The sequence below is a fragment of the Narcine bancroftii genome, chromosome 6, assembly GCF_036971445.1.
Source record: "Narcine bancroftii isolate sNarBan1 chromosome 6, sNarBan1.hap1, whole genome shotgun sequence".
NCBI lineage: Eukaryota > Metazoa > Chordata > Chondrichthyes > Torpediniformes > Narcinidae > Narcine > Narcine bancroftii.
Window position 1 is genome coordinate 168,865,963 of NC_091474.1, and position 124,792 is coordinate 168,990,754.

The window sequence follows — 124,792 nt, forward strand, 5'->3', positions numbered from 1 at the left end:
TGGATGTTGCCCAAGACCAGCTATCATTTTTTCATGAGGATTACCATGAATATTTATATCTATCTTATGTATTTATTGTCTCTTTTAATTTAATTCAATTAGCTTACTATTATAGATTTTATTTCCAAGTACCAGTTCGGCTGCAGCAAGTACGAATATCACACATATGTACATTGTACAACGTGTGTGTCAATAAACTCATTATCATCAAATATGAATTATGTGTCAGATGGAATACCTCTTACACTTATTGATTCATAATACCAGTGCTAAACATTTCAAAATGGCTGCACAGAACAAAATGTTCTATACTTTAAAAACAGCTAACTTAATTTTTTAAGAAACAGGACAAAAATATGATTTAATTTCATGAGTGAGTAGCACCGAGTTCTTTAGGATGGTAGAAAGAAGATGCAGTATGCAGTCAGGAATATGATTTAATCAGTGACATGCTATAACTTCAGGAGAATGTATTGTTTCAGGGATAGAAAAAAGCACAAGGGTAACTATGACCATGAAATTACCTTTTGAGATATAATGTGTCTGAATTCCCTTTCTCTGTAATTTTGCCAAATGATTTTTTCATGCATTTACCAAAGTCTCTTTTTTAAGGTAAGCAATTAACTTATTAATATAGTGATGTTAAGCCAACAAATTAAACCTTGCATGTTGACATCCCACGTGTATCAGTCATGATTCGAGTGGCGGAACAGATTCAATGCGCTGAATAGCCTAATTTTGCTCCTTTCAGGTCAGAATTTCTTCTCTAGTTGAAAACAGCTTTCAAGAGCATAAATTAACAACAGGCACATTTGTTTGCTGTTCCAAAGAGTCTAGAGAAGCCATGAAACAAAAATATAGTATCAAATTACTGTGTGATAACAGGAACTTATTGAAATACGAATGTTTGGGCAAATCCAAATATAGTAAAACCCCTAGTATCCAGCACCTACAGGGATTGGTAGATGCCAGATAAGTGAATCTTCCAGTTACCTGAAACTGCATGTTGTGCATGAACTAAGGACGAGGCTTGCCAATTTTAAACTTCCATATTTTTTACCCATTTATTTTCCAAGTTTTTTTTGCCAGTTGAATTCCGAATAAGAGGGATTTTACTGTACCATTAATACAAACAATATTTAACTACTGAGATTTTTCTATCCTGCATTGTAACCATGTACACTTCCGTTCTTTGCCCTGGTCAATCTGGTGAATCCATCCATTTTAGTACAGTTCTTTCCACAGAGCCACGTCCAACGATCCACATCTTGATTTGTCTGTTCCCACAGACTTGCCACTTTTTTACAAAGGCAATTGAACTATCATTCTCACAGCAGTAAATGAAAACTATTTGAACAGCTTTTAAATTCTAGAAACTTTCTATAATCAACACCAAATTACTCCCCATTTTCCTGAGTCTGGAAGACTAAGATGTAATGCTACAGCAGGAGTATCAGTGCAAAGCAGTTGTGTTTATGCTTCAAATGAACAACTATTTTTTTTGCTTCCACCATGGTCAAAGAGTGGTTAGTCAGGCACTAAGGCAGGGAATCCTGTATGCTTTGTTCCTTTGCTATATTAGTTTTCAATTCAAATTCACACAGCTTAACCTTAACACTGGAATGAAGAACAAACTCACTCTAAATGTACTGTCAGATTATTGAAATCTGCACTATTAACTGGAGGAACATTGTGTAATAATAAAGGGGTAATCACAGAAACATAGAAAAATAGGTGCAGGAGTAGGCCATTTGGCCATTCAAGCCTACACCGCCATTCAGTATGATCATAGTTGATCAGTACCCGGTTCCTGCCTTCTCCCCATACCTCTTGATCACCTTAACCATAAGGGCCAAATCTAACCTACTCTTAAATATTGACAAGGAACCAGCCTCAACTACTTCCTGTGGCAAAGAATTCCACAGATCCACCACCACCTGAAATAAGAAATTTTTCCTCATCTCAGTCCTAAAAAAACTTCCGCCTTATCCTTAAACTGTAACCCCTGGTTCTGGTTTCTACCAGCATTGGAAACAACCTACCTGTATCTAGTCTGTCTAAACCCTTAAGAATTTTATGTTTCTGTAAGATCCCCCTTCAATCTTCTAAATTCCAGAAAATACAAGTGTAGTCTAACCAACCTTTCTTCATATGCAAGTCCTTCCATCCCTGGTATCAGTCTAGTGAATCTTTTCTGCAACCCCTCCATGGCGAGGATGTCCTTCCTCAGATAAGGAGACCAAAACTGCATGCAGTTCTCCAAGTGTGGTCTCACCAAGGCCCTGTACAGATGTAGCAGGATCTCCCTACTCCTGTACTCAAATCCTCTTGCTATCAGAACATCTTACAGAACATGATCAAAGGACACCTTCTTATCGAATTGTAACTCTTAGTAAAAACTAGGATTCAAGCTTGTTATTTTCAGATGAGAGTTCTGTATCCTTGCACTAGAGTAATCTGCCGCAAAAAAAAGCAGCACTTAAATTGGATTTTATCTATGGGAGTTGCTGAAACCTGAAAGCATTAAAGAATGATCAAAAAATATGAGCCCAAGAATTGTCCCACACCATTATTTTGGGGTTAATACATTTTGTAGAAGTGACATATTGAGTGAAATTTTTAATTCCAGGAGTCACAGAGCAGTGTGGTTGGGATTCTCTGTGTTATGTCACGTTGAATGACACCGTGTTTCAGTACAGGGCTAAAACTGATGTGCTACAAGTTTGGTTGTTTTCTGCAGGTAGCATAGCAGGAAGAATCTTTGCATCAACTTCTAAAGGGATGCACCACAATCCCAGCAGCACTCTTTCAACCACAGGAGGAAAGGCAGGGGTTGTCATGAATGAAGAAATTGTGAGTGGCTGCAAAAATGTGAGTGGATCTGGAAAAACTGCTGAAGAACTGTATCCATGTGTTCTTTTTGACAAGGGGGCCTTTGAAACCTTGCAGGACTATATCCAGACTTTTGTGGCAAGGGTTTACTAAGGAGATCTCCAAAAGGAGAGTGAAAGCCTGAATTGCAGGTAAATTCCATTACCTACACTGCTTGATCCTGTGGATGAGGAACTCTTCTCTCCTTGCATCTGGAATTTGAGTGAGCTCCCTTATGCGGCAATGAGCAGCAAATGATGAGACATGGCAGAGATCAGCAACAACATGCAGGAATGATCATGTGACTGGGTACCTGAAGGTGACTGTGGCACTGATATCCATGGGCAAAGCAGCCAAGGAACATGTGAGGTTGTTTGTGAGGCTGTGAAGTCAAAGAAAGCAGTTGGAGTATTGGTTCTTTGAATTACACAGTTTGAAAGGAAATAGTGTCAATTAAACCAGTCAGTAAACTGTAATTTTCAGACCAATGTGGTTGGAGACCAACTTCAGATGATTTGAGGTCCTCCAACAGCCAGCTCCCCACCATGACTACCAGCCCCCCCACATCTCCATCGGGCACACAAAACTCAAAATGGTCAACCAGTTTACCTATCTCGGCTGCACCATATCATCAGATGCAAGGATCGACAATGAGATAGACAACAGACTCGCCAAGGCAAATAGCGCCTTTGGAAGACTACACAAAAGAGTCTGGAAAAACAACCAACTGAAAAACCTCACAAAGATAAGCGTATACAGAGCCGTTGTCATACCCACACTCCTGTTTGGCTCCGAATCATGGGTCCTCTACCGGCACCACCTACGGATCCTAGAACGCTTCCACCAGCGTTGTCTCCGCACCACCCTCAACATCCATTGGAGCGCTTTCATCCCTAACGTCGAAGTACTCGAGATGGCAGAGGTCGACAGCATCGAGTCCACGCTGCTGAAGATCCAGCTGCGCTGGGTGGGTCACGTCTCCAGAATGGAGGACCATCGCCTTCCCAAGATCGTGTTATATGGCGAGCTCTCCACTGGCCACTGAGACAGAGGTGCACCAAAGAAAAGGTACAAGGACTGCCTAAAGAAATCTCTTGGTGCCTGCCACATTGACCACCGCCAGTGGGCTGATATCGCCTCCAACTGTGCATCTTGGCGCCTCACAGTTTGGCGGGCAGCAACCTCCTTTGAAGAAGACCGCAGAGCCCACCTCACTGACAAAAGGCAAAGGAGGAAAAACCCAACACCCAACCCCAACCCACCAATTTTCCCCTGCAACCGTGTCTGCCTGTCCCGCATCGGACTTGTCAGCCACAAACGAGCCTGCAGCTGACGTGGACTTTTACCCCCTCCATAAATCTTCGTCCGCGAAGCCAAGCCAAAGAAAGAAGTGTTGATATTCTTCCTGAAATATTAGAGGGGGGGGGGGAAATGCTGGAAGGAATGAAAATCCCACAGAAAAATTAAGAAATTAATTTTCCAACCAAAGAAACAAAGTAAGAATGTCTAATGGAGATTGGATCAATCAAAAGTATGAATGAGATGGTTAAATAATACAGAATCCAAGTATTGCTCTGGATGCCTCATATAAATGAATCATTGTGTAAATGTTGTCATAAATATTATTTGAGAACTATTCAGATTCATATTCTCCCACAGAAAATACAGAAATGACGATTTTACTGATGCAACTATTTTTGTACTGGACCATTACATGGCCTAACTACTGCATCTGTTTCCTGCTAGCTACAATTATTGGATTAATTTTGTTTCAATTGCAGTCAGCAAATTGAATACAGAACTCTCATTGTCATCAAAAATATACCTCAAAGGTCTAACTATGATGAATAATTTTAAAGTTAATTTGGAAACATTATCTGACGGGTTGCTTAAGTAAACAATCAGGATTTTTTACACAGGCTGCTGAGAAACTGAATTAAAATTCAGAAAAACATTTCACCCAACCCTACTGTGAATACAGAACAAGCTCTTGAAAAACAAAGTAAAACTATGCACCAGAACCGGAAGTCTTTCTTGCCATTCTTTTATTGAATTGTTCCATGAATCCCATAAAGGCACAACTGCTAGCCACTTCCTATTGCTATCCGATAAACTTTTAGTCAATTCGCGTTATCCCTCCATTATGTGACATTTTGTTATTCCAATGTAGGGCTATTATTACCATACAAAGCTGCCCAAGTCCCATGCTTCCTGTGAAAATGCATCTAGAGTGGAACATGGTTTCATGTCATGACTCACGCAAGGGGGATTTCTTGAAATATGTCTGCTCTCAGACTGCCTTTAAGCAACAGTACTTAGATATACAAAACCGCAGACAGGGACCAACTGCACAGAGGTCAATGACCATGCATATGCTTTCTGACACAATATTTCCAATTTTCATTCTAAATCAGAAAATAATTCTCTTTTACCTTGAAGAAGTAGCACATACTCCTTTGCAGGTAAGCATACAAATCAAAATTCCCAACACCTGAACATTTTCACTGAGCAACAAAATCATGATTATTGCATTAAGGTACAAGCCACAATAATTGATATTACTTTAGGTAAGATAATAACCTATCTCATATTCAAATGGCCTTTGACTTACATTACACTGATTATCCAGATTGCACAGCAAATTAAGACACTTGAATACACAAAGGCTGATTTCCCACTCCTTTTTCAAGAAATCCTATCATCGTTTAACAATGTTAATTGGTTGGAACAGTTTCTTATTACCACCTGGGAACATCAGAAGCTGCCACACAAAGATAGAAATTGCAAATCATGACGTGAAATGTTACTTTAAACTAAACCTGAGGATAATTAGATAGAGTTAAACATTTAGTTGGTGTTGGAGTGTGTGTTAAATATGAATGTTTCCATCAGGTACAGGCCTAACATTAAATTACAGAGGATATTGAAATGTTGATCAAATGACCCACCGTGTGGCAGAGTATGCAGTTTTGGAATAAGGATTAAACAGTGCGGAGGCAAGAAAGGAGTTTACAAATGATTTTTAGTGACTAGATTATGCCACTATTAACAATTCAATAAAGTGGAACACTTCCAAAGATTAAATATCATTTGTGTAAGTCTAAGATTATAAATGTATAAAACATCAAAAATTGTTGCTTTTAAACAATTTCCCTATTTTTGAGTATGTTACCCGTTATTTTCTTGGTTTTGCAATACTTTTATTGAACCGCCCATTAAGATCCACAGGAGTGCAAACAATGGATCTGCTCTGCTTAACTTTAATTTTAATATTTCCACAGCTTTGTTTGACAATAATCATCTCTGTGATATATATGTGATTTGCTTGTAAATGTTGTTATAATGTTTAATCCAGTGTTTATTCTGACTGTTCAAGTACAAAAAAATAAGTCATACCTTGCTGGCATTATTCAAATGATGTATCATTACCAGCTGAGCAACAGAGTGCTTAATGAGTTCTCCAGGTAGAATTCTCAATGATTTAGGTAGAATGAAGGACATAATGATGGCTAAATGCTTCCAAATATCCACATTTTCTGAAGAATCTAGTCATTATATGATTAAAAAGCACCTTCATGCCACATAAAGACCTCCAAACTACAATAAAAAGAAAAATAATTTATTCTGAAAACTAAAGATCAGTTCCTCCAGCATTAGTCATTGATGTAAAAAAAAAATGTTGAAGGTTAGCTAAGGAGCATAGTGTATTTATTTCTTCAGAGGCTGGTACATTAAAGGATTAGGATCAAGTCCAGAATTCCCTGTTTCCACAAATTTCGAGGAATAGTGTGAATTTGCAGTGCTGAGTGTGCTTGCAACACTGTAAGTGATCCCTGGCATAACGGCCATCACTTCAGCAACCTTCTGTTTGAGCTCTTCAATCTCCTGATCTTGTTGGATTATATGTCCTGAAAATCAAAGAAATGCATGATAGCTGATGCTGAACATATGACAGGTTACATATCCACTAATGCACTGGATTTTTAAACAAAGTTTATTGCCTTTATTCATTCTTGTAATAAATTCAAGACCATTGTATTCATTTATTTGTCCTTCGGTAAGAATGGTGAGTAAATTAATAATTAACATGCAAGTTAATTGCTACCGTATTAATTAATTAATTGATAACATGCAAGTTAATTGCTGAAATAGAAGCATTAATTTCAATTTAACATTATATGAGCTATATCTTTGAAAAAACATTGGTGGGGAGCCTGAGGATGACAAGACTGCCTTGAGACCCCGAATCCAATGCCTACTCTCCATTATGACTTATCTCACAGATCCACCTGAGTTTCTTGGGCAGCCAGCTGATCTCTCGTTATGGGAGACACTGGGAGGTTGAAACTCACTGCTCCAGGTAAGAGTAATAGAAACTGACCTTATGTCCCGATTCATCATACCAACTAAGGGTCCCTCCTGAGCTGGTCTCATATGCATGAGCTCGGCCCTTATCCTCCAGCCCTTTGCAATACAGGTCCCCTGTCCAAATGTCTTAAATATTGTAATTATACCCACTGTGGCAGCTGATTCTGAGTATGGACATCCCTCCATAAGAAAAAAGTAGATCTTACGTCCTTTTTAAACTTACTTCTCCCAGCCCACTCACCTTCAGTCTTTGCCCTCTAGTATTAGGCTCTCATGGCCTGGGGTAAGATTCTGAATATTCACTTCATCTATGCCTGCGTGATTTGGTATACCTTTCTAAAATTACCACACTGTCTCCTATGCTCCAGGAAAAAGAGTTCTAACCTATCTAGCCTCTCTTTGTAATTCAAACTCTCTGGTCCTGGTAAAAGCCTCATGAACCTTTTTTTTACATCCTTTCCAGTTTAATGACATCCTTCTCATAGCAAGGTGACCAGCACCACCCAGAGTTAATCAAATGTGGCCTTCTCAACATTTCTATAACTGTATACCCCAGCTCCTGTACTCATTTACCTGACTGATCATGGCATCTGTGTGACATGCTGTCTTTACTACCTCGTCCACCATGATCTGAAGGTGTATGAATACAATGGAGTGAAGGCGGATGGGACACGGTGGAGTGAATATGGAGAGGAAAGGTGAATGTGGATGGATACAGTGGAGAGAAGGCAGTCGATTACGTTGAAGGTGGATGGATATGGCGGCATGAAGGTAGATGGATATGGAAGATTGAAGGTGGATGGATACGGTAGAGTGAAGGCAGATGGATATGTTGAAGGTGGATGGATACAGTGAAGGCAGATGGATACAACAGGTTCCCTCTTGGACCTAGTACAGTGGTTCTCAACTTTTTTCTTTCCACTCACATACCATTTTAAGTAATCCTGAAGCCATCGGTGCTCTGTGATTAGTAAGAGATTCCTTAAAGAGGTATGTGAGTGGAAAGAAAAAGGTTGAGAATCACTGACCTAGTACCTCTCGCCAGGTGACAGGCACTGAGGGCATTTGACAACTTCAGGAGCCCATGGGTCGTAATGGAGAGTAGGCACTGGATTCGGGGACTCAAGGCAGTCTTGTCATCCTCAGGGCCCCCCACCACTGCACAGCATGCAGAAACAACAGGAACAGGTAGTAGCAGTTATGGCAGCAGAGGTGGCTCCTCCACCACTCGTCATCTCTGAAGAACTTTCTTCCCTTTTTCAGTAAAATGGTGTGGAGCATGGTGACTGCTGGCTAGCTTTTCTATATCACACAACAAAGACTTTCACTTTATCTCAGTTCATGTGATATTAATAAATGCATCTAATAATTAATCATAATCTAATCCTTTCCTCTGCATTTCTAGCTTCACCAAAGCCTTTTGTCATTATTGTCCAAGTCAAAGCCCCCTCCATGAGAAAACAACGTGAAGGAGGCAGCAAGCAGCATGGCCCAACCTGAAGCAAACAGGTTTGCTTTTCACTGCTCTCCATAGCAAATGGTGACCTTTAAGAGTCCACTCATGCTCCACTCAGTAAGCTTTACTGCAAACACTTTGCTGCATTCTTCACCGGTTCATATTTGATGACCTCTTAATGGAATTGTTCATGGCAGCAGTGGGTGTGGCTTTGACACCCACCATCTTGAATATCTTTCTTGACGAGGGCCATGGTGAAATGCCTTGAACCATCTTTCAGTTCCTCTTACCTACCATGCGACATGCTTTGCAAGTTGTAATTCACACTCGACATCAGGAGTCTTCAAAGTGGTCAATATTGACCCCTAGGGGTCGATGTGACTACTCAAGGGGTTGATAAATGCCTGGGGGTTGAAAGTGGGTCAATAAATGCCAGGGGGTTTGATTTAATTTTTGCAGTAAAAAGCAGGGGCATATCTACAGAAAATTGCTCCTATGGCAGGTGTGGGCAACTCTCTTGAGAGCTGGCCTTGGTGGGTGACATATTGCATTCGACTTTGGCCTTTTAGTAAGTTGAGTGAGAACAGGAGGATGAGTGAAGGTGGATGGAGTACAGAAGAAAGAAGTGTTTGTTCAATGTTTGTCGGGTCCAAAACGCCGAAGAATGTCGCCGGGGGAGGGGAGGATTCCATGCTTGGGATCGATGAGGGATCAAGGATTTCATGAAGGGGTCAATGGACTAAAAGGTTTGGGGGCCACTGCTCTTAATGAAGAGATCAGAAGCTCCCCCCATTGAGGTAACCGAGGGAGATCATTTGTTATGATCTGATTATAGAAGTACAACCCAATGTAACAGCATTCTTCTGGTTATCGGTGCAAAAACATGTAAACACACATACAAACAAGCAATACATATCCACACTCAGTAAATACAGTAAAATCCCTGTTATCTGGAATTCAAGCAACCAGCAGCCTCAAACAACCAGATTACAACATCGGAGAAAAAAAAGGTACAAAATATGGAAGTTTAAAAATGGTGCGCCTCGCCATTAGTTCACCAATCATGCAACACCCAATCTCAAGCAACCGGAAGATTCAAGTATCCAGCATCTACCAATCCCCATAGGTTTTTTTATTAAACTTTATTTATTTGAAGAATTATTAATAGTAATACAAAATACATTCCATAAAGAAAATTTTATATGAATATATATTAAAAAAATTAAAAAAAACAAAAAAAAATCAAATCCCCACACCACCACCCCACCCCCAACAGCTAGCTCTCTTAAGGAGAGCTAAAAATATATAAACAGAAACTAAAAGTATATAAAAATCAAAATATACATAAATCAAAATATATCTAAATGTATATATTCCAAATTTGGTTACCACTTATTAACAAAAAAAATAATTATCATGCAGATTATTTGTAATTTTTTCCATAACAATACAAGGTTTCAATTCATGCCATCGCATTATATTAATCACTATATTATCTTTCCATGTACTTGCTACACATTTTTGAGCTACAGACAATGCTAAATATATAAAATCAATTTGAAATTTATCCAACCCTAATCCCCCTTAAAGGAATCATATAACCCATTAAAAAAAAGATGGATCTAATGGTAACTTAAAATTATATAATTTTTCCAAAATTAACTTAATTTCATCCCAGAATGGTTGTACATGCACACAAGACCAAACATATGTAAAAAAGTTCCAGTACATACACCACATTGAAAACAAGAATCCATATGATAGGCAATCCCTTCCAAGACTGTACAAACAGACTCCATTCCAGGTTTCAGTTCTACATCTTGAGGCCTACCTTCTCTAGATTCCACCTCCAATTGTTCCCGTGAACTGCTTGTTAAAGGTAAATCTTCCAACGTTGTCAGGCCCTTCCCCGTGCGGCTGTGGGTCTGTATATCCAACGGCGGTATCCCGACCACGTCGGGACACCGCCGCTTGGGCCCCCCCCACAGCCTACACGTGGTCAAGTAATTTACTGACCCTTAAAGCACCACGCATGCCCGGCAAGGCCAGGGACTGCGCAGAGACAGCTTCCGATGCCATTCTGCGCAACACCGGCTCACCCAACGGCCGCTCAGGCTCAAGGGCTCTAATCTCAGCCGGGTCACCCATGCGTCCGACATCGCGAATGCGCGAATCAACTCCGACCGAGCTCATCAACATGCCGTCACCATCTTATGGAGACAAGGTTGGCGCCGGTGTAATACTCAGCCTGGCAGGAGTTCTCTGTGCCTTGGAGGTTCCAAACGACAATTCCGTGGCTTCAGCTGGACAGGTAGGCCTCAATTCTTCAGCACTTTTAATAGGTAATTTCTTCTGTAATTGAGCTTTTTTTTAACATTAGTCGCCATTATGACCCACTAATGTTCCCAAAAATAAAGATACAACTTTTAATCACTTAGATAAACTTTAAAGACGGATGTTTAAAAATCTGGATGAGGAGGGGTGGGATCGCACGTCTGCCCTATATGCCATCTTGCCACGCCAACCCCCCCCAATCCCCATAGGTGCAAGATACCAGGGCTTTCACTGTACATACAGAAAAATAAATATCGTTAAATAAATAGTCAGTAGGCACTTTAATTTGTACCTTGGGATAGACATTGAACGCATAGAATGCATGTTCCCAGCATACTTCCACTTTACCATGACACCAGAGGTGGTGAACAACATTACTGTCACCCAGCCTATGATAGCAATCTGTGAACAGCAGCCTGCCTGTGCAACAGTGGTTACCACTGGTCATTGAGAGTGCACCATAGGCAAAAACTTGGCTGCAGGCTCTCCTGCAGTCACTCTCAGAGATGGTCTATTCAGTAACGTACACTGCAGTCAAACTTACTTCCTTGCATGTTTAGCAAGTGGGAGGGGAGAGGCTAGGTTAAGATACAGGTGTGGTTATATCTGATAGACTCCATCTCCTTTAATCTCATATGACCCATTTTATCCATCATCATCTCCTGTGACGATGGTTTTACTGACAAAGTCCTGGCCTCCATATCAAGGATGTATCCCCAGCTAACTCTTAAGTCTCATTCTTACTTTCACCTCCCTCATGTATTTTACAGAAGCTTAAAACTGAGAATCTGAACACAGCATCTTGGCTCTCACTGAAACATATGGCAGTCAGCCTTTCCTGATGGACCACAGATAACAGGAACAGAAATGTTATTACCTCTGGCCAATCTCTATGCCATAATACTTGCCCCAGTTATGCATCAAAAGGCCAAAGATTTGTTTTCCCATCAGCTCAACCAGCAGTAATAATGACTCAACAACCACAAACACCTCTTACCTTGTGCAATCTCTAGTTGTCTCCTGGCATCACCAAGAGCAGAGAAAAGATCCAGTTTAATCCTGGTTTCTGCACTGAGATTGGTTTCCAAATGTTGAGTTTTGTCCTGCATGGCAGAAAGTGCTGCCATCAACATGTCTGTGTCCTGGTCATTTTCTTTATATCTGCAAAGTTCCTGTAGAAAAATAATAACAACAATTTTATAATCTGCATTTAATAATGAAATAGGCCTATATGATGAAGGTTTTAAAGAGTTCTATTTTTTTTTTGAATCACTGTAATTATTGGCATAGGAAATGATTCTGGAAAAGTATGGGTTTTGAAGCCTGTTCTAATACTTGCATAAATATAGGTATTAATAAATCCTTAAATTCTTTATAAAATTTAAGTGAAAAATCCATTCTCTCCTGGAGATTTATTACTCCATAAAGAAGCAATAGGTTCCCTATTTCTAACTCAGTAAATGGGGCATTATGTTCAGTCTGCTCTTCCAAACATAATCTAGGCAATATTATCTGTGATAAATAATTATTTATTTTATCTTCATCCCTTAAAGATTCCAAACTATATAATTTCAAATAAAAATTCTTAGAAGATTTATTCTTTTTTCTAATTGACTTACCTCTCTCATATATTTCTTTTTAATTTTAGAAGTAAAATTTATAATTTGGCCTCTTAAATATGCTTTTAAGGTATCCCAAATAATAAATTTATTATTTACCTAATTCAAATTTATATTACAAAATAGCCAAACTGCTGATCGAATAAATTCACAAAAATGATTTTCTTTTCAACAACAAAGAATTTAACCTCCATCTATAGAGCAACTGTTCCTTATCAGGCATTTTCATCATTATTAACAAGGGTAAATGATCAGATAAAATCCTTAGTTTATAATCCGCTTTGAGGATCCTAGACTGCAACTGAGCTGAAATCAAAAATAAATCAATTCTAGAGTAAGAATGAAATCTATTTGAATAAAATGAATAATCTTTTTTCTCAGCCTTCAATACCATTATTCCTTCAGTGCTGGTCAAGAAGCTACGAACTCTGGGGCACTATTCCCCACCTCTGCAACTGGATCCTTGACTTACTCATTGGAAAGCCATAGTCAGTACAAATTGGAAACAACATCTCCTCCTCACTAATTATCAACACAGGCACACCCCAAGGATGCGTGCTTAGCCCACTGCTCTACTCATTATACACCCATGACTGTGGCCAGGCACAATTCCAATGCTATCTACAAATTTGCCAATGACATCAGTTGTAGGCAGAATCAGAAATGGCAATGAGAAAGCATACAAGACAGAGATAGATCAGCACAATGAATGGTGTAACACCAACAATCTTGCTCTCAACATTAGTAAAACCAAGGAGATGATTCTGGAATTCAGAAGGAAGTCAGGGGAATACAACCCAGTCCTCATCGAGGGCTCAGTAGTGGAGAGGGTCAAAAACTTCAAATTTCTGGGTGTCAACATCTCAAAGGGTCTGTCTTGAAGTCTCCATGTCGCTAAAATCACAAAGAAGGCTCGTCAGCGGCTATACTTTGTGAGGTGTCTGAGGAGATTCGGCATGTCACTGAAGACTTCTACAGGTGTACCGTGGAGAGCATTCTAGCTGGTTGCATCACTGCCAGGTATGGAGGCACCAACTCTCAGGACAAGAAAAATCTCGAGGTGATTGTTAACTCTGCCTGCATCATCACAGGCATCAGACCACTCCATTGAGGACATCTACATGAGGCGGGGTCTTAAAAAAGCAGCTTCTATCCTAAAAGACTCCCACCACCCAGGCCATGCCCTCTTCACTCTGCTACCATCGGGAAAAAGGTACAGGAGCCTAAAGATGAGCACTCAGCGGCACAAGGTCAGCTTCTTCCCCGCTGCCTTCAGAATTCCTGAATAATCAATGAACCAAAGACACCGCCTTCCTTTTGTGCACTATTATTTTTTATATTTATTATTGTAAGATGGTTGTAATATGAACGTTTACACTATGGTCCTGCGGCAAACACTGCATTTCATGAATTATTCATGACCCTAAATTCTGGTTCTGAAAATAAATTTGTTACAATATGAGCAGCATATTTGTTTTCAGTGTTGGAGCAGGGTTGATGGGCTTGGTGATCTGTTCACTAATTACCTTTATATCATATTAGCTGTTAAGCACTTGATGCTTTTATTTTAATTTTTTTCCTGTTAAAATCTGCTCCAATCAAAGGATCACCTTTTTGTATAAACGAATACAATGAATTTAAAAAATAATTAAGCTTCTTCATAGTGGAATCTCAGGTGCCTTTCTCAGGTGTATTTCGCACTGATGTTGAACATTTAGAAGCTCACTCACAGGAAGAGACTCATTTGATATCCTTGCCCCCTGCAACACAGCAGCTGCCTCTCTGCGTATCTAAAGGTGCTGATTTTTTTTCTGAGCAGCTTATGCCAACTAGCTGTAGAACCTCACCAACCATTATCTTTCTGAGTGTTTCAAATCAGAAAACAATATATCTTTTTTTAAGCGATTCAAAATGGGAGGCATTAAGGTTAATGATTCTGAATGATTCCATCAGTACCAAAGGTGCAAACATTTGGACTACAGCAGCAGTTTAGTAATCTGAATAATTATGAATATAAAATAATTAGTGTGACCAATTTCTATCCTCCTGAATCTAGTTATGCTGATTACATTCTCATTTTATAAAATTTCTAAATGGCAATAACTGTTTGTGAGACAATGTGACTAAGAAGAAACCATTGAAAGAGCAACGTAAAACACATTATGGTGGCCATGTATCATCTGAGCAGCCTTAAAGAATTTTGTATTGTTCAAGAAGTTTACCAAAGACAGTGCCACATCCCACAAACCTTATTCAGCAGATTGTCTAGGTCAGAGGGTTATGGAGAAGTATTGTCCATTTAAACCATGAAAAGTAGAAGAGAGAGACTCTTGCCCAGAAGTAAGACTCAAATTGATACTTTAATGAAAAACATATAATTTTCCTACAAGTTTAAGGTTCACTTCCATTCCAACACATTTCAGGTGTCACACTCTGCTCACACATTCAACTTTGTACTCACTTTGACTTTTTCACTATTTTTCATTACAGAAGCTAGTTAATCTGTTGTCATTGGCACTCAACCAACCCTCACAGCCAACCACACTGCCACCCAGTGCTCATCCAATGTACTGCACCTAGTCAATCAAGGGGTTAGGGTTAGGGTCAGAATCACCCAGTTCTCAGGTACTCAGCTAACCACCACCTCTACTGCTCCCAGTGTTAAACCCTGAATAGGGCCCAAGGGAGCGTGTGCGCGCATGCACACACACACACACACACACACACACACACACACACACACACACACACACACACACACACACACACACACACACACACACAACCAGCACTCAGCCAATCCTGTTACATTCAGCCACACCACAGTGACTGAAATAATGGTTTTACAAAAGCTAATGGACCCGAGTCAACCAGAATTCACTGTGCAAACAATTGCTGATTCTTCAACATCTTGCCAAAATGTTGAGTGAGGAAAAGTGCAGTCAATCATGTAGGGAAGGTGAAGGCTGCTCTGAGGCCATCCAATAGTGAAGATGTGACTTGTCTCCATAAAGCTTTCTTCTAGGATGGCCTGCAATGTTTCAGGCTGTGTCCTCTGGCCATCCCTAGCAGGAACTGCTCCAGATTTTATTTTTCTCTTCCAGATGAGACATTCTGGGAAAGTGCATTTCATCTCTCAGAAGGGCCTTGAACTTTGGCAGGGATTATTTAAGTTTCTCAGTAAAACAAAGATTTGAAATTTCTCTTGAGTCAAGGCTCATAATTCATTTGGCAACAAATCACAGGCGCAGGGGTGTTTTGATTTGAACCATCTGTTTGAACTGAACCAACTTGACCTGATATTGACCACATTCTACAGGTCAATTATCTTGCAGATCCAGCTATTGGTGGACCACTGAAACCAAAATATATCTCAGATCCTTTTGTATCAGTGAAGGTGAAACCTGTTCAACCTGAACTCATGCTTTGAGTATGTTACTAAAACATCACAGTTGTTCACACATTCAGGACACAAACCAATGTGGGGCATTGAAAGAACAGTGACACTGTCAAAGAGCTCTCCACCTTTCCTTCTAATCAATAAAATAACTTTGAAACTCAGTGTGAGATATTTACCCGCACTTCCTGCTCTGCTTTCCTTAGGTGTTCATCTTTCATTTTGAGTTCTGTTTGCAGCTGTTTATACTCTGTGTCCATTTCTTTCATTCTGTTTTTCAAGGTGTCTGTGCAGTCTCCCCTAGAATAATAAACCGTTTGGATAAACACATAGCACCCAGAAGAAACACAGGAGTCCAAAGTAATGAAGAGTCAAATAGGCTGCTTTGTGGGTGCCAGCTGTAGAAACGATATGGGTAGAAAAGAAAGCAGCATACTGGGTAATTTAGCAACATGACCTCGAGATTTTGATACAGCAATGCAGCATGTCAAGCTTGAGACACTGGCCTGCAAACCTCAGCAGGGGCCCAGGACAGGAACCTTGCTCTCAGAAGCTGCAATTTTTGGTACAAGGTAGGCTGGACAGGACAGAACAGACAGAGGGTAGAGAGAAATGCAGCTGGTCAAGGATAAGCTGGGGGCAATGAACATGTAAGTGGCTGAAGAGGTGCCATGAAGACTGGGGCTTTCACGGGGACCAGAGACATGCTGGGCAGAAATCTGGCACTGCTCTGTGAAGACCCAGATGTCCCAGAGTGGCCATCTTATGGTCAATCCTGGGTTATCATTGTTTCACCTTCTTTATAAATGGGCAATGACAGTGCACAGTTTAACAAGGAAATTGTGTCAGGCATGCATCAGTGCCCAAGAGGAAATGATACATTATTCTTTTGTATTGATATGTGACAATGCGGGGAATGATCATTATCATATCTCACTTTGTCAAGGAGTCATAGAATCTTACAAAACAAAAACAGGCCCTGACTCAACATGGTAATGCCAGCCAAACTATCCCCATTTGGCTGCCTTTGGCCCAAATCTTTCCTATCCTTGTACCTGTTTAAAGGTCTTTTAATTTTTTCTTTTGTCCTCATAATGGATTTGTGTTAATGGTAATATTTAGGTTAAGGTTATGCTATATTTCTTATATGTCTTAAGTAATGTAATGGGTTTGGAACAGGATTACTCACATGTTTGCAAAGACATCATTGCACTTAGAGCAAAGTGTCAGTTTGGAGTTGTGGTGTCTAGAAGAACAATACCATAATGGAACTGAAGTGTTTTTAATTAAAACTCAAGACATGTTTAGAGGCATTTTGTGTTTGCACAATATTCTTGGAGTGACATATGTTTAGACCTTCTGCAACCAGAAGCATTTAAGGCCTCTCGAACCAGATAAATGAAACTCAGAGCCATTTGAGTGATATAATTAAGCCTCTTGAAACAGAAGTGAGGTCATCTTTCAGAGTTGTGATGTCTACAAGCCAGAGTTAGAAGATCACATGGTTTACAAGAAACTGGGTTTGGCAACAGTTTAAAGTTCCAAAAACTAATCATGTGTTTTCAAGGAATTAGGACTGGAAACCAAAAGAAACCAGAAGAAGAAGATTGACAGTATTCTCAGGAGAAGGATGAGGTGCTGTTCCATGTGGCTTAAAGTAAGCAAGACCACTTCTGACTGTCTCTTTTTGTTATAAGAGGGCCGCATCATTATGGAAAGAAGCTGCAGAACTCTTAAGCTAAGAGGGAGTGAAAAAAACCAGTATGAGAATTTCAGATGAAATCTCTACCTGAGGAAATAACTCAACAAGATTTGTGAGTTTGAAAAGTCTAAGGATTGAATTAGTATTAACATTTCATTATTGCTTTAAACAACAATTTAAAAGTATTTAATATTTCATAATCACTTCTGAACTACAATTTAAAAGACCTTGAAGTCCAACATGATTTAAAAATACTGGATCTTAAAAACAAACTTTTCAGAATTGAGTTTTGAACAGAAATAGTTTGGACTTTAATATACACACACATTTATACAATTACATTCGTACATAGTGGGGTTTAAGCTTAGAGTTAAGTAAGCTTAGAGTTAAGTAAGTTTAGAGTTAAGTGAGAACTGTTACGTGGTAAATAGTTTAATAAAAATTATTATTTTGAATTTACCACTGTCTGGGGAATCTTCCATTGTTATTCCTGTGTTAGTACTAATGGGGGTCAGTTAGTTTGTAACACCCAGCTTCTACCACTTCCTCTGTCAGCTCGCTCTACATAGCCACCGCCTTCTATGTGAAAAAGATACCCTTCAGGTCCCCTTTAAATCTTTCTCCTCTCACCTTAAATCTATGCCATCTACCCTGGGAGAATAACAATGATTATTTACCTTACCTGCGCCCCTCATGAATCTTTAAAACTCTAGACAAGAAAAACCCTCAACCTCCTTTGCCTCAGGGAGAAGTGTCTCATCCTATCCAGCCTCTGCTTATAATTGATGTTCGTCAATCCTGCTAACATTTTCAGGAATATCTTCTGCCCCTTGGTAGCTTAATGACACCTTTCCAACCACATCCAGTAACATGACGACCTTGCTTCTGTATTCAATGCCCTGACTGATCAAGGCAATTGTTCATGGTGTTAAGTCACCATGATCATCCTTTCATTGATGAGGTGTTGACATGAATAATATGACATAATCTAACGTCTTGGACATAATTTTACAATGCAAAATAACAGCAGAGTTAGCATTTATGCCCTAATAAACATTAAAATACCTGTTGCAAAAAAAAAGGCCAGAAAGCATTATAAATTTAAAGTTTTTGGGACTGAAGTCCATATTTCTGAAGATTTTATGTGAAGCCAAAACCTCAAGACTAATGTGAAGAAGGGACTCCAACGCCTCTACTTTCTAAGGAGTCTGAGGAGATTTGGCTCGTTGTTGAATAATCTATCAAATTTCTATGAGCAGTGGGCAAAGTATACTGATTGGTTGGATCACAGCCTGGTTTAGGAATTTGAATGCCCAGGGATGCAGAAGGCTCTGGAAAATAACAAACATTGCTAAGCCCATTACAAGGTCCAATTTCCCATCCATTGAATAGGAAGACAACATCATAAAGGACATATCATCCTGGTTACAACCCCTTCTTGCTGCTACCTTCAGGTATAAAATACTGAAGCTATAAGTCCAGCACCTCTAGGACCTAGGACAGTTTGTTTCAACAACTATCTGACTCTTGACCTCCCCTTGTTCCACTAATCATTGACTTCTCTGATATCCCAAAAAGAACTGTGTGCAAAGTTGCTTTTTTTGCAATGGGGTAATGACGAATATTGATTTTCTCTCTATTTTTTGTATTTATTGACTCTTTATAACTCATTTAAGTAAACTATTGTAGTTTTTTTTTATCAAGTACCTGTTCAGCTGCAGCAAGTAGGAATTTTGGTGCACATGTGTACAATGTATATTCACCCCATTGCTATCAAATTATGGGTGAAACTATCTTGAAAAGGAATATTTTAAGTTTTTTAAAAAGGCAATTTTTAATGTAAATTTTGTTTTTCCTTTTCTTGGCTACATGTTTTCCCCCTTGCTCGTTGAGAATAAATGAAAATAGATAATAGCTTTAACATCCAAAGTGCTTCACAGGCATTATCCAACAAAAAAGGAGCCAAACCAAAGAAGGAGAAATTTGATTACAAATGTAAGGAGCCTCAAAAAGTATAGAGGTAAAGAACTGGAGATATGTAGGATTACACAGCAGATTATTCTCCCATATTTAGCTTACTATGAATAATGTTAATCTTCTCTCTCATAACACTGGACAATGAAGATTTTGCTTCCTGAACACATTTGGGTATAATTTATGGAATTTGGGCTGCTGACCATAAAAATCACCTTTAAAATGTCCTATCACATATTGTTTATTAGATTTAACCTATTTTTGTGATTTCCTGTCATATTTTAAGTCTACTAGTATATTGCTCACAAAGCAAGCTGTTTTAATCAATCCAAGCAGGCCTGGGCATGCACTCAGTGCAGGAGCTATGCATATGTTGTCTTAGGCCTGGGCATGCTTGGAAGCCATTTAAAGATGCTATTGAGCGTTTTCTTGGTAACTACATCCTGTTGATTGTTTCAAGTCTACAAAACCATGAAACCACACTTGGACTTTTTCCCTGCTGACCTTGGTGCAGTCAGTGACAAACGTGGTGAAAGATTTCAACCAGGACATTGCGACCATGGAAAAGTAGTATCAAGGCAACTAGAATCCATCAATGCTGGCCGACTATTTTTGGACACTGACACGAGAGGCAGTTTCAATTGCTGAGTACAAATGAAAATCAGCAACAAGACATTTTTAGGTCAGTTGAACTAATGCAATATGTCCGCGTCATTGTGTGATTAAACAGTATAAATTCAATGGAAGTTAATTTCATGTTTCCCCAACTTCATATGTGATATAGAAAATCTGAAATTACCTGTGTGTTTCATCGTCTATCATAATCTCCAATTTTTTTTTCAGGAAGCAAACCATTTGAGAAAATTTGTTGTCTAGTGTAATTGATTAAATTGACTATGAGATTTTTTTTATGGGTGCCTTTATTAAGAAATAGTAAACAAAAGTGAAATTGACTTGTACCTTTGGAGTTTTGGGAAGAATAAGTGATTTAAGAAATGACTGATGCCATTCCTAAAACAGCCTCTTCATTGCAAAACAGCATAACAATACCTGTTGGATGTACTAAGTGAGACAGCTCGAGTAAGAACTGAAGCATCATCATTTTTTCTCCTTTTTGTATCCATCAGCTGTTTCTCCAGCAGAACATGACCCTCCAGCTCTGCTCTCAGCTTCTTCTCGAGGTAGGCAATGTTCTGCTTGTCCTTCTGTTTGACTTGCAAAGCACAGTGCATTCTAAAAGGAATGCAAAGCACAGCCATTACATTTCCATTAGGTCATCTGAGAAAAATAAGTGGGAAGTACAGCCCATTTTAATTCTGTGCAGTTCCCATCCTTACCTGGTCTGTAGAAGCTCATTTTCTTGTCGAAGCTGAACAAGTTCAGACCGTACTTCTTGTTTACTATTGGTCAGTATATTAACCTGGTTGCGGAGTTCATGCTCATATTGCCTGGATGCTTGTAGGTCTGCCTTCAGTTTCTTTATATCATTTTCCAGTCTAAGCAAATAGAAAATGTGGTTAGCTTAAGCAGTTACATTCTTACAGTAGTTCATATTCACCTCCCAATACTACAATAACTTTCCAAGCTTTTTTTTCAATGGAATCTGAATTCATCTGGTTTTTTTTTACTGTAGTCTCATGGAATAGTTTGGTAAATGTGGAAACCAAATTTCAACTTGTACGATAGCAAAGAAAATCTAGAAATTTGAACTCATCGATCTGTCAAGCAGCTGGAAGAAGTTAATGACAGGTTTGGAAATAAAGACATATATTTCTGCAGCACTTCACAAAATTTATGCCGCCACCATGTATCTTGCAGCTCAAGAGGTATTTTTGGCATGCAGTCACTGTGGTAATGTAATAATAAAACACTTGCAAACAGCAAACTCCAACAAAGGCCGTCTGGCCCAGAGGAGACTGACTTTGATTAATAACTCCAAAGGCCCAAAATGGTAAAAGCAAAGCGAACAAATGTAAAGTGGGTGCTGGTTTTGTCAATAAAAATTGCAGAAGAAAATGGGATCAATTGCTCACAACAGATTGATCTTCAATGCCTTAAGCTCTTGTCAAATAGAGAGGATGGTCACTGTTTTCTTGACCTTAGAATCGGAAGCATTCTTATCATCCACACCTGTCAATGAGTTTGCCAGCCAGCCACAGAAATGTTGTGAGGCACACAAAAGACACAAACTACTGGACTGTGAATTTAAAAGGTTTGTTGGAGGAAATCAGAATCAGATTCAGAATTTATTGTCTGAAATTTGGTGTTTTACAGCAGCTTCATTGTGCAAATATTCATATTATAATCATCTTACAACATTACTATAAATAAAAAAATTAAAGCAATACTGCATGAAGAGTAAGGCAGTGTCTTTGGTTCATTGATTATTCAGGAATCTGATGGCAGTGGGGAAGAAGCTGGCCTTGTACAATTGAATGGTCATCTTTAGGCTCCTGTATCTTTTTCCCGATGGTAGCAGAGTGAAGAGGGCATGGCCTGAGTGGTGGGGATCCCAGACCATAGAGGCTACTTTTTTAAGACACCGCCTCATGTAGATGGCCTCGATGGAGTGAAGACTGTTGCCTGTGATGTCGCAGGCTGAGTTAACAACCATTTGGAGTGTATTCTTGTTTTGAGAGTTGGTGCCTCCATACCTGGCAGTGATGCAACCAGCCAGAATGCTCTCCACAGTACACCCGTAGAAGTTTACAAGAGTCTTCAGTGACATGCCGAATCTCCTCAGATACCTCACAAAGTATAGCCGCTGGCAAGCCTTCTTTGTGATTGGAAGCCCCAGGACAGATCCTTTGAGATGTTGGCACCCAAGAATTTGAAGTTCTGGACCCTTTCCACTACTGAGCCCACAATGAGGACTGGGTCATGTTCCCCTGACTTCCTTCTGATGTCCACAATCCTCTCCTTGATTTTGCTGATGTTGAGAGCAAGGATGTTGGTGTTACACCACTCAGTCTATCTTTGTCCTGTACGCTTTCTCATTGCTGTTTATAATTCTGCTGACAACTGTGGTGTCATTGGCAAAGTTGTAAATGGCATTGGAATTATGCTTGGCCACACAGACATGGGTGTCTAACGAGTAGAGCAGTGGGCTAAACGTGCATCATTTGGGGGCACCTGTATAGGTAATCAGTAAGGAAGTGACATTGTTTCCAATTCGTACTGACTGGACTTCTGATGAGAAAGTCAACGATCCAATTGCAGAGTGAGATATAGAGACCAAGAGTTTGTAACTTCTTAACCAGCATTGAGGGAATAATTGTATCGAAAGCCGAGTGGTAGTCGATGAGGAGCAGCTATATATATGAAATGTTGTTTTTGATGTAATCCAGAGCTGAGTGGAGAGCCAGTGATATTGCATCTGCTGTGCAGCGATTGTGACGATAGGTGAATTGCAGCGGGTCCAGATCTCTGCTTAGGTACATGTTAATTCTGGCCATGACCAACCTCCCAGAGCATTTCATCACAGAAGATGTTAGTGCTACTAGGCAGTAGTCATTGAGGCAGCTCACTCTGCTCTTCCTGGGTACCGGGATGAACCAGGTGGGAATCTCTAACGGCAGCAATGAGTGTTGAAATGTTCGTGAACACTCTGGCTAGTTGGTTGCTGCAGATTTTCAGTATCATGACAGGTGTGCCGTCAAGGTCTGACGCCTTGCAAGGGTTCACCCTCTTGAATGATATTCTGACATCGCCCTCAATGACAGATATCACAGGGTCCTCAGCCTTTTCAGGGATTCTAGTAGGCACCATTTGGTTCTTCTCAAAGCAGGCATAGAAGGTGTTCATCTCATTGGGCAATGAAGCATCAAAGCCAATTATAATGTTCTCCCTTGCTCTGTAGCCTGTAATGGCCTGTACTCCCTGCCATAGCTGGTGTGTATCTGTCTCTGTCTCTAGCTTCCTCCAAAATTGCCACTTTGCTTCAGAGATGGCCAACTGAGCAGGTTGAGCAGCATCAGTGGGAGAAAAAGAATGGTTGGCATTTCAGGTCAGAACCCTTCATCAAAATCATGCCTTTTCTCCCACTGATACCGAAAAGGTTTAAACATAGATTCCGTGGTAGCCATTTAGGGAGGGATTACTGCACTCTCCTTTCTCTGATGAGAAATATAGTAGAGGCTCACTCTTTTGTCAAAATAGTTCAAAGACGAGGAACAATCCAGTACATTACAGGTCAGTGACATTAAATCAGTGGAAGGGAAGATTCTTAGAGACAGGAAAAGCCCATATGTATTAGGGACAGTTAGCATATCTTTGTGCGGTGGAAGGTCACAACTTACAAACTTGATTGCATTTTTTTTGAGGAGGTGAAAAAGATGATTGATGAGGATAAGGCAGTTGATGTGGTCTAAATCGACTATAGTAAAGCATTCATCAAGGTCCTTCATGGTAAGCTGATCCAGAAAATCAAGTTATATGAGATCCATGGAGACTTGGTAGATTGGATTCAGAATTGGTTTGGCCATAGAAGACAGTGGTTAGTGGTGGAGGGAGTTATTATAACTGAAGGGCTGCGATGTGTGGTGTTCCGCAGAGATAAGTGCTGGGTCATCTGTTGTTTGTGATACCTGCAAATGATATGGACCAAAATGTATGTGGGCTGATTAATAAGTTTGCTGATGACACAAAAATTGTCAGAGCTGTGGATAGTGAGATAAGTTATCAAAGGATAAAACAGGATATAAATCAGTTGGAAATGAAGGCCGAGAAATGACAGGTGAAATTTAATCCAGACAAGTGCGAGGTGCTGCACTTTGGGAGGTCAAAAGTCAATGGAAAGTCTGCAGTTAGCTTTGGGAGCCTAGATCTTCAGAGAGATCTTGGGGTGCGTTCAAACTTCTTGAAAGTAGCTACATAAGTTGTGCAATGCTATTACAGCACCGACTAGGGTTTGAATCTGGTGCTGTCTCTAAGGAGTTTGCATGTTCTCCCCGTGCCTTCGTGGGTTTCCTCTGGGTGTGCCGGTTTCCTACTACCCTTCGTAACATGTGGGTGTTGTAGGTCAATTGGGTGGTATGGGCTCGTGGCCAGAAGGGTCTGTAACTGTGTTGTATGTCTAAATTTTTAAAAATTGAATGTAGAAATGAGTGGTAAAGAATGTTTGTCTTCAGGGCAATAAATATAAAAGCTTGCACTTCATGTTGCCGTTGTATGAAACGTTGATTAGGCCACATTTGGATCACTGAATGCAGTTCTGGTCCCTACATTTTTGGAAGAGTGTGGAATCTTTGGAGAGAGAGCAGAACAGGTTCACAATTAGAGAGTGTTAGCTGGAAGGAGAAACTGGACGATTTTGGGTTGTTCACGCTGGAGTATCAGAAGCTGAAGGATTGCCTGAAAGAAGTATATAAAATTAATAAAATTATGAGAGGTCTGGAAGGGAGAGATAGTCTTTCTTCCCAAATACTGGAGCTTTAGATGAGAGGATAGAAGCAGAAGTGTGAGGCAGACTTTTGCACAGAGTGGGAAGTGTGTGTAATGATAGGCAAGGATTGGTGGGATATAGACATACTGATTAGTACAGTATAAGCATGGGGGTGCTGAGGAACCGGTTCCTGTGCCTTTTTGGACAATGGGGGTCTTTGTTCATGTGAAATGGACAACTGACGTGACAGATTGATGGTATTGCAAGAAGCAAAGTGTTAAAGATTTCCTAGACCAATGTCTGATGTAGAATCTGTGTCCAATTACTTCACTGCTGTCTGTGGAAGATGTTGTTTTTGCATTGGCTGACATTTTATTTGCACAAGAGTGACTGCACTTCAAGATCAAGATTCAAGATCAAGATCAAGATTCAATTTATTTTCATAGTAATAAAACAGTGTCATATTACATGAAATTGCTTTTGCCTGCTGTAAGGCGGACAGATTTGCCATCGGCAGAAATTGCTTGAAGTGCATCTTACAATAACAGAAAAAGAGAAGCAAAAGAGAGTTCCCCCCCCCACCCCCAAGAGCCACTGAGTGTCCGTAGATTCACCTCCAGCACTTCCACAGCCTCCACAGCCACACAGAGTCCAATCCAAACCATTGGCAACCCAAGCTCCAGATCCGAACCTTCGACACCATCAGGAATCCTTCTGGACCTTCGGCACCCCTTTGCATCCCAGTTCTGGTATCTGGTATCCCTTCAGCTAGTTTTGAGCCTGTCTTCCACAGTCCACAGCCTGGCACGAGTCTCCTGACAATAGTCTCCAGCAGCCATCTGCCTCCATGGGTTTCTAGCCTCGGGTCGCCAGCAGCCTGCCACATGCGTGGGTCTTTCAGTCACAGAGTCCCCTCAATGGTCCGCTGCCGTGGTCACTGTTCTGTGGATCATCTCCTCAGCTTCTCCTTCTCAGATGGAGGATGGTCTCCCCATTTTCTGGTGCCCTGTGCCAGTCCTCCACTCTCCTGAAGTCTGCAACCCTTCGTGGCTACTGCCTATTATAGGTGCCGCCATCTTGGGTACAAACCCAGTGGTCACAGGATTTTAAATAAACTACCATTGGCTCCTTTAACGAGCTGCTCAAAGCCTGGGCAGAGCTGATGGCAGTTGACTGGGCAGTTGTACCCCATGGGAGCACTGTATCTCCGCTCCTCGCTCCCCGCAGGTTTGCACCAGTGGCAGTGCTACCATTACAATGGTTCTGGCAGCACCGCCATTTTCGAATCTTTGGAGTCAACTTATTAGCAGCAAAGTGGTGAAAATCCTGAGGTCATGATATTGGAAGTTATTATGCGTTTATTACATTCTCTGTTAGCTAGCCACGACATCGAGAAATGCTTTATTCTCATCATAATTGCAGAAGATCATACCACTTACAGGACCTTGATGAAGTGCTCAGGCCCGAAATGTTGGCTACCCTTTACTTCATATGGATGCTGCGTAACCTGCTGAAACTCTCCAGTACATGTGTGGACGACACTCAATCACAGCATCTGCAGAATTTCTTGTTTAATACCACTTCCAGAGCAAGGTCTCTCCTTAAGCCCATCAGTCATTTTCATTCAAAGGCAATGGTGCTTACTCAACATTTCCTGGGTTAGATTTCCAGTACTCAATGGAATTGCTAGATTTTTTTGCTTGGGTTAAGTAATATCAAGCAAATATTGAATTTCAACATGGAGGTCAAGGATATGCATTTAAAATTACTTAAAATTGGATCATTCAAATTAAAAATTAATTTTATTCCATGAGTCCATTTGAAATATGTCATTGATAGGTAGGATCCACATTGTATCAGAAATTCAATCAGTTATAGAATTGGAAGGCACACATTAACCTTCGAGAGTGTTTTACATTTGCCGGTATCAGCCAGCTGCTTCCTGATGACTCCAGAGGCCAAGTTATTGTTGGTGGTTTCAGGTCACCTCTAATTGCCCTCAGTTGGTGTCGCTCATTTAATCATCTTCATAAAAGCAGAGATCAAGGGCAGTGTTTTAGGTATACAGAAGTATGTCCCGATGTCATTAAATTCCTAATCTCACCTTCTTGTTCATAGATGCTCTCATTCTGTTTGAGTCAGGACTTGTTTTTAACTTATTTATTTTGTGGAATCTGAGGGCAACTAGCCTTTACTGCCCATCCCCTGTTGTTCTTCAATAAGTGTTTGTGGGCTACCTGCTTGAACTGCTTCTATCAGGGATGATGGTGGAGGCTGAATCATTAGAAGGATTTGAGAGACTCAAGCACATGGATGGAAGGAAAATAGAGTGTTACGAAGTAGGGAGAGTTTAGTACTTTTTTTAATTTAAAGAATATATGGGTCAGCACCACATTGAGGGCCGAAGGGCTTGCACTGTGCTGTTCAAGTGAAGGTAATCCCACAGTAATGTTGGGTAGGCTGGGTGGTGTGTAATACAGAAGGGGACTTGAAGATGATAGCTTCTAATGTACACTATGTGCTATTCTTGTACAATATTGGATGTTATGTTAAGAAGCCTTAATAAATGGCTGCAGTGTACCTCGTAAATGATACCCACTCCACCCCACAGATCAAAGATGGTGGCAGTGAATGCTCAGGGTGATGGATGGGATGCTGATCAAGGGAAGGTTACTTTATCCTAGATGGAGTGTGTTGAAGTACAGGTGACCCCCATGTAAAGGGCCCTGGTTTGTATTGAATTTTCCATAATTTGAAGCCATGTCATCTGTGCATGAGTCAAACAATGTGAGTTTAAAAAAATGTTTATTGACTTTTTCCTCACATTAAATTTCATAAGAGAGAACTTTTATTCAGATTCCCAGAATATTTTGTATTGTTTTGTGAATTCTATATTCATGAATTTCTGTTAAGTGAACATTGGAGGTCGCCTATGTTACATCACTTCCGCGATTTGCCCCATATCTAAGATGCAAACCCCTTGGATTGTCACCAGTGCCACATCCAGCTGCCTCTGATAATTCCAATTGTTTCCATTTTTATGGTCCCAACAGGTTCATCTTCACTATGGACAAACCCCTCCAGAAAGGGTTGGACATAAAGGAGAATAATTGCAGCTGTGGCAGAATGGACAAGAAGGTGAAACTGATGGAAAGGTAAAAAGTGTGCCTGCTGTTCCACCAATGACCTTGACTCAGTTTTCAATAAAGTCAAATGAGATCCAGGATTCTCAGTCAATAAGGATCTGGATCCCTGCAACTGGATCGTTGATTTTCTCATTGGAAGACCACAGTCAGTATGAATTGGAAACAACGTCTCCTCCTCACTGATTATCAACACAGGTGCGGCCCAAGGATGTGTGCTTAGCCCATTGCTCTACTCATTATACACCCATGACTGTGTGGCCAGGCACAATTCCAATGTGAACTACAAGTTTGCTGATGACACTACAGTTGTCGGCAGAATCACAAACGACAGTGAGGAAGCCTACAGGAGGGAGATAGATCAGCTCATTGAATAGCGTAATTTCAACAACATCGCACTCAACATCAGTAAAACCAAGAAGATGATTGTGGACTTCAGAAGGAAGTCAGGGGAACATGACCCAGTCCTCAACAAGAGCTCAGTCGTGGAGAGAGTCAAGAACTTCAAATTTATAGGTGTCAATATCTCTGAGGATCTGTCCTGGATCCTTAACGTTGATGCAATCACAAAAAAGGCTGGCTATAGTTTGTGAGGTGTCTGAGGAGGTTCGATATGTCACCAAAGACTCTTGTAAACTTCTACAGGTGTACCGTGGAGAGCATTCTGGCTGGTTGTTTCACTGCCTGGTATGGAGGCGCCAACCATCAGGACAAGATAAAACTTCAGAGGGTTGTTAACTTGGCCTGCTACATCACTGGCACCAGACTTCACTCCATCAAGGACATCTACATGAGGTAGTATCTTTAAAAACAGCGCTTCTCTCCTAAAATACCCCCCACCACCAAGGCCATGCCCTCTTCACTCTGCCTACCATTGGGAAAAAGGTACAGGAGCCTAAAGATGAGCACTCAGTGACTCAAGGACAGCTTCTTCCCCACTGCCATCAGATTCCTGAATAGTCAATGAACTAAAGACTTACTTTTCATGCACTATTAGTCTTATTATTATTTTTGTTATATAATGTTGTAAGATGGTTTCATGACTTGTTCATGTCAATAAATCTTGATTCTGATTCAATAGTAAACTAAATTTATACAACAGATGCAAGAGGCATTCAGCAAAAATATTAATTTATTCATGGGAGGAGATTGTTATTAATTGTCCATCCCTGATTGTCCCTTAGTGGATGAGGCAGATAGATGTTAACTATATCACAATGAGCTTGAAGTCGCATATAGAACATGCAAGTTAAATGCCTGTAGAGCAAATTTCCTTCCCTGAGGGATATTACTGATCTCCACGGGTTTCTACAATAATCCAGTTGTTACATTGATAGTAGCTTTTTATTCCATTTATAATTATTTGAAAACCCTAATGTTAGCTTTGAACTCATGTCACCTGGATTACAATCCAGTGACATTAATAACTATAATACCCACTAATAATTGTATAATGAAACATACAGCCAGAATTAGTAAGACAGAGGAGGGAATGAGCTCTGGTTAGATCAACCCTTGAATAGAACCTTCCATTCAATAACCTATTAAGGAGGACGTTGATGACTGCTCATGCCAAGGGTCTGAATTTTATAGTTTTAAAAATGTCGACATAAAGCATGGTACAGGCTATTTTAGTCCACGAGCCCATGCTGCCAAATTACACCAACAGGTCCTGTAAGTGGACCTTCAACCCCAATTATGTTTCAAAAAGTGGGAGGAAACCAGATCCCTGGGGAAAACCCACGCAGACAAGGGGAGAACGTACAAACTCCTTACAGAGTGGAATTTGAACCCCAGTCCCAATCGCTGGTGCTGTAACAGCATTGCGCTAAACACCATATTAACCTTGCTGCCCACTGGTTATGTAGATAAACATTAAAGCTATGTACTTTACAAAAATATTATGATTATTGTCATCCTTTTTAGATGATGGATATTGTTTTAACATGTCGTTAAGTTACAAATAGCTCTGCATAATATTATTTTCATTTTGTGTCAAAAAACTGCCCTTGAATCAATTTAAGTAGAATGTAGTGTTTAGACTTTATGTAGTGTTTAGAATGTAGAAGTAGACTTTCCCAGTGCAAGAGTTTGAAGAAGAGAAACAAAAATAATTGACCCATTTATAGTTTGAGACTAACAGATATGCTATTTATAATTTTATTTGAATGCAGTGGCCCAGATTTTTCTGGTAAAAGCTGATAGTTCCAATGGAACTGTTTCATTACCTGTATCAGGTAATCCAATTTAGGAAGTTAAGTGAAAGTTCAAAGCATATGACCTCCCGGGTTGTAAACTCTGGATTACAACCTGTTCACATGGTAGAGAGTATAGAAAAGGATAGGTAAAATGAACATGTGAACATGCAGGAGGGAGCACTAGGATCATTTGGACTACTTCTGGGGAAGGAGGGATTTGTGCAAAGCCTGAACTAGAAGGGACTAATATCCTTGCAGGGAGGTTTGCTTATACTGTTGGGGAGGGTGTACACTAATTCCGTAGAGGGTTGGGATATGGAATATCAATACAATAGGTGGAGAATCAAATACAGAATATACACCAAGTGAGATCCATCAGAAGAGTAGACACGGTATAGTAGATGGAGAGTTCATAGCAAGGGATAGTGATGATCCAGAGCAAGGGAGCATTAGGAAGGAGGAGATGCTGGACATTTGTGATGCATACCTTTTTCCAGGGCCTGATGAAATGTATCTAGAGAAAAGGAAGTAGATTGTTGGCACTTCAAAAGACATTTTTACATCTTGATTAGCCACATAAAATGATAGAACCATAGAGCATTATAGCAGAAACAGGCCCTTTGGCCCTTCTAGTCTGTGCCAAACTATTATTCTGCCTAGTCCCACTGACTTGCACTCAGTCCATTAACCTCTATACCTCTCCCATCCATGTGCCTGTATAATTTTTTTATATGTTGAAATTGAACCCGCATTTACCGCTTCAACTGGCAGCTCATTCCACACTCCCACTATTATCTGTCTGAAGAAGGTTCCCCTCATGTTCTCCTTAAATATTTTCCCTTTCACCCTGAACCCATGTCTTCCAGTTTGTATCTCACCTAATCTCAGTGGAAAAAGCCTACTTGTATTTACTCTAACTTTTTAAAAAAACTTTATTTATTCGTTCAAAAAAACAAATAATATATGACATATACAGCAATTAAACATGAACATGGTTTTTTAATATATAAATAAAAAAAAGAGAAAAGATCCCCCCCCTTCAGCCAACTCTCCTAAGGAGAGCCATAAAAAAAGAAAAAAGAAAGAATATTAAAAAAAAGTTAAATATACATATTAAAATCTAATCAATATAAATTGAAATGTAAATATTCTGAGTATAACAACCACTTATTAATAAAAAAATTATAATTATCATGCAAAACATATGTAATTTTTTCCATTATTAAACAATATCTCATCTCATTATGCCATCTATTAATATCAATCATATTTGTATCTTTCCACGTACTAGCAATACATTTTTTCGCTACGGATAAAGCTAAATATACAAAAGCAAGCTGAAACTTATCTAATCCCAAGCCTTTTAGAGGTTGCAAACTACCCAATAAAAATACTGTTGGATCTAAAATTATTTTTATCTTATACAGATATTCTAAAAACGATTGAATTTTCTTCCAGAAAGATTGTATACATGACCAACAGCATGAAAAAAAGTTCCATCCATATCACCAAATCTAAAACACAAATCTGATTCATTAAAGCCATATTTTTTAAATTTTTCAGGTGTCATATATAATTGATGTAAAAAATTGTAATTAATCATTGCATAACATGCATTTATCAATCTAGTTACACTATCATAACAGATATCTAACCAATCCTCTTCAGAAAAAGTAAAACCAATATCCGCTTCCCATTTAATTTTAGATCTATCCCAACCCTTTTTATCCATACCATCCTGTAATATTTGATACATAAATGAAATATAACCCTTCTCTGGTACCTTCATAAGGGAAGTCTCAAATTTAGTCATTTTAGGTAAAATCATATCTCTACCAAACATACATTTTACCAAAGATCAAATTTGATAATAAAGAAATAAAGAATTCTTATCAATACCAAAATCTTCCCTCATCTGATTAAAAGATAAAAACTTACCCTCTTTAAAACAATCTCCCAAATTTTCCACACCTTTAAATCTCCAATGCAATAAATTTTGATTATGTATTGAAAAAGAAATAAGTTGATTATTATACAACAGAGTCAAAGCCAATAATTTACCCCTAGAATCTATCATTTTATTTTTCTTTATCCATAACTTCATTAAATGTTTTAATATAGGCACATTATATTGTTGTAACAAATTCACATTCCACCTAAACAAAAATTGATGTATTTCAAATTCAGAAATACTTGCCATCTCAATTTTAGCCCAACTAGGAGGCCGTACCAAATCCATCAATGAACTAATAAATTTAAGTTGGGCTGCCTCATAATAATTTTGAAAATGTGGTAAACGTAGTCCCCATAACTCATATTTCCAAGTTAATTTATTCAAAGCTACTCTCGAAAATTTACCCCTCCATAAAACTCCCTAACCATTTTATTTAAATCTAAAAAAAAATTATCAATTAAATACGGAATAGATTGAAACAAATATTGTATACGCGGAAAGATATTCATTTTTAATTGTATTTATCCTTCCCATCAAATTAATAGGTAAATCTTTCCATTTAATCAAATCAGTTTTAATTTTTTTCATTAACGGAGCATCTTTATATAAAAACTCAAATCAACGTATATAGGCCCTCCAATAAAAAAATCACAAATTAAAAACTAAAAAATACGTTAAAAAATAATAATAAAAAAAACAATAAAAAATTCCCCCCCAAAAAAATTACCAAAAGGTAGTAATCCCCTAAACAAAAATTGGGTGTGGATCACCCACCAGTGGCTGATGACTAGTAAAGAACTTAGTGCAAATCTCCCCCTCCCCAGTCAAACAATCAGCAACATCCAAGTATCATAATAACGAAAGAAAAAATAAAATAAGAAAATTCTTCTTTTCATCCAAAAGACTCCAGTCTTGAAGATCCCATTTCAGAAGGAGGTAGACTCTTTCCATTCCCATTTTTTCCATTTCTGCCATTTCTTCCATTTCCAGAACTATCAAATTTTTCTTTAGGAGATAATGGTGAGCAATGATAATCCAGCAATGAGTCACCAAAAATCATTGCTTCACAATCAGTTTCAAAAAACCCAAATTGATAGTCTCCATAAAAGACCTTCAACACTGCAGGGTAACGAAAAGTAGACTTATAACCTTTACGGCACAAAACTTCTTTAACTGGATTAAATTGATGTCGACGTTAAATGACATCTTGACTCAGATCAGGATAAAAAAAGACTCTACTATTCTGAATCAATAATGGGGTTTGTCGTTGTCTCGCATTTTGTACTGCAAGTCAAAGTATTACTTCTCTGTCCAAATAACTCAGACATCGAATTATTACTGGTCTCGGGGGTATTCTTCTTAAAGCTCTATGGGCTCTTTCCAGTGCCAATCCCCCAGAGAAAAATTCTTGCCCTAATATTTGCAGAATCCAGTCTTTAAAGAAACGAAGAGGGTCTTGTCCTTCTATACCTTCTGGCAAACCAACAATTTTCACATTATTCCTTCTGCTTTGATTTTCCAAATAATCTATTTTTCTTTCTAGCTCTTTCTCACGATCTCTTAATTCTATGACTGATTTTTCCACCTTCAACATTTTTTCTGTGTTAGAAGTCACTTGTTGTTTTCAGTCCAAAAAAGCAGTCTGAAATTTTTTTAATTCTTCAAAAGATGCACCCACACGTGTCTTAACCATACTTAATTCTATCTCTCTCTTTGGCTTGGCTACGCGGACGAAGATTTATGGAGGGGGTAAAATGTCCACGTCAGCTGCAGGCTCGTTGGTGGCTGACAAGTCCGATGCGGGACAGGCAGACACGGTTGCAGCGGTTGCAGGGGAAAATTGGTTGGTTGGGGTTGGGTGTTGGGTTTTTCCTCCTTTGCCTTTTGTCAGTGAGGTGGGCTCTGCGGTCTTCTTCAAAGGAGGTTGCTGCCCGCCAAACTGTGAGGCGCCAAGATGCACGGTTTGAGGCGATATCAGCCCACTGGCGGTAGTCAATGTGGCAGGCACCAAGAGATTTCTTTAGGCAGTCCTTGTACCTTTTCTTTGGTGCACCTCTGTCACAGTGGCCAGTGGAGAGCTCGCCATATAACACGATCTTGGGAAGGCGATGGTCCTCCATTCTGGAGATGTGACCCACCCAGCGCAGCTGGATCTTCAGCAGCGTGGACTCGATGCTGTCGACCTCTGCCATCTCGAGTACTTCGACGTTAGGGATGAAAGCACTCCAATGAATGTTGAGGATGGAGCGGAGACAACGCTGGTGGAAGCATTCTGGGAGCCGTAGGTGATGCCGGTAGAGGACCCATGATTCGGAGCCGAACAGGAGTGTGGGTATGACAACGGCTCTGTATACGCTTATCTTTGTGAGGTTTTTCAGTTGGTTGTTTTTCCAGACTCTTTTGTGTAGTCTTCCAAAGGCGCTATTTGCCTTGGCGAGTCTGTTGTCTATCTCGTTGTCGATCCTTGCATCTGATGAAATGGTGCAGCTGAGATAGGTAAACTGGTTGACCGTTTTGAGTTTTGTGTGCCCGATGGAGATGTGGGGGGGCTGATAGTCATGCTGGGGAGCTGGCTGATGGAGGACCTCAGTTTTCTTCAGGCTGACTTCCAGGCCAAACATTTTGGCAGTTTCCGCAAAACAGGACGTCAAGCGCTGAAGAGCTGGCTCTGAATGGGCAACTAAAGCGGCATCGTCTGCAAAGAGTAGTTCACGGACAAGTTTCTCTTGTGTCTTGGTGTGAGCTTGCAGGCGCCTCAGATTGAAGAGACTGCCATCCGTGCGGTACCGGATGTAAACAGCGTCTTCATTGTTGAGGTCTTTCATGGCTTGGTTCAGCATCATGCTGAAGAAGATTGAAAAGAGGGTTGGTGCGAGAACACAGCCTTGCTTCACGCCATTGTTAATGGAGAAGGGTTCAGAGAGCTCATTGCTGTATCTGACCCGACCTTGTTGGTTTTCGTGCAGTTGGATAATCATGTTGAGGAACTTTGGGGGGCACCCAATGCGCTCTAGTATTTGCCAAAGCCCTTTCCTGATCACGGTGTCAAAGGCTTTGGTGAGGTCAACAAAGGTGATGTAGAGTCCTTTGTTTTGTTCTCTGCACTTTTCTTGGAGCTGTCTGAGGGCAAAGACCATGTCAGTAGTTCCTCTGTTTGCACGAAAGCCGCACTGTGATTCTGGGAGAATATTCTCGGCGACACTAGGTATTATTCTATTTAGGAGAATCCAAGCGAAGATTTTGCCTGCAATGGAAAGCAGCGTGATTCCCCTGTAGATTGAGCAGTCTGATTTCTCGCCTTTGTTTTTGTACAGGGTGATGATGGTGGCATCATGAAGGTCCTGAGGCAGTTTTCCTTGGTCCCAACAAAGCTTGAAAAACTCATGCAGTTTGACATGCAGAGTTTTGCCGCCAGCCTTCCAGACCTTTGGGGGGATTCCATCCATACCTGCTGCTTTGCCACTTTTCAGTTGTTCGATTGCCTTATATGTCTCATCCTGGGTGAGGACCTCATCCAGCTCTAGCCTTAGGGGCTGTTGAGGGAGCTGGAGCAGAGCGGAATCTTGGACTGAGCGGTTTTGCACTGAAAAGAGATTGGAAGTGTTCTGACCATCGGTTGAGGATGGAGATCTTGTTGCTGAGGAGGACTTTGCCGTCTGAGCTGCGCAGCGGGCTTTGGACTTGGGGTGAGGGGCCGTACACAGCCTTTAGAGCCTCGTAGAAACCCCTGAAGTCGCCAATGTCCGCGCTGAGCTTGGTTCGCTTGGCGAGGCTAGTCTACCACTCATTTTGGATCTCCCAGAGTTTGCGCTGAAGATGGCTGCATGCGCGACGGAAGGCTTGTTTCTTCTCTGGGCAGGACGGCTTTGTAAGGTGAGCCTGGTGGGCAGCTCGCTTCTTTGCCAGCAGCTCCTGGATTTCCTGGCTGTTTTCGTCGAACCAGTCCTTGTTTTTCCTGGAGGAGAAGCCCAGTACCTCTTCAGTGGATTGCAGTATGGTAGTCTTCAACTGATCCCAGAGGGTTTCAGGCGACGGGTCCGTGAGGCGGATTGCATCGTCGAGCTTTGCTTTGAGGTTTGCCTGGAAGTTTCCTCTCGCTTCGTCTGACTGCAGGTTTCCAACATTGAACCTCTTTCTGGGGGTTTTACTGTTCCTGGGTTTTGGCTTGAAGTGAAGGTTGAGCTTGCAGCGAACCAGCCGGTGGTCAGTGTGGCATTCCGCGCTGGGCATGACCCTGGTGTGGAGCACATCTCGTTTGTCACTTTCTCGCACCAGGATGTAGTCCAGGTGGTGCCAGTGTTTGGATCGGGGATAGACAATAGACAATAGGAGCTGGAGTAGGCCCTTCGGCCCGTCAAGCCAGCACCGCCATTTTACAGATCATGGCTGATCTTATACCAGCATTCATTTGAACATCTCATTCATTAGAGATGTCAACATCGGTTGAATAACTGCATTTAATTGCATACATTGTGAATCTGTAAATCTCAGCTCTGCTCTCTCTGACATGGTGGCAGAACAAGGTAACTGCAGCTCCTGCTGCAATTCAACAAAAGGCATTTTAAAAGATTTACTGCGGGTCTGGACTCCCAGCGACGGCATCCCGACTTCTTCAGGGAGTCGCCGCTGGTCTCCCCCCGCATCTTGTTGTCTTCTCATCCATTCGCAAAGAAAAACGACTTCTTCAGATTGTAATGCTACCTGATGTATTTCCTTTTCAGCCTCCACAGGCAATCCTTGGGATTTAGGCAATGAATAAATTGAGCCTGGGGCTGCTTCAAGTCATCTAGGCCCCAAATCTTCAGCACTTCGAAAATGTATTTTCTTTTGAATTTGAGATTTAGTCTTTTTACCATTAGTGGCCATAATAATTCCTTAATACTTTAAACTAAAATTTAAAAAATTTAAACTTGGAAACAAAGGGTTAAAAAAAAGGTATTTAAAAGTCTGGCCAGAGAGGTCGAGATTGCACGTCTAGACTCTACGCCATCTTGCCACGCTGCCCCCCATTTACACTATCTCTATCTTAATTTTTTAAACCTCTATCATACCTCACCTCATTCTTCTAAGATCCAGGAATAAAGTCCTAACCTGTTTAACCTTTCCCTGTAACTCAGTTCCTTAACATCATAGTAAATCTTCTCTGCACTCTTTCAATCTTATTGATATCTTTCCTGTAGTTAGATGACGAAAACTGCACACAATTCTCCAAATATGGCCTCACCAATGACACATACTCTTTACCAATATCATCCTAACTCTGATACTCAGTATTTTGATTTATGAAGGCCAATGTGCCAAAATCTCTCTTTATGACCCTATCCATATGTGATGCTACTTTCAGAGAATTATGTGTCTGCATTCACAGATCTCTCTGTTCTACCGCACACCTCAGTGCCCTACCATTTACTATGTCTGTTCTACCTTGGTTTGTCCTTCCAGACTGCAACACCTCACACTTGTCTGCATTAAATTCCATCTGCCAATTTGCAACCCATTTTTCCAGCTGGTCCAGATCCCTCTTCAAGCTCTGAAAGCCTTTCTCGCTAAGCACTGCACCTCCAATCTTAGTGTTATCTGGAAACTTGCTGATCCAATTTACCACATTATTATTCAGATCAATGATATAGGTGACAAACATCAATGGTCCCAGCACTGATCCCTTAAGGCAGACCACTAGTCACAGGCCTCTGGTCTGAGAGCCAATCATCCACTACTATTCTCTGGCTTCTCCCATAAAGCCAATATCAAATCCAGTTTACTACCTCAACATGAATACCACGTGACTGAACCTTTTTGACTAACCTCACAGGGAAGTACTAGTTGGCCAGGGAACTAAACAATGTTATTTATTAAAATAAAAGCAGGATTAAGCCAGATAAACTTGTAGGGCTATAGGTTTGTAAGTGATAGGGAAACTGTTAGAAAAAAACTTAAGGGGCAGTATGTATCTCCAAAAGGATAGGCAGGGATTGATTATGGATAGTCAGCATAGGAAAAATTCTATCTTACAAATTTGATTGTTTTTTAATAAGACCTTAAGCAAGGCCCCTCATGGTAAGTTCGTTAGACCCATGGGATCCCAGGGAAGATAGCAAATTGGATCCCAAACTGGCGTGAATAGAAGGCAAAGGATGGTGGTAAAGGGTTGCCTCTCTTATTGGAAGTTTGTGACTGGTGATGTACTAGAAGGATTGGTGCTAGAGCCCATGATATTTGTGACAAGTATTGATGTCTTTAATGTATAAAAACACAGCATGATATGTTTGGCAGATTATTTGAAAATTGATGGTGCTATAGGGAGAAAGAAGGCTTGTCTTGATCAACTGGAAAGTTGGGCGAAGCATTGGCAGATGGAACATAATCTAGGCAAATATGAGGTGATGCATTTTGGAAGTGAAACAAGGGGAAAATGCACAGTGCAAGTGGCAGAGCCCTGGGGAGTGTTATAGAACAAAGGGGTCCCTGGTACAGGCCAATGAATGAGTAGCTCAGGTGCATAAGGTGGTGAAAAAGGCTAATGGAATGCTTATCTTCATTAGCCATGGCATAGAATATAAGATCTGGAACATTATGTTATAACACATTGGAGCATTGTGTGCTGTCCTGGTGACAAGTGGGTATAGGTTCAATGTTTAGAGTCAGGTGAGCTAGAGGGATGTGAGGGAGAAATTTTCACACAGAGATTAGTTGGAGTCTGCAATACACTGCTGGATGAGGTGATGGAGGGTGGGGGAGGAGATATTCTCATGACATTTAAAAGGGTTTGAAGGGTGCAGACTTAACACAGCACAGACATTTTGGTTAAAAGACTCTAAACTCAACCATCGGATGCTAAAAAAATTCCTGTGTTAATGGCAGTTCTTTTGTCAATCACCTTCATTCTGTCTCTTCATTTTTGACTGTTCCTCCAATAGCAACAATTTCTCTCCATCAATTCCGTCTACACCCTTCATAAAGTTTAAATACCTCCGTCAGATTGCAAATTCATTTGTTTCAAGGAGAACAATCCCATTATTTATTGTTTATCCACATAATGTTTATAAAGTCTCTCATTCGGGGTGATTCTCTTCTGCACCCTGTCCAAAATTTGCATATCTCTCCTAAACTGCAGTATCGATAACTGCCATAATACTCCGTCCTCTAATTAGAACTTTATAAATGTTCACCATGACTTATTTGCTCTTATACTTTATTCATAAATCCCAGAATCCCATCTGCTTTTGCCCATTTTATTACTTTTCAGCCTTACTAAAGTCAATATTTTTTCCAATGAGTGAAAACTTCAACATCTTCAACATGATCATTGGGGGAATTAGAGATGGAGAGGGTGAGCAAACTTGTTCTTGGGAGTTGCTATCTTGGAGGATCCTTCTTGAGCTCAACACACTAAATGGCATCGTGAAGAAAGCACAACAGCATCTCAACTTCTTCAGGAATTTGCAGAGGTTTGGTATGACACCAGAAACCCTGGCAAATTTCTATATAGGTGTGGTGGAAAGTGTGTTGACCACCTGCATCATGGTCTTGTACGGAAACACTAATACTCCTGAGCGTAAAGCCCTCCAAAAGGTAGTGGACAGAGCCCAGGATATCACAGACAAAACCTTCCCCACTATTGAGTACATCGACAGGGAACGCTGCCATTGGAGGCCAGCTGCAATCATCAAAGACCCACACCATCCACCACATGTTCTGTTCTCACTGCTGCCAGGAAAGAGGTATAGGTGCTACGAGATTCGCACCACCAAGTTCAAGAATAGCTGCTACCCCTCCATCATCAGATACCTCAATGACAAACCTAATCAGAGACTCATTTAAGGACTCTTACTTGTGCACTTTATTGGTTTTCTTTTGTTCTCTCTGTATTGCACAGCCAGTTTGTTTACATTCATTATTTGTTTACAGTTATTTTAATTGTTTACATGTTTATGCTGTGTACAGTTTATTTTTTGCACTTCTGATTAGTGGTAATTCTGTCGTGCCCACAGGAAAAAGGAATCTCAGGGTTGTATGTGATGCCATATATGTACTCTGACAAGAAATCTGAAAATAAATCTGAAATCTGTTAATAGCTAGAAATTAACCATTTAAATGAATGTGTTTTGATTTGCATAAAAAAACACCTTGAGTCTGAACGGAGGGAGGAGCTCAGTGATGGCACTAGAAATCAGATATTGATTTGATTGACCTTTTGACGTAAGTGCAGGACAGATTCAAGATTCCCGCTGCAGTTTCAATAACACAAATGTATGTAGTCCGCTTTCACCATGCTGCCACTGACCTGACCACACAACTACTGAGCTCCATTGTTTGAGTAGGTGTCACCACCCCAAACCATTAAGAGTGAAACATGAAAGTCTACAGATGCTGTGATTGTAGTAAAAACACAGAATTGCTGGAGGAGGTCAGCGGGTCTCTCGCATTTCTGTGTTTTTACTACCTAATTATGAAGAGTTGATTCCACTCAGCCTGCATCTCCTAAAGGTGTATGGTTTTTGTCTGTAAATGGTGATGGAAGTCATTCCTCTGCCTTTAGAAGCATGCTGCAGGACATAACCAAACTGAACAAGAGGTGAAAAAAGTTAAAACCACAGATACTGGAATCTGAAGCAAAAACAGACTCTAGAAAGGGTTGCTGACCCAAAATATTGATTGATTTCTCTTTCCACATTTACTGCATGTTTGCACAAGTTCTTCCAGCATTTCTGTATTAAAGCAAGAGTGGAAGCTCCAGAGGCCCTGGTAGAAGGAGAAGAGACTAACCTAACCTTAACCCATAGGATGCCAGGAAGCCCTCTGACCAGAATGAGGCAGTAGTGAGATGAGGTAACAGTTGAGGAAAATTTGAGTTCAAAGACTTGAAACAACAAGAATTTTAAATACCTCATTGGACTGGTCAGGGTGAGTAAAGCTATAATCAATTCCCACTTGTGGCCAAGTGTTTCATTCACTTCATTCATTGATCAATGCAATACACCAATATCCCTCAGCTACTAATAATCTTCATTAGTCACTTCACCTTCTCTTTCAGATAGACTGCTCCTGGGAAAGATAGAGCCAAAGTGGCTGAAGGTTTGGAGACTGTTGTGTTTTTGAAAGGTACAAACACCACTATCCAATTGGTAAAAAACTTTAACTGTTTGTCCTTTTGAGATGCATAACATCACTGTCTGGCCAGCATAGGTATTTTTGCTTTAATTTTTTCTGTATGTTTTCATGCTGAATGTAATTATAGCAGACATTACCATTAGATGGTTTATTTGAAATTTCAATAATCCTAGTATATTCATGTCATTTGTTTTAACTAGAATCCATATGTCATGTTTCAGTTAATGTTTAGATTCAAGTGATATTTTTAATTACCTTTTGTGCAATAGGCACATTTTCTGAACCAATTTTTCAGGTGAAATTTAGGGGTTAGACTATTACATGCATAGTACTTTTGACCATGGTAAGTACAAGCATTGGTAGCTCAGATGGGTGGGCGGCTAGGACTAGGAGTTAAGTCTGTGTTAAGAGTGTCGGGAACTTTGGTGGGTGGTCAGGGCCTAGGCAAGAGTCCTTGGTCAGGCTGTCAGCAGATCGAGAGAGTTGGGGTGTCGGAAGTCAGATTGGTGGGTGATCGAGGCAAGGGTCCATGGTTGGGGTGTTGGGAGCTCGGATGGACTGGCAGCTGAGGCAAGGGTCCACAGTCGGGGAATTGGGAGCTCCGGTGAGCGGGTGGCTGAGGTGAGGGTCCGTGGTTGTGATATCAGGAGCTCCGGTGGGCAGTCAACCAGGCAAAAAAATAGTGGGGTGGGGGGGGGGGGGTTTGACTTACAAATGATAAGTGGAAAATACCAGATTTTTGGGCCAAATATACCAGGTCAACTTTTACATGGTATTGACTATTACACATGTATGTACAGTAATACATATTCAGAAAAGATTACAATCCTATATTGGATACATATATGATAATGATGATGAGGAATTATTCTACTTCATGACAGCTGAACTAGATCCTTAACTAATGTTTTAATATAGACCATAGAACATTACACCACAGGCCCCTCAACCCACAATGTTCACAACAATCTAAATTATCCTTCCCCCACACACCATATCTCACATCCATGTACCTATCCAAAACTCTTTTGTATGTCTCCATTTTACCAGCCTCCACCACCACTCCCGCCAATGCATTCCAAGTACCCACTACTCTGAGTAAAATATTTACCTCTGACATCTGCTTTAAACTTTCCTCCACTCATCTTAAACAGAGGTCCTCTTATATTTGCCCCAGGAAAAAAAAGTGCTGACTGTCCACTGTAACTCAGCCCTTCATCATTTAATATGTGTACCTTTCATCCTTCAACGCTCAAAAGAGAAAAGTTCAAGTTCTGACAGCCTTGTTTCATATGACATATTCTCCCAATCAGGCAACATCCTGGTAAATCTCCTCTACAACCTTTCTGAAGCTTATTTATCCTTCCTGTAATGAGGTGACCAGATCTGAATGCAATACTCCAAGTGTTGTCTAACCAGAGTTTTATAGAGCAGCAACATTACCTTATAGCTCTTGAACTCAGTCTACCAACTAATGAAGGCCAACACACCAAACACATCCTTAACCACTCAATCAACTTGCATGGCAACCTTAAGGGATCAATGGACCTGGAACCCATTTGTCATTTATTTAACCAATTACACCTCATCAACATTTGACCATGCATTTTTTTTAATATTTAAGGCCAACATGAGGATTTCTTACCTCAGCACAGCTTCTGGTTTGCTGTTCTGGTGATTCAAAGATCCATTCTCGTAGATCATTTTGCGTGTGCTGGTGCTTTTGCTTGAGTATTTTTGCTTCTTCTCCACCTTGGCAAAAATCACATTGCCATTTGATGCACCAAGTACCTTTGGTGATTTTTGCTTGCAGGCTTTTGAGGTTTCGGCACATAAGTCATCATGGCACAGGTTTTCGGTACTTCCAAATGATTCGTACCCCATTGTTTTGATAAAATGGTTTTCCACACATTCTGGTTCACTCATCCTAGAATCAGTTGCTTGTAAACAATTAGTAGCTGCAAGAGTTTGTTTTAGGACCTCGATCTCTTTACCTCTTTCTTTATACTCCAGTTCCGGTAAGACTAAACTGTATTTCTTCCCCATTTCAAAGGATTTATTTTCTTGCTGGTACAGAGACCACAGCGAGAGCCCTTTAGATGCTAAAGCAATAAAATATAATCATTTTATTGAATGAGGAAGTTGCAAAGAAAAACAATTTAATTTGCATTTCCAGCATTTGTTGTTTTTTTAATTTTCAGTGAAGGTTGTTGTTTCTTGCTAAAAGTATTGAATATGAAAGCGGGGAGGTAATGGATCAGCTTCATATGGCATTAGTGAGACCACACTGTGTATTATACTGATCTCCTTTCTTAATGAAGGATATTACTGCATTGAAAGCAGTTGATACAAGTTTTAACTGACTAATGCCTGGAGAGGGCTGTCATTTAAGGTAGAAACAAGGTGTTATTGCTTGAAAATAAAGAGTTGCCTATTTATGATAAAGATGAGGTGAAATTCTTTCAGAGAGTTTGGAATTCTACTCCTTAAAATAGATTCCATGAATATTTTTAATTTATAAGTACAGGTAGTATGGACATAAGTCGCAAGTTTGTTAGCATGGCGTGTAGAAGTCATTACTTTGTTACTAGTGTGGTCTTCATACATGTGAACCTTTCATTGCTTCCATTATTTTTTCTTTGTCCTTTAAAATTGTAGAGATCGTCTTCTTTGGCGAACTTACCGCGCTTACCGAATGGCAACTGAGAGACAGTCATTATCATGTGCATGGCAGATGTTTTTTTTTTCGGTCGTATGTACAGATGGTCATAAGTTGCATAGGTCCTTAGTCGGGGACTACCTGTATACAGATGCTTGATGAGCTGGGGTGGGGAGGAGAGGGGAAAGGTGACCACATGCAGATGGAATACAGAGTTGGGAATGCAATTAAAGTAGTCATGATCTAATAAAATAGCAGAGCATGTTTGAAGGCCAAAACCCTCTCAGAATCTAGTCCAGTGGTTCTCAATCTTTTTCTTTCCACTCACATACCATTTTAAGTATTCCCTATGCCATAGGTGTTCTGTGATTAGTAAGAGATTGCTTAAAGTGGTATGTGGGTGGAAAGAAAAAGTTTGAAAACCACTGTTTTAATTGTACCTAATTAACTCGTTATGTGCATGGTTTCAGAACTCCAAAGGAAATGAGCCAATGACAATTTTTTCAAGCAAAATATTTCAGTAACAATTGGGTCTAGAGCTGTGATTCTTAACCATCCCTTCCCATTCACATGCCACCTTAATCAATCCCTTACTAATCACAGAGCATCGAGAGCATAGGGATTACTTAAAGTGGTATGTGAATGGTAAGAAAAAGGTTGAGAACCACTGATCTAGATATTTGCATGTCTTGCTGTCCTGAAAATGTCCACCCTTTGGGCTGACAACTATTCTGAGGCTGTCCTATTACGCCTTATTATCCATCTCTTCTGAAATGTGGCCCTCTCTCTGTCAACTCCCTGACCCCCTTCCGCAGTGGCAATGGTTGATGAGCTAATAAACACATAAAACAGGGCAGAAACCATCAGCTGGGCTGCATGGTGAGCAGAGATAAAGTGTGAGTGGTTCACAAGGATGGAATGTTGGTGCGAGCATAGGCAGTGGGTCACAGAATTTTGTTGGGTCATGGGTCAAGACATTTAAGGACTCCCACCCGATTCTATTTAAATATTGGATAAATGCATCTTATGCTACCTCCTCTCTTTGTGGATAAGAAAACAGAGTTTTGCATGAATTATGTTATCAAAGTAAAAGAGTTGTGGGACATGAGAAATAGTTTCCAATACCTTTGTCGAATGTCCGGTCCTGCCCCGTTTTCAGCTGTTCTGCTGAGGGTAAGGCTTGCTGAAGAATTTGCATGAAAAATGTGTTCTGATTTTGAACTTCTTTTTGCTTCCTTAATTTAATTTTGTGGTAAATGTAACTTTTAAATTCAAAACCAAAAGACACCATTGGATATCCTATGCTTAAAAAAAAGGAAAAATCGTTACTTAAGGAAATGAGAAACAAATAAAACATGCTGTTGACCAGATGCAGCAACTTTCCACCTGCAATATTCACCATGCCCAAGAACATATCAAAGATCTCAAACAAAATCCATAGAGGATGTATCAGCATGTTGGGTTCCTCTGATGGAAGTTCTCAGAACATTAAATGTCTGTTGCTTCAAAATCACCATTTTCATAATCCTGCAAATCTAAGTCCAGGTTCTCTAGTACACCATCTGACCAAAATACAGAACAGTGTCAATCGTTTGGTTCTGAACTATAGATGTGCTCTGCCTTGGCTCGTGGGTCATAATCATAACCATTCCCACCCTATGCAAAGCAAAAACACTTCCCTATCCTTAGTTTTTCGTTCAGAAGCAACTCGTGTTGATATGCTTCTATCATATAAACAGAGCTCAGTGACTGGCTATATCAGCAAGTGCATTGAGGATAAAGTGCATTGAGATCAAATGCTTCACAACCATGGTTGGACGCAAAGGTCCGGGCCCTTTGATGCTTGTAATGCTGCTTTCAGGACAGAGCGTAGGATGGCACTAAGATCAGCCAGGGCTGAACTCTCCAGTGCAATCCAGAAGGCAAAGCGTAGGTACACATGGAAGATCCACAAACAAATGTGTGATACCAGTGACTTGAGGCACATGTGGCAAGGGACCAAGACTATAATGATCACAAGTCAACCTTGTGAATTAAGAACAAACAGTAGCTCCCTTCTGGACAGACTGAACACCTTCTATGCATGGTTTGATCAGAAAAAAAGGATGTCAGAGAAATCTCTGTGTCCTCTAATGAGGACACCCCTGCATAGTGGTGGCCAAGGTGAAGAGACCCCTATCCAAGGTGAACCCACACAAGGCAGCGGCACCAGGCAACATACTTGGTTAGGTACTGAAGGACTGCGCAGACCAATTGACTGAGGTCTTCACTGAAGCAGTCCATCATTCTCACAGGGTTCAAGACAGCCACCATCATCTTGGTACCCAAGAGAGCAACAATAATAGGCCTCAATGACTACCAGCTTGTGGTACTGACCGCCACCGTTATGAAATACTTCAAGCATCTGGCGATGGAAAGCATCAAAGCACACCTCCCAGAGATGCTGGTTCCATTTCAATTCACCTAAAGAAGAAACCACAGATGATGATATAGCCTTGTCACTTCACTCCATTCTGGCTTACCTGGAGAATGATGCCTCATACGGCATGCTGTTGTTCATTGACTTCAGCTTGGTGTTTAATACCATAATTCCCCAGAGGCTAGTGGAGAAGCTGAACTCACTGGGACTCAACACCCCTTTCTGTAATTGGATCCTGGACTTCTTATCGGAAACACCACAGTCTGTCTGAGTTAGTAGCAGAATATCGTGTACTATCAGCGCACCTCAGACCTGTGTGCTCAGCTCAGTCCTATTCATGCTACTGACCCGTGGCTGCATTGCTAGTTCCATCACCATCAGTGTCATCAAGTTTGCAGATGACCCAACACTAGTTAGCCTCATCAACATCAACGATGAATCAAACTACAGAGGTGGAAAATCTCAGAAATGGTGCAAGAGTAACAACCTGAGTCTCAATGTGGACAGACAAAGAAGATGATTGTGGACTTCAGGAAGACTAGGAATGACCACTTTGCACTACATATCAACAACTCTATAGTGGAGAGAGTGGAGAGCACCAAGTTCCAAGAAGTTCACTTAACTAGTGACCTATTGTGGACACTCAAAATTTTCTCATTTGTCAGGAAGACACAACAGCGACTGCACTTCCTGAGAAGACTAAAGCAGGCAAGGCTACCTGCAACATTGTCAACTTTCTATAGGAGTTCTATTGAAAACGTCCTGGTCAAAAAGTGCGGTACGGTTGCTGCAGAGAAATGGATTGGAGGTCAATCTAAAGGACCATAAGAGTGGCAGAGAGTATTACTGGAGTCTCCTTCTTCCTCATCGACCAGAATTGTTGTCTCAAGAAGGTGCATAAAATCATTGAGGACCACTTCCACCCTCTACACAGATTCTTTCAGCTGCTTCTGTTGGGGAAGAGATATAGGAGTATCAGAGCCAGCACCACCAGGCTGAGGAACAGCTTCCGCCCATAGGCAGTGAGAATGTTGAACGACCAAGGAACTGCTCACACTAACTATGCGAGGCTCCCATTTGTGCAAAGCAAAATTTATTTATTTGTATAGATTAAATACTTGACCTGCATGTGTATCATTTGCCTGTAGGTGTGTTATGTCTGGCTGTGTGTCTGCATGTTTTGCACCGAGGACCAGAGAACACTGTGTCGTCGGTTGTACCTGTACAATCAGATGACAATAAACTATGATCTGAGACATTTTCAATAGAAGTGAGTAGGTTAATCTTGGTAATGTGGGAATCTCACAGCATTGTATTAGCAATTCTGACTGCAGGAATGTTGGAGCTGGTCAAAGTGCAGTGTGATGAATGTGATCAGCAGAATGAAACCCTGGGTGCCACAGGGATATGAAGCGAAAACCACAATAGTGTGAACCAAAGAAAAACAGACAATAGGTGATTATAAACTGTTGCAGTCTAATTGGTTCACTTCATGCACCATTTAACCCATTGGGTAGCAGCCATTAATTCAGTTAGCAACATGATAACATTATCTTAGTGGTAAAACAAATATTTTTTTTAAAATAAACATTAAGCTTAATGTAGTTCAAATTATAGATGCATTTAAACATTTTAATTAGTAAATCTAATTATTAGTTTTAATTCCTGGAATTACAACTCCAAGGATTAATAGTAAAAATTACCCTAAATGGTCAGAGATAATATTTTAAAACAATTCATTTTTTAAAAAATTCCAAAAGCAAAAGTTGTCAGTGATATTCTAGTCATTTTATTATCATAGATAGCATGAAAACAAGCCCTTCAGCCCAACTTGTCCATGCTGACCACGTTCTCGAGCTAAATTAGTTGCAATTGCCTGTATTTGGGTGATGGCCCTTCCTATCCATGTGCCTGTTGTGCCTTTTAAACATTGCAATTGTAGCCATTTCTACCACTTCTAGCAGCTTGCTAAACAGTGAAGGTGGTTGAATAAAGAGGGGGCCTGGTGTTGTAGGTGCCTTTTTCTGTTGATGTTTTGAGCTTTTGGAACAGTGGGACACATACTGACACATTTAGCAGGAAATGACAGCAGACTCTCGGTATTCTGTCATCACTTACTCCTGAACTTTCCACTTTAGTGATGCACTGTCAACATTTACACTCGTAAACTTTCTGGCTGAGTTCTTCAGGAAGATTGCAGAATCTACAATGGGTAACTCCGTACCTTTGTTTCTGTACATCATGAAGGGCATTGAATTTGAAATGCATGGTGAGTGTGGGGGGGGGAATATGAGGGTGAGATTGGGCAGTGAGTGTGGAGTCTGGAGGAGTGAGTGCGAGGGAGGAGTGTGGGGTGGGGAGAACGGGGGGTGAGCATGGGGGTGAGTGCGAGTGGTGAGTGCAGATGGTGAGTAGGAACAGTGATCATGACAAGTTCCCCTCTGATAAAACTCTGGACCTTTGATTTTCCCCTGTCTCATACCACAGGTGGCCTCATGTTGGACTGAATGCATTATTTACTGTACATGTTACTCCACTTTCAACTCCCAGCCCATGTCACTGCTTATTCCTGACATTTTAAATCTGGTATTTACCAGGTTCTTGGTTTCATATTACCCATCGTCACTCACGAGGAGCCAAGTCCTCAACTAATGGAATCAAACAACAGCAACCATGGATCTTCGTGTGCTCCAAGGCCTGAATGTCATCTGAGATCAGCTCCAGCATCTGACAAATAATGACACTGATAATTCGCGAAAAAATTTCCACACCAAATTTTTTTAAACCTTTAAAGTGCCAGAAATAGCAATACAATCATACATAGTCATTGGAAAAAGACATATTTGGTGTTGGTCTTTATACATCAATTAAAGTTTGCAGTTTATGATAAAAGCCAGTACTTACTGGATTCTCTGACTTACCAATGGGCTGCAAGTGGCCGGCAAAGATCAGCATTGAAATTCCTTAAATTCTTAAATCTGAACGTTGCTTCTATGTAAATAAAAAGTATCCAAAGTGACAAAGTAGACAAGCAAATACCCCTTTCTGCAAGGAAGAGAAAAAATGATTTGCTTTAGAAAACAGTTAAATTGATCTGATCATTTACTATATACAAATAAAATTGTAAATAAAGCATTCAGTTGTCATGAGGACATTTTCATCTTGGTGTATTGACATGTTCTACAGAATGTGTATTGAGTTTAGCCTCAATTTCCAAAATTATTTTATTGAAAAGTAAGAAGAAATTACTGTAACTATTTGTGCCTTCTTTCGATTTTTTTTAAAAATTGGAGTTGCAGGACGGTAACAGGGCCTTCCAGCTCACGATCCCAGGATGAACAAATACACCCTAGTTTATTGCTGAGAGAGCTATTGCCTCATCAGTGAATAATTGGAAGAAACCGATGATCAAAATTGCTTGGGAAGATGAGAAATGGCACCTTTGTTTATGGAGATGAGGCTTACAAATCAGAAAGATCAATGTTCCTCTTTGAAGGGTGATGCTAGCGAGTGCATCGAAGACTTTACCTCTTGGAGATACATGTGACCCGAGCAGTAAAACAAGTTACTGGAGGAAATCAATGTGCTGGAGCTGAATCTGCTGGAGGAAAGGAGTTGTTGACATTTTAGGTCAAGACCTTGCATCAGGACTTACATGTCGTCTACCCTTTTCCCTCCATGGATGCTGCTCAACCCCTCGAGTTCCTCCAATAGTTTGGGTTTATTTGCTGCAGATTCCAGCGTCTGAACTCTCTGTTTCCAATCAGTCCTTCTGCCATTATTAAAGTCCACAAGTGAGCCATATTTGTACTAAACTTCCATATAGGATTGTGGAAGCAAATATGCTAGAACTTCTTGAGGCATCTTGATAAATTGTCTTCCTCCTCCATTGACCCTGCTCTAGAAATAATCCTTGGACAATTCTAGTGGACAATTATAACTTAACAAATCATGGAAGGATAAAGGATGGAAGGGAAAATATTGCATGCCTTTCTTGAGAGCATTTGGGAATATTAGAAATCAAAGTGTAATTATTCCAGGAATTTACAACTTGAGTCTGAATTTTATTGACCCATTTCATGGAATCATGTTGTTTCTGGAATTCTGATGCCACATTACTCCAGCACAGCTACATCTCACTGGAATGGCTCTTTCATCTCTATTTCTCATCAGTTAGATCAATAATGATAATGAGCCTATTGACATGCACATTGAAATTCTTATTTGCAGCCGAACAGGTACTTCATAAAGAGGAAAAATTTATAATGGTATACATGAAATTTAAAAAAGATAGAGACACAAATACATAAGATAATATTAAATATTCTCAGTTATCATAATGCAAGAAAACAAACAACTCTCATGTAGAACTATGACATGGAGAATGGACACAATACCATTCTTTAACAAGCTGTTCATGCCACCAAGTAGTGGCAGTTGGAATGGTCAAGGTAACTATTCAGCTATTGTGGCACTGAAAGAAGATGAACAGTGGAGGGTGTCCAACATAAAAGGAAGCAGAATCAAGCCCAGAATGTTAATGAAATGACGGATCGAAACTCCTAAATGAAATGTAGCAAAGGAAAGGAATGTTGTGCGCCAAAGGAAGAAAACCTGGGAAAACTATTTAGCATATGTGTAAAGAGAATTTTCAGACTCAGTGTTGTTTCTGTCATACTGGAACTGAAAACAGGAGGTGAAGGAAGTATGCAAAATAACACCCCAGCCACCACAGGTACATCGACTTGCACCCGGACCATGGCCCTTTGTACCCATCCAATCCAGGTTCCTATCTACCATTAGGATTATCACTAGTTATCCTCCAATATAGCTGCACAAATTACTCTTCACAGAGAGCATGATTAAGGCGTTCATTAAAAGTCCTTCCAAATAAAGCAACATTTCACTTGTGAATCCGCAAGGGTCATCTACTGCATCTGGTATGGTGCTCCTGCTGTGGTCTCCTCTACATTGGAGAGACTGGATGTAGACTTGGAGATCACTTTGTTGAGCACCTCAGCTTTGTCCACCACAATAGCAGGGATCTCCCAGTGGCCACCCATTACAATTCTGCATCTTATTCCCTTGCCGACATGTCTGTCCATGGTCTCATGTACTGCCAGGCTCAAACCATTTGTAAATTGGAGGAACAACAGATCTTCTGACTGGCTACCCTTCAACTGGATGGCATTAACATCAAATTATCTGGCTTTCATTATAATCCCACTACCACCACCCCTTGCTTCCCCAGTCATCTCTCCATTCCCTATCTCTTTTCGCCTAGACATGATAAATTCTACCTAGTTCTTTATCATATCCAATTAACACCTTTTGTTGGTCTGGATTCCTCTCCCATTGTTTGAATTCTGAGACATTCCAATATGTCCGGCTTCTGCATTTTCTGATTTTTTTCTTGAAGAAGGGCACAGGCCCGAAATATCAATGTCTGTCTCCTATTGATGCTGAAATGGCCAGCTGAGTTCCTCCAGCATTTCAGTGTTTTAATTACAATCACACCATCTGAAGCCTCTTGTGTTTCTCTTCATTAATTGCATGTCTTATGATGAATGACTATTCTGCAACATAGGAATTACTTGCACACTGATGCCTTGAATCCTTTTATTCACTGTAATAAGGGTGAAACTAAAACTAAAGCTCCAGCTGACTGACTGACTCTCCCTGAGAACAAAAAGCAAATTCCAAGGTAAGGGGGCAAGGGGTGGAACCCATTAAAAAAAAGGTGCAATGACACATGCCAGATGGTGAGTCAGTGGTTGGATGGCGGGCTGCAGATTGTTTGGTGGCTTCGGACCGGAGTGGCGGGGGGGGGGGGGGGGGGTGGTGGGCTAGAGGCGACGTTGGACTGAAGTGGGGGGGGGGGGGGGCTAGAGGTGATGGTGTTGAACCGGACTGAAGCGGTGGGGGGGGATGGGGGTGGCAGGGTTGGACCAGAGTGGGAGCGGTTGCCAGCGGCGACTTCAGACTGGGCTGGGGAGGGAGAGGAAGGTGCCACTTTTTTAAAAATGTGATCCCCCCACAACCTCCAGCTCTGCCACTGGTTCAGGGATTTTTCTTGTGCAGCTGAGTGATTGACAGAACACAAGGGAAATGGAAGAGTCAATGTGTGCTGTCCTCTCAGCAGAGTTTCAAGTACAGTAAAATCCCTGTTATCCAGAATTCAAGCAGCCTCAGCTAATTGGCAAAATAATCGTGGAAAATAAATAGGTAAGAAACATGAAATTTAAAATTGGTGCCCCCGCCCAGCAGTCAGTTCGCCAATCCTGCAACATGCAATTTCAAGGAACTGGTAAATTCACTTATCTGGCATCTACCAATCCCCATAGGTGCCGGATATGAGGGGTTTTATTATACTTTGACCCACAGTTCATCGGTACGCACCTGAACAGAAGGATGTTCAAGGAACAGATACATGCTGTCTATACTCTTCATTAAGGGAGCCTTTTATGGTTTGCTGCCATCAGAAGACCATATAGTGGCACTGCCATGTGCTCCTGAAACAGCCAATGACTCCATTGAACAAAGTACAAAGTGACACTTGATGATTTGGGGGAATAGTCCGTGTTGGAGATAATTTCACACATGGGATTCGCATGAAAGGCTCAGCTTTCAGAGTCCCACTAACAACAGCATGCAGTGCAGATTCCCTTTCTAGGCATTAATGACAGGAGGATAAATGTTGGCTCAGCCACACAAGGACACATGAAAACAGGAGCAGGAGTGGACCACCAAGTTCCTAAAACCTGTCCCACCAATACAATAGGATCATGTCTGATCCATCCAAGGCCTCAACTACTCTGCCAGTTTTCCAAAACCCTCTTATCATTAAATTCTTGGCAAACTTCTGAAAGTTCCACAATGAATTGTTGGCACTTGCTTGCATTATGTAAAGAGGTTCAGGACTATACCGTAAAATCAAAAGTCACATATTTCCACTCAGCTGATTGCAGGGATGATGTTCTAACAGTGGTCTACAGCCAGAGTCCTTGTGGAGGGGCAGCATACCTTCTGCTGCTTTCCTAGTGGGTGCCATACTGCACAGGAAGTTTTAATCTTTAATTTTTGCTTTCTATTTTTGACATTTTCAAACATTTTATTTTAGCGATACAGCATGGTAACAGGCCATTCCAGTCCATGACCCCACACTCCCCAAATACACACATGTGACCAATCAACCAAGTAACCCTGTAGGTCTTTGGAATGTGTGAGGAAACTGGAGCATCCGGTGGAAACCCACATTGTTATGGAAACAACATACAAACTCCTTACAGCCGGCACCATATTCAAATTCAGGATATTGGCACTGAAATAGCATTGGGCTAACTGCCACACGAACCAGGCCATTTCTTTTATTGCACCTATTGAAGCTATTTAAAATGGTTTTCAATGAATTAGGGGTTTTATAAATAGAACATAGAAATGTACAGCACAGTCCAGGCACTTCGGCCCATAGCATTGTGCCAATATATTAAACTATTCTAATAACTGCCAAGAATTTCCCTACTGCATAACCCTCCATTTCTCTGTTCAAAGCCTATTTTAAAATATGCATACAAATTAATCCTTTTTGGCGTTACTTAACTTCAATAACTTAGCATTAAACCTGTCAAAGTTCTTTCATTATGTAGAAGTATCTCAATTAAATCTCCATGATGTCTCATTAAATGGGGGAGCACTCATACTTAAACCTACTATCATGGTTTGAAAACCGAACACTAAATTAGTCTCACAAAATTTCAGCTTCAAAGGTTATCCCCCAACAGGTAAAGGGAAAAAGTGTTTCTTCCTTTCTCAGGCACTTCCAACCATCTGAATTGATGCAATCAGTGGATGTTATTTCTTCATGGGTAATTGCTCTAATCAATATGGAGGCTCTATGTAGTTAACATAACATAACAATTACAGCACGGAAACAGGCCATTAGGCCCTTCTAGTCCGCACCGAACCAAACACCCCTTTCTAATCCCACCTCCCTGCACAATGCCCATAACCCTCCATCTTCTTCTCATCCATATACCTGCCCAACCTTTTCTTAAATAATACAATTGACTCCGCCGCCACTATTTCTCCCGGAAGATCATTCCACACAGCTACCACTCTCTGAGTAAAGAAGTTCCCCCTCATGTTACCTCTAAACCTCTGCCCCTTAATTCTTAACTCATGTCCTCTTGTTTTAAATTTTCCTCCTCTTAACGGAAATAGTCTATCCACATCCATTCTGTCTATCCCTTTCATAATCTTAAATACTTCTATCAAATCCCCTCTCAACCTTCTACGCTCCAAAGAATAAAGACCCAATCTGTCCAATCTCTCCCCATACTCCAGATGCTTAAACCCAGGCAACATTCTGGTAAACCTTCTCTGCACTCTCTCCACTCTGTTTATATCCTTCCTATAATTAGGCGACCAGAACTGCACACAGAACTCCAAATTAGGCCGCACCAACGTCTTATACAATCTCAACATCACCTCCCAACTCCTATATTCCATGCAATGATTGATAAAGGCCAGCATACTAAAAGCCTTCTTCACCACCCTATTCACGTGAGTTTCTACCTTCAGGGAACGATGTACCGTCACTCCTAAATCTTTCTGCTCTTCTGTATTCCTCAATGCTCTCCCATTTACCACATATGTCCTATTCTGATTCTTCTTACCAAAATGAAGCACCTCACACTTATCAGCATTAAATTCCATCTGCCATTTTTCAGCCCACTTTTCTAAGCAGCCCAAATCCCTCTGCAATCCTTGAAAACCTTCTTCATTATCCACTATTCCACCTATCTTAGTATCGTCTGCATATTTACTAATCCAATTCACCACCCCATCATCTAGATCATTAATGTATATAACGAACAACAATGGGCCCAATACAGATCCTTGAGGCACACCACTGGTCACCGGCCTCCAACCTGACAGACAATTATCCACTACCACTCTCTGGCCTCTCCCTTTCAGCCAATGTTCAATCCATTTGACTATCTCAAAATTTATACCTAAAGACTGCACCTTCCTAACTAACCTTCCATGTGGTACCTTATCGAAGGCCTTACTGAAGTCCATATAGACAACATCCACTGCGCTACCCTCATCCACATTCCTAGTCACCTCTTCAAAAAATTCAATCAGATTGGTCAAACATGACCTTCCTCCCACAAATCCATGTTGAGTGCTCCTGATCAGACCCTGTCTATCCAGATGTTTATAAGTACTATCTCTAAGAATTTTCTCCATTAATTTACCTACCACAGACGTCAAACTTACAGGCCGATAGTTGCCAGGCTTCCTCCTTGAACCCTTTTTAAATAACGGAACCACATGCGCAATGCGCCAATCCTCCGGCACTATCCCCATATCTAATGACATTTGAAAAATTACCGCCAGAGCCTCTGCTATTTCCTCCTTCACTTCTCTCAATGTCCTGGGGAAGATCCCGTCTGGTCCCGGAGACTTATCCACCTTTATATTCTTCAAAAGCCTTAAAATTACACCTTTTGTAATCTCTATATTCCCCATATTTACCCAATTTGCTTTTTTTATCCCACATCTCCCAATATCCTTCTCCTTAGTGAATACCGAAGAAAAGAAACTGTTCAATATCTCCCCCATTTCTCTAGGCTCCACACACAGTTTTCCACTCTGGTTTTCTAAGAGACCAATTTTGTCTCTAGCTTTCCTCTTACCATTAACATATTTGTAGAACTCTTTTGGATTAGTTTTCACCCTGCTTGCCATAGTTTTCTCGTACCTTCTTTTAGCTTTCCTAATTCCTCTCTTAAGATTCCTCTTACATTCAATGTATCTTTCAAACATCTCCTTAACTCCATGCTTCTTATATCTAATGTACACCTCCCTTTTTCTTCGAACCAAGTTTCCAATATTCCTTGAAAACCACAGCTCTCTCACACCTTTTGCCCCTCCTTTTAACCTAACCTAAAGTTGCTTCCCTTTGTCGAGAAGCATCAGCACATGTTGAGATCACATGGTTGGTGATTAAAAAGTACTTTTATTCCATTGAATGAAAATTACCAAAAGATCCTTCATCCCTGAAAACATCTTAGTAAGTGCTGAAATATTCATATAAAACTTGTCAGAGATCACAGGTAAATATAAACATTAAATTCAGTCTTCTATGATACAATGTGATACACTGATATAATATCGGGGACCCAATAACTCCACAATGGAGATTTGCAAATGTGGAATTGAACCCCAGGTTTAATATCATGCCTAAATAACAAATCTTCAGTTGTGACAACAGTAATAGTGTTCCATCTTCTAAGAAACTCACAAAATATTGCTCTCCTCTGACAAGTGCCAGGGTGTAGACATTGAGAGAGTTAGATAGTTAGCTGTTGGCCCCTGAGGCAGTTAAGCCACATGCCGCTCACTCTGATTCCCAGGAAAATGCAAGAGGTCACAATAATTTTCAGGCTGTCAATAGAGGAACATTTTAAATTCAACTTTAAACATACAGGACTGTAACAAGTCCTCTCAGCCCACGAGCCTGTGCCGCCCAAATCCATCCAATTGACCTAAAAAGCCCGTACGTTTTGAAGGGTGGGAGCAAATCAGAGTGCCCAAAATAAACTCACGCAGACACGGGGAAAATATACAAACTCCTAAGAGAGAGAGCGCCGGGTTCAAACTCCAGTCGCTGGCACCCCAACAGCATTGTGCTAACTGTGCCGCCCTTTAAAGGAAATTTGGTTTCAGGAAGGTAGTTATTTTTTTTTTAATTAGCTTTAGATTAATCCCACTGAAGTACGCTTAAGCTATGTGCATGATATCTTTTTTAATTATCAGACTTACTGTCGCCACAAAATGATCTTGATAGACTTTTATCCTTTACAGATTGTAGATTACATTGAGCCAAACATCTCTTGAGCCAGGCAATTTATGCATGGGTGTCCTCTCTCTCCTTCTCAAGTCCTAAATTGTGTGGCATTCCCAAATGACAATATCAGACAATATCAACAACAAAACTACTTCAATAAGATTTTCTCTTCAGCGTAATGTAAGCAGTTATAAGATATTCATCAGGGTGAGCCCAAAGTTAAAAATAAACAAGAAGAACATTCCTTCAATCAAATATTAGTTGCAAGGGAAAGGTTGCAATAAATCATCTCCCTTTAAGATCTTTTAAATTAAATAAATATCTGAACATGTGGGCTGAATTGTCTCTAGCTGCTGGATCCAGAGGAGTTTTCTCCTTGCTAGTCTCCAATGGATTCCAGTGGCAGACCCTGCCTTAATAGAATTGTCCACCATTACACCAGAGAAACCAAATCTCTGATCCTACACCAATCAAACCTAGGATAGGATCAGAGTCCCCTTTTTCTAAATGAGAATTCCCAGTCTGGAGATTAGGACTTCTTCAATAGAGTCAAAATAAATAAACCTGCCCTTTTTCTAAATGAGAATTCCCAGTCTGGAGATTAGAACTTCTTAAATAGAGACAAAATAAATAAACCTGTCAGATATATCAAAATATTAAACTGGGGTGGAGATAATAATTTATGATGGGTGCAATAGCCATTATACATTCAACCATGTCCCATTCATGGTGTAGAAACATTTCCTCTGGCTTATTTCCCATGTTAGTCAGGTTTGTGGGAATATAAAACTGAACAAGGCACTTCACTGCCCAGCTCCTATCCAGTTAAACAAGAAGTTTAATTCTCAGCATTCTTGTTTCTTGTATTTGTCCAATCATTCAGATCCTTTCAGATTAGGACGAAGGGAATCAATTCCATTATCCTTTCCAAAGTTGTGGCCATTTTCAAGATAGCTAATGATTTCACCCAAAGGAACCTCCTGGAACCACATCAGGTTTTTGTTTTAAGAACACCCCTTTATAGGTGAAAGTCAGTTGCTAAACATGCACACTCTTGGACAAGCTGAATGGGGCAGATTCAATGGCCATTCTGTTCAAAACAGCCTTTTTCAATTGCAGTTGGTAAGGAGAGTGTAGCGCTTGCAAGAGGGCAAATGTTTAACCAGTGGTAGCCCAATATATACTAATTATCTAATTCAACATTGAGTTGGACATTCCACAACATTCCAGATGATGGTAAGGAAAAGCTGCAATTCACAATTATTTCTCTTGCTCAGAACATTACTTTGATATGTAGCTTTAAAAAATAAACAAGCAAAATTCAGCTAGCATTGCTGGTATTGACAGCCACAGTATTTCATAGAAAATGATATTTTGATTTAAACTCCCTCCTCTCCTTTGCTAAACCATCTCCTCTCTACAGTTATCTCGGGAGCAACGTGGGTTGAGGGTGATGTTCCGGTTGTGCAGGAGAGATTTGATTGGGAGGGCTCCTCTTACCACAAGCCAGCCAGCCCAATTCCTGGTGCTTGTTCACGAGCACTGGCAATGAGGCATTCCACCAGATGACCTGGATAGTCTGCTCAGGGAACCACCCCACAGCGTCTTGATTCAGTGTCAGTAAGATGTTCTGAGACGACCATTGTCAGATGGCCTTGCGGTCAAAGGTGTTTGTATGGAAAAAACTTTTGCATGAAGGATAGGTGGTGTGGCAAAGCCAGCTGATTGGGACATTGACAAGATACTGAAAATCTGTGCCAATCAACTAGCTGCATAGGTGTATCTAAGATATGGCAGATGGAGCAGAGAACAGGGGCACAAATATTGGGTGGGGGATATTGAATCAAACCATTCATGTCACTGAAAGACCTTGAGAAAGTTATCCACTCCTTCATTTTCTCCTGTTTAGACTCTCTAACTCTCTACATAGGGGAATTAGTCTGGTCATTATCCTGTCTGCAACTGGTGCAGAATGCTGCAGCAAAGCTCCTGAGAGGAGCCAAGAGGGACCATATCACCCCTGTTCTGGCCTCCCTTCACTGGCTGCCTGTATGGCTCAGAATAGATTTTGAAGTTCTCCAGTTTGTTTATAAAGCCCTGAATGGACCAGCTCTCTCCTACATCACCTAACATGATCTCCTAATGCTCTACTCCACTTCAAGACCCCTCAGATCAGCCACTTTAGGCAGTTGGTTGTTCTGCACTCAAATCGCAAACTCAGGGGAGATCGCGCCTTCACTATTACAGGCCCCAAACTGTGGAACAACATTCCTCCCTCCATCAAATCAGCCCCTTCCTTTAACTCTTTTAAATCCAGGCTGAGGTTGTATTTTTACTTGCAAGTGTTTTAAGGTGATTGTTGATTGTTACTATGTTGTATGTACAATTCTGAACCTCGAGTACACGTTTTATACTGCACTTTAAATAGCTGCTTAAGTTAAGGTGTAATTTATGATCTGTACAGCACTTTGGTCAATGTGAGTTGTCTTAAATGTGCTGTATAAATAAACTAACTAAACTATCCTCACCTTACCTGCCCAATGTCCAGCTGGACTAGCCCAATCCCACTTACCCTTGAGTGCCCCGAGTGCCACTCCGGGCACCTGCCCGGCATTTCATCGGGCCGTTTATCAGGGTAGCTGGGCTGCTGCCCTTTGCGGCGGCGGATCCTTTCTACCTACAGCACTCAAGTCGCAAGTGACTCCCCGCACCTTGCAGCTGCTCCGCTAGAAGTCCTCTGCCTCCGCCAGGGAAACGGTCGCAGACTCCACACAGTGAGTGAGTATGATCTCTGTGAGTTTTTTGTGATGCTTGAATTAAAAGCGTGTTGGTGACGGTGTGTGACTGAAAAAGGGTAATAAGATCTGAAGATTTATTGGATTGAATTACCGTTTCACCACTCTGCATTGTATGTAGTATGTATATAATGCAGCGAGTGACCAGTGAAGGGTCGTGTCAGTCACAGCACTGCCAATCAAGGTTTCACCCCGCCCAAACGCATTAAGTGCACACCTTATATTGGCCAATTTAAATCCCTTTGTACTTGACCTTGGACCATTAGGCCCATTGGCCTTTGTAATTGGCTTGACCTTGATATCACTGTAAATGACCTGGGCTGGATGCCCAAGCTCCCTCTTTGTTATTGTTGGACTCAGACTTGGGACTGGGCTCGAGTTGAATTGCATTCAGACAACCCTGCTTCACTTGGATCACTCCAGGCCTAGAGCAACATCTGGAGCAATTGTTGGTCATGGTAAGATGTGTAATGTACTGTTAAAGGATTGAGACTGTTTAATTAATACTCCTAGTCTGGCCAAGCAAGTTCCTAGTAGCTAGTAGGTGTATGGCTCTACAATGGGCTTTCTGTGCTTCAGTGTTATATGGTTTAATGATTCCAAGTATGACTCTGTCATTGGCTTTCCATGCTGCATTGTTGTATGGTTTAAGGGTTCTATGGTTAATAATGGTTAAAGGTAGTTAATAATGATTAATAGTGTCGTGCAGACTTAGTTCCCCTGCGAGTCTGAGCCAAGGTCTGTGGTATCTTGCTCCTGCTCATCCTCTGCACACAATTAGTAGGAAGAGTATTTGGAGCAGGCGATGGAATGGGGGACTGGACTGGGATGTGATACAGGACATTCTGAGTGAGTTGACATTGATCGACACCGACCCAAAGTTATCAGCAGAAGGCTAGTGGCACAGAAGCCACGGGATGCACTTTTCAGCTTGGAACAGCAAGTAAGAAACACAGACTTCTAATGCATTAACACAGTGTGTGTATGTCAGGTAGCAGTGGCATGGTTGGTGTGTGGCAGTTTTTTTAGTTTTTTAAATTGGGGGCCCAATGTCAGTGGCAACCCTAGGGCGCCATTTGACCTAGATATTCCACTGACTAGTTGAAATGTTCATGGACACTTTCCATCTCTCACTGCTGCAGTTGGAAGTTCCTATCTGGTTCAAAAGGACATCAATCATACTGGTCCCCAGGAAGAGTAGAATGAGCTGCCTCAATGACTATCACCTAGTAGCTCTCACACCTACTGTCATGAAATGGATTGAGAGGTTGGTCAAGATCAGAATTAACTCATACCTGAGAAAAGACTGGGACCAACTGCAATTTGCCTGCTGCCACAATTGTTCCACAGTAGATGCAATTTCACTGGCTCTCCACTGGTTTACAACACTGGTTTCAATAGCATCACCCCCTTAGTATTGGTCAGTAAGCTTCAAAGTTTGGGCCTCTGCACCTCCCTCTGCAACTAGATCCTTGTCTTGGAAGCTCACAGTCAATAACAAAAACTTCTCACTGACAATCAACAGATGCACCTCCAGGATGTGTGCTTAACCTACTGGTATACTCTCTCTACACTAATGACTGTGTGGCTAGGCCAATTCAAATGCCGTCTACAAATTAACTAATGTCATCAGTTAGTAGAAGAACCGACTCGGGATGGTGTAATACTGGATCTCCTGTTAGGGAACGAGCTAGGTCAGGTAGCGGACATTAATGTTGGAGAACCAATTGGGTCTAGTGATCATAATTCTGTTAGTTTTAGGGTAGTTTTAAGGAAGAGCAAGGAGAGGCCTAAAGTTGAGGTTCTGGATTGGAAAAGAGCAAATTTCGAAGGAATAAGAAGGGATTTGTGAAGTATTGAGTGGGACAGGATATTTTCAGGTAAGGATGTTAATGAAAAATGGAGGATATTCAAAAAAGAAATTTTGAGGGTACAGAGTAGTTATGTCCCAGTCTGGATCAAAGGAAAGGCTGGAAGTCATAGGGAGGCTTGGTTTTCGAGGAATATTGGAAATTTGGTTAGGAGAAAAAGGGAGGTGTACAAGAGGTATAAAGAGCAGGGAGCTGAGAAGTTACTACAAGGAGTGTAGAAGGAATCTTAAGAAAGAAATTAGAAAGGCCAAAAAAAAGGCATGAAGAGGCTTTGGCTGACAGAGTAAAAATAAATCCAAAGGGTTTATATAAGTACATTAAAAGTAAAAGATTAGTGAGAGATAAAATTGGACCCCTTGTAGATAGCGAGGGTAGGCTGAGTGAGAAGTCTGAGGAAATGGGGGAAATTTTGAATGATTTCTTTGCCTCGGTATTTACTAGGGAAAAAAATGTTGAACCAGTTGAAGTAAAGAAAAATAGTGGGGAGGTCATGAAGCATATAAGGATAACCGAGGAGGTAGTGATGGCTGTGTTAAAAAAGATAAAGGTGGATAAATCTCCCGGACCGGACAAAATATTCCCTAGGACACTCAGGGAGGCTAGTGGACAGTTAGTGGGGCCATTAACAGAGATATTTAGGATGTCACTGGCCACGGGGGTGGTACCAAAGGATTGGAGGGTGGCGCATGTGGTTCCTCTGTTTAAGAAAGGGTCCAAATGCAAACCTGGAATTATAGGCCTGTAAGTCTGATGTCTGTGGTGGGCAAGTTGATGGAAAGTGTTCTGAGGGATGCTATTTACAAATTTTTGGAGGTACAGGGATTGATAGGGAGTAATCAGCATGGTTTTGTCAGGGGTAGATCATGCTTGACAAACCTGATTGAGTTCTTCGAGGGGGTTACAAAAAAGGTTGATGAAGGAAAAGCTGTGGATGTTGTCTATTTGGACTTTAGTAAAGCTTTTGACAAAGTTCCCCACAGGAGGTTAGGAAAAAAGGTGGAGGCATTAGGTATAAATAAGGAGGTATGAAATGGATTCAGCAGTGGTTGGATGGAAGGTGTCAGAGAGTAGAGCTAGAAAATTGTTTGTTCTATTGGAGGCCGGTGACTAGTGGAGTTCCTCAGGGTTCGGTCCTGGGTCCACTATTATTTGTTATATATATTAACGATCTGGATGTAGGGGTGGAGAATTGGATAAGCAAGTTTGCGGATGACACAAAGATTGGTGGTGTTATGGACAGTGAGGTAGATTACCGTAGATTAAAAGGTGATTTAGGAAGGCTGGAGGTGTGGGCTGAGAAATGGCTGATGGAATTTAATACAGATAAATGTGAGGTGCTACATTTTGGAAAGGCAAATTTAAATAGGTCATATAAATTGAATGGTAGACAATTGAGGAGTGCAGAGCAACAAAGGGATTTAGGAGTTATGGTAAATAGTACCCTCAAGGCTGATACTCAGGTAGATGGTGTGGTGAAGAAGGCATTTGGAATGTTGGCCTTCATAAATCAGAGTATTGAATTCAAGAGTAGGGAGGTTATGATGAAATTGTACAAGGCATTGGTGAGGCCAAATTTGGAGTACTGTGTACAGTTTTGGTCACCAAATTATAGGAAAGATATAAACAAAATAGAGAGAGTGCAGAGAAGGTTCACGAGAATGTTGACAGGATTTCAGGGTCTGAGTTACAGGGAAAGGTTGTGCAGACTGGGGCTTTTTTCTCTGGAGTGTAGAAGATTGAGAGGGGACTTGATAGAGGTGTTTAAGATTTTAAAAAGGACAGACAGAGTAAATGTGGATAGGCTTTTTCAATTAAGAAAGGGGGAGATTCAAACTAGAGGACATGGTTTAAGAATGAAGGGGGAAAATTATAAGGGGAACATGAGGGGAAATTTCTTTACGCAGAGGGTGGTGGGGATGTGGAATGAGCTTCCGGCAGACGTGGTTGAGGCGGGATCATTGGTTACATTTAAGGAAAGACTGGATTGTTACATGGATAGGAGGGGACTAGAGGGGTATGGACCGGGTGCTGGTCAGTGGGACTAGGAGGGTGGGGATTTGCTATGGCATGGACTAGTAGGGCCGAACTGGCCTGTTCTGTGCTGTAATGTGGTTATATGGTTATATGGTTATACCACAGCTGTTGGCAGGATCACAGATAACAGTGAGGAAGTATACAGAAGTGAAGTAGATCACCTAGTTCAGTGGTGCCACAAAAGCATCTTGCACTCATTGTTAGCAAAACTAAGGAATTAATAGTGGACTTCATGAAGGGGAAACTGGGAAAACACAAACATATCCTCATCGAGGGGTCAGCAATGGAAAGGGTAAGGAACTTTAAATTCCTGCATGTCAGCATCGCCAAAGACCTATCCTGGGGCCATCATGTGGATGCAATCATGAAGGAGGCACACCAGGAGTTATATTTCATGAGGAATTTGAGGAGATTTGGCATGTCACCAAAGACTTGCAAATTTCTAAACGTGTTCAGTACTGTGGGAGCATCAGTGTCTCATATAGAAGTATCAAGGTGCAGGACAGAAAAAGGCTACAAAGAGTTGTAAACAGCCAGTGTTATCATGGGCATTTGTCTTCACTCCATTAAGGACACTTTTAAGAGGTGGTGTCTCAAGAATGCAGTCTCTATCATCAAGGACCTTCACCACCCAGGTCATGCCCTTTTCTCACTGCCACCATCAGGAAGGAGGTACAGATGCCTGAAGACACATACCCAAAGTTACAAAAATAGCTTCTTCCATCTCCATCACCTGATTTCTGAGTGGACAATAAACCTATGGATACTACCTCACTTTTTCTCTTGGACTAATTATTTAATTTTAAAATCTGCTATTTATGGAATCTAGCGCACTTTAGCACCTGTAATGCGCAACACTGATGGTGTGAAACAACAAACGCCATGACATATGTTCATGACAATAAGCCTGATTCTGATTCTGATTCTACGACAATTTGTTCTGCTTTACTTAACTGCAAAGAACATTGGACAAATTACAATTTAAATAATGCTTTTATTTCCAACCATCATATTTTACTTAATTAACTTACAAACTCCATTCAGATGCATTTTCTTCCATCAAAGCTTGCTAAAATTTATCCATTAATTCTTTATGATGCAAAGAAATAGATTGTGGCAGCTCACCACTAGGCAGGCGAACCGGCCCCGCTTGTAAGCCATGTGGTGGGGCAGCCAGCCAAAATGGTGAGGTCGGGGGTGTTCCCTTCCTCCCAGCAAGGGGCTCAGAAGCCCATGGTGGGGGACCACGTGATGCCCGGGTGATGTCAGTGCCCTCCAGCGTGATTCTCAGCCAGGTCTGGGCTGGGAGTATAAGTACAGCCCAGCAGCCTGCAATAAACTAGTCTGCTCACTGAGCTCATCCCGTCTGGTTGTGTGTGTGTTATTGCAGGAGCAGTGGAGCTGCCGCTACAATTGGTAACCTCGACTGGTTCAAACGTCTTTGAACCCATCGTGAGCGAGCCTGGGATCAGTGCTATAGCCGTGAAACTGCCTGAGACCTGGTTCGGCCACGGGGAGGCTCAGTTTCATCTCCACCAGATTTCGTCCGACATGACCAAATTCTACCATGTGGTCTCTGCCCCGGACCAGGCCACCACCAGAAGCATGCTGCACCTCATTCAGCACCCACCTGTTGAAGACAAACACGAGAGACCATCAAGCGAGTGCTTACCAGATCCCTTGGACTATCCAGACACCAGCGTGCTGCTCAGATGCTGCACCTTAACGCTCTGGGGGACAGGTCCCCGATGGAGCTGATGGATGAGATGCTCACGCTCATGGGTGAGCACACCAACTACCCACTCTTCAAGCGCATTTTCCTCGACCATATGCCTGCTGCTGGTCCAGGAGAGCTTGACCGACCCAAGGAGATCCAAGAGTTATGGCTCGCATGATTTCCGGAGGGCTCAGCAGTCAAACAGGTCATGAGGCATGGGCACGAACATGCCAAGCCTGCCCCTAGCGCTGCGCTAGAGCATCCGGCCCCTGCATGGGCCCCCAAGAGCATAATCAAGGCAACAGAATCCGCTCCAGGCCACTGCTTCTACCACCAGCACTGGGAAGCCAAGGCTTGGAAGTGTCATCAGTTCTGCTCGTTCCAGAGAAATGACCAGGCTGACTGCTGTTAAAGGCTGCGGTGCTGGCCAAGGACACAGTCTCTTCTACCTTTGGGACTCAGTCAGCGGCCGGTGGTTCCTCGTTAACACTGGAGCCCAGATCAGTATCATCCTGGCCACGGCTGTTGAGTCCAGGAACTGACCTCATGGACCTCCCCTCCGTGCGGCCAATGCAACAAAAATCCAGACATATGGAGACAAGACAGTCCACTTCCAGATCGGCCAACAAAATTTCGCATGGAGGTTCACCATCTCATCCCTCCCAACTGCCATCCTGGGTGCAGACTTCCTCCTCGCACACTGGCTTCTGGTGGACATTTGAGGTAGGCGCCTGGTGGACGCCCGTACCTTACAGGCCATTTGCCTCGACATCTCCTGCTCGGAGCAACTGCAGATGGCCATGATTAGCACACCCAGAGACGAGTTCCAACGATTCCTGGACGAGTTCCCGACACTCCTCAAGCCACAGTTCTCCGCTGCCTCTCCGCGCCACGGGGTGCTCCACCACATCCCCACCCAGGGCCCACCAGTTCTCGCCAAGACATGCTGGCTCTTGCCTGACAAGCTCCAGATGGTGAAGGAGGAATTTTCGCACCTGTTGGAACTGTGGATCATTCAGCAATCCAACAGCCTATGGGCATCACTGCTCCACTTGGTCCCGAAAGCCTCCGAAGATTGGTGTCCCTGTGGAGACTGTTGATGGCTCAACGAGGCAACAGTTCCTGACTATTACCCCATCCCTCACATCCAAGACTTTAGGGCCAACCTGCACAGTGCGAGGGTTTTCTCCAAGGTTGACCTGGTGTGCAGGTATCATCAGATCCCGGTGAACCTTGAGGACATACCCAAGACAGCCATCATCACCCCCTTTGGCTTGTTTGAATTCCTGCGTATGCCGTTCGGGCTCAAGAACTCCGCTCAGACCTTCCAGCACCTCATGGACTCTGTGGGCAGGGATTTGGATTTCGTCTTTATTTATTTGGATGACATCCTCGTTGCCAGCAAGGACCAGGCACAACACAAGGCCCACCTGCGCCCTTTTCTCCTGGCTGGCTGACTTCGGCCTTACCCTCAACCCAGCCAAGTCCCAGTTCGGGAAAGAGTCCATGCAGTTCCTGGGCCATACCATCACGGCCGAAGGAGCCACGCCCGCCGCTGCGAAGGTCACTGCTATCAGGGAGTTCCCACGCCCGGAAAGCCTCAAGGGGCTGCAGGAGTTTGTGAGTATGGTCAACTTTTACAACCGCTTCATCCCGGGAGCTGCACGCATCATGCAGCCGCTATTCGACCTCATTGCAGCCAAGCACAAAACGCTCGCTTGGAACCCAGAAGTCTGCACTGCATCCGAGGCCACCAAGGACGCCCGTGTGAAGGCCACCATGCTTGCCCACCCGCACACCCACCTGCATGTGGCACTCTCTGTCGATGCCTCTGCCACAGCCGTCAGTGCCATCCTGGAGCTGCAGGTGAATGGACATTGGAAGCCGCTGGCATTCTTCAGCAGCCTGCTCCACTCGCTAGAACGCGAGTTATTGGGCATGTACCTGACGGTGTGGCATTTCCACTAATTTTTGGAGGGGAGGACTTTTACCAACTTCACCGACTACAAACCCCTCACCCAGGCGCTCGTGATGGCAAAGGATCCCTGGTCGGCCCGCCAGCAGCATCACCTCTCCTTCGTGTCAGAGTTTATCATCGACATTCGGCACAAGGCAGGGAAGGACAATGTGGTTGCCGATGCACTCTCGCAACCAGATATCTGCGTGCTGACAACCGGCCTCAATTTTGACCAGCTTGCCTGGGACCAGAAGTCTGATGAGGAGACGAGGGCCTTCAAGACCGCCATCACAGGCCTGCGGTTCTGTGACCTCCCGACTCCGAGCGATGAAGACACCATCCTGTGTGATATCTCCATGGGCACCCCACAACCAGTGGTTCCCCAGCAGTGGCGCAGGCAGATCTTCCATCACATCCATGACCTTTCACATATGTCTATCAGTTCCACTGTCTGAATGGTGGCAGAACAGTTCGTATAGCATGGGCTACGGAAGCAGATCGCGGGCTGGGCCAGGTCATGCACACATGGCCAGACGTCCAAGGTGCATAGGCACACCAGGGCGTCCGTACAGGAGTTCGAGCACGTCCGGGAACGGTTCAGGCACATTCACGTGGACATCGTCAGGCCCTTACCTGTTTCCCGGGGCAACCGTTACCTGTTTACGATGGTGGACCGCACCACTCGCTGGGCTGAGGTGATCCCGATGCCAGATGCCTCCACCGACTCATGCTCCCGAGCACTGTTGCATGGTTAGGTCACCTGGTTTGGCGTCCCGGGTCACCTCACCAGTGATCGGGTTCACATCTGCGCTCTGGGCACAGCTCGCCAGCAGGTTGGGGATCCAGCTACACTGCACCACGGCCTACCACCCACAGGCCAATGGACTGGTCGAACGTCTGTACCGCTACCTTAAGTCGGCACTCATGGCCCACCTCACCGGTCCTGACTGGGCGGACGAACTACCTTGTGTGCTCCTGGACATCTGCTCCACTCCCAAGGAAGATCTGCAGGCGTCATCAGCTGAGCTGGTCTACAGTGCACCGCTGGCACTACCTCGAGAGTTCGTCAACGCACCTCACAATTCCCAACGGTCACTGCACGAACTACTTCCTCACCTCAGGGCATGCTTGGACTCGTTCGAACCCCCACCACCACCCAGGCATGGCACACGCCCGTCTCACATTCCTGGCGAACTGCTTATGTTTTCATTTGGCGGGGCCCAACAGCGGCACCTCTGCAGCGACCATATGAGGGGCTGTACAGGGTTTACCGTGGACAGCTGAAGCCAGCACACCTCGATCCCACTGAGCCTGTGGTCATAGCCCAGCACAAGAAGCGAGGCCGCCCAGCGAAAAAGGAGATTGGCACCAGTTCTGGGGGGTGGGGGGGGGGTGTGTGGTGGCTCACCACTAGGCAGGTGAACCAGCCCCACTTGTAAGCCATGCGGCGGGAAAGCCAGCCAAAATGGTGCCATCGGGGGTGTTCCCTTCCTCCCAGCATGGGGCTAAGAAGCCCGAACTGAGGGACCGTGTGACACCCGAGTGACGGCAACGTCCTCCAGCGTGGTTCTCAGCCAGGTCCGGTCTGGGAGTATAAGTGCAGCCCAGCAGCCTGCAATAAACTAGTCTGCTCACTGAGCTCAACCCGTCTGGTTGTGTGTGTTATTGCAGGAGAAGTGTAGCTGCCGCTACAAGATAATCATTTAGCCTGAACCACACAAGTGTATTTAACATCTTTGACAGCAGACAGAGATGTAATGGCTTTTTGAGGCAATTTTGTATTTGTGTTCATTTCAATTTGAAATTGATTCCAATAAAAGTAATTTGATAGTAAAGAACTCCTGCCATATTGTTGTGAGCAGTTCATTGGTGATACAGGTATAATGAATTTTCTCCTACACAGGGTCCAGTCAAAGTGCACTTGCTGTAAAAACACAGAATAATGGAAACACTCAGCTTTTCAGATTCCACTTGTGGAAAGGGAAGCAGAGATTATGTTTCAGGTGACAGACTCCTCACTCTTTCTGACAAAGGGCCTTCAATCAGAAACATTGTTTCTCTTTCCACAGATGTCTGAGAGTGTTTCCAACATTTTCTCATTATATTTCAATTTTCCAGCATCTGTTTGTTTTAAATTTCAGCTGTGCCCCTTGTCCCAGTTTGAAAGTGTCCCATTGCTTCTCAATTGCATTTGCAGGACTTTAATCCATGCCTCAATTTTGTTCATTGAACAAATGTGTGTTGATCTCAACCTTTCAAGAGAAAGGAGACCAGATTTCCTCTGTTTGATGTAAAAATCTGACAGCAATTACCTGAATTTAATTATAAGACTGCCCTCCTAAAATTGGATCCCCTCACAGACAAAGGGACTCGCGTCCTTTTTACTAATTTAAATATCATATTTGGAACATCCTTCAATCCTGTAAACTCAGGAGAATACAGTTCAAATTTATGTGACTTAGCCTCAATTTAATCTTTAGAGCCCTGGTAATATTCTGAAGAATCTACAATGTACCAAGGAGAATCTATTTAAACCTTAAAAAGCAAGATTAAAGTATTGAACACTAAGTAGAACAACAGTAATTTGATATTTTCTCTAATCTTTTTCTGATAGTTGCTGAAGAAACAAAATAAGTAAAGGATATATATTAAATGAGAGAGACGTTGAGTCATTATTAATTTGATCTTTTTACCTTTGAATCAGTAAAATGCTGATTTCAATTGTGAGTAATTTAACTATATTTAGCTTCATTTATCCAAGTGACACTTTATTCCATAAATGAACAAAGGTTACTCAATTATAAAGCAGCAGCTAAAATTGCGTCTTGTCGTTTCACGGATCTACTGGTAGAGAGAGGCAAGCTATTCAGCCCAAAAACTCTATGCTCATGTTAATGTTGCACACCATATATTTATTTAGTTCATAGTTATGCTTAGTGCAAAACTACATGCTAATGCATTTTAATTCAACTGCAACAAATAGAAAAAGAATTAAGCTTTCATAGTAACCTCAAATACTTCAAGCTTGATATTTCTTATAACTAGTGAATAGTTCGCCACAAGAGGGAACCTGACCAATCACTCTTGACATTGAATGTTATTTGTAGTACAGTAAGTCCTTGAATAACATCATTTCGCTATAATGGTGAAGAGAATAAATAAATAATAAAATGCCGCGCCACACTTTGTTGTTATTTGGGTTTGAACCGAATGCTGCTAGGTGCTGCCTCTTGGAATTTTTGCTTTCCTAAACATTTATTCCTTGATTTATACCTGTTGCAATCAACAATTGTAAGAACATTTCGCAGTAATGCCAAAAAGATTGCTCAAAGAGTAATGCTCAAAGAGTAACACCTTTTTAAAACCCTGAGCTAATCAAAAAGTTCGAACAGTCACAGCAACACCAACACCACGACCGTCGACACCACCTATCACTCCACCCCAACCTGAGGCAACACTAAGTCCCTCAGAATTTCTTGCGACAATCCCAACCTCACCTTCTGTGATGATGACGACCAAGGTGCTTCTCTGCCTTACAATGATTGGCCTCCCTCCCAATACCAAATATTTTTATTAATCTTAAATGACTGTAGAGCACACATTTTAAATTTAAATTTAGGCATACAGCACGGTAACAGGGCCTTTTGGCCCATGAGTCTGTGCCATCCAATTACACCCAATTGACCGACAACCCCAGTATGTTTTGAACAGTGGGAGAAAACTGCAGCACCCAGTGGAAACCCACACAGACAAAAAGAAAATAAAACTCCTTACACAGCATGGGTTTCGAACACTAGTCCCAATTGCTGGCGCAGCAACAATGTTGTGCTCACTCCTACACTAACTGTGCCACCCTTTATTTCAATGCTTAATAAAAGAAATGTTTTGTGTCATTAATTAGAAGTTAGGTGATGTTTTTGTAACCAGTGCGGTGGCCCACAATTGCGGAGATCAGGCCGGCACATCGCGCGACAGCACATGTGGGCAGAGATCACTAAAGCGACTCTCAGGACAATGAACCAGCAGGGGTAGAAGCTGGGGCAGCATCAGGCCAACAGCCCTAAAATGGCATTGGTCAAGCTGCCCAGCTAACTCAGCAGAAACAGGCCGGGGAAGAAGGGCATTCATATGCATGGATGTTCCCACCTGCTATGTTATTCATATGGGTGACTCAGCCAATCAGCAAAAATGGCGGGAACTTGAACAGTATAAAAGCAGCCTTTCCGGCCCTAATAAAGGAGTGAATTTAACCTGCCACACTGTGTGTGTGTGTGTGTGTGTGTGCGTGTGTGCGTGTGTGTGTGTGCGTGTGTGCGTGTGTGCGTGTGTGCGTGTGTGTGTGTGTGTGTGTGTGTGTGTGTGTGTGTGTGTGTGTGTGTTGTAGTGGTTGGCTACACTGGAAATAAACTGTAGGAATTTATCTTTTGTTCTATCATTGACCCTTTGGTAAAATTGTTTTTATTCAATGTTTCACTTAAAGTAGCATTTTCCAATAATTTATGAACAATGTTAAGTGAACACTGCCTGTACTAAGCAAACATCACCCACATATTGGGGGGAGGGGGGTCATTAATAACCAGCTGAATTAAATATGTGAATATCATGCCTCTAGATCAATTTAGAGGATGCAAATTCTGTGGTGTGTATTCCAGAAATTACTTTCCTAAGCCACTTTATCCTCATTGAGGGAGATGTTGACATCATTGCTCTCTACTTGCCTGCATGGTTGCAGGTGCAATAAAATTCAAGATGTTTAGCACTCTCAAGATTCTTGATCCACTTAAACCACTTCATCCACTACAGAGTACCATAGGTTTAATGTGTACCATGGGTTTAATATGTACCATGGGTCTAACTTAGTGAATTCTTCAATCTTGTGACCCAATCTCAAGAGATCTTAAAGGCCTGGTGCAGTGCACCATCACCTCCAAATTCCCTGAATTAAAATTCCTCACAGCTATACTAGGCATTCAGGAGGGCTCAACAGCAACTATACATGCTAGTCTTGTGTATCTACATATTAAGAATTAATTAAAAATAACTTGCTCTATAATTTTAATCATAAAAATGCAGCTGAATATTTCCAATAGATTCTTTTATTGAGAATTGAAAATATTAGCCAGAATTTTTGTAATGTAAAACAGGCTGAGGAGACAAATAAAATTAAACTTTTTAATTAAATTAATACTTTTAATAAATATCCGATCCTCGGACCTAAGTCTATGGAGGGTACTGGTAGTTAATATTCTCATGAATAAACTCAATAAAATGTAAAGACCACAACAATTAAGATGCATTTTGACTCCAATTGCAAGCCTATAATCTAGCCCAGCCATGACCAAAGCAATCATGAATTTTCCTTCATGTCAAGGGAGCAAAAATGTTTTTAAGCTCAAGCTGAGCAAAATGACAAATGGTGTAGATTTTATGACCTCAAGGTGTGTGAATTAGAATTTATTGTCATATATACAAGTTCCATGTACAGATATAATGAAATTTTCAGTTGCCACAACTTCCCAGTCACTTAAAAAATATTAAAACTTCTCAGGCCTGCGTGAAGCAAATTTGATATAGAAATTCAATTTCTTGGTAGTTTTAACCACTTTTTTTTTCACGGAGTGCATTGAAACACTTCAATATTGAATTTAAGTATAAACACATGAGATGCCAGAGAGATAAAAAAAGATAATGCATATAAAGGAAGAGAAAAGAAATGATAAATATTCACAGTTAGCTATTTGTACAAAAATATATTGTGTCAGTAATGAAATCCTGATGGCTAGTTGAAATAATCCTGCAGAAAGTAAATGTCAGGTGTTTCTCTCCAACATCTAGCAGATTGCATTCACAATTCATCAAATTGGTTAACATAAAAAGTGAAATTGTGAACACTAACCAAGGACTGTTTGCTTTTGGCTTTCAGACTATTCATTTAAATATATATTCTTTAAAGAAAAATCATTGAATAAAAGGAAAATGTTCTTGAAATAAACATCTAGACAGAAATTTCATGGATTTATTTATAGTATTGTTAGATAATGATTAGTATAATTCCTCACAGACTATTATATTTCCTTCTCCTTTGTACATTTTTTTTTCTCCTTAAAACTACTGAGTAAGAAACCTGGAAGCCCACAATCTGTGCAGATGCTTTCCTTTGCTCAGAATACTCAAGCATGGTAATGTAATACTGAAGTGCCTAGAAGTGATATAAACCTTCCACATGGTTGTCATTTCTTTGGAGTTTTAACCACCTTTTCATGGAACTGCATTAAAGCCTTTCAATATGAGATTTATTCAAGAAGCACAAATTTGGAAAAGACACATTGAGAAAATATTTAATAGTGTAGCATGGTTGGCATAGCGGCTAGTTGCAACATCTTTACAGTGTCAGCGATCAGGACCGGACCGGGGTTCACATTCCCACACTGTTTGTAAGGAGCTTGTACGTTCTCCCTGTGTCTGTGTGAGTTTTCTCTGGAGACTTGTGTTTCCTCCCATTGTTTAAAACATACCAGGGGTATAGTTTAAGGGGGTGTAAATTGGGTGGCATGGGCCGATACAGCCTGTTAACAGGCTGTCTATCTAAATTAAATTTAAAATACTAAATTGGTCTCTGGACCAAATGGAAATTCATTTGGCAGCTTATTTTGGTAAATTATCAAAAATCCATTTACCAGGGAAAAATCTGAATTTCATTCTGTGCAGAACTACTCTGAGTAATTCACTCATCTCTCAACTAACTGAACACTCTTCCAACCTTGTAGCTTAATACTGTTTATAAAAATCGATTGCTCTAGTTCGAAAATCAAATCCAGATGGAGTAATTTAAATGAGTAAAGATATCTTTGTGACTGTAGAAGGATTTTAGTTATCTGCTGGCAGCATAACTGCTCAATTTTTCGCATCTTTCTCGATTGAAATAGTTTACCTGAGTTCCAGAGGTACTGAATCCATACATATGTACTAGCAATGAAGAAAAGCCAGTGCACTGGTACGAAGATAAAGCAGCACACATCAGAAGTAAATGCTGCACATAGAAACAGTAAGGAAGTAGCCTAAGAAACAAATAAACATCTCGTTAATATAAATCATTCCAGTATTCTCACACTGTAACTTTAGCATAAATACAGAAGAACAGTAGAAAACTGATGAAGAGTTTAACACAGGGGTGGCCAACCTTTTAATTTCTAATTTAGACATGCAGGCTATTTCAGCCCATGAGTCCGTACCGCTCAATCAAACTACAGGAGCAGTAAGTACTCACAGAATAGCCTGTTACCGCGCTGCAGGTCTAAGTTTAAAAATTAAAAGGTTGGCCACCCCTGGTAGCATGTGCTCAATAAAAGATATCCTTGATAAGCTTCCAGTAGGACCGATAGTAAGTGGGATGCTTCCTATCCTGCAAGCTTCAGCAAATTCATTGGGAGACTGATGTGACTTGTTGGAGCTGGAATGTGACTGACACATAATTCCAGGTTGTTTTGACTTTGACTGCTGAATTATACGAATGGGAGGGAGATTACCTATTCTGGATGTATCTGGCTTAAGTGTATTGCTTCGAGCAAATGTGGAAATAATTGGCTCTGGGTCCTTAATGCTTGCAAGTTGAAGATGGATCCCATCTTCAGTTGTGCTTCTTAATGCTGTGGATAATTTGTGTGCTAGCTCATGTGCATCCATTTAATATTGGTCCCATTTATTATTGCAATTGTTTCCCACCCAGTAGTATTTATTGATTAATACAGAGTTCTTTATGATTTGTCAAATAGAACTTTCTTCTGCTATTTTCAATTAAGATCTTTTTTAAGAGATAGTCTAGATCCAGCCATGACCCTGTCGATGTGTAGTGACATGGAAGCTCTTCTTTGAAAGAGGATCACAAGTAAACTTATCCAAGATGTATTTCCTATTGCAGAGCAATAGCCTGAAACCTGGCTATCGAAGGAAAGGTGGGAGACGGACTTGGGGAAAAGGATTCAAGAACAATATTGGTCAAAATTGTGCTCTGATAAATATGACATCGTTTATTGATGTCAGATATAGATTGATTCAATACAATTTTATGCACCATTTATACCTTACACCACAAAAATTACACTGTTTAAAATCTGAATATTTATATATTCAACCTGGTTATGCATGAAAGTAAGATCTTTTTGGTATGACTTCGCAGAAATTTTGACAAAAATTATAGAAGTGGATTTTCCATTGGAACCAGAACCATATTCATTGAGCAAAACTATCAAAATATCAAGTACAGTTTGTGAGGATTGCATTAGCGGTTGCCAGGAAATGTACAGCTGTTACATGGAAGTCTGACTCTTCCCTAGTTATTACTCACTTGAATATGGAAATGCAAAGTTGTGCCCCCTGGAAAAGATAACTTATAATCTTAGAAATATGATGCCTTGGTTAAAATGTGGCAACCTTATTTGAATCATACTGCCTTAAGGATATAATTAACTTCCCCGAAAAGGTTTAGATAATATAGTTAGGCTAACAGCTTTGAATTCCTGAAGATCAAGATATGGACTAATTAATGAGGGCATGCTCCAACACCCATTTTTTTTTGGACAATTCTTTTTTTAATGTTAGCAGTTAGGAAGGTGGGGGTGAGATTTTGGCAATCATGAGACTGTAATTTTAAAATACTATTTATATGTATGTAATAATGTTCTAAGTCTTGAAAAATTAAAATAAAATATTCAAAAATACTTTTAATTCATTAAGATAGCATAGGTGACCAATTAATAAAATTCATTGATATAATTGTCTTTTGAAGTTAATTCATTCAGGGAATATGATTGTTGCTGGCAATGGTCAAGATTCATTAGCTGTGGGTGAAGAGGAGAACCTTTGGAACCACCTCATCGTGGGTTGAAGTTATTTCTATGGTGCTGTGTATAAGGAATTCCAGATTTTTGAGAGAACCCATGGTCATTTCCCTTCGTGTTGTAGAACTAATTGTGTTGTTGGGTGCAATGGAAGACAAGTGCTGCAGGAAGATTGTAAATGGTACACAGTGGGAGACACAGTAAGTTGGTGGGAGGGGGAGTGAATGTGATGGATGGGTGTCAGTTAAGTGCCCTGATCTTTTTTCTCTCTGTGATTATTTTTAACCAACACATCTGGCTTGTACCTTGTAGATGGTTATAAAGATTTTGGGAAACAATAGGCAATTTACCCACCTGCTCTTATTGTCTCATTATTTATATTGATTGTGCACCTCTGTGAGTAATTAATGGTTACTACAAAGATGTTGAAGGTAATGAACACATTTTATGTCCAGGAAAAGATGTTCTCCTATTAATGGTGGTCCTTGCCTGCAGTTGATGTGGCACAAAGGTTACTTCTCATTGATCAGCCTATAACTCATCACTTCTTTAGTGTTCTTGGATGCAGTGCTGGATGCCCACATTATCCGGTGATTTGAAATATATATTTATTGCATGAGCCATGAAATATGCAAATGTCACCAAAGAATCTCATTTCTAAAATGATGATGTTTGGGTGGAGGATACTACACGAGGCAGTCTGCAGATACTGCAGGACTGAAATGGTTGGTCTCCAACAAAAGCAAACCATAAGTAGTAGGGACAGATAGGTTAACTTCCTCTAAGAAACAATTTGACAACACCAAGGGGATTAGAGGGGTATGGGCCTAATGAGGGCATGAGACTAAAGCAGGAGGGCACATTATTTGGCACAGACAAGTTGTCTCCATGCTGTTAGACTCTGACCATAAAACTTGGGAGCAGAATCTGGTCATTCAGTCCATTGAGTCTGTTCCACCATTCAAATCATGGCTTTTTTTTCTTTCAACCCACCTCCCTGCCCACCTGCACTGGATGCAAGGGTGTTTAACACCCTTACAAATCAATAGAACACAATCATTTCCTTTCCCTTGGACATGATATCAGTCAATGGAAAGCTTTCAATTATTTACATTTATCCAGGGCTCCTGGATGGCACAGTCCATAAGTTGCAATCCTCATGTTGAGTATAGTCACTCTAACTTTACCTTTTGAACGTATCACTTTTGGTGAAGACTACACCAAGGTTTGTAATGAGTTTTGCACCCACGTGATAAATGGAACCCAAAGTAGCATGTATCCCTGACAATATCATTTCCACCATTTCACAGATGATTTGGAACAGAGATGGGATTATAAGGTTCTGTTTAAATTGGTGTTGATTTAATGAGCAAGTACAGCATCCCTGGATAATTTTTCTCTCTAATGGAGAGATTCCAACAATGTTTCTGTTCTAGAACTTCATGGTCAGAGTAATATATAGCTCCAGTTAATTTTGTCAGCATTACATCAGGCTTTTTGTGGGCTAATGGACTCCACCAATTCCAGATGTCATGTGCAGTGAAATAAATTGGCTGAAGATTGGCTTCTGAAGGTAACTAAAAAATTTTTAAGCTTTGCATTTTACTGATATTAGCTGTGCCTCCAAATCACTAAGAGGCAAGCTTACCTTCAGTCATAGCTTCAATGTTTGATCTACAGGACTGCTTATCATTAGGAAGAGCCTGCAGTTGTCATAATTTCACATTTTACCTTTACAAGGGCTTCTCTTGGTATAGTTCTCAACTCATTTAATTGAGCCAGTGTTGATGACAATGCTACACCAAGGATTACACCAGGCCATGAGAACATAGATGGTGGAGTGGTCAGTGAGTGCAGGAACAAGGAACTGTGTGAGTGGTGAGGGGGTGCAGGAACTGGGGCCTGAGTGAGTGGAAGTGCAGGAAACCAATGCATAGGAAGAGGATATGGGGAACCAGGGCCTGGGTGAATAGAATTTGCAAACATCACCTCTTGAGCCAGAGGCTGAAACCCTGTGATTTCTGTATGATCAGAGAGCAAATGCTCTTTTACTCTCAAAGCTTCATTCTATTGTCCTTCTACAGATGAAAGAAGGCAGGAGAGAATTATATTTGACCATGATGAGTCTGATATCATTGCTGTGGAGTCCATGTTGAAGACGTTCACATGTTACAGTGGGGTTTTCACTCTGAGATAGGATGTGTAGAGAGCTCATCATGAATAATGCTTCTGTTCACATAGTCGGTGCAGATTTCTAGCGGAGGGAGGATGAAGCCATGTTTAATCTGAAGTCAATGATAAGTGATGGGAATTAGAGTTAAATCAGAAGAAATTCTCTTGACTTTATGGTGCCATTGGATATATTCTAACGCAAGACAGAAGCACCAGAGACAAGTGTCAATTCTGTAGACACTGAGGTTGAAACAAAAACACAAAATATTGGAGAAGCTCAGCAGGTCAAACAGTGCCTTTATGTCGCAAAGGCAAAGAAACATCACCAATTTTTTTTTCTGGGTTTGAGCCCTTCATCAAAGTATGAGAAAATTCTGGCAAGTGTCCAAACAAAGAGTATGAGGGGGGGTGGCAAAGGCAGGAGATATTACCATCTCCTGCCTTTGCCACCCCACCCCCCCACCCCCACCCCATCCTCCCTCTTGTTCAGATGTTTGCTGGTATTTTCTCATATTTTAAAGGGCTCAAGCCCAAAATGTCACTTATCTTTAGATATTCCCAATGATAATGAAATAAGACCCAGGGAAAATTGGTTAAAAGGAACAATTTTATGAGCCTGACTATGTTGAATGACTTTTTCAAAATGTTTTAATTTTGGTATAATTCCACAATGTAAGGAAATTGAAGCTGGACTGTGGTGTTTAAATCCAGTGCTGATGTTGATGGAAGACTATGCTTTACTTATTGCGACCAAATGTGAAAGTTCAGATAAAATTATGAAATTCAGGACCTTGGGATGGTGTGCGTTAAATTTGGACACCTCAGATTTGTTATCCAAGTTATTCTGAAACAACATTAGCAATAAACAACTTTAGCAATAATTCAACAATTATTGTTTCAAAAACAATAAGTTAACAAACTTTGTGAGTAAAACAAAATTTAGAAAGAAACCACCAGACTCGGAAGAAGCATGTTATAACTGAAAACCTGATCATTAAGGACCTTCACCTCCCAAGCCATCCCCTCTCCTCTTTGCTACAATCAGGGAGGAGGTACAGAAGCCTCAAGGTGCATGGTCAATGGTTCTTCCCCTCTGCTATCAGATTTCTGAATAGACAATGAACCTCAAGACACTACCTCACTTTTTTCTCTGTTTGCGCTATTTATTTATATTATATTTACCAAACCATAATTTATTGCAATTTTGCACCTGCAATGAACAATTGCTGCTGCTGCAAAGCAACACATTTTCTGACACATGGTCATGGCAATAAATCTGATTCTGAAGGGAAAAGGCCCTTGAGAACCAACATGCTCTTTTGTAAAGCATTTCTTATTGAGTTCTTGGTTAGCCAGGGCATCAAAGGTTATGGGAAGAAGGCCTGGCAGTGGGGCTGAGTGGGGAAAAATGGATCGGCTCACGATTGAATCATGGGACAGACTTGATGGGCTGAATAGCCTATTTCTGCTCCTCTGTCTTATGGTGTTATTGTGCACTATTCCTCTCCTCCTTATAATTTGACAAGGAGCATCTTCAGAGATAATTTACCAACAAATAAGATTTATTTTAGATTTTCTATATTGGAACCATTAGCAGTGTTTTCTTCACATTGGATCACAGTAATGCATGATATAACTGGACTAGGATCAGAGTAAAACACTGTTCAACTGAACTTGGCATCAGTGACAAAAGGTACAGTTTAATTTTGAATTATTTTACCATTGGCATATAATAATGTCACATAAACTACCCTGAGCAGGACTACTTGGAATCTTCATTCTGTATAGAAAGGCCTAAATATAAATTATACTTACAAGGCCCTGATATCGAGAAGAATTATACACCCCTTTGACAAATAGCCAACCTGGCCATAAATATTCAAATCGAAGTTCAAGGATGAAATCTGCCAAAAGTATCAGTATCCAGACGATAAGGAACTTCAGAGAGGTGAATAAACTATAAAATCACAAGAGAACAAATGATTCATAAGATTCAATTGCAATCCCAACATTAATGCACCATTTACACCCATCAACACCACACTTGGATGTACTTCTGACCATTCATGCAAATGATTCGCACAGACTATGAGCAGGTGGGCTCCAGCACCAGTCTGTGACACCCCACTTGCAATTCAAAAATATCACATTTATATCAACCATTTCCAGAGGGCGACAGGGTTGGTATAGTGGTTAGCACAATGCCTTTACAGTGCAAGTGATCGGAACCAGAGTTTGAATCCCACGCGGTCTGTAAGGAGTTTGTACGTTCTCTCTGTGTCTGTATGGGTTTTCGCTGGGGGCTCTGGTTTCCTCTCACTGATCGAAACATACCAAGGGTGTAGGTTATTTGGATGCAAATTGGGCAGCACGGACATGTGGGCTGAAATGGCCTATTACCATGCTGTATGGCTAAATTTGAAAAAAAATTCCTCCTCCAACCCATGCCAGTATATCAACCCCAATCCCATAAGGTGCCACACAAGAGGTTATGAAATAGAATGTCATAACCTCTTGTGTGGCACCTTATTGAAGGTCAGCCTCATGGAGGTTCAACATTTATTAATCTCACTTATTGATCTACATTGACTCTGCCCAATTCTATTATAATTCTCTCTCCTTGCACTAGCTTCTTATTCAGACTCCCAACATTTCCCCTATTGCTGGGATTAACTAGCCCACAATGCCCAGATTTCTCAAAACCTCTTTTTCACTAGTGCCGATTTCTTTGACCTCAATCATTCAGAGCTTGTTGCTCTTCAGAGTTACCCAGAGGTGTTTTATGTTGTATTCCCTAACATAATTTATCTGTTTAGTCAGTCAAGAAACCTTTTTTTTTGTTTTAATAGAAACATTTTGGAATGTTTTTCTTGCTTCCTTTCAAATTCTCTATATCTATCAATATCCTGGTCTCTATTTGCTAAATTTTCAATTGTTTCCCAATTTATTGCTTTTCCTGGCAACGTTATTAGCTATTTCATTTGACCTAACTTATCTAACTCATCAAGATTAAACTATTCTTATTAGTCGGTTTGATGAGGAAGATCTGACCCTTGACTGCTCAGTTACAGGTTTGAAGCTATAAAGCTGAATTTGTTGCTGAATGAACAATGGTGTTCTGATTTGAGACTCCTGTAATGATCTACGAGCCATTATAGTTGAAAATAACAACAATTTATAATGTGCTATGACTTCATGTTAATATTTATTTTATGATGCATTCTTTTTGAAATGTGTATTATTTACCCAGTACCATATATGTAGGAAATAATAATAATTTCTGTGGCATAACAATAAATGTTATTCCAGAAAATGATATTGTCTTGTTAGCATATTGGTGTGTTTATCTTGACATTTGTATGCATGTATTATTGTAAATATTGAGCTTTGGGGCAAGCACACCTCACTGCATTGTAAGAAATAAGGGAGATTCCAATCCTAAAACAAAACCTGAGCTTCTTACCTGAATATTGCAGCATTATGGGGATTTGCCTAACAGGAAGCTAAATGTGCAGGCCTTGTAGCAAAGAAAGGGAAAGAGGTCAGGATGTAATCACTGGGCAAATTAATTTAAACCATAATTTAAATTAAAAATCCACAACTCTTTTAAAAACTCAGCTTTCATGGCATTTTTCTCAGTGGTGTGGTTCCTCTACCAGTTTTGCATTAGTCTTGACTCAGACATTTGAAAGTTAAGACTTTATTAAGGTCTCAAGTGTGTCATGAGAATCCAGCTATTACACATTTCTCATCTGCAGTGCAGATTTCCAACCTGGGACTTGATGGGAACCTAGTGCAAATGGGAAGGTAAACACCCTGCTCTTTATTTTAAGTTTGTAATAGGGACAAGGATTTAAATTAGGACGCTTAGTCATCATGGAATATGTGAACTTTTTGCTTTTGCACTTTACAATAATTTTTCAATGTAAAATAAAGCAATTATATAAACAGACCTATCCAGAGTCATCTCTAGATGTGTTCATAATTCATTTTGGTTTAAGATGCAATCCAGTTTACCATGTGTTGCACTTGTGAAAAACAAATATTTATGGAATTCACTGCTCTCAACAAATTAACCTTGAAAATAGATGTCTCTTCATTTTGTTGATATTGATAACTTCACACATTGCAAAATCAGAAATATACAGCAGATCTTTTAGTTGCTGAAATATGCTCATGCATTTCCCTTTATACTTGTTGAGAATCTGTTGTGTGTTTCTTTCTAATCTAAAAGTTCTGGTTGCTTTATTATAATTGTTATATTAATAATTATTATCTGAGTTGGATTAGCAATGAATTTTACATTTGTGAGTTGATTCAGGTTATTCAATTGCTGATATAAACCTTAACAAGTTTGGGATGTGCTTGCTAAAATTGAGTTTTAATGGATACTTTGAAACATTGAATTTGGTTTATAAAATAGCATTTTGAGCAATTATGGGTCAGATGACTCCACAAAGAGCTAAGTACAATGGTGCTTTAAAAAATGCCGAATTTTCCTTGTACAAATGTGGTGATATACCACTAACCTACTGTAGGGTGCAACCTGTGTACCTGCAGAAGAGCACTGGAGGACAAGGAAACACCTGGCTGGCTGTCAATCAGCCAACCTGAATGGACCAAGCCCCACCCAGTCGGCTGCCAATCACCCTCTGGGATACAAGCTAGATCCAGCCCCTCGAGGTCAGTCTCAGACCTAGCACAGCATTCTCACCGCCAGCTCTGTGGAAGTTTATGTAGAATAATACCTATTGAACAGTCTATGTTTTGAGTCTGCTTTCTGCTCGATAGCACATCACAATTTATTCTACATAAGATTTTAAGCTGTAATGGAGAGGCTCCTGAGTGCCGGGAGCCTAGAATTCGACCCACGCCATCCGGAAGCAGACACGCTTCGAAATCTGGAAGCACACGGTCAAAGCAATCATCAAGGCACATGGGGACAACATCCTAGACTCCAACAGTAAAAGACTCGTCTTACTCCACTCGAAGCTGGGTCCCTGAGCTTTCCAGGTCCTCAAAGACTGCACTGAGTACACTGAAGCAATGAACATCCAAGAAATCATGTACAAAACTCCCACACTGTCTTCGCAAGGTACCTTCTGAGTATTCGTGCCCAGCTGCCCGGAAAGATGGCCGAGTCTGACCTGGGAGCCCTACCGTGCCTGGGTTAGCCCAACCGTGCCTGGCAGAACCCGGGGTGAACGAACGGGAGGTCAAAAGGTTGATCAGGGATGCCTGCGTCTGGGGTCTACGCTCGAGAGCCATCAGGCAGAAGCTGCTGGAGGACAATATCTACTTCCTGGCCAAAAGAGTGGAGGTAGTCCGAACCCTGGAAGCAGCAGTCCTGCACACCAAAGCCTTAGACTCCAGGCTTCCCGAGGTCTACACATGGTCAGCATAGACAGCAGCTGTGGCCCAAAACCAGATGGTGGACGAGAACATAGTTGCTGCGGGCACCCCACACTCTTGTAAGTACTGTGGGTCAGATCGACAATCGCACCAAAACTACCTGGTTAGAAATCGGTACTGCTCAAGATGTGGCTAGAAAGGCCATTTTGCTAAAGTATGCCTTTCAAAACCTGCTGGCAGCTCAGCAGCCCTCTACAACCAGCCCCCTCCGACCTGGTCCTGGCCACGTGAGATTGCCGGGCAACGCCATTGCCCCCGTTGCAACTTCCAGCCTCCCCGACTTAGTCAGCCCTACATCTGGCCTCGCCGGCAATGATTGCCAAGTGCACACCATGCGTCCGGACCAGCCCTCTACCTCGCCAGCACTGCCCGCTAAGACTCCACGTCCGCAGACTACAATGATGCCACTTCTGGTCCATGGAGTGATGTCACTTCCTCCATCTGCTATGATGTAACTTCCCCCGGCGCAATTAGTGCAGCCGGAGAGGAAGGCTAGCCATGCTTACACCATGCATCCCCACACGGGACTGCCATCTTGTGTCAGGTAGGTGCAGGTGCCACTGCCACCCGAGCCCTCCCAGGCCTACAACGAGCACAGCCCCGATTATGATGTGGTCAACACAGGTGCTGACCGGGCCACCGTACTGATGCACCCTACGCCTCCAGTCACCGCTGATCGCCACCCACTGCGCCCCACACCTACGGAGAGTGCCACCGGTCAACACTCACCTCTCGCGAATTACCCCATGCCTGCAGAGGATGCCACCGGCTGCAACTTGCCTCCACCGTCGGGGAATGCTTACTCTGACCCCAAGATGGTCCTAGCAGCCACCATACTGACCAGGGACATCCTTCACGGCCTCAGGCGCTCCATGATGGACGTCAAAATCAAAGGGCAGGTAACGAAGTGCCTAATCGACAGTGGCAGCACCGAGAGCTTTATTCACCCTAGCGTGGCCCATTCCTTAAAGCTAAAAATCCACCCCACCACCTTTGCCACCCAGGACCGAACTATTAATACCCTCGGGCGCTTCTCTGTCGATTTTACTGTGGTGGGGTGGGGGGGGTGAAGAGAAGAGACATACACCTGGTTCAGGTTCCTGGTCATGCCCAAACTCTGTGCCCCAGTCTACCTGGGCTTAGACTTCCAATGTCACCTGCAAAGTGTCACCCTCACCTTTGGGGGGGCACCTAACCCCCACTCATGCTCCGCAGCGCGCTGTCCAACCAGCTCCGGCCAACCTGAGGCCTCTCCACACTGCACATTTCCCCTCCCATCCTCTTCTCACACCTCACGCCAGACTGCAAGCCGATAGCCACCAGAAGTAGGCGCTATAGCGCCGCGAACAGAGACTTCTTCGGTGCGGAGGCTTCTGGCGGAAGGGGTCAAAGAGCCCAACAACAGCCTTTAGACAGCCCAGATCCTGGTGATTAAGGGGGGCAGCAAGCAGAGGATGGTCATGGATTACAGCCAGACCATTAACCGGTTCACCCAGCTGGACCCCTACCCCTACCTCTTACCGAGGATAGTCGACATGGTCAACAAGATAGCCTGGTATCAGGTCTCCACAACTGACCTGAAGTCAGCCTATCACCAACTTCCCATCCACCCGTGGGACAAGCTTTACACTGCCTTCGAGGCGGACGGGCACCTCTATCGGTTCTGCCGAGTTCCATTTGGGGTCACAAATGGGGTCTCCATTTGGATTGCATGGTAGTCTGGCACAAGCTAAAGGCAACTTTCCCGTACCTGGATAATGTCACCATCTGCAGCCACAACCAGCAGGACCATGATACCAACCTGGAGAAATTTCTCCGGATGGCCAAGGAGCTGAACCTCACTTACAATAAAGAGAAGTTCATGTTCAGCACCACCTGCCTCACCATCCTGGGGTACATCATGGCACATGGTGTCATTGGCCTGGATCCAGAATGGATGCACCCATTAATGGAGCTGCCCCTTCCCCCCACGCTCAAAGCCTTCTGCACGCGCCTTGGCCTTTTCTCCTATTACTCAGTGGGTTCTGCTTTGTGGACAAGGTCTGCCCACTGGCCCAGCCCATAACTTTTCCTTTCCCACCCGAGGCGCAGGCAGCCTTCACGCACATCAGGCAGGATATTGCAGACGCCACGATGCATGCCGTGGACGAGGACTCACATTTCCAGGTGGAGAGCGATGCCTCTGATGTGGCCCTTGCCACTACCCTTTAACCAGGAGGGGCGCCCTGTCGCCGCCTTCTCCAGGACCCTCCACTGTTTCAAGCTAGGGCACTAGGAGGCCCAGGCATTTGTAGAAACAGTCTGCCACTGGCGCCACTCCCTGGCCGGTAGGAGGTTCACCCTCCTCACCGACCAGCGTGCAGTGGCATTCATGTTCAACACCACCCACAAAGGCAAAATCAAGAACGATAAGATCGTGCACTGGAGAGTCAAGCTGGCAATGTACAGCTATGACATCCAGTACCATCTGGGGAATTTTAACAACTTCCCTGACGCCCTCTCCCAGATCTGCGTGTTGCTCCCCGATGACCAGATGCAGGCACTGCACGAGTCCCTCTGCCACCCGAGTGTCACCCACTTTATCAAGTCCCATTTTGCTTGTGCCAGACTACACCGTCAGGGATGTCAGGACCATAACTGAGGCATGCCGGGTCTGCGTGGAATGCAAGCCCCGCTTCTTCCGCCTGCCCCAGGGCCATGTTGTAAAGGTCACTCGGCCCTTCGAGTGCCTCAGCATGGACTTCAAGGGCCCCTGCCTTCCTCAAATGGGAATGTCTATTTCCTTACTGTCATAGACGAGTACTCCTGTTTCCCTTTAGCCATCCCTTGCCCAGACACCTCCATGGCCACCGTCATCAGGGCACTGACAGATCTTCATGTTTGGCTACTCCGCGTTCATGCACAAGACCACCCCAGGCACCCCAGACTCACTCCAACCGTGGGGGATGAACCTGCCCCCCCCACCCATCCAACACCTCGCACACACTTCAATTCCAGCCACCCACAGTGCTGCACCACACCATCCGCTCCGGCCCCTGCCCCCGCGACTAGCCCCCGCTTACCCTCACCCACCTTTGACCAGGGGCCAACCCTGTGACGGTTGCAGAGACTCCAATGGCTGACGGACTGTCTAATCTTGTAAATAATGTATATATGTAGAACATGAAATGTAACCCCTCCCCCCAGGACAATTTTAAAGAAGGGGGTGAATGTGGTGATACACCACTAGCCTACTTCAGGGGGCAAACTGTGTACCTGCAGAAGAGCACTGGAGGACCAAGCCCCACACGGTCATCTGCCAATCACCTTCTAGGATACAAGCTAGATCCGGCCCTCCGAGGTCAGTCTCAGAGCCAGCACAGCATTCTCACAGCCAGCTCTGTGGAAGTTTACGTAGAATAAAGCCTGTTGAACAGTCTATGTTTTACAAATTTTTGGCCATTATTTCATTGGTTTGATTGCTGTGCTCAACCATCAATTATTGCTCTGCTTCTTTGCTTTGTGCAGAAGTTTAGATTGGACCAGCACTGGGTGAAGTGACTCCTGCAACTCTTAAACATGAAGTTGCAGTAGACTTTTTGATGGAGGTCGTAGCAAGAGCAGCTTGGCCAGATGCCAGCAACAGAATTCCATTACAGATTTTTCAATGTATTGGAAGACCAACAAGCCTTGGGAATATCTTTCAGTGAGTTGATCTTCAGGCAACATAATGGTGACTGTGTCCCTTGGAAGATCCCATAGATCAATAAGTCCTCTGCTACTTAGCTTCTCAGGCTGAACTATAACAAGGCACTTCGCATCCTTCTCCAGACTCTTGACTCCAGACAGACTGGAAGGAGCCACAGAACTAGGCCCATTCTTTGCAACATTCATTGAAGAAAAACAAATAAAATCCTCTCCTGACTGTAGTTCTTTTACTACCTTGAATTACCTTGAATTACCTTGAATATGCATTTTTTAAATGGGTGATAAACTTTGGAAGGATAAAGATATAACTCACTTGATATTCATGGAAATTATCATTAAAAATGATAAATATGTTGATTTAAGGTGAACTTTTTTAAAAATTATCAGAAAAAACTTTTCAGTATATTTATCATTGAAAGTAGAGCAGTTAAGAAATTGTATTCCATTTTGACAGCTTTCACATTTATGAAAATCTCAAAACATCCCACGATTTCCTTCGGCATTCCAGTTTCCTTTAATAGTTTCCTACTGTGAGGTAAAATATATGTCACTTTCCAGCCAGAATTTCACCATTTTAAAAAAAATTGTAAAGCCTAGCAATGAAAAACTTAATTACCTAATTAATAACCTAATTACTACTCTGCTGTTTTCCCCAATAATTAAAGGCAAATCTCAGTCCACACCTTGGGATATTATCTTCACAACAGCCACAAAAAAGGACAGTAGGCAATCACAACTGAACACTTCTGAACAGCAGCACAAGGATCTAATGCAGCTTTATTCCAATCTGCCGAGTCAGGCTTATAACTGTTCTGACATGTCCAATTTTTGTGAGAGCAGTGTGTCCATGTCCAGTGGCCACATCAGCAAATAAAAGCACAGGTTGCTTGCCCATCATAAACATGATTGTCCCAGAGTAATTCTGGTCCACTTCCAAGAGAACAGTTGGAAGGGAATGATATTAGTGCAGAGACTCACCACAATTCCAGGGAATGGAAATGTTTCTTCAAGCACTCTGAGACTTGCATGTCAGAAAACTCAAAACTCTGGCTACACTTTTAATAAAACAAAGCCTTTCCAGATATTTGAATTATTCATGTAATAACATTACTGAAGTACTAAGGCCTGCATTTAGATAGCGAATTAGCATATTGCAAAATACCTCTTTTCTAAACACATTAATCTGATTAATTGATTGAATTGAAAATAAATGGTTAAAACTCTATATTAAACTAGAGCTACTACTCCATGATTTCCTGAGCATTATAAATGATGCTTAATAATACTGATTGTCAATATATTATTGTCAATGTGGCATTTTTTGCAAGATCAGTGGGTGGAGAAGATTATGTATGATGTGACACTAGATTGAAATGGGCCAACAACCAGGAAGAGATTTCTATTTGAATAATGTCATGTAACAACATTGAAGTAGATTTTAATCTTCAGCATCTGGTGACACATTTCCATCATCTATTCAAAGGACCCATCTACAATATGATATCCTTGCTTTGTGTGTGACTGAGGATGGGGACTTCAGAAAGTAGGTGTAAACTGTCCAAAGCACCATGGCACAGAGACCCATTCAGGAAAGGGGAGAAGAGGGAAGTGTTTACATAAAGGACCCTGTTCCCCTCAACAAAGATGTTGAGCCCCGAAAGCTGTGAGGCCTGCTTTGTGCTAAGGTTAAAGACTTCCCTTCTGGGCTTCATTTAAAATAAATGTGATGAGCAGGGGAGAGGATCTAGTTCTCTTGGTCCATCCAGGCACTACCAATATTCTGTAGACCAAACTAAGAATGAGGCACTGTTGAGAGAATGAGGAGCTTGGGGCAAAATTTGAAAACCAAACCATGAGGGCGATACTCTCCAGATACAACCTGAGCCACATGCAAACTGACACAGGATTTGAGAAGTAAATGCATTGCTTACAGCTTGGTGTGGTCAAATGGGGTTTGATTCATAGGATAGCAGCACCTGCATAGGGGGAAGGAGAGGTTCCACTGGGTTAGACATTGGAGGTTAAGTGAGGTGGAGATCCAAGAACAGGATTTTAAAACAGGAAATAAGTGAGTGGGAGCACAGAATAGCAGCAGGAAATTGGCTAGTAAAGTGAGAGGCTGGGTAGAAAATGTAAACAAATGTACTTGGCACAGAGAAAATCCAAAGTTGGTAAAAACGTTAAAAAGTCAAAGCTAATAATTTTTACTTGTATGCACATAGCATTTGCAATATTTTAGATGAGTTGACAAAACGTGAGTCCAATCAAATACTTATTACAAAATACAAGACTGGGTCTCAATATTCAAGATTATACAATGTCCAAAAAACAATCAGGTAAAGGAGGCAGGGCAACATTATCCATCAAGGAATGTGTCAGAAAAGTGAATTCAGTGGATAGGTTTCTCATGACTATTTGGGTTGAAACATGTATAGCAAAAGAATCAAGACGTGTAGAGTCACCAATAGGAGACTGACTGGATTCTCGATGAGGTGGAGCATAAATGGGGAAGTATCAAGGGCATGTGTCTGGAGGAACTGCAATTGTCAAAGGTGATTTTAATCCACATATTGAGTGGGCAAACTAATATAGGGAGGGTATGGTGCAAAAAGAATTGATAGCTGTTGGTTTATAGAGCAGTACATTACAAAATCAAACAGAGCTATTTCACATTTTTTTTGTGTACTGTAGGGAAAGGATTTATAAGAAATATTGTGATTAAAGATCTCCCTAGGAGGCAGTAACCACAATATGAAAGAATTCTAAATACAGTCTGAAGGACCAAACAAATATCCTCAATTAAATATGGGCAATTCTGATTTTGAAGGTGTAAGGCAGACCAGGAAAATAAGGTTAGAGATGGGACTGTAAATGAACAGTGAAATATAATCAAACAGCTGATCCATAGCACTCAGCAAGAATTTATCCAAATTAGAAAGAGGGATTTCATGAAGAAGTTGAGACTGCTGCATTGAAAAGTCAGGCTTGGGTTGGTGGTCGGCATGTTAATTTAGGGATAAGGATTGAGAAGGGGTTAGTGCTGTAAAAGGTTTCAAAAAGCTGGTACCTCATATCTTGTAGCAGTTCCTTGCTACTGCAGAAAAACATGAGCCTAGAGCAGGAATGGTTAATCTATGACGCATGCACCAAAAGTGGCACATTGGATGATTAGAAGTGGTGCATGGCACCCCAGTAATGATAACAATAAAAAGTAAGCTGACTCGTGCAAAAAGTTTTAACCAAAAATTGATTCGTAGAAAAAAATCAATAAAAGGAATTCATGGGTTTTACTGAGAATAAATCTAAAACTTAGCAATTATTTTTAGCAATTTTATTATTTCAAGCACATCTTTTGGCAAATGTTATCTTCTTTCATATTAATCTGTTTTTTATACAACTTTATATATAATATATAAAATACAGAAATATTATAAAAACCCCATATTACAATTCATTATTCATAAAGTACATAGTGATAAGTTAGTACACTTCCCCTCCCCCCACCCAAACACCCCACCACAAAAAAATCCAAACTACCCCTATCTCTACATATTATTGGAGCCTTTTACAAGTATCAATGGTTAACTTAAAAATTAGTGCCTTTTTGTAACATAAAAAATAATTAGCATATATACATTAGCATGTATAGCATATAATATAATTAGCATATATTTTAAGTATGGTTCCCACATTTTAGTTAAAAAAAATTATGTTAATTACATGTTATTTTTTTATAAATAAATGCATGATTTCAACTCATTATGCCATCTTTGAATATTTATCTCTATATCATCCTTCCATGTTACCGCAATACATTTTCTAGCCACAGCTAGGACCAAGCAAATGAATGAAATTTAAAATTTATCCAATCCTAATCCCATTTTTAGATTCATCATAAATCCCAGTAAAAAGAATAAGGGATCAACTAATAACTGAATATTGTACAAATGTTCTAAAAATTCTCTAATTTTCACCCAAAAACTTTGCACCTTTTCTCAAGACCAAACTGAATGTAAAAATGTTCCCTTTTGTGTTCCACACCGAAAACATAAATCTGAATCCCTAAAACTAAATCATTTTAACTTTTCCGGTGTCAAAAATAACTGATGTAGAAAATTATAGTTAACTAAACTACATCTCATGTTAGTCAACCTAGTTACAGCATCTTCACACATCTTTTCCCAATCTTCCTCCATTTATCTTTTATTTTAAAAACACCAGGAATATTAATCTTTTCTTGCATCAATGCATGCATTTCCGATATAAAACTTTTTTTCAAAGTTTCTATAATCAGCTTTTCAAACCTAGTCAAATTAGGAAGTTTAAGTTCCTGTCTCAAATTTTCTTTTAAAAAAGCTCACACTTGATAATAAGCAAATATTGAATTCACTGATATCCCAAATTTCCCTTGCAATTGGACAAAAGAAAGAAAAATACACTTCTCAAAACAGTCTCCCACATTCTAATACCCTTCAATTCCCGATCCTTTAAATATCGACTATCCATCAAAAATGGATTAATCCTAATCCGATAAATAGGGGTCTGGGAAGTAATTTTACTCTTAGTACCAATCATAAGATATCTCTTGTACCACATTTCCAATAAATGTCTAAGTACAGGTACATTATAAGTCTTTTAAAGATTCGGTCTCCATTTTTATATATAAAATAATTAGCATTACTCTCTAATATCTGTGACAGTTCAACTTTAACACATACTGGAGTTTGTTCAGAGTCTGACATTCGATTAATAAATTTCAATTGTGCTGCTTCATAATAATTCTGAAAATTTGGTAACTGCAAACCTCCTAAAGCATATTTCCAAGTCAACCTTTGTCAAGGGACTCTAGATAATTTCCTTTCCATAAAAACAAATGAACTGAAGCATTTAATTCCTTTTAAAAAAGCCTTTGGTAGACAACAAGGAATAGATTGAAAAAGATATTGTATATAGGGAAATATATTCATTTTGATACAATTCACCTGTCCTATTAAAGTCAAAGGTAAATCCTTCCATTTCTTCAAATCTGCCTTATTTTTTTAAATAAGGTGTATAATTCAATTGATACAATTGTCTATTCTCCATTTACTATCACTCCAAAATATTTTATCTTATCCGACCAACAAAATTGAGTAATCTGTTTGCAATCTGCGTAATCTTCATTTGAAATTGGTAATAATTCACTCTCATCCCAATTAACTTTCTATCCAGACTTTTTTTTCTATACTGTTCCAAACATTTCTGTAAATGTACTAAAGATTCATTAGGATCTGTTAAGTATATTAACACATCATCAACAAATAAATTAATTTTATATTCTAATTCTCCTACTCTTATACCTTTAATATTAATATTCAGTTTAATAAATTGAGCCAGTGGTTCAATAACCAAAGCAAATAAAGCTGGAGATAATGGGCAGCCTTGTCTGGTTGACCTTGATAAATTAAATAATGATGAAATGTGTCCATTTGTCACCACTCTTTGCAGACGATGCCGCTTTAGTTGCCCATTCAGAGCCAGCTCTTCAGCGCTTGACGTCCTGCTTTGCGGAAACTGCCAATATGTTTGGCCTGGAAGTCAGCCTGAAGAAAACTGAGGTCCTCCATCAGCCAGCTCCCCACCATGACTACCAGCCCCCCCACATCTCCATCGGGCACACAAAACTCAAAACGGTCAACCAGTTTACCTATCTCGGCTGCACCATTTCATCAGATGCAAGGATCGACAATGAGATAGTCAACAGACTCGCCAAGGCAAATAGCGCCTTTGGAAGACTACACAAAAGAGTCTGGAAAAACAACCAACTGAAAAACCTCACAAAGATAAGCGTATACAGAGCCGTTGTCATACCCACACTCCTGTTCGGCTCCGAATCATGGGTCCTCTACCGGCACCACCTACGGCTCCTAGAACGCTTCCACCAGCGTTGTCTCCGCTCCATCCTCAACATCCATTGGAGCGCTTTCATCCCTAACGTCGAAGTACTCGAGATGGCAGAGGTCGACAGCATCGAGTCCACGCTGCTGAAGATCCAGCTGCGCTGGATGGGTCACGTCTCCAGAATGGAGGACCATCGCCTTCCCAAGATCGTGTTATATGGCGAGCTCTCCACTGGCCACCGTGACAGAGGTGCACCAAAGATAAGGTACAGGGACTGCCTAAAGAAATCTCTTGGTGCCTGCCACATTGACCACCGCCAGTGGGCTGATAACGCCTCAAACCGTGCATCTTGGCGCCTCACAGTTTGGCGGGCAGCAACCTCCTTTGAAGAAGACCGCAGAGCCCACCTCACTGACAAAAGGCAAAGGAGGAAAAACCCAACACCCAACCCCAACCAACCAATTTTCCCCTGCAACCGCTGCAACCGTGTCTGCCTGTCCCGCATTGGACTTGTCAGCCACAAACGAGCCTGCAGCTGACGTGGACTTTTTACCCCCTCCATAAATCTTCGTCCGCGAAGCCAAGCCAAAGAAAGAAGCTGAAGAATTATTATATAAAGCTTTTACCAATAAAGAGTGGACCAAATCTAAAATGTTCTAAAACTAAACAAAAAATGCCATTCAACTCAATCAAAAGCCTTTTCAGCATCCAGGGCCACTATTAAAGGTTTGTTATGTTGATTTTTAGATGCATTAATTAATGTAACTAATTTAATGATATTATCAACTAAATAATGATTTTTAATAAAGTCTGCTTGATCTACATGAATCAATTGTGGTAAGTATTTTGAAATTCTGTTTGCTTACACTTTAGCCACAATTTTATAATCTACATTTAACAGAGAAATCGGTCTATATGACGCTATCTTTGAAGGATCTCTAACTCTTTTTGGAATAACTGTAATCAAAACCCTAGAAAAATATTCTGGAAAAGAGGATGTTTCAGAAGCTTGTGTTAATAATTGAAGTACTGGAAGTAATAAATCGTAAGCTCCAATGCAAATCCATCTTCTCCAGGTGATTTTCCATTAGGCATAGTTTGTAATACCTCTAATTTCAAAATCAGTAAATGGGCAGTCTAATTCCCAAGCATCTAGATCATTCAAAAACAGAAGATCTAGTCTAGCCAAAAATAATTCTACTCTGTCAGTATCTTGTTCAATCTCTGAAGTATACAAATCCTGATAAAAAGAACAAAATTCATCATTAATCTCCCAAGGTTTATAAGTAACAATCGGACCTCTCCTTACTACATTTATCGTTCTAGAAATTTGCTCTGTTTTCAATTGCCAAGCTAAGACTGAGCTCTTTCTCCCAACTCTTAATATCGTTGTTTAGATCTTTGAATCAACTTCTCATAATGATATGTCTGTGGAGTATAACACATTTTCAAATTAGATAACCTTATCTTCTGTCACATATCTCTGCAAGTCTTTCTCCAATACTTTAATCTTCTCCTCAAGTTTATGACTGTCTGCCAAATATTTCTTGTTTAGTAGTATAACTAATAATTTTCCCCCTTAAATATGCTTTCAATGCATCCCATAATGTAAAATTTACATTGTACTGAATTCTAATTCAATTGTATAAACAACTTAATTTGATCTCTAATAAAGGTTAAAAAAAACTCAGATTGCTTTAACAATGCTATATTAAATCTCCATCTATAACTAGTTTGTGCAATATCAGAACTAGTACAAGACATTAATAAAAGTGAATGATCAGACAATGTTCGACTTTTATAATCAGTATTAATTACTCTCCCCTGTAAATGGGCATATATTAGAAAAAATCAATTCTAGAAAAAGATTTGTGTCTTGCCGAATAAAATGAGAAGTCTTTCTCTGTCGGATTTAATCTTCTCCAAATTTCTACCAAATTTAAATCTTCCATGACATCTACTGAACATTCCGCCATCTTAGTTTTTCTTAAAGACTGGAGATTTATCCAACAAAGGGTCAAGACAACAATTAAACTCTCCTCCCACCAATATATTATCATTTGCTTGATTCAATCCCATAAAAGCCTCAGTAATGAACTTTTCATCATCTACGTTAGGAGCATAAATATTTAACAATGACCAAGCTTCAAAATTTTTTTTACAATTAACCATCAGTACCCTACCCTTCTTCTCTAAAACTGATTCCAGTATGAAAGGCATTTTTTTTTATGAATTAAAATAGCAACTCCACGGGCCTTAGAATTAAAAGAAGATGCAATAACTGCCCAGTCCAATCCCTTTTTAATTTTAAATGTTCTTTTTCAGTCCATATAACCATATAACCGTTAACAGCATGGAAACAGGCCATGTCGGCCCTTCAAGTCCATAACGGTTCACTTGAACAACTCCACTAGCTCCTCTGCAAACTCCTGAGGAAGTAGAGGCTTTCTTCATGATGCCATTGGTGTGTTGGTTCCAGGAAAGATCTTCCGAGACAGTGACTCCCAAGAACCAAAATCCATATTTTCTCTTCAGTATTTGGAAGGCATGCTCAATTGCATTTAGATTAGGTGACCGAATTGGCCATTCAAGAATTTTACAGTTCTGCTTGCAAAACCACATAACCCTCTTAGAACAGCAAACTGCACTCAGACAGCCTGTGGCTCCAAACCTCATCTTCCAATCTCTTTCATCTGTTGCTTTTCAAAACCACAATCCTTTTTGCAAAGGCACTCGGAACCTGATCTGTCTGGCTTGATCAGAGTTCCAGTATTTGAAATGAGATCTGTTCTCAAGTGTTTGTATGTGACCTACACTAAAAAAACCTTCCACAATTTATCTCCCAAAAATATATATCTATATACAATATAAAATACAACATAATCTGTCACAAGAATGGCTGATGTTCAAGAAGGGGGGGGATAAAAGAATCTTCCAGGAAATTATAGATATTGTAGCAGGCTGCTGAACATGCCACACATGAAGGAGTAACTCAACACCAGGAGCCCGTGGCCTACACAGCCTCCCAAGACAGGCTACGCTCTTCAAAGTTGGCGCCCGACTCAGCAGCACACGATTACAAGGCCCCTCTCTGATGGGCTGGCCAGCAGCAGCCTATCGGGTGGAGCTAGGGAAGCAACCATACCCGAGGATGAGAGGAGCTCACTAATTGGCCACCCCCCAGGTAGGGGGGTGGACCAATCCCACGAAGTGGATTGTAATGCCACCAGTTGGGTGGCATGATGACATCAGAGATGGGCTTCTGAGCTACCAGCACAATAAACCAGTGTTGAATTCTTTGAGCATTAACCCCTCCATCAGTAGCAGCCACTACAGTACACAAAAAAATTATATCAGTGATAAGGAAACTATTCAAAAGGATACTTGGGGATGGGAATTGTGCACAGTTTGAAAGTCATGGCCAGATTAGGGATAGTCAACATGGCTTTGTGAGGTCACGTCTTATCAACTTAATCAAATTTTGTGAGAAGATGGTTGATGAGGGTAGGGCAGTGGATGTTGTCTATATGGCTTTCTATAAGGTGTTTGACAAGGTCCTTCATAGTAGACCAATTCAGAAGGCACAGGCAAAAAAGTTTCTTGTGAAAAAAGCTATACCCACTTTCATTTTCTTAATATATCCCAACACACACTTCCTTTTTATCGGATTATTCAAACCCTTAAAAATAAAAGTTGCAAAATTCAAATTAGACACATTAACAACTACAATTTGGGCACATCACACTGAAAATTCAATATTAAAATCAAGGCTCCAAAAAAATCCTTTGTATATATAAAAAATTTTTTAAAACCCTAAAAAAACTAAGCTAAAACAAAATTATCCCGCCCCCCCAAAAAAACTGCTAGAGCAGTTCTCCCACCCCCGCCCCCCCCCCATTAACCGGATGTGGTTAATACCACCAGTGGCTGATGACTTCGGAAACAGCCAGCTCCTCCCCCAACCAGACTTCACAGTAACTGTGTATAGCCCATTCATGATTCAGATAGAACTCAAGGATCCACCTCCAAATCCATCAATTACTCAGTTTCCAGCTTTTTGTTCCCCTTTCCATTTTCAGTCTTGTCTATACTCAAAGGTTTTGTAGAGAAACCTGGAGTCGGTCCAGGACATTTGCGAGAATGCCGTGACATCCTGGGCAGTCCTTGGGTGCGCTGGCATGTAGTGACATGCCGTTAACGGAGGCCCACTTTCATGTTGATGGCGCTGTGAGGATGCGCTCGTTCGGGTCCGGGCTGCAGGGGTACCCACTATACACCGCACCGATGAAGTTGGCCCAGCATGGAGGGGGGTCCAGACCCGCGGCCAGAGAAGAGGTTTTAATACTTGAAGAGGAACAGATTGAACTTTTGGATGAGGAAAATCAAGAATTCTTATTAGTTAATCTGTTTTCAATTAAAACAAATATGTTCAATTGAGTCAAACTAGGAAAGGAGGACTTCTGTTTTCCAGTCGTTTCATAAGTGTTCCATACGCTCATCTGAACTCGTATGGGGGAAAAAAATTGACGCATGGAATGTAAAAAGTTAGTCATCTCTGATCTAGACTTTTGTGTTCAATACAGAGTGAACTTGATCCAGACCCTTGACAAAGAAAACATAGTCCCCACCAAACTAAGACTGATATCAATGAGATAAAAACCTGGTGGAATTTACAATTGATAGTGACTTCCCCGATGGTGAAGATGAAAATGATCACCAATGAAACCAGAATAAGACACATCACAAACAGATCATTAAAGGTGGTGTGCATTTGCCATTTATCTTCGGTTCTGTTCTAATGATCTGACCTCAAGTTCAACAGTTGTGCCCTGACATCAATTCTCTGAAGAAATATTCCTTTGAAATATGACAAGCTAAAAATGGACAAGATTCCTTCTCAACTTTGCAGGCTTTGCTTTCAGTATAGTTGTTTCAATTGCAGTGCCATGATGTTGCCTTTGACCAATGCAGAAAGAATCCTAAATGGAATGTTAAGATGCAAACATGAGTTCAAGTTTATTATTATTTGACTGTGCATGTACATCCAGACAGAACCATATTTCTCTGGATATATGGAATGATTTACTCAGTTACAGGTTACTATTCCAGCCCAGCAGTCTGCCCCAAGACTTCTGGAAACTGCTTAAAAATGGCCTCAAATCATATTATAGCAAAGAGTTCCAGGCCTCTCATTCACTGCCCATCTAAGCATAAATTCTTTCCCCCTATTTCACACCCCTTCCCAGGCCCTGCCCTCATTGACACAAGGCTTTGGTCCAGTCTCACTCTATACTCTTTAAAAAAAATAGGCAGATATTTTAGCACTCAAATCGGTCAACCGGTTTACCTATCTCGGCTGCACCATTTCATCAGATGCAAGGATCGACAATGAGATAGTCAACAGACTCGCCAAGGCAAATAGCGCCTTTGGAAGACTACACAAAAGAGTCTGGAAAAACAACCAACTGAAAAACCTCACAAAGATAAGCGTATACAGAGCCGTTGTCATACCCACACTCCTGTTCGGCTCCGAATCATGGGTCCTCTACCGGCACCACCTACGGCTCCTAGAACGCTTCCACCAGCGTTGTCTCCGCTCCATCCTCAACATCCATTGGAGCGCTTTCATCCCTAACGTCGAAGTACTCGAGATGGCAGAGGTCGACAGCATCGAGTCCACGCTGCTGAAGATCCAGCTGCGCTGGATGGGTCACGTCTCCAGAATGGAGGACCATCGCCTTCCCAAGATCGTGTTATATGGCGAGCTCTCCACTGGCCACCGTGACAGAGGTGCACCAAAGATAAGGTACAGGGACTGCCTAAAGAAATCTCTTGGTGCCTGCCACATTGACCACCGCCAGTGGGCTGATAACGCCTCAAACCGTGCATCTTGGCGCCTCACAGTTTGGCGGGCAGCAACCTCCTTTGAAGAAGACCGCAGAGCCCACCTCACTGACAAAAGGCAAAGGAGGAAAAACCCAACACCCAACCCCAACCAACCAATTTTCCCCTGCAACCGCTGCAACCGTGTCTGCCTGTCCCGCATTGGACTTGTCAGCCACAAACGAGCCTGCAGCTGACGTGGACTTTTTACCCCCTCCATAAATCTTCGTCCGCGAAGCCAAGCCAAAGAAAGAAGCTGAAGAATTATTATATAAAGCTTTTACCAATAAAGAGTGGACCAAATCTAAAATGTTCTAAAACTAAACAAAAAATGCCATTCAACTCAATCAAAAGCCTTTTCAGCATCCAGGGCCACTATTAAAGGTTTGTTATGTTGATTTTTAGATGCATTAATTAATGTAACTAATTTAATGATATTATCAACTAAATAATGATTTTTAATAAAGTCTGCTTGATCTACATGAATCAATTGTGGTAAGTATTTTGAAATTCTGTTTGCTTACACTTTAGCCACAATTTTATAATCTACATTTAACAGAGAAATCGGTCTATATGACGCTATCTTTGAAGGATCTCTAACTCTTTTTGGAATAACTGTAATCAAAACCCTAGAAAAATATTCTGGAAAAGAGGATGTTTCAGAAGCTTGTGTTAATAATTGAAGTACTGGAAGTAATAAATCGTAAGCTCCAATGCAAATCCATCTTCTCCAGGTGATTTTCCATTAGGCATAGTTTGTAATACCTCTAATTTCAAAATCAGTAAATGGGCAGTCTAATTCCCAAGCATCTAGATCATTCAAAAACAGAAGATCTAGTCTAGCCAAAAATAATTCTACTCTGTCAGTATCTTGTTCAATCTCTGAAGTATACAAATCCTGATAAAAAGAACAAAATTCATCATTAATCTCCCAAGGTTTATAAGTAACAATCGGACCTCTCCTTACTACATTTATCGTTCTAGAAATTTGCTCTGTTTTCAATTGCCAAGCTAAGACTGAGCTCTTTCTCCCAACTCTTAATATCGTTGTTTAGATCTTTGAATCAACTTCTCATAATGATATGTCTGTGGAGTATAACACATTTTCAAATTAGATAACCTTATCTTCTGTCACATATCTCTGCAAGTCTTTCTCCAATACTTTAATCTTCTCCTCAAGTTTATGACTGTCTGCCAAATATTTCTTGTTTAGTAGTATAACTAATAATTTTCCCCCTTAAATATGCTTTCAATGCATCCCATAATGTAAAATTTACATTGTACTGAATTCTAATTCAATTGTATAAACAACTTAATTTGATCTCTAATAAAGGTTAAAAAAAACTCAGATTGCTTTAACAATGCTATATTAAATCTCCATCTATAACTAGTTTGTGCAATATCAGAACTAGTACAAGACATTAATAAAAGTGAATGATCAGACAATGTTCGACTTTTATAATCAGTATTAATTACTCTCCCCTGTAAATGGGCATATATTAGAAAAAATCAATTCTAGAAAAAGATTTGTGTCTTGCCGAATAAAATGAGAAGTCTTTCTCTGTCGGATTTAATCTTCTCCAAATTTCTACCAAATTTAAATCTTCCATGACATCTACTGAACATTCCGCCATCTTAGTTTTTCTTAAAGACTGGAGATTTATCCAACAAAGGGTCAAGACAACAATTAAACTCTCCTCCCACCAATATATTATCATTTGCTTGATTCAATCCCATAAAAGCCTCAGTAATGAACTTTTCATCATCTACGTTAGGAGCATAAATATTTAACAATGACCAAGCTTCAAAATTTTTTTTACAATTAACCATCAGTACCCTACCCTTCTTCTCTAAAACTGATTCCAGTATGAAAGGCATTTTTTTTTATGAATTAAAATAGCAACTCCACGGGCCTTAGAATTAAAAGAAGATGCAATAACTGCCCAGTCCAATCCCTTTTTAATTTTAAATGTTCTTTTTCAGTCCATATAACCATATAACCGTTAACAGCATGGAAACAGGCCATGTCGGCCCTTCAAGTCCATAACGGTTCACTTGAACAACTCCACTAGCTCCTCTGCAAACTCCTGAGGAAGTAGAGGCTTTCTTCATGATGCCATTGGTGTGTTGGTTCCAGGAAAGATCTTCCGAGACAGTGACTCCCAAGAACCAAAATCCATATTTTCTCTTCAGTATTTGGAAGGCATGCTCAATTGCATTTAGATTAGGTGACCGAATTGGCCATTCAAGAATTTTACAGTTCTGCTTGCAAAACCACATAACCCTCTTAGAACAGCAAACTGCACTCAGACAGCCTGTGGCTCCAAACCTCATCTTCCAATCTCTTTCATCTGTTGCTTTTCAAAACCACAATCCTTTTTGCAAAGGCACTCGGAACCTGATCTGTCTGGCTTGATCAGAGTTCCAGTATTTGAAATGAGATCTGTTCTCAAGTGTTTGTATGTGACCTACACTAAAAAAACCTTCCACAATTTATCTCCCAAAAATATATATCTATATACAATATAAAATACAACATAATCTGTCACAAGAATGGCTGATGTTCAAGAAGGGGGGGGATAAAAGAATCTTCCAGGAAATTATAGATATTGTAGCAGGCTGCTGAACATGCCACACATGAAGGAGTAACTCGACACCAGGAGCCCGTGGCCTACACAGCCTCCCAAGACAGGCTACGCTCTTCAAAGTTGGCGCCCGACTCAGCAGCACACGATTACAAGGCCCCTCTCTGATGGGCTGGCCAGCAGCAGCCTATCGGGTGGAGCTAGGGAAGCAACCATACCCGAGGATGAGAGGAGCTCACTAATTGGCCACCCCCCAGGTAGGGGGGTGGACCAATCCCACGAAGTGGATTGTAATGCCACCAGTTGGGTGGCATGATGACATCAGAGATGGGCTTCTGAGCTACCAGCACAATAAACCAGTGTTGAATTCTTTGAGCATTAACCCCTCCATCAGTAGCAGCCACTACAGTACACAAAAAAATTATATCAGTGATAAGGAAACTATTCAAAAGGATACTTGGGGATGGGAATTGTGCACAGTTTGAAAGTCATGGCCAGATTAGGGATAGTCAACATGGCTTTGTGAGGTCACGTCTTATCAACTTAATCAAATTTTGTGAGAAGATGGTTGATGAGGGTAGGGCAGTGGATGTTGTCTATATGGCTTTCTATAAGGTGTTTGACAAGGTCCTTCATAGTAGACCAATTCAGAAGGCACAGGCAAAAAAGTTTCTTGTGAAAAAAGCTATACCCACTTTCATTTTCTTAATATATCCCAACACACACTTCCTTTTTATCGGATTATTCAAACCCTTAAAAATAAAAGTTGCAAAATTCAAATTAGACACATTAACAACTACAATTTGGGCACATCACACTGAAAATTCAATATTAAAATCAAGGCTCCAAAAAAATCCTTTGTATATATAAAAAATTTTTTAAAACCCTAAAAAAACTAAGCTAAAACAAAATTATCCCGCCCCCCCAAAAAAACTGCTAGAGCAGTTCTCCCACCCCCGCCCCCCCCCCATTAACCGGATGTGGTTAATACCACCAGTGGCTGATGACTTCGGAAACAGCCAGCTCCTCCCCCAACCAGACTTCACAGTAACTGTGTATAGCCCATTCATGATTCAGATAGAACTCAAGGATCCACCTCCAAATCCATCAATTACTCAGTTTCCAGCTTTTTGTTCCCCTTTCCATTTTCAGTCTTGTCTATACTCAAAGGTTTTGTAGAGAAACCTGGAGTCGGTCCAGGACATTTGCGAGAATGCCGTGACATCCTGGGCAGTCCTTGGGTGCGCTGGCATGTAGTGACATGCCGTTAACGGAGGCCCACTTTCATGTTGATGGCGCTGTGAGGATGCGCTCGTTCGGGTCCGGGCTGCAGGGGTACCCACTATACACCGCACCGATGAAGTTGGCCCAGCATGGAGGGGGGTCCAGACCCGCGGCCAGAGAAGAGGTTTTAATACTTGAAGAGGAACAGATTGAACTTTTGGATGAGGAAAATCAAGAATTCTTATTAGTTAATCTGTTTTCAATTAAAACAAATATGTTCAATTGAGTCAAACTAGGAAAGGAGGACTTCTGTTTTCCAGTCGTTTCATAAGTGTTCCATACGCTCATCTGAACTCGTATGGGGGAAAAAAATTGACGCATGGAATGTAAAAAGTTAGTCATCTCTGATCTAGACTTTTGTGTTCAATACAGAGTGAACTTGATCCAGACCCTTGACAAAGAAAACATAGTCCCCACCAAACTAAGACTGATATCAATGAGATAAAAACCTGGTGGAATTTACAATTGATAGTGACTTCCCCGATGGTGAAGATGAAAATGATCACCAATGAAACCAGAATAAGACACATCACAAACAGATCATTAAAGGTGGTGTGCATTTGCCATTTATCTTCGGTTCTGTTCTAATGATCTGACCTCAAGTTCAACAGTTGTGCCCTGACATCAATTCTCTGAAGAAATATTCCTTTGAAATATGACAAGCTAAAAATGGACAAGATTCCTTCTCAACTTTGCAGGCTTTGCTTTCAGTATAGTTGTTTCAATTGCAGTGCCATGATGTTGCCTTTGACCAATGCAGAAAGAATCCTAAATGGAATGTTAAGATGCAAACATGAGTTCAAGTTTATTATTATTTGACTGTGCATGTACATCCAGACAGAACCATATTTCTCTGGATATATGGAATGATTTACTCAGTTACAGGTTACTATTCCAGCCCAGCAGTCTGCCCCAAGACTTCTGGAAACTGCTTAAAAATGGCCTCAAATCATATTATAGCAAAGAGTTCCAGGCCTCTCATTCACTGCCCATCTAAGCATAAATTCTTTCCCCCTATTTCACACCCCTTCCCAGGCCCTGCCCTCATTGACACAAGGCTTTGGTCCAGTCTCACTCTATACTCTTTAAAAAAAATAGGCAGATATTTTAGCACTCAAATCGGTCAACCGGTTTACCTATCTCGGCTGCACCATTTCATTGGATGCAAGGATCGACAACGAGATAGACAACAGACTCGCCAAGGCAAATAGCGCCTTTGGAAGACTACACAAAAGAGTCTGGAAAAACAACCAACTGAAAAACCTCACAAAGATTAGCGTATACAGAGCTGTTGTCATACCCACGCTCCTGTTTGGCTCCGAATCATGGGTCCTTTACCGGCATCACCTATGGTTCCTAGAACGCTTCCACCAGCGTTGTCTCTGCTCCATTCTCAACATTCATTGGAGCGACTTCATCTCCAACATCGAAGCACTCGAGATGACAGAGGCCGACAGCATCGAATCCACGCTGCTGAAGATCAAATTGCACTGGGTAGGTCATGTCTCCAGAATGGAGGACCATCGCCTTCCCAAGATTGTGTTCTATGGCGAGCTCTCCACTGGCCACCGAGACAGAGGTGCACCAAAGAAGAGGTACAAGGACTGCCTAAAGAAAGCTCTTGGTGCATGCCACATTGACCATCGCCAGTGGGCTGATATCGCCTCAAACCGTGCATCTTGGCACCTCACAGTTCGGCGGGCAGCAACCTCCTTTGAAGAAGACCACAGAGCCCACCTCACTGTCAAAAGACAAAGGAGGAAAAACCCAACACCCAACCCCAACCAACCAATTTTCCCTTGCAACCACTGCAACCGTGTCTGCCTGTCCCGCATCGGACTTGTCAGCCACAAACGAGCCTGCAGCTGACATGGACATTACCCCTCCATAAATCTTCGTCCGCGAAGCCAAGCCAAAGAAGATACTAAGGAGTGCTGCAGTAATGGAGGCACCAGTTTTTGGAGGCTATGTACACACAGACATAAATAATTGTTTGAAATAATTTCAAAGAAGAGGAGTGGGAAGTTTTCAGCACCTAGTTCCTAATGTTTATTTCTCAATTAACATTATAATATGTGACAATGAAAGGTTCCAAGGTTTGTCATTGAAAGCGACATCTCAGTAAAAAACCTGGAAGCACAGTTTGTGAATTCGGAAGTTATCTAGCCCATTTTTTAGGTAGTTCCATTTTTATGCAAGGACTGGATTTTGATGGAAATATATGCTGGAATTCAAGTTTCAAATATAGTCTTAGTGGGATATAACACCCCATCTGATAGATTCTTTCATTATCTTCCCAGGGCACAGAAAATGTATGAAGTGCTTGTCCATGTTTCATCAGGATAACTTTTGTATCACCCTGCTTTTTTATTGAATTTGGAAGTTTATCAGCCCTTCCATGAAGCCATTGAAACTTGGCCCCTATTAGTGGCTGAGATCATCAGTCATGTGCATCTTTTTCTCATTTTGCACCATTTACTCTCTGAATATATTGGTCTCCCAGTTGTCTGAGTACATTTCTTGCAGAGCTAATTTGTGCTGTCTCTGCAATAGAAGTCATGCTCCAGTGCTTCATGCATTTTAACTGGTGTTATTATACACCCAACACTTTATAGAAAAACAACATAAATAATTGTTCTGATTATATTTGCCAAAAGCAACATTTTCTCAAAGGTTCACTCATTTAAAGGTTACACATTTAACCATATCTCATTGATTAAATCCATCACCACTCCTACAATCTTCAAACCAATGGCACTTACTCACATTGAACAACAATTAATTGTATAAAGGTGCTTATGACACTATTGAATTAGGTTGCTCATTAATGCAAAATTACCATCTATGGGTATTCCATATGCAGTGTTATTCAGTTATATACAATGCAGAAATAAATACATTTTTGAATGACATGAAATCGTGTTATGGGGAGTAGGATAAAAAGATAAATTGAAGTCGAATCAATTTGAGGGGTGACATGGCCTTCTCCTTTTGACATTCAATAGCAAGGCAGCATAAGTAACCAATGTGAAAATGAGTTTTAACATTAGCTAGTTAGATACACTAATATCTTTTTAACTTTATACATAGAATGCTCTCTCATCCAATCCTATAATAATAATAAAGACAGTGCTTCATTTAAAGAATACAAATTCAGCTTAATTCCCATTGCGCAGCTTCCAGTCACTTAATTATTTATAAATCGTCCATTGGACTTGGTCTCGCATTCTATTTAGTTTGGGCTTAAATAATCTGAAGGAAGTTCCCCATGAATGACGTGGTATTTCTCTGAGCGGAAAGAGCAAACAAAGGATTTGGGTTTGATGATACCGCACTTGCTTTTCAAGAGAGAACTCTCGGCCTTGGCGTCTGATGATACAGTTGTGCACCTGATGGTTCCTCCCTGCCTTACCTCCCAACATTATTACAGAGCTGTTATATTCTGCCTGCATATTCTCCTTCAACACAATTGCTATTCTCTAAGTATAGGACAATTGTTAGAAACGAGTTTGAAAGCTGAGGAACATATTCTTGCTGTTCCTTTCTGATTGATAAACTGTCTCTGCTGTAATGTTTCAGATCTCAAAACAAGTTAAAATTATGAAAATCAGCAATTGACCCAAAATTGCTTGCCAGCTATTTCAAATAAGAGTATAACACTTAATTGGCATCTTGCCTTTCAACAGGGTAAAGCTAGCAACCTGGATGTTAATCTTCAGTAGGTACCACTAAATACACATTATACTCTGCCTCCAAAATTCAGCTCCACTGACTTCAATTGGATGCCTTTTGGAGGACTAATACAATGGGCTGATGTGACCAAATGAAAAGATGCTTACCAGGGCGATCCCACCAAATTTAATATTCTACACCCTTTTAGGAAAGCTCTATATAGCCATTTTGCGTTTTTAACTATGGCTGTCACTGTATTCAGTCCTTCTAGGATAAAGACCTTTAGTTCAAAACACAGTCAATTACAACAAATCATTGATCATAGGGGATTTGATCGTCAAGAGGGTAGGCAATGAGAGCATGAGTGATCATGATATGCTACTTTCTGGATGGCATGAAAGATGATATTATTAAATAATGAATGATAATGGCAGAACATTTAATGGGGAAGGGGAAAATGCAAAGCTGACGTTCATCTTACAAATAGTGAAGCAGAAAGGAAAGGAATGAGGTTTTGCAACCAGATTTTAATGAACTTGGAAGTAATTAAAGAGTTGGATTTCAATGCTCATATTTCAATAGTCATTGGTTATAAGTCGTGTGCGTGACGGACCAAAGATTTTCGTGGGAAAATTAACTGCGCATTTGACCTTGAATCCTGGGAAACTGGAAGCTGCATTCCAGTGTTGTCCTGAGATAGGCATATATCTATTTCTATGCTGCCAGCATCTCAGCTGGAAGCTGCAAGTTTCTGTCCCCATCATCATTGTCTCCATGTTGCTGCTGAACATTTTGTTCCAAGATGAAGTGAAATGGGGTAATAGCGAAGTCACGGGTTTGGTCCTGATAGGAGTAAGAAATGAACGACTGCACTTTCTGTAGCTTGCACCTTAAAAGTGAACATGGGTTGGATGGAAGGTATATGAAGATATAAGAAATAACACTGGATAAGGCGATACCTTCAATACTTTCAGCCCCAATGTTAGCCATAATTGCAACAGCCGGCAGCCCAATGATGTCCTGTATCATCTCTTCTTGCCATAAGCTACTGCTGCCTCTGGTTGCCATGTCCTACAACAGTAGAGGAAGAGTCAGTGAATGCTAAGCAATCAATCAGGAGGCTGTAGACATGATGTTTAACATGCTGGCAGTGTGTGCAAGCCTTGAAATGCAGATGTGAAGTGTGTTAGGACAAGGTGTGTGTTGGTAGATTGGAACATTTGAATGCTGAGTGTTACTTGTTTTTAAAGATGTAATAAACTACATGGTACTGGCGTGGTTGGTATTTGGAGATGGACCCTCTGAACCTGATTGCTTAATGTGAGATCAGCAAGGTTCTTGCACACAGCATTTAGGTCATTGCCCTTTGACTCCTGGCATTGATCTCCAGGACTATCTCCTCCTACTTTGCTTAAAAACTGTCTGGAGAAGTCTTGGTTCCCTGCGAATAAAGACCATCTCATCTACTCTTCATCCCCTCACAAAAGCCTCTATGGATGATATGAAAACATTCCTGTGCCATTCTTCAATGCTTCAGAAGTCTGATTCAGCTGTGGAATGCATTTAATCCCCTGTAATAGACACAATCCATTTTCCAGGATCTAACATCGTATTGATCTTCGTACAGCAGCAAGCCTATATAAATGGACACTAACATAATGGAAGTGAATAGATACAAAACATGTGCTGAAACAATTTTATAAAATATTCAAACTCACTAAATGTTATTATTTTTCTGAAATACATTCAAAATTAAATGGTGTGTGGACAATTATGCATCTCCCTCTCAATGCAAATGTCACAATAACCTTTACTGGGCAGTCCATTAAACCAGGCAAATCACTTTAGGTTCAGACATGAGCAAAAAACTCCCATTAATTACTATAAAGCTATGGAAAAGCAACATTTTGTTAACTGCTGATATCTGGTTGACGGCACTGTAAATGCTTAATGAGATGATTTGTTCACTCAAAGACTGACAACAAAATGAATGCAGCAATTAAAACGCCTGTAGACGAACGCCTACGTTCATTATTGCTGTTGAATTCTACATTTCATTCACAGACATGCAAGTAAAAATGAATTAACATTTAAAAGTAAAAAACAAAATTCAAACCTTCCTAATGTTGAGCTACATTGTTCCAAATTAAGTTTAGAGTTAAAAATGACACTTGGTGTCAAAATCTTTACAGCGAATTCTACAGAGTATGCAATTAATGATAATAATGAATAATCCAAGTACATACAGCAGCAGGTTTGTGATACAGTGACAGACCCAAAATCATGTCAGTCAGTGTTTCGCACCATAAGTGAACATTAGGTAATGTGCAGTTATGGTTTGATGCTGTACATTTTCTACCTGTTATATGATTCTTGATATTAAACTTTAATTTTTGCCTATCCACTGGCATAAACATTAGGTCTGGAAGCTTTGGTTCAACCTCAGCCTCACAGATCCAATTTTTTTTTGTCCTTTTTATTTGACACCCACTGTTTAGAAATTGGAGGAAAATCTATTGCTTCGACAACATCCATGCAGAAACATCAAGGAGTCTGGAGGAATTATCTGATTCACCCATGCCATTAGTATTCCTTCCTCATGGCTCTATGAATGTTAGAGATTACCTGCTATTTTGTTCAGAGGAAATCTTCTCACTGAATTTGGTATATTGTGACAAATAAACTATGCAGTTCTTTCTGATGCTTTCATTTTTCTTTCTGCATTTTTCTGCTGCTTCCTTGATAATAATTCTACAATTTTGCTTCCACATCATTCAGTGTCGGCACCAAGGGGGACATTCGCGGCCATTGCCCCCCAATGAGGTCTTGTGGCCCCCACCCACACATCTACCCACACAAGCCAAGCCTTTGAAAACTTTTTAAAATTAAGTTATGTTTATCAATTTAAAACTTTTAATTAAATGAAATAAAAAAATAGGAAAAGAAAATTACATAATCCTCGTAATGTCAAAAAGGAAAAGGATGTAGTTAATGTACAGAATACACTTGTGGACGTGACGCCACAGAGAAGGTTGCGTCAGGATTGTGATCCGTGTGCATGGCAGATTTGGAGCTGAAGAAAGCATGTTTTACCGTTCCTCCATTGCAAATCTATTGTTCAAGAAACATACACAACGGAACTCTTCTAAAGCTAAATCAGGCATTTAATTCATTTTATGATGCCAGCCTTGGCTTTCATGATTATTACGCAAAATGTTGAATGATTTTTGAGTCTGTCTGCATTTATTTGGTATGAGTGGAGTATATAGTCTATTATTTTTCATAATGCTCGTTGGTTCGCTAATGAGATCCCATCTGCACATGTACAGCTAATTCATCTGTTTGACTTGCAGCACAGGTCCCATTTTGAGTGCCGACAAAAGGTCGAAGAAAAAGTCGGTAAATTGTGTTTAAGATGATCCGACCAATGTATGGAGACTGAGCGCGAACCCTAGGGAGACTCTCCCTCGAAGGAGGTGAGCAAAAAGCAATCCAGGGCAGCCGGTGGGAGATCCTGGGCCCTGAGGTGGGGTACAAGTGCAGCAAAAAGGCCTGGAGTTCGGAGCTCTTACGGTGCAATCGAAGTGCCGAAGAAGCAGTGGGCCTGCCGGGGAGCAGTCAACCCGCTGAGAAGCAGCAATGCCGACCTACCTCCATTCGAGGTGGGATCAGGCAACACTGGCCTACCCTTGTGGAGGGTGGGACCCAAGTCTGCCTGCACTGACCTACCTTCGCTGAAGTTGGGGGTCCAACGTGTCTGGCAGTGATGCAGAAATGCCACCGCAGGAGGCGAGCTCAATGAGGGCATGTCTCCTCAGTTATAGTGGCACTGAAGAAGAAGTGCCTTCACTTAGTAAGACAAGGCCTGGCCGCTCTACGCTCATCGGGTGTAGTTAACCCGCACACTCAATGAGTGAGGGTGACCTCCAGCCGCACAAAAAGCCTGAGAAAAGGCAACGCAAGTGTCTCTGATACACGGGCACCTGCTCAATCGGGATCTGTCACAAAAGCCTGCCGGAGTGCAGAGCCCATGACCAATGAGAAGATCTTGCTGAGACTGGACAAGTTGGAAGGCATGATATCAGCAATCGTGAGTAAACCACAAGCACCTTCTGAGCAGGGGAGGAATCTTATTTCCAATATGAATGGGGCAAGGTAGAGCCCAAGGGGCCAAACCCCACTACATTTCTCCCATTGATCAGGATTAGAGAAAAGTTCCATCTATTGCAGCAAAATTTTCAGTACTGTGGGGCATTGGGCAACCCTTCGATGAAGAAATTGCAGGGTCAATATCTTATCTGGTATCTAACATCTTCAAAGAGATGGTGCTGGGGGAGTCACGTGATGGAGTAGTGGCCGGTCGGGGAACTCCAGCCCTCTCCGGAAAAGTTAAGAAAAAGACTGAAAAAACAAAGGCACAAACACAAAAACCAAAATAAAGTGAAAGTAAAGGTGTGGAGAAAATGGCAGCGAAGAAAGAAAAGCCAAAAGCAACGGGAAGAAGAAAAGACGTCGGAAGAAGAAGGTGAAGGCCTTACCTGTGCGAGGAGGCCCGCCGTGGAGAAGCCCGCTCCCTAAGGTCAGTTGAAGCCCCGAACTCGGGACTACAAAAATGGCTCACGGAGCCAAACAAATGTGCGCATCCGCGCATGCGCGATGTGCAAGACAAAAATAGCACTGACGGGAGGGGGGACCAGCTGAGGAGTCGATCTCCATAGCTGAAATTGACAACCACAACAAAGCAGCAAGAGGAAAACATAGAAAATAACGAGAACAAGAAAGAAGAGAGTAAAAAGAAATCAAAGAAACAACAGATGACCAACCCAGAGGAAGAAGACCAGCATCAAGACACTTCTAGTATAAATAAGAAGACCAAAAATACCCAACAAAATAAAACAAACAACCCAACAAGAAAACCAGAAGAGACAGAGGTAAAGGACACAGATCCTGGAGTGGACTCAGAAGAAGAGGAAGAACACAGAGACATGGAAGATGAAGGGAAGGGCAAGTACATGGAAATATTTTTTTTAAAGAATATATGGAATCAGTAAAAGAATGGCAATCACAAGAATTCAGTGAAATAAAAAGAAGAATAAAAAGTACAGAAGAAAAAGTGAATAGATTAGAGATGATCATGTCAGATATAGGAAAAAGAGTGGACAAGGTGGAAGAACGAGAAACAGCCATAGAAATGGAAGTAGATGACTTAAAAAAGAAATTAGAAGAATCTGATAAAAAAGTTAAAGAGACACAAGAGCTGTTAGCTCAGAAGATAGATATAATGGGAAAACTATAATAGAAGAAACAATATAAAGATAGTGGGCCTTAAGGAAGATGAAGAAGGCAAGAATATGAGAAAATTTATAAAAGAATGGATCCCCAGGGTCCTAGGAAGACCAGAATTACAGGAAGAAATGGAAATAGAAAGGGCATACAGAACATTAGCCCCTAAATCACAACCACAACAAAAACCAAGATCCATTCTAGTAAAATTCCTAAGATATACAACAAGAGAAAATATATTGGAGAAAGCAATGAGGAAAATAAGAGAAGACAAAAAACCACTGGAATACAAAGGTCAAAAAATTGTTTTCTATCCAGATATAAGTTTTGAACTCCTGAAGAAGAGGAAGGAGTTTAATACAGCAAAAATGATCCTATGGAAAAAAGGATATAAATTTATGCTAAAGTACCCAGCGGTACTTAAAATAGTTATTCCAGGGCAGCAAAACAGACTATTCTTGGATCCGGAGGAAGCACGAAAATTTGCAGAACAACTACAAAACAGACAGAGAGATGAAGACATGTAACGAGAACAAAAATGACCACAAACTATATGTATGTGTGTATGTAGGTATATATGTGTATGTGTGTATGTATATATTAAAAAAATAGAGTATAGGTAAGAACTAAGAAGGGAAAGAAAGGGAAGAAAGGAAGTATGGGAGGAATTAAGAGAGTGACCTACCGAAAAAACTACCGAACTATAAAACACCAGAAGAGGATGGATTCCCAATAGAATTCTATAAAACATTTAAATTAATTCCTCCCCTTCTGGAAGTAGGCAACCAGATTGATAAAACACAAAGCTTACCAGATTCATGCAAAACAGCAATAATTTCAGTAATACCAAAGACAGGGAAAGATCCACTCGCACCAGCGTCATATAGACCAATATCTTTACTTAACACAGATTATAAGATAATAGCTAAACTATTAGCAAACAGATTAGCCGACTATGTACCAAAAATAGTAAATCTAGACCAAACTGGATTTATTAAAAAGAGATGAACAACAGACAATATCTGTAAATTTATTAACTTAATTCATGCAGTAGAAGGAAATAAAACTCCAACAGTAGCGGTTGCTTTAGACGCAGAGAAGGCTTTGACAGAGTAGAATGGAATTATTTATTCAAAGTACTACAAAAATTCAGCTTACCAGAGAAATATATTAATTGGATTAAAGCATTATATAAGGGGCCATTGGCGAAAGTGACAATAAATGGATATATATCAAAACTATTTAACTTAAGCAGGTCAACATGGCAGGGATGCCCACTATCTCCCTTATTGTTCGCGTTAGCCATAGAACCACTAGCAGAACTGATAAGAACAGAAAATAAAATAAAAGGGATAAAAATAAAAGACAAGGAATATAAAATCAGTCTATTTGCAGATGACGTTATAATATACTTAGCAGAACCAGAAATATCAATAAAAGAATTACATAGGAAATTGAAGGAATATGGAGAAGTGTCGGGGTACAAGATTAAGGCAAATAAAAGTGAAGCAATGCCAATGAATAATGCGGATTTCTCAAAATTTAAGAAAGAATCACCATTCAGATGGCAAACGCAAGCAATGTAATACCTAGGTATACAAATAAATAAAAACCTCGGCCATCTATATAAACTCAATTATTATTCACTAATGAAAAAATTACAAGACGACTTAGAGCATTGGAAAGACTTACCACTAACACTGATAGGAAGGATAAACTGTATTAAAATGAACATTTTCCCAAGGATACAATACCTATTTCAGACATTACCAATACGCTTAACAGAGAAATTCTTCAAGGAGTTAACAAAAATAATAAGGAAATTTTTATGGAAAGGGGGGAAACCGAGGATAGCACTAGATAAATTAACAGAATGGTATAAACAAGGAGGCTTACAACTACCAAACTTAAAAAAATTATTATAGAGCCACACAATTAAGATACCTATCAGATTTTTATCAAACAAGGGAAAAGCCAGATTGGACTAGATTAGAACTAGATAAAATAGGGGAGAAGATACCTGAACATATATTATATAAATGGGATGAAAAATTGGTACAACGTAAGAATTCTCTAGTATTGGATCATCTGCTCAACATTTGGAAGAAGATTCATGTAGAAGGGAATAAAACAAATTACCAACTACCAAAACTAATACTGACGCAAAATCAGCTAATCCCTTTTACAACAGATAACCTTTCCTTCAGAGAATGGGAGAGAAAAGGGATCAAAAGAATAGAAAATTGTTTTTCGGGAAATAAATTATTATCCTTTGAACAAATGAAAGATAAATATAATATAACTGACGATACAATGTTGGCATACTACCAACTGAAATCCTACTTGAAGGACAAATTGGGAAATAGTCTGAGGTTACAAGAAGGAAGTAATTTTGAATATGTGATTACAGACACAATGATAATCAAAAAATGTGTAACAAACACGTATATTAAACTACAAGAAAAGGAGAACGAGGAAACAAATGGTAAAACTAAACAAAAATGGGAACAAGATCTAAACATAAAGATAAAGAATGAAACTTGGGAGAAGTTATGCTCCGGAACTATGAGAAATACAATAAACACGAGGTTACATAAGATACAATATAACTGGATAGACAGGCTATACATTACACCTCAAAAGTTAAATAAATGGGACCCAACAGTATCAGACAGATGTTTTCGCTGTAAAAAGGAAATGGGAACAACAATTCATGCAATTTGGACATGTGAGAAAGTGAAAAAATTTTGGGAAGAACTAAACCAGATATTAAATAAAATCACAAAAAGCAATATACCAAAAAACCCAGAGATCTTCCTCCTAAGTAATATAAAAAACAAAGAATTTGGACTCGATTTGGATGGAACACAAAAAAGATTTGTTATGATAGCCCTAGCTGTGGCAAAAAAATGTATTATGTCAACCTGGAAATTAGAAGATAACTTGAGAATACAACAATGGTATATAAAAATGAATAAATGTATTCCATTAGAAAAAAATAACATATAAGAAATAACATTACAATATTTGAACAAATATGGGAGCCATACATGAAACAATATAGAGAAAACCTACCATGGACATCTACCACCTAAAGTGACAGAAGGAGAAGATAATGAAAAGAAGTGACTCAGTGGAATTTCTTGTTTATTTTTATTGAGTGACAACATTGTTTGACGGGTTTAATGTATCTTATATTCTGAACTTGAAATAAATGGGAGGGGAGGTGAGGGAGGGAGGGAGGGAGGGGAGGAGGGGGGGGGAGAAAACGACACTGTATATATTTAAGAAGGAAAATGTATGTATCTTGATCAATATGGTTTATAGTGTGAAAAATAAAAAATTAAAAAAAGAAAAATTGTGCTAGAGGACTCAACTAAAAATGCCCCTGCCCACCAATTTGGGACAATTTGAATCTCCACGAGAGCCTAGGACATGAAGTTGCCAAGATTACAGGGCTCTCTGGTTAAAGATATCACTGCATTTGCCCAAACACTGTCATCAGATATAACAGACACAACAAGATGTGCTGGAGTTGCTCTCCCATGCCAATTACGAACTTAATGCCTTCCAGAAGGAGCTGATAAAGTCTGATCTAAATGTTTGGTATGCTCATTTATGTAAACCTACTAATCCTGTCATTAAATTTATCTTTGGTGATGATCTAAGTCAGGGGTGTCAAACTCAAATTCACAGCGGGCCTAAATTTAAAACTTGGACTAAGTCGTGGGCCAAACTAAATATTTATTGAAAATTTTCAACGACATCTGCATGTTTTTTCTTCTTTCAACATATGTAATGTTAAACTTTTTCTTATTAAAATAAATGTTTAATAATAGTTTTGGTTAAACTCTTTCCAGAAGAAGCATTAACAAATGAGAAATAAAATATTCAATAAATAATATTTCTCTATAGCCTTTAAGCTCCTTTTAAATGTATTTTTTTTCACAAGCCAACAAGTCAAAAAAATAACAACGCTTCAATGAAAATCCAATCTTTCAACTATGAACAGTCCAAAGTTAACCAAAGAAAATATGAATCCAAGCTTAGCTTGCTACACTGTGATTTACTCTGATGCACCTGGGTCTAAACCAGATACTTGGCATCTCTTCTTAGATGCAAGTTCATCAAACTCTGAGGTCAGAGTTTGCCTCCCACCTGTCTTGAAAGGTCCTGTTTTCTGTCTTTCGTTTGGCCATTTTTCGTAAGGGGTTTATTACATGTGAGTTGGGCGACAGGTCGCAGATGCTAATGAAAGTAAAGAGAGGACGTGGGGGCGATTAGCAGGCTGACAGGCCGGCGCCAACGCATTTGCAAAGCATTCTGGGATTTGTAGTATTAGCTGTGCATGCACTATACTGGCGCGGCAGCCAGCGGGCCAGCTCTAATACATATTTGATATGATCTTGCGGGCCAAATATAATTATATCACGGGCCAAATTTGGCCCACGGGCCTGAGTTTGACATGTGTGATCTAAGTAAACAGGTGAAGGACCTGAATGAACAGCAGAAGGTAGCAGCTGGAGTGGTCAAAGGCTCGAGAGTACAGGCAAAAGCAACTGCTATGTTTCATCCTTATCGCAGGTACACGGGGGACTTTATGAGAGGATATCCCTCTCAGGCGGATCCACCACGCAGACATTTTTTAGGGAAATGACCTTTGTGGACCTAGTGGCAGCAGAATTTTCCCGCCCAAAGCTCTTCAGAGGTCGAGCCAGATTGCACAGCCACGCTGGCCAAGCCCACTGAAAAAATGAGCACCATCTATAGACAGCTGAGTGCATTTTCTAATTATGATAATAGGATTGTGGGTGGTCAATGAACAATGTTCTTTAGCCAATGGTGTAATCTTATTACTGATGCTAATGTATGGCATACAATGTCTGGGTATTAAATTGAGTTTGACCCACAGAATTTCCCTCGGTTAGGAGTAAGGGCTTGTACAATTATATATGCAGTCCCTCGCTCATGAAAGCTGCACATAAATACATTATGGCTCTAGAACGCAAAAACTTACTAAAATGCTGCTGCTGGGAAGAGAATGAATTAGTCTCAAACATATTCACGAGACCTAAGACAAGCGGGGAACAAGAGTGATCTTAAATTTATTGGACCTAAATGAGTATGTCTACTACCAACATTTTAAAATGGACACTATTCACTCTGTTATGCCTTTTATTACATAATGGCTATTTTATGGCATCCGTCGATTTACGAGATACTTATTATTCAGTATCTATTCACCCACTCTCTAGAAAGTTTATTTGGAAGGACAAATTGTGGCAATATAAGGCATTACCTAATGGACTTAGTTCTGTGCCCAGAATATTTACAAAATTGCTGAAACCGGTTTTCTCCCGGCTCAGAAAGAAGGGTCATATTGTGATGGGTTACTTGGATGACACCATCATGATCAGCAGGTCCATGGATGAAACACAGAGAGCAGTGAACGCCACTACGGTGCTGCTGCAGGAACTGGGATTTATTATACACTCAGAAAAATCAGTCCTCAACTCAACCAGAGAAATTAAATTCCTCAGGTTCCATTTAAATAAGAAATCTATGAGAATAACCCTCCCAGAAGATAAAAAGGTGGAAATTCTTCTGCCTTTTAGTGCTTTGATTGTAGAATCACATCTCTCTATACATAAAGTAGCAAAAGTAATTGGGAAATTGGTGATTGCTTTCCCAGCCGTTCAGTACGATTTGCTAAAATATAGATTCCTAGAAAGAGATAAAGTACAAGCCTTAAAGGCCACCAGGGGTATTTTTGATAGACCTGTAAACTTATCACAAGAGGGTAGAGCAGAACTTGCATGGTGGATGAAAAATATATCGGAGGCTTAAGCCATGATCGAGATTAGAAAGTTTGATATGGAAATCCGATGAGATGCTAGTGGTGAAGGACCTGGGTGTGCAAAAGGTTGATTTGCAGGTGCAGCAGGCTATCAAGAAGGCAAATGCAATGTTGGACATCATTGCTAGAGGGATGGGATTTAAGAGCAAGGAAGATATGCTACAAACATAGTGAGGCTGAATCTGAAGTATTGTGAGCAGTTCTGGTCTCCTTACTTGAGGAAAGATGTACTGGCCTTGGAAGTGGTGCAGAGGAGGTTCACCAGGTTGATTCCAGAGATGTAGGGGTTAGCCTATGAGAGATTTAGTCATTGGAACTGTACTTTCTAGAATTTAGAAGAGTGAGGGGGGAGCTTATAGAAACATATAAAATTATGAAAGGCATAGATAAGAGAGAGGTAGTTAAGTTATTTCCATTGGTAAGGGAGACCAGAACTAGATTCAGGGTAGTAGATTTAGGATGGAGATGAGGAAGAACTGCTTTTCTCAGAGGGTAGTGAATCTGTGGTTTCACAGCCCATTCAAGCTGTGGGGGCTAAATAGAGTAGAATTTGTTAAAAGTCCTTCTTTGGAGGAGGCAGTACTTGACCTTATCTTGGTGGAAAGAAAATGGGGAAAGTGGAGAAATCCCTCGGAAGCAGTGAGTTCAGGTCTTAAAGTGGGGGAGGGCAAATTTCAACAATATACGGCAGGGCCTGGCCAATGAAGATTGGGAGCAGCTGTTAGAAGGACAAACAACATCTGATGAGTGAGGGGGTGTTGAAAGGCAAGATAGTAAGAGCTCAGAGTCAACTTGTCCCCATCCTCATAAGCAGCAAAGATAGCAATATTTACAAAGGAAATTGAAGAGTTCATCAGAAATAAGGAGGAAGCAGATGGTTTCAAGTGAGTTCTTTGAGGTTGACTGGGGACATGGGAAAGAACTTTAGGATGTAATAAAATAGCAAAAAGGATATGAAATGGTAGTGACAAGCAGGATTATGGGGAATACCAAAACCTTTTATAAGTTTATTAGAAGCAAGAGAGTATCTGGAGAAAGGGAACTCATCTGGTTTCATCTGTCCATCATCCTTCCCTTATTTGGTTCCACTTATCATACACCAGCTCTGCCTCTACCTTCCCCCTCCCCATACCAACTCCCAACCCCCACCTGGCTCCATCCTTCTCTTATGTTTCTGCCCATCATCTGCTGATTTCCACCCCCATCTCCTAACTGGCTCCATCTACCCATTAGCCCCCACCTCACCGGTTTAGACTTGCTCCCTATCTCACCCTATTTATCTCTGACTTGTCATCTTTCAGCCTCCATACCCTCTGTGTGTTTACTTCAATTACTATCTTACTGTGCTTTTTAAACTTTCAGTTACTTCACTGATCTCTATAAAGTGTGTGTTCTCTATTATATTACATCCAGCTATGCATGTATGTGGGATATGTGGCTTGGAAACTGGAATCTGACTTGAAAACATATATTTGAACTACAATGGAATCAAAGTGGAGAGAATGGGGAAAGTGGTGCTGAGGCCAAGACCTGGTAGGCCATCATCTGATAAAATGGTGTAGGATGTTTGAAGGGCTATGCTATTCCTATTTCTTGTGTTGTTAAGGTGACATCAGCCGGAGAAAAACTATGCTTGAGATTGTTAATTTTGCATTGGGAATAGGTAATTTGAGAATTACAGGAAGGTGAAGTGTTCTGCTTAAGTTTTTTTTTTAAGCAAACTTGAGTTACCAAAAAAAAAGCTTGTTACATCACAGACCAGCTGCAATAGAAATTTGTCAAGACAGTGTTATTTTTAAAATAATATTTTTATTATTAATGACTAATAATATCTAACTTGTCTAAACTTATCCCCCAACTACGCGTGAATATACTTAAACGTGTGTATGAGATACCCCAAACCATTACAGCTGAGGCACAACTCTGGAAAGTTACTCCAAAGACAGTTTGAGAATCCCAGGTTTGACATGAAGACTCTTAAACTGAGGCAAAGAAGTGATTATGAATGAGGTGGGAGAGACTGGTGAAACCTCACCAAACCCTGTCAAGTTACTTCCAGAGCTAATGTCCTTTCACATGGATGGATGTCACAACTCCCCTTTTCCAGTGTAATGGACTCTGAACAATTTTTATTTTGGACCAGGGACAGGACCGAACCTACGGTGGGAGAGGATCATTCACTGCTGTGAAGTGTTGACGTAGCACTGGGAAAACTGACAGCTGTGTGAGAAGTGCTAAAGCAGCACTGGGAGAAATGACAGCTGTCAGAGGTGCAAGAGTCACGCGCTGGAAGCCGGTGGGCTCGCGGAGACTGCGCCCGCTGTTGTCAACCTCTCTCCACCAATCGGGAGAGAGGATGGCACGCACTGGGACAGTTGAAGAGCCCAGCGGGATGAGTTTTGAACAGGTTAGTCAGTTGGTTGGAGGGAGGGCAGTCAGTCAGAAGGTCGGTCTGTATGTGCATGCTCACCTGGCAGCTTCAGCAAACAAGAAGCCGAGTTGCTTCATTCACAGGTGCTAGCACTGCCATCCATAACTGTCTATCAGTGTGCTCACCCAGTAGTTTCAATGGGAGAAATAAAACTGAGTAACTTTGTCTGTGTTGTTCTGACAGCAATTTGTGTCTCTCTGATATCTAGAATGTGTGTGAGTGTCCCCTAGTCCCCTTCCAAGAAGAGGACTTTGTGTGACGGGAGTCACTTGAAAACCCAAGACAGGGTGTTTAGAGAGGAAGATGTATATAACCATATAAAAATTACAGCACAGAAACAGGCCAGTTCAGCCCTACTCCCACTTAGTCCCATTGACCTGGAACTGGCCCATAACCCTCCACACCTCTCTCGTCCATATACCTTTACATCTTTTCCTTAAACATTAAAATCGAACCCACATCTACCACTTCAGCCAGAAGCTCATTCCATACTCCACCACCCTCTGAGTGAAAATATTCCCCCAAACTCTTCCCCTTCACTCTCAATCTATGTCCTCTTGTTTTTAATCTCCCTCACTCTCAAGGGAAAAAGCCCATTCACATTGACTCTATCCGTCCCCCTCATAATTCTAAATACCTCTATCAAATCACCCCTCAATCTTCTACTCTCCAGGGAATAAAGGCCCAGCTGGTCAACCTTTCCCTATAACTCAAACCATGAACCCCAGGCAACATTCTTATAAATCTCCTCTGCACTCTCTCTATTCTGTTTATATCTTTCACAATATTCCAAATTTCGCCTCACCAATGCCTTACACAACTTCAACATGACATCCCAACTACTGCATTCAATACTCTGATTTATGAAAGCCGCCTTCTTCACCACCCTATCTACATGTGATACAACTTTCAGGAAAGTTCCTAAATCCCTTTGTTTTACTGCAGCAACTGTCTATCATTTAATGTGTTTGACCTTTGCTAATTAGTCCTACCAAAATGTAGTACCTCACATTTATCAGTATTAAACTCCATCTGCCATCTTTCAGCTCACTCTTCTAACTGTCCTATATCCCATTTCAAGCTTTGATAACCTTCACTGTCCACACACCACCAATCTTCGTATCATCTGCATACTTACTATCCAATTTACCACCCTATCATCTAGATCAGGGGTGTCAAACTCAAATTCACGGAGGGCCAAAATTAAAAACTTGGACTAAGTCGAGGGCCGAACTAAATATTTATTGAAAATTTTCGACATCATCTGCATGTTTTCTCTTCTTTCAACATATGTAATGTTAAACTTTTTCTTATTAAAATAAATGTTTAATAATAGTTTTGGATAAACTCTTTCATTGACATTGTCATTGGCCCATTTCCTTTAGCGTCTGAAACCGTGCACATGACGAGTCAATGAGGGATGATTAAAGCAGTGGTCTTCAAACTTTTTCTTTCCACCCACAGACCACCTTAAGCAATCCCTTACTAATCACAGAGCACCAATGGCACAGGGACGCGAGTGGAAAGAAAAAGGTTGAGAACTGTTGTATTGTGGTAACTCCACATCTGATTAGGTTAATTGTTAGGCAAGTGGTCATAGAAGGACCCTCCCCCCCACCTCAAGAAAGGCTTAAATCACAGGAACAAAATAAGCTTCCGTCTCACTGCTCCCAATCTTCCACACAGTCCTGATGTGGAATGTGGGGTCGCAGCTCCACATTCACCCGAGTTCAGGTGCTGTCTGTGTGGAGTTTGTACACTCTCCCCTTGTCTTGGACCAACAGGTCGGTCGCCTGACGAAGGCACCCGAACCCCCCGTTGTAACGCCGGCGTCCGGGGCGGTGGAGGAATTGGCTGAGAAGAGTGCGTTGCTCCCACCCCCCTCCCATGGTTGGAGAGGGATTAAACTACGATCTCACGGCGCCGGGCTCGTCTCCAACAAAAGGAGCGGGAGGCAGCGAGGGGGAAGGCATCGCCAACGAGACGTTCGGTCCAGCATCGCCGCTGAAGCGCAGACCCAGCGAGGATGGTCTCCAACTCTAGCCGCGTCTGTGTGTCCGGGAGCCGGGCGGGCTGAGTGCGGCGCTCCGATCCCCAGGATTCGGGACTCTGAGATCCCTCCACACCTCCGGCGTCTTCATTTTCACCTTCAGTGTGCATGCGCTATACTGGCGCGGTGGCCAGCGGGCCAACTCTAATATATATTTAATATGATCTTGCGGGCCAAATATAAGGGCCAGAGTTTGACATGTGTGATCTAGATCATTGATATATATGACAAACAACAATGGACCCAGTACCGATCCACTAGTCATTGGCCTCAAATTTGACAAACAATTTTCTACCACTATTCTCTGGAATCTCTCATCCACCCATTGTTGAATCTATTTCACTACTTCAACATTAATCCCTAACGCTTGAACCTTCCTAACGATCCTCTTATATGGAACTTGTCAAAAGTCCATATAGACAACCTCTACAGGCTTTTCTCCTCATCAACCTTCTTAGTAACCTCTTCAAAAAGAAACTAAGATTTGTTAAACATGGTCTACCATGTACAAAACCATGTTGACTACTAATCAATCCCTGTCTTTCCAAATAATTGTGTATACCATCTCTTATGAACACTCTCCATTAATTTAGACATCAGACTTACAGGCCTATAATGACCAGGTTTACTTGTGGAACCTTTTTTTAGGCAGAGGAACAACATGAGCCACCCTTCAATATTCTGGCATCTCCCCCATGGCCAGTAACATTTTTAATATTTCTGTCAGGCTCCCCACTTTTTCTACGCTAACCTCCCTCAAGGTCCTAAGGAATATCTTGTCAGGACCTGGAGAATTATTCTAAAATAGCAAATACTACTTCCTCATTAATCTATATATTATCCATGACCTCACTACCAAATTTCCATACTTCACCTGGCTCAATACTCCTTTCCTTAGTGAACACTGAAGAAAAAAAAATCATTTAAAATTTCCTCCATCTCTTCTGACTCCACACATTGCCTACCCTTCTGATCTTCAATGGGCCCCATTTTATCCCTCACTATTCTTTTACTTTTAATGTACCTGTAGAAACCCTTTGGATTTATTTTTACCTTGCCTGCCAAAGCAGCCTCATATCTCCTTTTAGCCTTTCTAATTCCTTTCTGATTTTAAAAAAAACACTCCTTATATTCCTCAAGCACTTCATCTATTCCCTGATGTATATACCTGTTGTATACACCCCTCTTCCTCCAAACCAAATTCCCAATATTCTTTGAAAACCATGGCTCCCTATATTTTCTAACCTTTCTTTTAATCCTCAAAGGGACATACCAACTCTGTACTCTCAAAATTTCCCCTTTGAATATCCTCCATTTATCTGTTACATCCTTCCCTAAAAATAAATTATCCCAATCCACACCCTCTAAATCCTTTTGCATCTCCTCAAAATTTGCCTTTCTCCAATCAAGAATCTCAATCTTGGGCCCCGCTCTATCCTTCTCTATTATTAACCTAAAACTAATAGTATTATGATCACTAGACCCAAAGGGTTCCCCAACACACAGCTGTCACCTGACCTGCCTCATTCCCTCATAGGAGATCCAATACTGCTCCCTCTCTAGTTGGTTCTTCTATGCATTGATTTAGAAAACTTTCCTGAACACATTTGACAAACTCCAACCCATCCAGCCCTTTTACAATATGGGTGCCCCAGTCAATGTGTAGAAAGTTAAAATCTATAATCACCACCTTATGTCTATTACATATAAATGCTATAGTCTTACAAATTTGCACCTCTAATTCCCTCAGTCCATTAAGGTGTCTATAATACACTCCCATTAGTGTTTCATGCCTTTCCCATTCCTCAATTCCACCCAAATAGCTTCATTGGATGAGCCCTCCAATCTATTCTGCCATAGCGCAGCTGTAATGTTTTCTCTAACAAGCAATGCGGCTCTTCCACCTTTTATTCCCACCCCCCCCCCCACCCAACCCCCCGTT

At 41.0% G+C, this 124,792-nt stretch overlaps 1 protein-coding gene across 1 annotated transcript; it reads right to left on the reverse strand.

Moving 5' to 3' along the window:
• Positions 1-6,562: 6,562 nt before the first annotated feature.
• Positions 6,563-84,094, reverse strand: LOC138737352 (macoilin-like). Its single transcript, XM_069888103.1, has 12 exons — positions 83,808-84,094; positions 80,642-80,783; positions 74,749-74,875; positions 49,510-49,633; positions 45,295-45,473; positions 43,156-43,612; positions 30,933-30,959; positions 21,059-21,217; positions 20,772-20,954; positions 16,225-16,345; positions 12,027-12,201; positions 6,563-6,779 (listed from the first exon to the last, which is right to left on the reverse strand). Exons 1-12 carry the CDS (start codon positions 84,092-84,094, stop codon positions 6,580-6,582), a joined length of 2,181 nt encoding a protein of 726 aa, XP_069744204.1. The 3' UTR covers positions 6,563-6,579.
• Between the last annotated feature and the right edge of the window lie 40,698 nt (positions 84,095-124,792).

What these genes read in the sequence shown, in the direction of transcription:
- LOC138737352 (XM_069888103.1), bottom strand. Translation starts at nt 84,094, where the DNA reads ATGGCTCTCGAGCGTAGACCCCAGACGCAGGCATCCCTGATCAACCTT. An exon ending in GGACCGGACATTCGACAAAG is followed by an intron (nt 43,613 to 45,294) that starts GTATTGGAAACT and finishes TTATTGCTTTAG; the next exon opens with CATCTAAAGGGCTCTCGCTG. An exon ending in TCATCAGGCCCTGGAAAAAG is followed by an intron (nt 21,218 to 30,932) that starts GTATGCATCACA and finishes CTATTTGCTTAG; the next exon opens with ACTGGAAAATGATATAAAGA.